Below are 114,192 nucleotides of genomic sequence, written 5' to 3'. Positions count from 1 at the left end.
GGTGACTAGCCTCAGACCTGAGTCAGTGTGTCCGTGACAGAATAAAAGTTCCAGCTTTAACCAGCAGACTCTCTAAAAACAAAACGACCAGAGGAGGAATTAGAATTATTCTGGAAACTGTAGGAATTTTGTAAAATCCCCAAACTGTTGATCCACGACAGCTGCAGCATCGGTCGCAGATTAAAAACCTGACCGTGACTCTGCTTCCTCGCGTGCTTTGTGTGAGTCTGTGTCACGAGGTTCCACTTTCAAATATGATCATTAAATAAATGATGATTTAAAAACCCAATCTTGAATATTGAACATGGAGCCGTCTCCAGGGACGGAGCTCTGCAGCTGTGCAGCTATGTGAGACAAGGCCGCGCTGCCATTATCACATTACTGATTTAGCATTATGTGGCGTACAGTAGACAGAGCCTCAGATAATTCAGCCTAATTGAATGAAAGCTCTCAGGCCTGATCTCAGCCAGGATATGGAACATTAATTGACATTTGCTGAAGCCAAACAAAGGACAGTGGAGCCGAAACGCTCCTTTAAACATATTAATAAGAAGGAGAAATTGTTCGCTTCAATCTGTTATTGATTTGAAAATGAGTTCAGTCAAAATGGGGCCGAGCGTTTCTCCAGATTCATGTGAATTTATTGAAAGCGGCAGCATTTGATTGGGAGAACACGCCGATGCCAGAGTTAGGAGAGCTGCTCTTTTTGGCACACACACACTCGTGAGACTGGAGAGGCTCTTATTGTGGCGGTGCCTCTCTATCCCCCTCTTCAAGTCTCCATCACGAGGTGATAGATAAAAGAAATCCCTGCTCTCTGCTTTGAAGGCAGCGTGGTGGTGGGGGCTTTGGATGAGGGGTTAAACTGGTGAGAGCATGTTTGCTAAGCTGTTTGAGGAGCATTCTCATATGGCCGGTGGGCAGTGATGGGGTAGGTGGGGAGGGGTGGAGGAAGTGGGGGGGGGGGGGGGGGGGGGGGGGGGTGCCTTTCCATCTCAGTGCACCGGAGTGCAATGATGGAATGACCTGGACTTGATCTTTGAGGGGCAACATGGCTGATGGCTCCTGCAGATTGATAAATTGATTCAAAACTATTACCATGGTAAAAAAGCAATAAGGTCATAAAAATTGCATCGGTCCAGCCGGCTAAGTAAATCCCAGGCATTTTCGGGAGCGGGGACGGTGGGACAGGAGACACCGGGCATGAGGTGGAATGAGAGAGCAAGAAATGACTTTGAAGAGCTCATCATCTTCAATCTATTTTTCCTGCAGGGGCTCCATGCCGCTGCATAGAGGCACTTCATTACAGGGAATAACTGTACACAGGCAGAGCCCCGGCCTGCCTCCCCCGATCCCTCGGGCCCCCGGGGGCTCCAGCTGGTTAATACCTCATCACTGGCTTCATTGAACGCTTTAATCTGCACTCCTGTGATCAATAGGAGCCCGCTGTAAATTAAAAGGGCCATTTCGTGTAATCAACCCTGTTAATGCTCATTCTGAAAACCATTATTTGTGGAAGGTATTTAGGAGAAAATTGCCACCGTGACAAGCCCCCCCCCCCCCCCCCCCCCCCCCCCCAAACACACACACACACACACACACACACACACACACACACACACACACACCGTCTGCAGCAGAGCTGTGCTGACAGAGATCACTGTGGTCAGGGTTTAGGAGAGAAGGCAACAAGGAGGACAGGAGAGGGGTGAGAGGGGTGAGAGGCAGATGGAGTATTTGGTCCAGGGGACAGTGGAGAGGCTGATCAGCTGCAGGAGGCCTTGTGGTCTGATGGGGGGACGGGGGGGACGGGGGGGACGGGGAACGTCCATAGGTGAAATTTTCTAAATTATGCAGCAGGGATGTGTGAAATGTTCGTGCTGTGAAAATGAATTATTAATGTTCTATTGTGATATTATGATGTGTTGTACAGTAGAATGAGCTGTGGGACAGATCCAGTCTGAATCAGGTCCCAGTAAAACTCTGCAGTAACACCTGGAACACCTGTAACACCTGAACATCAGATCAGGAACAGGAAGCAGGTGAAGGTGTGATCCTGTCAGTGATCAGACTTCGTTCCTAAATCTCGGGTTTGACTGAGGGTCCTGTTTGTCTGTAACCATCTTTCATTTTTCTCTCTTGAACTTATTGTCACAGTTCAGATCCAACACAGGATGAATCCTCTGATTCCTGTGTGTCGTCTGCAAACACCGACCACAGAGAACCACAGGGTTCAGGAGCAGGAAGGATTCAGGGAGTTGCTTCACGTCACCTTATTTAACAGTAGTGGTCAATGTTTAACTGTAAGTTTAACACTGGTATTGAACGCACAGTGAATAACTCAGTGTTTAGCTGAAAGTCTGTGTCTTCAGCTGAGAGGACGGACAGGATGAAACCAGGGGAGGCGGGATGAAGAGGGACAGACTGGAGTGGAACAGGGAGACTGGGAAATGGAAGAGCGAACACACACACTCACACACACACACACTCACACACACACACACACACACACACACACACACACACACTCACGCACTCACACACACACACTCACGCACACACACACACACACACACACACACACACACACACACACACACTCACACACACACACACACACACACACACACACACACACACACACACACACACTCACACACACACACACACACACACACACACACACACACACTCACACACACACACACACACACACACACACACACACACACACACACACACACACACACACACACACACACTCACACACACACACACACACACACACACACACACACACACACTCACACACACACACACACACACACACACACACACACACACACACTCACACACACACACACACACACACACACACACTCACACACACACACACACACACTCACACACACACCCTGCGGGAGTGAAAATGAAATTTTCCAGGCTGCTATTTCTGCAGCAAATTCAATTACTGAAGCCACTTGTACAAAGAGCTGTGACTTCCCTGATGGTGAGATTGGAAAAGGCTGATGGCTGCAGACAGTGAATCACAGCACAGGGCTGCGATGGCTGCGGCAGGTACGAGCACAGAAACAATAAGACTGATGTGGACAGGTGAGGGGGGGTGAGGGGGTGAGGAGGGGGGGGGGGGAGCTGCTGATAAAAGGCGACGAGTTCAGAAAAGTTCTATTACATTATCTTCCTCTTATATAAAGTGAGCGGAGCGATGACGCTGTGACCTGCTGCTGTGCTGGGACTCACAGACGGCTGCTGTCAGAACATATGAGTCATCATGAGTCCTCCATCACACGCTGCGCCACTTAAACACACCTGACATGATAAATAGGAGCTGAGACAGGGCAGGATATGAACCTCACACCCTGCACACACACTCACCTGGAGAGACACAGCGAGAGGAAATCACCTGGAAATCACCTGGACTGTTTCCCTGCTCCGCATTTCAGCTTCCTCCACCGTGGAGCTGGGAAACAGCCAGAGTTACATACGACTGCACATAATCAATCAATCAATCAATCAGACATATGAATACAAATCAGTCAAATCAAACAGATTGAAATGTTGTGTGAGGCAGGTGGCTCACGCTGACTGTCCACCGCTGAGGCTCGTGTTGCTGTCCACATGTTGGAGTGGTGATGTTGGATTCCTGTCCTGCTCTCACCTGTCCTGCTCTCACCTGTCCTGCTCTCACCTGATCACTGAAGATCAGGTGTAAACCAGCTGAAGCTGATTTTATTCTGATGTTGCTGCTGACGGTCACAGCTCATCGCCACTGTGAGGCTGATGCTTTTTCCCATGTGACCGTGTTCGTGTCATGCAGGATGACATCGCCTCAGACAGACACAGGGACATGTTGGTCCCTGAGCTCAGATTGGACGTGTTGACCCAAACTCCTCCTACAGACTCAGCTTCAGCCTGCATCACCTGACTTCCTCCTGTGGCCACTTCCTGTTATTTATTTCATAATGTCCTTGTGATTTACTTGTTATTGGACATTAGCAGCATCACAGCCGTCCTTCCTGTGAGACGAGAAGTGATGCTGCAGCTTAAAATCTCAGCTGTTCTGGTCTCAGGCCCACACTCAGGCTTTGTCTAGCTTGGCTGGCCACTGGAAAATGAGTGTCCTGTCTCTTAATCCTGATCGCCTGCTCCTCATTCTCATTGTGTGCTTTTCCTTTAATTTCTCCTTTCTGTGCCACAAAGCCGGCGGCATTACCTACGAGGAAGAGGGGATCTAAAGTATTTGATTCCAATTCCAGACAAACCCTGAGGGGGACTTCATCAGCACGGCAGCCTCTCATGTTTCACACCGCGGCCGACGGAGAGGCGAGAGGAAAGCTATTAAAGTTGTATCTTTAAAGGTCAATAACATTCGCTGTAATGACTCAGACTGTTTAATCCAAATGTTTGGGTGTGTGGCTGCTGCTGACACTGATACACCTGAGTGTCAAAACACCGTGTGTGTGTGTGTGTGTGTGTGTGTGTGTGTGCTGTGATATTAACTTACTAACCGCAAACATCCAGACGAGATCACAGGATGTAACAGGAAGCAGATGATCATCTGAGTGTGTGCGCACGACATGTGAACAACAGGAAGCTGTTCACATGTTAGTAACGTGTTTATTTCTGATAATTACTCGTACACACAGGATTGAATGTGCGCAGATCGTTTATGTGAGTTACACGTTATTAACCTGAGTCCACAGGCTGAGGACAAACCAGGAAGCTGTGTGAACAAGATGATTAGTACAGGAGACATGGATCTGCAGCTAGAAGCATACGTCATGTTCACGATGATAACACATGTAAACACAGTGACGACTGATGTAAACACAGTGACGACTGATGTAAACAAGTTCTTAGCGTGTGGTTGCTGTGGGTAGCCTGTGGTTAGGGTTGGGTTTAGGGTCGTCCAGTGACACAGAGGTCCTGTTAGTGTTAATAAGACAAAGTGACTCTGTTTTCCTGAGAGTCAGATGTGTGATGCAGCTGTCCACAGACCCCCCCCCCCCCCCTCACTGGGAGGATGCTGTGTGTGTCTGTGTGTGTGTGCAGAGGTGGAGGAGCTGGTGTTTGGGAGATGGGATGATACGTGCTTGTGTTTGTCTGATATCATCTCTGCGGCTCCCGAGCAGCTAATGTGATATTTGCTGTCGCCCTGGCCCCCGAATCCGGTGTCAAGCGACAGATCTCATCTGCAATGTAAGACAATTTCCGCACATCTGAAAAGACAGTTTCTCCAGTCAATAGACTATAAATTGCACTTGGAAAATGGAATCATCTTAACTAAAGGTTATTCACTTTCCTCCCGGGGTGCAGAGGGTGACCCCTCCTTTTTTAATAATTTGTATGTTTAGGTGTTTGGTCGATCGGCCTCGCACTCATCGGAGAGCCCATCAATCAGATCCAGCCTGGCACAGAGCTCCTGCCACAGTATTACAGGTTATTAACAGGATGATCAGCAGGCAGCCGGTGTGTGTCGGCAGAGGCCTGCCTTCTCATTTTCTGAGTGCACGGCCCCCGCCGCATAATCCAGTGATTCATCCCCCACCTCTCCGTCAACAAGTGCCGCCGCCTCCACCTCCTGCCTGATGAAACGGTTTGCTGCAGCCTCAGTAAACAGAAGCTGAAACCGTCGGCCGAGAAGCCGCAGGTTCCATCTCACCTGTCAGACACAGCGTCTGAGGCGAGGACAAAGCCTGGGCCTCAGGCCTCAGGCCTCGGTTACATCAGCAATAATCATTTTTAAAAATCATCCATGAAATGAGAGAAGAAAAGAAAAGACAAGAGGAGGATTTTTATTCTGCGGGTCTTTGTCTGTGCTGCTGAGCGTCTGTATCTGTCAGTGATTTGTAAATAAGTGGAGATAGTGAAGGTGGAAATGAACGTGTGGAGGTAAAGTAAAAATAATCAGCTTCCTTTAAAAGCTTCTGGAGCTCATTCATTCATTCATTCATTGAAGTGTGACCTCATAAAGACGCTAATGGAAATCAGAGCTTCAGGCGGGTCACGTGACTGTGACGGAGGCGGATCTATAACCGATCACTCCTCCTCAGATTTGTGATCGATCGAACGAGACGTTGGCTTCAGCTGCCAAACGTAGCTTTGATTACTCAGCTTTAAAGGAATGAATGTCTGTGTTTAAATGAAAATAAAAGCTTATCACTGAGGTATTTAAATAAGACAAACGATGACAGGACTTAAATAACGACCCTGTCTTTATGTTGGCCTTACATTAATATTACTTTTTATCTCCATCCAGGATATTAATAATGCAATACTGTGGGAATTAATACTTTTGATCATTAACAGTTCAGAGCTGTGTGAGTGGGAGATGGAAGCGCCCAGGTCGTCATTAATAACCATCATAAAACAGAACCACAGTGGCTCTTTGCTGATGATTGATCATGAATATTAATAACAGCAGTGGGCTCCTCCGTATACGTCTTGTCAGGGAGGTGCTGCGCCAAGAGAGGCAACATATTTCATCCACCCGAGCTGTCACACGAGCAAAGGCCGTCCACTGCACCGAGGACTAGGGGGGTGGACCGTCCCCCCTTTTGTCCCCTCGCTTTTCCAGTTTTAGGTTGATGTCCTCACTGAACTGTCAGTAAACGGCTTCCTCTTACTGAGAGGACGAGCTGATCTCTCACCTGAGTCTCGACAGGTCGTCCTCTCTACAACATGCTAACGCTGGACAGGCCAAACATGATAATGCAGGCTGGGTTCTGCTAAGCTAAGCTGTAACGTCCCGCTCTTCTCAGGCTGAAGCCTTTGACCAGAGGACAAACCTGTTTACTGAGACTCTGTCGGTGACTGGACACAGACCAGCTGCACGGGACAGACCAGACTTTGGTCCAGTGTTTCCTCTCTTTTAGCTCTGGTTTTGGTCTCTACCAGCTGCTGAGGGGAACATCTGCTCAGCAGCTGCTCTCTGACTTAGTCTGTCTCAGCAGGTGGACAGAGGCTTTTTACAGCTGTGTCTCTGAAAACATCTGCTGCTGTGGTCCAACACCACAGGATGAGACTCGGGGCGAAGCTCCGTGAGGCTGAATGCAGCTGCAGCTGATCCGTCTCTGCAGGTTCACTCTGTCATTTCAGACACTGCTGTGGTGAAAACGTTAATGACCGTAGTGACGTGTTGATCCGGTCCGGATCAGTCCAGCAGCAGTGAGGTCCTGGACCTTCAGCTGTCTAACAGCACAGCTCGGAGCCCAGGAGGCAGCCCTCCACAGATTTATCTCCACCGAGCCGCCCGGGGCGGTGCCACCGGTGTTACGGTGACCCCATACATCACGCCTGTATTAAGTGCTTTTCTCGTCGTCCCGCCCATTAAAAGTAAATAATCCGCGGAGAATGAGGCATCTGTTCAGGAGCGGGCCTATTCTTCACAGGTGACAGGTATCTGTTTGTACAGAGCGGGGCGGGCTGCAGTGCAGGAAGCTGCATTAAAACAGAATAAAACGGCGAAGGCGCGATGTTCAGTTCATTAATGCAAATAATCCTAATGAGCGCAGAGCTGAGAGAAACCAATTAGTAATTAAGTCCCACCTTCACAGGAGGAGGGATGGATCCTGCGGCTGCGCTGCTCTCATCCCGCAGCTTCCTATAAATCACACAGATTTATGAAGTGAACGTTTTGTTTTATTACAGCGAATTATGTCATGTTCAATGTCTGAGGTGTCGCAGGAATGAGGTAAAGGCCGAGCTGATGGCGGCTGCTCCGGGTTATTTACGGCCGATGCACCGCTGCGTGTGGCCGGGCTCTCCTCACGGACTGGGCCTGTCCTCCGTGTCCACACCGAGTCCTGGACACGGAAACCCAGAAAAAAGGGAATCCGCAGCTTTGTGTGTGTCCGGGTTTTTTGTTTGTTTTTTTGTTGTTGTTTTTTTGTTTGTTTTTTTTTTGTTTTCGCGGTGAAAACCGACGTGAACACGTGGTGACTTTCTTTCCCGTTTCAGTTTCTCTGATATTTTGTTTAAAGACTGAAAATGATCGATTATCAGAAGTTTGATCGCGCTGAAAATCTTTGTTCAGTTTCTTGATATAAAACAAATATTCTTCTAATGTCATCACGTGTTTTTGTATTTTTCTGATTTTTCATTGATAATGATTCTAACGCTCGTGTTTGTCAGTAGATACAGGTGTAATAACCGGGATGCAGCTGTGATCAGGCCTGTGTGTGTGTGTGTGTTTCCAGCTGTGGCTCCTCCTGCTGTTTAAACACATCATGAAGAACAGCTCAGTGAAACACAGCTGGAATAATCAGAAACCTGAGGAACAGATGCGGATGAAGACTCCGCTGTGATAAACGATGAGCGGCGGTGAAAGACAGACAGGAATTTTTCAGACTGTGCCGCAGAGAAGTGGGCGACAGGCCGCAGCTTCCCTCCGATTCTTTCAATCACTGCGGTGATTCAGGGAATAAATAATAGATGTGGAGGATCCGCGCGTCCGGATCGGTCCTCAGAGAAAGCTGCGCGGCGTTAAGTGATCTGAGCCGGGATGAAGAGCACACAAAGAGCGAGGAAGAGGAGCCGCGGAGGGTTAAACGCTCAGCAAATGAAAAGCTCGGAGCATCGGTGTCCTCTCCGTCGGTGTCAGGAACTTTAAACACCGAATGGTTCTTCAGAAACTCCCCTTAAAGCACTGGGCTACCGAGCCGCGGGCCCTGATCCGCGGGCCCTGAGCAGCGGCCCCTGTGCCGCGGCCCCTGACCCGCCACCGCGCTCTGAACATGATTGCTTTTGTTCTGTCAAGAATATTTAAATGGCGCTTTATAAAAGCGAGGAGTGCGGGTCGTAACACGGCGATTCTTCCAAACTGGTGCAGATGCTGCGCATGGGCAGGGTCACAGCTCGGTGCTTAACAAAGCCCTGCATGGTTCAAATGATCCAGACTGCACATTCACTGCAATTTAGCTTGAGTAATAGATGAGGGTCACGCTGGGTCACTTTCAATTTCCACTTCCAGGAGAGAAAAATGAAAACAACTCATTTGCACAAATCTGAATAATTCAGTCACTCAAAACCGGGAGAGATGAAAATATGGGCAGGAACAGAGGATAAAGGAAGAGGAGGGACACACTGTTGCACGCGGTGCAGTAATGACGGCCGTCTCCTCTCTCAGCTCGTACAAAGGCTAATGATGAATCTGACGGAGGATATGAATCCAGATGTCAGAATAAAGCGCGTGTCTCTGTCTGCAGCCTCACTCCGGAGGCTCCGCCGCCTCTGCTCAGCTTTTAAACTTATCAGAAATGTATTAAGATTGCAGCGGGCCATGAAACAGCTGTAGACAATTAATCTTCTGCAAATCTTATCCAAGGAATTGGTTTCTGCAAAGTAACATCTGCTGCGAGAGGCGATTATTCATGGGCAACGCGCCGCGCCGCGCCGCGCCTTTATGCATAGGCCACAATCATTGGCAATGAAGTCAAAATTTATAGTTTTCCCTGTTCAGTAAAAATAACATTCAGCAGCATTAAAACATCATCCATCAACATTGTCCTGGGGCCCGGGGCCATCCCAGGCACCGAAATTAAACGGGATTCATTTCGCAGAGAAGCCGCGGAGCGCGCTGCTCCACTGAGCCGAGCGTTTCCTGCGGAGCCGCGGAGAATGAGGTCGGAGACGCGGGCTCGGTCACCGCCGCTGCTCTCTGCTCTGGCTGCGGGAAGAGGGGAGAGATGAGGCTCGTCCCCCCGGAGACGGTGAGCAGACAGAGGCCGTGATGGATGACACACACCGCGGACGTGCCAAATATGAACCTGGAGGAAAATCAAGCGGCGACGTTTTCTTTGAAAGTAGTTTCAGTGATGAGATGTGTCACAGTTTAATGGCGGGAAAACTAAATACTGACAACACACACACACACACACACACACACACACATCAGAGGAGAAAACGGAGTACAATTTGTTTTTAGTCTTTTAGCTCATAAATTCTATTAAATTTTAATTCATTTAAATTTAATATTATTATTATTGCGCGCGTTTCATTGTTTTAATAAGTGAACTAATATTAATATTAAACTAATATTAATTACTTCTGCTTAAATGTTCACAGGATGAGCTCCAGGCTACATTAGCCACTGCTAGCAGGACACACCCATATCTCTGCACTCAAGTGTCAGTGGTCCGGGTGCATTGTGGGTAATGTAGTCAGACAGATCCTTGTTGTGGTGTCTCCTTACACCTGTATCAGTGTGTTATTAACCGTTTATTAAGTGTTAACTGATAAACTGGTTATAAAGGTGAAACATGGAGGTTAACTCGGTGGAACAGCTGTAGAATTATTCCTGCTGCTCCACAGAGTGGGTTGGAAATGTAGCAGTGAAGCTAATTCAATGCAGTGTAATGAGAAACTTTACAGAACATATTCAGGTGCTGCTGCAGGTGTAGCTGTGCAGGTGTAGCTGTGCAGGTGTAGCTGCTGCAGGTGTAGCTGTGCAGGTGTAGCTGCTGCAGGTGTAGCTGCTGCAGGTGTAGCTGTGCAGGTGCTGCTATGCAGGTGTAGCTGTGCAGGTGTAGCTGCTGCAGGTGCTGTTGTTGCAGGTGTAGCTGTGCAGGTGTAGCTGTGCAGGTGCAGGTGTAGCTGCTGCAGGTGTAGCTGTGCAGGCCTGACAGGCAGCTCTGTAACATGGAGCACAGGAGGCTGATCCTCCTCACTCAGCTCCTTCATCCTCTAACTGCTGTAATCTCACCGCTGGCTGTGAGCTGGAGCCGGGCCAGACGCTTTCTTAATAGGAGCTTGATCATCTGTAACTGTTGCTGCCTGTCGCCTGTTTCGGGTTTTAAACCAGGCAAAGTTAAAAAAAACAAAACTCGTCGATGTTTTATTTAGAAAAATGATTAAAGTGATCTGTCACTGCAGGAGCAGGGCGGACGGTTATTATATAATAATATTCATATAACAATAGAAATGATGAAATACAGAAGCCCCAAAGGACAAAAGAGACGCTGATGTAAAGTCTTAACACATCTGTGAACACACTGTACAAACAAAGGCAGCTCACAGACCGGAGAATAACCTCCACCAAACCTCCACCAAACCTTCGCCAAACCTCCGCCAAACCTTCGCCAAACCTCCACCAAACCTCCACCAAACCTTCGCCAAACCTCCGCCAAACCTTCGCCAAACCTCCATCGTCCTTTAATTTAACACCGAAGTTCTTTCGTTTTTTATCTGCTCAGTTATTTTCCAGTGAAAACGAGTCCCTCCGTCGTGAGACAGATTCCTCCGCCAGGACACAGAGAGCACCCAGTGCATGCTGGGATACATCCATACCCCCCGCTGTGCAGAAAACAAATTTCACTTTTTCACTTTAGACAATAATTTTTCTTTGAAGTTGAACTGAAATGAAAATTCATTTTTTGCTGAGGAATCATTGACAGATCAGGTGGAGGCGACGCTGCAGCTGCACGTGTTCTGAACAACCCAACAGTAAAGACCTCAGACCCTCAGACCCTCAGACCCTCAGACCCCAGACCTCAGACCTCAGACCCTGAGACCCCAGACCCTCAGACCCTCAGACCCCAGACCTCAGACCCTCAGACCCTCAGACCCTCAGACCCTCAGACCCCAGACCCTCAGACCCCAGACCTCAGACCCTCAGACCTCAGACCCTCAGACCCTCAGACCTCAGACCCTCAGACCCCAGACCTCAGACCCTCAGACCTCAGACCCTCAGACCTCAGACCCTCAGACCCTCAGACCTCAGACCTCAGACCCTGAGACCCCAGACCCTCAGACCCTCAGACCCTCAGACCCCAGACCCTCAGACCCTCAGACCCTCAGACCCTCAGACCCTCAGACCCCAGACCCTCAGACCCTCAGACCCTCAGACCTCAGACCTCAGACCCTGAGACCCCAGACCCTCAGACCCCAGACCCTCAGACCCTCAGACCCTCAGACCCCAGACCCTCAGACCCTCAGACCCTCAGACCCTCAGACCCCAGACCCTCAGACCCTCAGACCCTCAGACCCTCAGACCCCAGACCCTCAGACCCTCAGACCCTCAGACCTCAGACCCTGAGACCCCAGACCCTCAGACCCTCAGACCCTCAGACCTCAGACCTCAGACCCTGAGACCCCAGACCCTCAGACCTCAGACCCTCAGACCCTCAGACCCTCAGACCCCAGACCCTCAGACCCTCAGACCCCAGACCCTCAGACCCTCAGACCTCAGACCTCAGACCCTCAGACCCCAGACCCTCAGACCCTCAGACCCCAGACCCTCAGACCCCAGACCCTCAGACCCCAGACCCTCAGACCCTCAGACCCCAGACCCTCAGACCCTCAGACCCCAGACCCTCAGACCCCAGACCCTCAGACCCCAGACCCTCAGACCCTCAGACCCCAGACCCTCAGACCCCAGACCCCAGACCCTCAGACCCTCAGACCTCAGACCCTCAGACTCTGCTCTGCTGCTGAAACGGATCAGATCAGGACTCTCTGGATTTTCTTTCAGGACGCGTGTCGTGTACCTGAGGGCCCGCGCTCCCTCTGTGAGCAGGAGGCTGTGTGCAGGCCTCGCTGTGTATTGTTCGATGTGACATGCTCAATTTATCATTAGTTGTGAGGGAAGAACGGATGAGTACACTTTCAATTTAGTTCCGCTGCTTTCTTCATTCATCACGCCTCTCATTCTCTCATCATCCATCATTTCCTGCCTCAGACCTACACAGCACACTCTCACAAGTTTAATGCAATTAGCTCCATGCTAAAATAATTTCATATTAATGAAGCAAGACATTTATTTATTTATTTGATTATTCATTTGATGAAGTTGCATTGGGGGGGTGGGGGTGGGGTGGAGGGGGGTGTAGGTGAGGAGATTCTGCTGTGTTTCTTTTGTGTTGTCTGTCTGTGGAGGTTTATGTACATTTCCCAGAGAGCCGCTGATGGAAATGCTTTCTGTCTTCATACAACAAGCTCTGAGAAATTGGAAAAGTTGCAGCAATAGATAGGAGGTGACCTGGAAACAAAAGCAATCAGGGCTGGAGGAGGATGTGGGGAGCAGTGTGTGGGGGGGGGGGTCCACCAGCAGCAGCAGCCATCAGGCTGAAATTCAGCCGCTCTGTCAATAAAAGAAGAAATACTTTTTGAGGCACGGGGCCGAGGGCAAAGAGGAGTCTGCAATTTCACACCTTCATGTACCTGGATGCAGGACATTTTTCATGGAGCTGCACATTTTCACTCAGTAAAACACAATGAATGGTTTGGGACAGATTGGAGACGACGGCAGAAATGATTCCTCTCATAACAAACAGAGGGACGGGGATTGGAGGAGGAGGCCAGCGGCTCGCCTCGGCCCGTCCAATCACAGCACCACAACATCATTATTTTCTAAACTAAATAAACTGGAATTTAACCACAAATCAATCAGTTCTCCTCTCGAAGAACTTCAGACTCAATTGTGGCTCAATCAGAGCAGGAAAAAAAATCGATTCTGACCAATTATAGCTGCTATCATTAGTGTATGCAAATCAGAGGCGGGCAGAGGAGGCCTGGGCTCATATTTCCCCTCCTGGTCAGACAGACTCACAGAGACGCTCAGGCCCTGACTGCAGCATCAGCATCAGCAGCTGGATCAGAGAAATCACTTTTCAGAACCAAACCGAACCGAACCACTGCTCCTGTTCTGAGTCGTCTCACCTGCTTCAGATAAAAACCTGCTAACGGTGGAAACGTCTGAACACATCAGTAAAATACACCTGCAGATAACAAGATCTTAGATGAACGAGGTGAGAACCTGAGGATGATGTGAGCCTGTGTGTGATGCAGCTGAAAGTTCAGCTGATTTTTTCTTTCAGTTATTTGTATGAGCTTCATGTGATTTAGTTTATTGATCAAAATAAATGATTAATGTGTTTTAATTGATATAATTTATTAGAATCAGCTGTTCTTACCTGTCACCTGTTGGATGGCAGCTGAGTCGTCTCTGTGCTGAACTGAGACTTTTTCATTAATGAATTCATGTGTTCATTAAGCAGCAGCTGCCAGATAAAATGTGCCTGTAGTAAAAGTGTAAAGTAGGATACCGTCGTGCTGCTGCTGCTGCAGGGACTCACGGGGACTCACGGGGACTCACAGGGACTCACAGGGACTCACGGGGACTCACAGGGACTCACGGGGACTCACGGGGACTCACAGGGACTCACGGGGACTCACAGGGACTCACGGGGACCCGGAGGTTTCAGGAAGCCCTCTGAATACAGACCGTCTGCCCGTATTGATCCTGCTCTCTGAGCTGCATTGTACCTCCTCAGCATCACATACATTACAGCAGCAGCACAGAATAGATGGCAGAACAATGTATTTAAAGACATTACACTCCAACTAATGGCAAGTCTTGGAGGGAGCCTCAGTCATTTACCCTTGTGAGTGGTCAGACCGCTCAGTTCCCAGCACAGCTGATTTAAAATGATGTCCTCTGTGGACTACATTCACTGGGATTCAATTTGGAAATGTATTCATATTTACTCAGTGTACCTGCATTGCATTTGTATAGATCACTTGAGGGTAAAAGTAAAATTGAGCAAATGGGATCAACATATTGGGACATGCAGGGTGGCTGTGTGGAGCCTGCAGTCGGGGTCACTCCAATGCCTTTTATGATGTCCCTCTGAAATCTATCTGAATCACATTAAATTGGATATAAAGATGTGCAGACACATACATCACAGTAAATGGTGTGGTGGAGCATCGCTCGCCAAGAATCCCACCTCAACAATCGGGTTATAGAATCGGCTTTAGATCCTATTAATAATTCACAATCTTGTTAGGAGAGAACAAACATTTCTGTTCAAGCAATTTGAGTTGCGGGATTGTTATTAGAGGCGGGAGCAGGCGGCGGCCTCGGTGTGGGAGACAGAGAGGCTGTGAAACGTAAGCCTGGCTGTGTGTGGAAGAATAACTCCATGCTATTTCACAGTCTCTGCTTTCTTTATTAAAGCACCGTCACAGTAAACATGTCTCCTGCCGTGCACTGGCTCCATCACAGCGGAGGAGGAGCAGAGATGCTCCCACACAGCCTCAGTCATCGGGTCATTATTCCATCACAGGGTTTCAGGCCTGCGGCTAACGGCAGGCTACATCCGTTAGCATCTGACAGTAATTTTCTCTGTTAATCGAAAATAAAATTTCACAAAAAACATGACAATTCAAAATAAAAGGAAAGTTTCAGATGATTTTCCTTTTTTTTGTTTGTCCTTTAACATTATAAATTACAGCACAGTGTAAACACACAGCATTAAATATGTCTGACTGTCGTCGTTTCCCAAACTGAAAACTATTAAAAGAATAAAAAAAATAAAACTCAAACATTAAAAAGGTTCAGTGCTGCTGGTTCAGTATTTATGTGACCAAACATACAAACAGCCACAGAATCTTTACAGATATTTGTGTCAAAACTGTTTTCATAAATTATCAGACATGTTGTTTGCATTATGAGTAATATCTACAATTATCAATAATTATCAGTGACTAATATAAAACAATATATAAAATATGATTTAAAAAAATAAATACAAAGACAATAAAAAAACCAATAAGAGACAAACACAGAAGAGCTCAGAGCTCCACTCTGGATAATTATTATATATATATTTCCTATATTATATTTCCTATTTCTATAATATAGGAAATATATATATAAACCTTACAGCTTATTTATACACATCAGTGATCACAGTGGAAGAGACTGATCAATATTTACACTTCATCAGGAATAAATCACATCGTTTCATTAGAAAAGGTAAAATATGTTTTATTGTGTTTTATTTTCTGTATATTTATAAAATGTGATAATTTGTTTTTCAACATTTTAAAGCTCAGAGTGATCAGAGAACATTTTCAGATTCTCCTCCTGCTTCACTGAAGACGCTACTGAAAGATGAAGGAACATGAATTAACATATAAACGAACATATGTGATGAATGTTTCTGTCACATGGTGCAAATCATAAAAGTGTGCTGTTTGTATTATGACTAATATTGAATCTTCTGCATTTTATATAATAACAACAACAATAATAATAATAATAATAATTATTATTATTATTCTTGTTGTTGTTGTTGTTGTTGTTGTTGTTATTATTATTATTATTATTACTCTTTACTTTCCTGTTTCCATTTACAAATATACATAAATAAATGACAGATGGTCGTCGTGCCTGGTAACACACAGACTCTAACCACTGATTTTATTCCTTGAATTTGCAGCAAAGTTGTAAATGAAGGTGATAAAGTCTGTGGCGGCTCCACACCTGAGACATGTCCCTCACCTGAGACATGTCCCTCATCTGTCAGTGAATCCCGACCTGGAAACTCCGGCTCAGCTCCTGTCTCAGGTTGGTTCTGCACCAAACACCTGATTCTCTTTTTCTTTTCATCTTTTTTCATTTTCTTTTGTTCATTTTGATTTTTCCGTTTTTTTTCCTGATTCTTTTCCTCATCATTCTCTCTGTGGCCTTTCAGAGTTCGGTCTGTTGATGGTGTTGCTGTGTGCTGTGACGGTTTCAGTCGTACAGGTCTGAGGTCTGTGCACAGGAAGTGAATCCAGCTTCTCTTCACCTCCTGTTTTATCTTTTCATTCTTCTTATTTTACAGCTGATGGAGTCGTCCTCGCTCTCACTGTAACAGTTAATCAGCAGCTCATGATAATCGATGAATGGGTGATTCGTTATGAACCCGGCTGCAGCGTTTCACACTGAACTGTCTGATCTGATCTGATCTGATCGAACAACTAATCAATTCATCCAAAAACCATCAACCAATCAATAATGAGAAGGATCATGAGCTGGTCTGTACGCTGAAGTCTAATGTCACGTTATGTTGTTTTAATCAAAACCACAGGTGAGGTGAAGCAGTACAGGTGTGTGTGTGTGTGTGTGTGTGTGTGTGTGTGTGTGTGTGTGTGAGGTCACACAGGTAAAGAAACACACAGTACATGTGATTTAAAAACATCTTTACAAACACTGAAAACTTTGGTTGTGATGGAACAGAATGATTTCACCTGGTGCTGAGTCTGATCAGTCAGCAGGTGAAGGAGGTTAGAGCTGTGTGGTCACACACTGCCCCCTGCTGGCCGACACACACTCCTACACACAGGACTCACGCTGCTGCATGAGAAAAACAGGAAGACTTTCAGAGGTGGAGACAGTGTCTCCGGCAGACCCTGTCTCTGAGGCCTCAGGAGACTCAGAGACAGGGTCTGCCGGAGACGGTGTCTCCAGCAGACCACGTCTCTGAGGCCTCAGGAGACTCAGGCTCATAGATCAGCTGATGGTCGGAGGGCCGAGCTGTGTCACTGCTCCTCTGGGCTCTCGCTGCTCGTCTTTGGACAGCTGATGTTGTTCTGTCCAGCGATGATGCTGCTGTACATCTTCTGCTGCTCTTCTTTAAACGAATCCTTCACTTTCCCTCTTTTCAGTCCTCCGTCCCTGAGACAGAGGGACAAAACCACTGTTCATGATTCTGAGCTCAAAGTCTTTAGTTCAACACGGAGCTGAAGCAACGAATCAATGAATCGATTGGTCAGATGACAGGAAAAAACCTGTGACCTATTTTGATAATGATGGTCCTCACCACGCCAGGTCCAGCAGTCCTCCCCGACGAGCGATGGCTGATTTCACTCTGTTGGCAAACTGAGCTGCATCTTCACCGTCCTGCTCACACAACACGGACACAGACGTTAGACTGCGACAGGAAACGCAGAGCACCTGTTTCCAGGTGTTAGAGCAGCAGATGGACCAGGTCCTGTCACAGTGAGGTGCTCTGTGAGACGGATAGGCCTCAGAGACACAGGTCAGCAAATCCACCTTTAACTTTCAAATCAACTTAAATCACAACATGTTGATTCATGCGACACGTCCAGTCAGCTGATTACACGTGTTCCACACAGAGACTGTGACCCCGTGTGACCCCGTGTGACCCTGTGACTGACAGAGGACAGCGAATAGATCCAGCCATGAGTCTGTTTCTCCTGACGGGTCAGGTGGAGGTGTACCTGTATGGTCATGGGAGGGAGGTACCACACGTTGACGACGATGGCCCAGCTGGTCATCATCCGCAGCAGGTAACTAACCATGTTGTATTTGCCGCTGTTCCAGAAAGCATCACCAAACCGAGGGTCGTACTGCGACACAGAGACAACGTCAGACTTTAGCAGGTATAATGTTCACCATCGTAGTTTAGCTTGTTAGCGTGCTAACACTGGGGCTGATGGGAAATATCGCTGGTTCTGCAGGAATCAGGTCAGAAAGCAAAGAACTGGACAAACTGAAGATCTGACCTGATGCTCAGTGCGATTCCTCCTCTGCACATGTTTCCTACCTTGATGGCGACGGGGTAAATGATCCCTCCGATCTCAAAGCTTCCCTTCTTAAACATCATGACTGAGGTGTTGTTGATGCAGGTTCCTGTTTAAAACAGAGCCGCAGGCAGAAGTTACCCGACCATAAAACCACCACCATCATCATCATCCTCACATCACAAGCTGCGGCGCAGCAGACGCTGACCTTCAGGAAATATCAGGATGGGAAGTTTGGTCTTTGCTGCAACGTGAGCTCTCAGCCTGCAGAGAGAGGAACAGGAGTCACTGAGGAACTGAAACACCTCAAACACACAAACCTCTGACCCTCAGCTCAGAGTCCTGCTCACGTCCTGTGTGAAGGTGATGACATGTGACTGCTGAGTGAGCACACCTCTGTTCCAGGTGAGCATGGCGCAGGTGCACGTCCTGCAGACGTGGATCAGACTGAGCCGTTATTTTGAGGGTGCTGCTGAAATCCTTTCTCACCTGCTGGTCACAGCGTGGCGGTCCTTCATCTCCGACCTCTCGAACCAAACGTGAGGACAGGACCTCACCATCGACCTCTGAATGACCCCCATCAGACCTCCGTGAATCTGACCCACCTGAGGACGACAGGGAGCGCAGAGCGGCGGCGTCACAGCACCTCAGGAACAGGCGCGCTGACCTGCGGTGCTGATGATACTCACCATGGCGTAGCAGCCGTCGTTGGCCAGAATCACCACGTCGATAGGTGTGGTGTGATTGGCGACACATATTCCTCCTTTCTGAGGTTTATTCTCTCTGTGGAGGCAGACAGATGGAGCACTTTGTTTAGCAGCTCCTGGGTGAAATGATCCAGTGAAAGAAGAGAAGTGAAACCAGCAGCTGACACTGACTTGTTGTGGTAGTGGACGGTGGCTGACAGTCCTCTGGCACAGATCCTGTAGCAGGTCAGGTGGACCAGTTCACTCAGCCAGTTCTTCCCACTGAAACACACAGTGAATAAAACAAACCCTGTGCACCATCGTACAAACATGAAGGCCGCGGGTTAAATGACGTGTTCAGAGGTGTCGCCGTACCTGCTCTCAGGTAGAAATCCCACCAGAGTCGTTCCGACCACGAGCCACGAGAGGCCGATGATGGCCAGAGCGATCCTGCAGGGACAGCAGAGGGAGGACACGCTCAGGTCTCCGACCGAGGCTGAAGGTCAGCTGTGCTCTACCACCGTAACACATCCACTGAACTAAACTGTGACCGAAGCCCACTGCGGTCACATGACACACTTTCCAAAATAAAGCTGTGTTTAATCAGATTTCAGCAGCCTGAACCACAGAGCAGCGTCTCCGCTCTGAGCTCAGGATGCTCTGCCCGACGAGGTGACTCACCTGAGAGGGAAGAGGACGCAGTATCGCACGAAGACGCCGAGGCCCCAGATGACGGTGAGGCGGAGGCTGATGTAGCGGAAGTTCTGGTTGGTGCGGGTGAGGAGGTTCCAGGAGGCCAGCTCCTCGGAGGAGAAGCGCTGGGTCACCTGGTCGTCCACGATGCTCTCCAGACCCTTTTTGCAGAAATAGAAGGCGTCGCTCAGATCAAACTCCGCCCCCTCCATGGACCGGGAGCTCCGCAGCTGCTCCATCTCCTCCTCCATCGAGCCGCCCGCTCGCTCAATGATCCCTGCACAGCAACCACAACACACAGTGCAGGAGTTTCTCTGAGTGGAACTTCCACTGGGACGTTCCTCTGAGAACCAGTGCTGCTCTGCAGGGAATGCTGGGAACATTCACCCAAACACACAGCCACACACACGTCTGAGTGATCGGTGATCAGTGTGATCAGAGTGATCAGAGTGATCAGTGATCAGTGAGACTGAGTCTCTGTGGGAGCAGCTTGACAGACGTGTTGTGTAACATCATGTGACTCGTGAACATAAAAAGCTCCTCTGGGTATTTTACACTGAGCAGAAACAGCTTCTCTTTTTCTGACTTATTATAATAATTAGTTGCTGGAAGGTTAACGACATGAATGTAACCTGATATTAGTGTTCACTTGTTTCTCCGATGGAAACTTCCAACGTTCTAAAGCTCTCAAGCTTTAGAACGTTGGAAGATGAGATTAAGCAGCTGCAGCAGGAGAACACTGTGCATTATGTTAAAGCAGGAACAGACTGAGCATCACGAGGGCGACGACCTCAGACTTTAACCCCTTCATGTGCACGTCAGTTTCCCTCCTCTGGTTTTGGTGGAAGCTCTGACAGTTTCTCATGAACATTCTCTGTCAGCTGCTGCAGCTTTTCATCATTTATGAGCTTTAATGTGTATTTTTCCTGTTTCATGTGGTTGTAAAGGGTCTGAGGATGATGTAAACATTAGCTTCAGCTGGAAACACGGTGGAGTCACCACTGGTTTCATCCATAAGATGAATTCTCTTTGATAAGATTATGATGTTATTTTAAAGTTAGATCTCAATGAAAAGAATGAGGAACAGCAGCTGCTGTTGATCTGACGGCAGCAAACACACAGAGGAAGTTACAGCTTCGAGCAACAGTAAAGAAAATAACAAAACTAAATTCAGATTCAGACGTTTACAGAGGCTGATGACGGCTGTGGAGAAACACGAGAGGTTTGTGAAACATATGAATATGTGACATCAGACACGAGAGCAGAGTAAAGTCTGCTTTGATAATAACCACGAGCCTGTTTGGATAAACTTGTGCAATCTGCTGTTGCATCATCATCCTGAGACGAGCCATGTGTTTCTCACACTGCTGGCTCCCCGACATCAGACGCTGGAGCTGACCAATGGGGAGCCCCCACACTCCCTCACACAGGGTCACATGATCTCTGTCAGCTGAGGCAAACCCTTCGTCCAGCAGGACTGAGAACACAAACAGGGAACTACAGCTGCTGCGTCCCAGCTCAACACCCGGGACGTCCCGTCCTCTGCACACGTCCTGAGCCAGAGACTCCAGCTGGTGTGTAAACTAAAGTATTTCCAATACTGATCGATTTCTCTGTACGCTGAACGACTCATCAGTGGATGAAGCTGATAATCAGCAGATTAATGGTTAATTAAAATAATCACTGAAATTTTCCCGCCGGACTTTTAGTCCTGACCGAGGCCCCAGGCCACTCGACTGGGTGCATTATGGGTAAAGTGATGAGCTAATCAGTGTTAGTTAAAGAAAGTTTCATATTTTTGATATTTTATGTATATTTTTTAATATATTGTTTGTGTATTCTGACTTCTGTGATCTGTCTCTTTGCTGCTGTGACACGTTTCCCACTGTGCGACTAATGAAGGTTCATCGTATCTTATAAAACGAATGACTGACTCACCGCTGGGCAGAGGGACAGGCACGCCGGGCTGCTCCTGCCGTCCTCTCTGGATGCGTAACGTGGCCCACTGCAAAGACAGTGATTTCTGATGACCTCTGACTCGATGGCTGCTGCTGCTGCACATTTCATAACTGTACACACATATTAAGTAAGGAAGCAGTGAAGAGGCCGAGCACCAGCTCTCCTGAGGCCACGCTGTCGCACGAAATAAAACTCCAACAGAAAGAAATCTCAAAGAGGACACTCTGCCTCGGTTACCTCCAGGATTTTGACCAGGATCTGGATGTAGACCCCGGTGACCCCCAGAGAGAGGCCAAACATGGCGGGCAGCATGATGAAGAACACCACCACAAACATCCACACCTGGAAAACAGCTGCAGCCACACACCAGATGTCCTCCATCACTGACAGCTGAGGCGGCTCTGCTCTGCAGCTCGGAGGTCACATCATCATCTGCAGCACAGAACAAACAGGACGAACAGCACGAATGAACAGAGTCATTCTGCGGATGGTTTATGAGCAGACACCTGGAAAAAATGCTGGGAAGCACTGGTTTAAACCTGAACCGTGAACCTTTCATATGTTTTTAACATGAAACCTTAATGAACAGTAGCTGTCAGATGAATGCAGTGCAGTAAAAAGCACAGCTCAGTTACAGTTTCACCTTATCTCACGTCTCAGATGCAGACACTGAACTTTTTATTTGCTCACTCAATGTTTGGTCCATAACATTATTATCTTATAAAATATGATGCATTTTAAACGTAGTTCTCTGTGAGTCAGTGACAGATGCTGCCTACATGTTAATGCATCAATAATAAGAATATAATAATCAAACGTTATATAAATAAATAAAACAGTAAAAACACAGTGAACACTGAATAAAGAGACGTTACTGACACTTTAACTTATGATGAGGATTTTACTCTGTTGTATTTTTAGTTGAGCTGAAGAACATGAGTCCTTCTCCCAGCTCTGCCGGAGCTTCTGTACAGTACTTCAGTAAATGTACAAAGAACTCAGAGGCTGTAAGTTTCCGTTAGTCGAAGTTTTTTAACAGTTTAAACTACAGTAAAAACCGAGTAACCGAGAAATAAACGACACAGACACACGATGTTTGTTACAGTAAATACCTGACAGCCGATGAGACGGTCACACAGGAGTGAAATGTCCAACAGGCGCAAAGAAAGAAACTGGATCTTCTGTTTCCAGCGGAAAACAGTTAGAGGGCCGCTTAGAACCCGCCCCTCCCGCGGCTTCGAAATGACGAACTGCGCAGGAAAAACGCAGGATTTTACTGCGGTTATTTTGCGGGTCAGTAACGCCTGAAATGACCGATCTCTGTTATCATCACGCAGCATGGCGGAGCCGACTGTCCGTATGTCAGGGATTGTTTTAGCTTCCCTGATGTTTCAGCATGTAAACAGTGATTCAGACGTGGTGAGAAACATGTTTATACCGGATTCAAATTCATGTGTTTTCTATGGAAAGTTCTGCGCGGTCGCTTAAAACGTTTCGTGTTGAAGAGGAAAGCTAGCAAACATTGTTCCAACGTTACTAGACTTCTACTTTGATTAGTTCTTGTTTAGTAGTTTAATTGTGGAGGTTTCAGCTTGTGGTTTAGAGCAGCGGAGAAATGTCTGTTGTGTATTTGAAGCTAAAACTCACACCAATATCTTTCTGCAACTTTTAGCTAAGCTAAGCGTTAACAGTTCTGACAAACCAGACTCCGTTTAAAAAAGCTCTAAGTTAAAGTTACATTTATTATGGACAAGCATACATACAATTTGGAACATGACTGAATACATGTAAAAAGTAATATTCGTCTGCTGGTAAATTCGGCGAATGTATAAACCAACAAGCGCGTTTTGCATGAGTCAAATTTCAGTTTAAGACCGGGCACCGAGTTACCGCCCACCGCTGTGCTGTGATAGAAGCACAGGAAAAAAGTTTTAAATGTATTACAAACCAACTACTACCAACAGAAAAGCTGTGTTTATTTCACGATCCACGAGTTTCTGTACTTATTTAAAGTCATGTATATTAACTAAGAGAAAATACTCAGGTTGATTATAAGTTATAATGAATGTTTAGAGGCTAAGATCCTTCTGCACTGATCCACAGGTGGAAACTCTTTTTATTTCTGTCTCATCTCTTTGCAGGAAGGTCTCATCCTCGGAGAGAGTAAATTTGAGGAGCAGATCACCATCAGTGACTCTCAGGCCGATCACATTCACATTGAGGAAATTTACAGTAAGTTCATCTTGCTGCTTCACTGACACACTTTAAGTGTTTGTTCTTTAAGTTTTAATTTCGTGTTAAATTCTTCTTCTGTTCCACCTCAAATGAAACTGTAACGACATGAAGCTGATGATACCTGTGTACCTAAGCAGGAGCTTGAATGAAGGACTGTTGTGCTTTTACATTGTTGTATTCGTACCTAACAGATATCCAGAAGCACATAGCCTGCCACCAGCTGAACCGGTGAGTACTCTGTCTGTAACAGAGCTGATGTTTGGTGCATCGCAGCAGGAATCGCTCGCTTGTTTTAACGTCACTCTGCGTCTTCATCTCTGTGTTTGAAGCTTTTACAACAGCGTCGGAGACGTGGACGTGGAGGCAGTGAAGAAAATCCTGGCAGACAAGAAACAGGTAAGTAAAAAAACAAACGACTTTCAGTGTGGATCTGAATGTGCAGAAATTCAGACTCAGCACTGACGGAGCTGCTGTCGCACATCTGGAGGAGAGTGTGATCGGTTGGTACAGACAGCGGAGGAACACGGATCAGCAGATGACGTTCAGAGAAAAGATCGTCCATGAGAACCTGAAGACTTCTCTGTCCAACCCTCACATGATCTTTGTGCTGCTGACGCCCAGCAAGCTAACATCTCCAGGGTCAACTCACAGGATGGAGTACGCCGCCTTCATCTCACGCAGCAGGTGAAGAAACTGCTCACAGAGGAGTTAGAAGAGGATGAAAACATGTAATTAACTATCACATGATAAAACCAGTCAGTCAAACGTTCAGTGTCTGTGCTTGAAAAACAACTGATGTGATCAATGAGTTATCAGAACTGTTGCTGATCTTCACACTGACTAGTTGATTAATCAGTTAACTGTTACGGCTTCAGTGCTCATACATGAATGCAGGACTTTAACTTTCTGCACTCGCTGCTTTTCATGAAGTAAAAGATCTGAGTTCAGTTTAAAAGCCGGAATCATCCGTGGTTAGTTTAAATCCCAGCAGGCGTCAGAGTCGTGTGCTCTGCTCCTCTGATGATGTGAAATGTCGTACTTCTTCTTCTGTGAAGGCAGTTCATCAATGTTCCTGTGCTGGTCAACAACCTGGGGTTACTGGAACAGCTGGCTTACTGGAAGGTGTCAGCCCCGTGTTCAGCGGTGGGCTACAACCTCACCATGAAGAAACACGGGTACGACCCTGCACAGTTACACGTACGTCCGCGGCGTATCCGTGCACCTGCAGGTGGAACTGTCACCTCTGCCCTCTGCTGTTTCAGGTCGAGATTCTTCTGCTCCAACGGGCTGCTGAGGGAAGTCAACGAAGTCAACAGAATGAACGACTCTCTGCAGTCGGAGCTGCAGGTGAGGGGCCGACGGCACCGGGGTCGTGGTGTAATGAGAATGTTTGCACTTCCTGCTGCACACACATTATTTGTGCTTTGTGTGGGACAGAAAACGTGCAGAGACGTGGAGGAGAGCGAGCGACTGGTGGAGACGCTGCAGGCTGATGTGTCGGCTCTCAGGAGGAGAGTCAGAGAGAAGAAGCAGAGTGGAGCGGGAAAAGGTGAGCTGTGCTAATCAATAATTGATTAATCAATAACATAATTCACGTATTAACTGATAATGAAAACAGCTGTTAGCTGCTGTCCTGAAGAGTCATTTACTCACAGCCTTTAACTGCCAACAGGAAACTCTTCATCAGAGTCTTCATCTGTGTCCATTTTGACTCTGATGAAGACTCAGTTTTCTGTCGGCAGTGAATAAATGGTGCTCCTGTTTTTTCAGTCGTCTGATGGAACAGCCGTCACTTTGTGGTCTTTGTATCCTGCAGCGTGGTCAGGATGTTCTTTGACTCGGTTCTGTGGTGTAAAGGCCTGAGTGTGTTTCCTCTCTGAGCAGAAACACTCGATGATCCACCTGAACAGAAGAACCTGCTGCTCCACGAGGCCGTCAGAGCTCTGTTCGCCTGCTCTCCTCTGTTCCACACTCAGACCTTAACTCTCGAGGCCTTTCCTGTTCCCGACGCGTGCTGCGGCTCCGAGCAGGACGAAGACGTCTCGGTATCAACACTGATGAGACCGGACTCAGCGAAGGACCGGGAAACTCCCCCCCTGCAGAATCCCAGCAGAACAAACTGTCGGAAGAGGCTGAAAGAAATGCCGGCGGGGGGCGAGAGGAAACGCAGGAAAAGCAGGTCCTGATGTGAAACAGCTGTTGTGGATATAAAGTAAGTTATGTTTGGATCCATGAAACTCAGACTCCGTCCTGTTGTTAATCAGTCTGTGTTGGTTGGTCACATTATTTTCACGTCACCACGTGACCTGTGATCGGTTTGTTTTTGACATTTGTTAAAAAGTTGTTTATTGATAAAGACGTTTGAGGGTTTGATGTTCACTGAAGGAAATAAACTTTTATTTAAACTCAGTTTTTCAGTTTATAAACTGGTTCAACAGTTGATTTTTTTCATTTTCAAGCAAAAATAGAGGAAAAAGCCAAATATTATAATGTATAAGCTTTTTTTTCTGTTTGGACAAAACATTTAATCTGATTTTGTCCAGTCTGAGATTTTACCAGTGAGACTCGTGTTTTAATGTCTGTTCAGCAGCATCGAAACTAAAACACTCTGAGAAACACTGAGTGTGTTACTGACATGAACATGAATTTTACAAAAAACAAACACAACAGTTGTAAGAGTTCAGAACTGACAGGATTTAATTAACAAATGATCACAGATTAAACACAGGAGAAAACACACTGATCCACTAATCCAGAGGTTTGATGCCACAGATGTGGGGGTCCCTCATGAACTGTGGGTGCTTGTGGGTCACCGACATGAAACCTGTGGGGAGACGGGACAAAGTTGTGCAGAGAATTAAATCTGAGACACTGAGACTGAAAAGCCTCTGATGGTCTGTCTGTTCCAGCTGAGTGTGTCTGTCCTGAGTGTGTGTGTCTGTCCTGAGTGGGTGTGTCCCTGACGGTTTCTGCTGACCTGCTGCCGATCGTTTTTTAAGTATTTTTGGGGCTTTCATTTTGATAGGACAGTTGGAGAGAGACAGGAAATGGGTCAAAGGACTGGAGGGTGGAATCGATCAGCTTGGATTCATGACAGTTCACTGTGATTGTTATTAACTTTAGTATTGATCAGTGTGCAGTTTCATTAAAACCCTGTTACACTGATACAGGAGCATTTTCCTGCTGAGGTCACTCGTCACCATCAGTTTCACTGTGAGGAGACTCCAGGCGTCAGTGTCTGATCTGAGGACAGCGAAGGACATTTACCCATGGAGTGAGCTTTCTTTATAGCTTTGGAGACTTCCTTTTGTTTCCTTCCACACAGGCCTGAAAACCAAAACACAACATGAATCAGCTGTTCTCCACACAGTAATCCAAACTTCAGGTGCAGTTTAAGGTCCAGCGCTCACCTGTGATGTGTCGGCCATAGATCCTGCCTGTGTGTGGAGAGATGAACTGGGACAGCAGCTGGAATGGACACAGGTAAACACACTGAGTGATGTTACACAGAGTGCGTGGGGCTGAGGCTCTGCTTCACAGCCGTTCGGTGCTGAGATGTGGTGAAGGCGGTGAATCCCACCTGACTCAGGGCTGCGCGAGCCGCACTCACCTGAATGTTTTTGTAATCCACCTGGACGTTGCAGAGGACACATCCTTTCTGCGGCTCTTTGTACGGATTCTCCATGTTAACGATCTTGGACATGAAGATACAATAACATTAGCTCATTAAGTTTACCTGCTTATTACTGATGTATTACTGTAGTTACCAGTGTTATTACACAGGACGTTACCCACCATGTCCTCTCTCCGCTGGACAACATGTGAAGTGAAACTTCTTAAACCTGCAGAAAGAATTTTTATTTTCATAACCTCTCATTGTCTCACTGGCTAACGTTAGCATTAGCAACCGAATGATTATAACACACCGACTGAAAATAACATTAGAAAAAAACCGTGACAGTTTATTTTCTAACCTAATAAACTCTGTAACACACTCACACAGACGTTAACTGTTTGTTTCGTCTTACTTGTGTTTCCATGCTGAGATAAAACGGACTCCAGCCGCTGCAGCAACCTCACAGACAGCATTTTGACCTGCCACAGGACCGGAAGCGGTCCGGCTCCTGAAAGAGTCCGAGTTTTCCAACGATGAGTTCCTACCACTCCTAACAGTTTTTTGTTTGCTCGTTTGTTTTTGTCTTTTTTTAAATTCAGTTTTGTTCTGAATTACTGCAGACACCATAAAACCAAACAGCACAGAAATGTTCCAACCAATATATTTGGGCAAATTCTTTCCAAACAACATCTGTATGAAGAAAGCAGCTCAAAGACCAATGTCCTGCTGTTCCACCACCAGGTCAAGACAGAACCGTTAATATTAGCTTTTTCCTTTGTTTAATCAAATAACCGTCTGCAAATGGAAGGAGCTGAACTATAGCTACATTACATACAATAAATAAGCAAGCTGCATTTTTTTATTTATTTATTGATCTGACTCTCTAGATTTTAGATTTCTGATATAAATGCTTTTTGGTTCGGATTTGATGTTTTTGTTTTTTCCGGGAAAGATTAAACGTTACCCGTTTTCAAAGATGAACGAAGACAAGAACTAAATCGCCCGGAAATGAGCGAAGAAGAGAAACATCCCAGCGGCGATACTATCAAACCAATTATTAACAAATTCATGAATTTATTTATGTTTACAACGTCGCAACAATCTCACGAAGTAACGTATGCGACTATTCGATAGAATCTCTGTCTGAAATTCCATCGTTTGTAGCTCGGTGTTAGCAAACATCACTTTACTGACACGTTACAGAAAGAAAAACTACAAATCCACAGAATCTGGTTCAAGTTAAGCAAAGTGCGTTATATGATAATGTGTGGATTTATTCTGAGTAACGTCTCAGTCTCCTCTGTAGGTTCAGTGATGAGAAAAGGAACAGATCGTGTAATGACAGTTAGCTTATGTAGCATGAGCAGCAGTAAAGCCAAGCCGGAAATGACGGAGGGGTTTCTCTCTGTGTGTGACAATGCTGGTCGCAGTTTAAATGTGATGCGCACTGAGCGGCTGTTGTTTCCACCGTAACAACAGTTAATGAGCGGATTTCGTTAAATTCTTTCAGCGACAGAGTTTTCAGTTCTTTTTAAAGTTAACTTATGATGAATTTGATGAAGTTGTAGAGTTTATACAAACTAGTTCAGTCGTTAATGAGCCGAGGGAGCGAAGTGGAAAGTTAAACTGGAGGAGTAAGCTAGCTGCTTCACTGCTGGTCAGACTTTTATCTTTGTGACAACACGTTTAACGATGAACAGGAGTGTGTAACAGTGTGTAACAGCGTCTCAGCTCCTCTGCGGTGTGTAGTTTACTGTGTGTTACAGCTGTAGTGCGGGTTGTTTACCAGCTGACAGTGTTGGACATGTAGCTTCAGCTGAGCCCGGACAGCTATGAACGCTGGAAAACAAGAGCTCAAAATAAGGAGAGTGTCCTCAAGGAAGAGATCGAGGGACAGCCTGCAGACTCACCTGACACCTGCCCGGGAGACAGGAGGAGGAAGCTGCTCACTGCAATGTTCCAAGAGCAGGAGGCTGAGCAGCATCATGGCTCAGGTACAACCTGCCGAGGTGTGTAATCAGCATCCAATCACTGGCCTAGGGCTGAAAGGATTGATTGATTGATTGATTGATTGATCGATCCACAGCAGGAAGGTGGAGTTTGTATGTTCTCCCTGTGCCTGTGTGGGTTCCCTCTGGGTTCCCTCTGGGTTCTCAGTTTCCCTCCACAGTCACACAGACATGCAGACACACACAGCTGACTGAGTGATCAGTTAACTAATCGTTTCATCACTCAGAGGACTGGTACTAACTGTAACTGAACTGTCCTGTGTTTTGTTGGCAGTACTGCAGTGACAGTGAGGATTTATTTGGAGACTATGACAGTATCCTGGAGGACAGCTCTCTCCTGGCGAAGCTGGACAATGCAGAACAAAATGAAAGGCAGCGTGACCTCCAGAGTGGACTGTCGAAAGACAGCACCTGGAGACGCTCCTGCGAAGACATTCTCACTGACTCCATCATAGACGGCCTCGGAGACGAGGACTTACCGGCCAGCCAGATTCAGTTCGAAGAACAGGTCTGTGATGTAAAGAGGAGCAGACTGCAGGACGGAGACAGAACCTCAACGCCTTTTAGAAATACTGCCGGGACAGCTGAGGCTGGGAAAGACGGAAACATGGAGGATAAAACCAAGAGACAAAGCAAAGCGAGGAGGAGTGTGACGGATCAGCTGAAGAGGACGATGCTCTGTAACGCTGCAGCTCCTTCTAATGTGTCTCGGACTGCTGTGTTAAAAGAAGCCGTGGTTTCTGAGGAGATCAGCGTCGCCATGCAGGCCATGGAAACCGTATCTGCTGAGACGACGGACCTGGGGCCGTTCTTTGGACTCCCCACCAAAGTAAAAGACCTGATGCACAAACTGAGAAGAATCAAGAGTTTATATGGTGATGAGTCAATCAATCGATCAGTCTGTGTGTGTGTCAGCTGATAAATTAATAATGAACAGTGAAATTTCACTTTTTCTGTGTGGTGGAAAAATATTTTCCTCCTGATGAGAAGTGAAATAAAATTCTATAGACAGTTATTGTCTTTTGATGCTTTTTTATAAAATAAAGTTTACAGAGTAATTTTCTGCAGAAAGATCAGAGCTCCAGCAGCACCACAGAGCTCTGACCCCGGGTCACAAGTTCCCACAGTACTTATGTCTGTTCCTCACAGGCCGGGATGGCAGGGAACGTGTTTTTCCACCACATTCTGATTTTTAGACGAAGTGATTAATTGTGAAAATAATAAAACGGAGATTTGAGCTTCAGAGGTGTTGGTGGGTGGAATTTGTTTGGAGGGAAACAGGTGAATTGTTCCTTTAAACCAGTGTTTTCTTTTCTTCCTTTCCTGTTGCAGATTGGCAGGAGACGTGTCTGAACCTGGACTGTGTTCAGCAGAGGAAGAATCTGATCTACTCTCTTCCCACCAGCGGAGGGAAAACTCTTGTTGCAGAGATCCTCATCCTCAGAGAGCTGCTGTGCAGGAAGAAAGACTGTCTGTTCATCTTACCCTACATATCACTGGTGCAGGAGAAGGTAACAGCATCTGTATGTGCAGCATTAATGCTGCTGCTAACAGAAGATCTCTGGCATATAAAATGGTATCATCTGCATAATAATGTACTTTACAGTGTTGCAGAGATGATGTTGTTCATGTGAACAGTCAGTAGAAGAGGACCTGATTTTTCAGGTGCGTGGGTTAGCAAGCTTTGGCCTGGAGCTGGACTTCATGGTGGAGGAGTACGCCGGCAGTAAGGGCAAGTTTCCTCCGGTGAAGAGGAGACACCAGAGGTCGCTTTACATCGCCACGATAGAGAAAGCCCACAGCCTCGTGAACTCCCTGATAGAAACCAGCAGGCTGGATGACCTCGGGCTGGTGGTGGTTGATGAGGTACAAGCACACACCCTTAAATAAAAGGTGTTTTTCATATGAAGGTAAAGGTAGTAGGTTTGATGGAAGGTGTTTTTCTTCCATATGCAGCTTCACATGCTGGGGGATGGCAGTAGAGGGGCAGTTATTGAGATGACACTGGCTAAAGTTCTGTACATGAGCAGTAAGTGTCTCTCACTGTGATTCGTTCGCTCTTTGCTCGTTTCCTTCATTGAACTTTCATGATTTCTGAGTGAAATGAATGATCCTGCTGTTTCCTCCAGAGAAGACTCAGATCATTGGAATGAGCGCCACTCTGGGAAACATCGAGGACCTGCAGACATTTCTACAGGCGGAAAATTACACCAACGACTTCAGACCTGTACGTGGTGCTAACACAGAGTGAAAGTGCTTTTCCATGTTTGTTGATCAGGTTCTGTTGGTCGACAGGTTTATTGTCATAATTGTGTGAAATGGTCATTAATAACGACCCCCTGACTGAGTGTCTCTGTTACTGTCTGTTTGGCTGGTGAATCTCTGTCCTCTGTCCTCTGTCCTTCCAGGTCCAGCTGAAGGAATATGTTAAACTGAACGACACCATCTATGAAGTGGACCCAAAGGAAGAGGACTGTTTTAAGTTCTCACGTCTTCTCAACTTTAAGGTACTGACAGTATTCACATATCTGTGCTGATAATGAGGGGATGTTTAGTAAAATGCTGGAAAACGATGCTGACGCGTCCGACCTCTGTAATCTGCCTCAGTACTCCAGTGCCATGCAGAAGATGGACCCGGATCATGTGATTGCTCTGGTGACTGAAGTTATTCCAACACATTCGTGCCTGGTCTTCTGTCCCACCAAGAAGAACTGTGAGAACGTCGCAGGGATGATCTGCAAATATCTGAAAGAGTGAGTGAAGCATCGGGCCGATGTCTCCTGCCCGGGCGTCCTCCTGCCCTGGCATGGACAGCACTGACTGCTCCACTGTGTTAATCTGATTGTCCACAGGGAGTTTCTCCGGCACAGGGAAGCAGAGAAGGCCGTCCTCCTCAGAGAGCTGAGGGACAGCGGGAACGGCTCGGTGTGTCCGGTGCTCAGGAGGACTGTGCCCTATGGTTTGGCCTATCACCACAGCGGGCTGACCACTGAGGAGAGGAAGCTGGTGGAGGAGGCCTACTCCACCGGGGTCCTCTGTCTCCTCGCCTGTACGTCCACCTTGGCTGCAGGGATCAACCTACCTGCCCGCAGGTGAGACACTGAGAGGACACAGGTTGGACAGGGAAAGCTCCACAGCCAAAAGTTCAGTATTCTTTTTTTTGTTTGGATTTGATGTGTATTAAAAAACGTCTGTCTTCATGAATCAAACCCACGTTAACTGAGCAGTGACAGAGAGCCAGGCCACAGTCTTTCCCTCTGAATCAGTCTAATGCTGAGTCACTGTCCTGAGAGGACACATTTAACCTGTCTCTGCCGCTGACGTCCTCCATCCAGAGTGATTCTGCGATCACCGTACGTGGCCACGGACTTCCTGAAGAGAAGTCAGTACAAACAGATGGTGGGCCGTGCCGGCCGAGCGGGGATCGACACTGTGGGAGAGAGCATCCTCATCCTGCAGGACAGGGACAGGGACATGGTAACTCCACCCACAGCATCACGCATGACTCAGATCAGAACAGGTCTTCCTGTCACGCTGAATGATGAAAGCCATGCTTATATTTTCTGATGTTGATTTTGTGATCATATGTTTTGCAGAACAGTTTCCAACACAAACAAAACGCCTTCGTACAGAGAACAGGTCCTCAGGATTTCCTCAGGTTTTTATTCAGTTCTGACCTGAGGTGGTTCCGTTTCTCCGTTCATCTTAAAAATATTTCACCTCACAGATGGAAAGTTGGTCCGGTTATAAAACTGTAACAGCAGCATCTTACCCCCTAACCCTCACGCTGTGAATGTACGGGCAGACACGTGTGTGAGAGGGTGGAGCCAGGCAAAGGTTGATCTGTGGCTCATCGGAGAAACTGCTGATTCACTGTGTTTTCAGGCTAAATCACTCGTGTGTGCCCCGATGGAGAACTGCTACAGCAACCTGATGCATGACGATGGAAAAGGCGTCCTGAGTCTCATCCTGTCTCTGATCGGACTGCAGGTGAGTCCCTGTTTGTTTCTGATGTCTGAGCGCATCACCCCGAGGCGAACGCAGCTGTGTGGACGTTCACGGGTTTTCTTCTGCAGATCACCACCTCATTGGAGCAGGTGAGAGAGTTCCTGCGAGGGACACTGCTGCATGTTCAGCAGAAGCAGCTGTGTGTGGAGAGGAGTGTGAGGGAGGTGGTGCAGCAGTGTGTCCACCTCCTGCAGGAGAAAGGTCTCATCACTGTGGCCTCAGACTCTCACAGCCAAACTCTGCAGGTCACCAAGCTGGGAAGAGCTTCTTTTAAAGGTAAAGCTCTGTCATGCCTCTGATTTCAGTCCTGTTCACATCTGCAGGTATCACACCTGTCTACACAACACCTCGTGTCCACCTCTCGTCCTCAGGCTCAGTGGATCTGACCTACAGCGAGGTCCTGTACAGAGACCTGTCCCAGGGTCTGGACGGTCTGCTGCTCAACAGCTGCCTGCACCTGGTCTACCTGGTCACACCGTACGACGTGGTCTCACAGTGCAAACCCGACTGGATGGTTTACCTCAGACAGGTGTGAAGCAGTGAGTGGTGTGAAGCAGTGAGTGTTGTGAAGCAGTGAGTGTTGTGAAGCAGTGAGTGTGAAGCAGTGAGTGTTGTGAAGCAGTGAGTGTTGTGAAGCAGTGAGTGTGAAGCAGTGAGTGTTGTGTTGCAGTGAGTGTTGTGTTGCAGTGAGTGTGAAGCAGTGAGTGTGAAGCAGTGAGTGTTGTGTTGCAGTGAGTGTTGTGAAGCAGTGAGTGTGAAGCAGTGAGTGTTGTGAAGCAGTGAGTGTTGTGAAGCAGTGAGTGTGAAGCAGTGAGTGTTGTGTTGCAGTGAGTGTTGTGTTGCAGTGAGTGTTGTGAAGCAGTGAGTGTTGTGTTGCAGTGAGTGTTGTGAAGCAGTGAGTGTTGTGTTGCAGTGAGTGTGAAGCAGTGAGTGTTGTGTTGCAGTGAGTGTGAAGCAGTGAGTGTTGTGTTGCAGTGAGTGTGAAGCAGTGAGTGTTGTGAAGCAGTGAGTGTTGTGTTGCAGTGAGTGTGAAGCAGTGAGTGTTGTGAAGCAGTGAGTGTTGTGTTGCAGTGAGTGTTGTGAAGCAGTGAGTGTGAAGCAGTGAGTGTTGTGAAGCAGTGAGTGTTGTGTTGCAGTGAGTGTTGTGAAGCAGTGAGTGTTGTGTTGCAGTGAGTGTGAAGCAGTGAGTGTTGTGTTGCAGTGAGTGTTGTGTTGCAGTGAGTGTGAAGCAGTGAGTGTTGTGTTGCAGTGAGTGTTGTGAAGCAGTGAGCGTTGTGTTGCAGTGAGCGTTGTGAAGCAGTGAGTGTTGTGTTGCAGTGAGTGTGAAGCAGTGAGTGTTGTGTTGCAGTGAGTGTTGTGAAGCAGTGAGCGTTGTGTTGCAGTGAGTGTTGTGAAGCAGTGAGTGTTGTGAAGCAGTGAGTGTTGTGAAGCAGTGAGTGTTGTGTTGCAGTGAGTGTTGTGTTGCAGTGAGTGTTGTGTTGCAGTGAGTGTTGTGAAGCAGTGAGTGTTGTGTTGCAGTGAGTGTTGTGAAGCAGTGAGTGTTGTGAAGCAGTGAGTGTTGTGTTGCAGTGAGTGTTGTGAAGCAGTGAGTGTTGTGTTGCAGTGAGTGTTGTGTTGCAGTGAGTGTTGTGAAGCAGTGAGTGTTGTGTTGCAGTGAGTGTGAAGCAGTGAGTGTTGTGAAGCAGTGTGTTGTGAAGCAGTGAGTGTTGTGAAGCAGTGAGTGTTGTGTTGCAGTGAGTGTTGTGTTGCAGTGAGTGTTGTGAAGCAGTGAGTGTTGTGTTGCAGTGAGTGTTGTGAAGCAGTGAGTGTTGTGTTGCAGTGAGTGTGAAGCAGTGAGTGTTGTGAAGCAGTGAGTGTTGTGTTGCAGTGAGTGTTGTGAAGCAGTGAGTGTTGTGTTGCAGTTCACCCTGCTGTCGGCCGCGGAGCAGAGGATGTCTGCAGCCGTCGGAGTTCCTGAGAGTTTTGTTGCCAGGAAAGCTGCAGGACAGACGGTGAAGAACGTGAGTAAACCCCGACACTCGGTCTGGTGAACATCACTCACTAAAATGGAGTCGCAGACGTGTGTTTTCACTGTGTTTCAGAGCGGGAACATGGCGGTGGTGAGGCGCATGTACCTGGCTCTGGTCCTGTTTGCTTTACTGAAGGAAACCAACGTGTGGAACGTGGCCGAGCGGTTTCAGCTGAGCCGAGGCTTCGTTCAGACCCTGCTCAGCTCCTCCTCGGCTTTCTGCTCCTGTGTGCTGCACTTCACAGAGGTATGGACGCCGCTGACACCTGACATGAGCTGCTGCACAGAGCACCGAGGCTGACCTCAGGCCTGCTGCTGTTTCCTGTCTGTCCTCAGGAGCTGGAGGAGTTGTGGCCTTTCAGAGCTTTGCTGACGGAGCTGACACGAAGGCTGAGTTACTGTGTGAAGGCTGAGCTCATCCCTCTGATGGAGGTGGCTGGAGTCATGGAGGTCAGTGTGTCGGTCTGATTTATATCACAGTAAACTTCCCACTGCTGACTGGAAAATGGGAAATGATATCATTTATTTTTCTCTGTTTCCTGACGCTGGATCTGTCAGAGAGAAAGACGAGGTGTTCTCCTCAGAACCTCACACTGTTCCTGTGAAATCAGAGTGTGTGCAGGAGAGAAACAGCTGTTCATCAGTACGACCTGTTCTGATGATCCATTAATCACTTATCATCCATGAATCATCATCGTTTGATTTTTACTGATTCCAGTTTGTGAAGTTGAATATTTGATTATTTGATTAGTAACTGATTGTTTTGGTTAATGATTCTTCTTTGTTGTGAAACCAGTGAAAACCAGTGTGTTTACTACTGTTGTGTGTGTCTTTGTTTTTTTCCAGTCCAGAGCGAAGCAGCTGTACAACGCCGGCTACAAGACGCTGGCTCACCTGGCCAACGCCGACCCAGCTGTTCTGTCCAAGACGGTCGGAAACCTGTACAAGAAACAGGCCCATCAGATCGTGGCCTCGGCCAGAGTGAGTCTCTGTCCTCAGTGCTTCATGGTGGTGCTTCCATACAGCGAGGGGACTCATGTCTTAACTAACATGTGGACAGATGATGTCTCTCTCTGTTCCAGATGCTTCTGAATGAAAAGGCTGCGGCTCTGCAGGAGGAGGTGGACGACCTGCTGAAGATGCCGTTGGACCTGCCCTCAGCGTGACGCCAGCAGCAGCTGCTCTGAGTCCATGACTCTGTCAGCTGCTGCTTTTTATTGCTTCATTGGTTTGAAATAACACGTTGAATTAAAATAATGAACAAGACTCAACTTAGACTCAGTCCACGTTTGGTTCATTTCTCCTGTAAACACATGAACTGATGACACGTTTCCTGTGTGTGCGTCAGGCGGATCATTACAGGGACGGACGCACACAGTCGGCCTCACAATGGAAATGCTGAGGATGCTGTAGCTGTTCTACACATGAGCAGTGAAGCTCGCGTGTTAACGTGTAGTTCATGTGTAGTTCATGTGTAGTTCATGTGCTACTCTGAACCCGTTTGTTTCTCCTCAGGTTTATTTAAAGGGTCATTTCACCCAAATTACCAATAAATAAATACATTTGGAAACTTCCTGAACATTGAGACAGATTCAGGTTCCAGAAACAGGCTGAAGGTCGGAGGTCAAAGGTCGAAGGTGAGTCAGGATGTGTCAGTGTGTGTGGACAGACTCCACCTTGTTCCACCGCTGTGTGTGACTGTGCTTCACAGCTCCGGTGATCTCTGTGCTCACCGGCGTTTTACTGCCACGTGAGGAAACTACAGGAAAACATCCCATAATATCAAGGAAGCTTTTTCATATGTTCGAGAGCCAAAGGACATAACTATGAAAAAGCAGCTCATAATCAACAGAAATCCAAACATCTGAATCTGTTACAGGAAAGTTTCTCACCATTAGAGAGAAAGAGAAAATTGATGTTTACCAGTAAACTTCTCTGAGACGAGTCCTCCTTTCTTCTCCTTCCCGGTGGATCCAGAGGATCCGGTTCCTTCACGGCCACACCGGTGGGTCGTCCCGGAGCTGATCCGGCTCCGGAGTGAACTGTGTGAGCCCGGGCTGAAGACGCGCCCCCCGCTGTGAACAGGCGCCCGTTCAGGAAGTGATCAGTCTGCAGACATGAAGCGCGTCGTGCTGCTGGCTCTCTGGGTCCTCCGGGTCCTCCGGGTCCTGTCTTATCAGACTCACGGAGTCCACTTCAGAGCAGACTGGGACCTGAACAGAAACCTGTCCGCTTCGCTGGACGCGGACGTGGATTTATCCGCAGCGATTCGCCGGGTGGACCCGCGCTTTCTGTCCGTCACCATCGATGCCAGCCTGGCGTCCGAGGAGAAGTTCCTGTACCTGCTGAGGTCGGTGTCTCCGGTCACTGTCCGCTCGGTGAACGCGCTGTGTGTGTGTGTGTGTGTGTGTGTGTGTGTGTGTGTGTGTGTGTGTGTGTGAGAGAGAGAGAGAGAGATTTTAACTTTTAAATCGACTTCGATTAACCGCTAACGATGAAAACGAGTCCGGGTTCAGGTGCTGTTCGGTCTTTGTTTGAATTTTCAGATTCACAAACTGGAATCAGTGAACTTTTATCTCGTTTGCTTTAAAAACACTTCAGCCACTGACTGACTGACTGATTGATTGACTGACTGACTGACTGACTGATTGATTGACTGACTGATTGATTGACTGATTGATTGACTGATTGATGATCTGGTTACTCGGTGTGTGAGCGCTCGTGCAGATTCATTGATCCGTTGTTTGGTAAGTTTTTGGGGGAAATCCTCAGATCGATCAGACGAAGAGAAACAGGAAGGATCTTTTTTTCTGGAATCAAACGAGTAATGTCCAACTATCGACAAATCGATTAATCAGCTGATCGGTGAATTTGAGTGTTCCATAAAGCACCTGATTCACACACGGATCCAGGAACACGATCACATGTTCACATGTTTAATGTCAGTCTTTATACAACAAATTAGAATCACGCTGTAAAACCAGTTTAATGTTAGAGGAGACGCAGGAAACACACACACACACACACACACACACACTGGAAACAGCACAGCAAAGACGTGTGTGTGTGTGTGTGTGTGTGTGTGTGTGTGTGTGTGTGTGTGTATGTGTGTGTGTGTGTGAGAGGATGGGAATCAACCCGGAGCCGGTGAGTTCCACAGTTCCTGTTTCACTTCTGTAAAGTTTGAGGATTAAAGAGAGACAAGATGTGAACTCTCTGGACGTGTGCAGCTCCGGTGGACATTCCCTGACTCCTCCTCCCGTCTCTGACTCAGACTGGTTGGTTTTATTAACCAGTCTGAGTCAGAGCAGCAGGAACCTTCTGGGATAAATGAGTCCAGAGAGTTAACAGCCAGTTTCAGCTCTCTCTGACAGACGGTCTGAGCCGGTCCACATCTGAAGCATCTGTCTGCTGCTGCTTCCCATAAATATGAAGGTGAATTCAGTCAAATGAGACGTCACAGAGAGAGGACAGTGAGGCTGGTCAGAGAAACACAAACTGTGCTGCATCACTTCATGTAATGGAAACGTTGTGTAACTTTGGTTTTTCGTCTCTAGCTCTCCGAAGGTGAGGACGCTGGCAAAGGCACTGACTCCAGCGTTCCTGAGGTTTGGAGGGACCAGGCAGGACTTCATGGTGTTCACTCCACAGAGGTCTCACCGGCCGGACTCAGCTCCCTCTGCAGGTAACTGTGTTCACGCTGGTCTCAGCTCAGCCTTTATCAGAGGAATCAGCAGAGCTCATTTTAGCCTCTGACAGAGAAGAGGGCTGACTCTGAGCTCAGGTGCAGTGAAATGTGCGGTGTAAATGAAATTCCTCTCGGCTGACCTCAGATCAGCCCTGTGATGAACTGGAGTTGCCCCCGTGGCTGGAGGAGAAGCTGAAGGAGGAGTGGGCTCAGCAGCAGGTGGTCCTGATGAGAGAGGACCTGCAGAGGAAGTACAGACGAGTCAAGTTCACAGGTAGGAGCCGCCCTGCTGCGTCAGGTGTCAGGTGTGTGTGAGCTGACACACCTGCTCACTCTCCTCTCTCCTCTGCCTGTCACAGAGTTCACGGTAGACCTGCTGCACTCCTTCACCAACTGCTCCGGGATGGATCTGATCTTCGGGCTGAACGCTCTGCTCAGAACAGCTGACAACAGCTGGAACAGCAGCAACGCTCGCTCGCTGCTGCAGTACTGTGAATCCAGACGGTACCGGATGTCCTGGGAGCTGGGAAACGGTACGCGAGCACGATAACGGCCGCAAATTCTCCGCTTTTCTTACTGTTTCTGGTCAAAGTGAAAGAGACAGACGGGAAACTGTGGAGCGCAGCTGCTGCTGCTCTAAGCCAATGAAAGCACAGCTGTTAGCGTCAGCTGATGTTTTATTATGAGTGTTTTTCAGACGCTCGCTGCGATCTGCACCATCGGCCTCTCTCTTCTACTTTCTGCTGATTATCGGAGTGAAGTTACAGTAACCTTCAGTCACCATGGTTTCTTATCTGTGGTTTGAGTTTCACTTCCACGTCTTCGTGCGGTGAGGCCTTCGCTCCGTCACCTCTCATGTTTCGGTATCTGCTCCGGAAACGGCGTGTGCTGTGAGCAGCTTTTGTTTGAAAAGATGTGCGTCAGAGTGAAAGTGAGTGTGATGACGTGTGTCTGTCTCCAGAACCAAACAGCTACGAGAAGAAGGCCGGGATCCGAGTGGACGGGTTTCAGCTCGGGCGGGATTTCACCCGTCTCAGAGAAATGATGTCAGAATCCGGGTTTTACCGCCAGGCCGGGCTGTACGGGCCCGACGTGGGCCAGCCACGGGACCACAGGACGGACATGCTGGAGGGGTGAGAGCCACACTGAGCACTTTATTAGGAACACCTGCTTATTCATCCAACCAGCCAATCACGTGGCAGCAGAGCAGCCTCAGGTCTGAGCTGAACTGAGCAGGGATTCTGTCCCGTAACTGAATTACAGAGTCACATGTGAGCGCTGACCTCGCCTGGTATGCCTGTGTTTGGTTGTGTGTTTGTTGTGTTTGCTGCTGAATGTTTTCTGTCGTCTGCGGCTGTAGGTTCCTGCAGAGTGGAGCTCAGGCCATCGACGCCTGTACCTGGCACCAGTGAGTTCACCTTTACTGTCACCTCAGTCTGTTTGTACGTGCACTAACCAGGTTGACGTGATTTCTTAAACATAACGTAAACAGGAAGCTGCTGTCCGTCCAGGTAAGGGACTGGAGAAACCTGATTTTCCAGGCAGACTCCTCCTGGAGAACGCCGACGCCTCTGCCATGAATGCAGTGTACATGTAGGCAGGTCAGGAGCGATGAGGACACTGAACCTTCCTCACATCAACACATCAAACTTCTTAAGAAAATGTGACGGTGGTTTAAACTTAGACACGTTGACGCTCAGTCACCTGGTTACTGAAGCAAACCGTCCGTCCTCCTCACCTTCACACTGAGCAGCCACTCTGAGTTTCTTCCTAATAAACACACACTCTCTGCTTCCCAGTTATTATGTGAATGGCAGAGACACGTCCTTGGAGGACTTTCTAGACCCAGAGGTTCTGGACACTCTGATGTTGAAGACCAATGAAGTGCTGGAGGTAATAACTGACAGACACCTCGGTGTGTGACGTGTGTCAGGTGTGTGTGAGCTCCAGGTGTTAAAGGCGAGTGTGTTTTCTGTCCTGGTTCAGAGAGTGAGGCTGGTGTCTCCGGGGAAGGCGGTTTGGCTCGGAGAGACGAGCTCAGCGTACGGAGGAGGAGCTGTAGGACTGTCCGACACGTTCGTGGCAGGATTCATGTGAGTTCATGCAGATCCAGACCACACAAGTCCCTGATCCTGAGCCTGAGCCTGAGTCTGAGCCTGATCCTGAGCCTGAGTCTGAGTCTGATCCTGAGCCTGAGCCTGATCCTGAGCCTGAGTCTGATCCTGAGTCTGAGCCTGAGTCTGATCCTGATCCTGAGCCTGAGCCTGAGTCTGATCCTGAGCCTGATCCTGAGCCTGATCCTGAGCCTGAGTCTGATCCTGAGTCTGAGTCTGATGCTTTGGCTGATAAATGGTTCTGGTTCTGACTCTGTGCTGAGGTCAGGGACGATCTGCTCTGAAGGACCTGAGCTCAGCTGATTACCCAGCAGCCCCAGTCTCATGACAAACCTTAAAACAGTCTGCTGCTCATTTACACTGGGGCTCGGGTGTTTCCATGGTAACAGAATGATCCTCTCCTACGTTAACAGAACTCAGTAAAGATTGAACATGTTGTCTTCAGGTGGCTGGATAAGCTCGGACTGGGAGCCAGACTCGGCCTGGATGTTGTGATGAGGCAGGTGTTCATCGGTTCGGGGAGTTATCACCTGGTCGACAACAACCTGGATCCCCTACCTGTAAGAGCAGCAGCGGTTTGACCCTGAGCAGAGTCCTCAGGGGGACTCGGAGCTCCACATGAAGGATCCTGTTGATCTGTAGCTGCTGGATGTGGAAACAAGCAGCTGTTTGTTAACAGGCTCCACAGATTCAGGTGACTTTAATACTTCCTCCCTCTGTTACTGCGAGCTGTGACTGTGACGTGTGTCGTCTTCCAGGACTATTGGTTGTCTCTTCTCTACAAGAGACTCGTGGGACCAGAGGTTTTGAAGATTGAAGCGTTTTCTGATGTCGGCCGAAGTAAAAGAGTGAGGCTGTATCTGCACTGCTCTAACACACAGAGGTGCCGCCGCCTTCCGTCACATCCTCTGTTGGTTTGCTCTGACGCTGACTCCACGTAGTGACCTGCACCATCACTGTTTTTATTTCTGCAGTTACAGACGTGGAGCAGTCACGCTGATTTCTCTGAATCTGAGTACGAAGCCAGCCTCCGTCTCTGCTCCCGCACTCGTCTCCTCCAGCACAGTGGAGGCTTTTGTCCTGCAGTCTGACCGGCCGGGGGAGGAGGGGCTCTACTCCAGGTGCCAGTAACTCTGAGGCATTTCTGATTGAGTTAGAGCTGAAGTGTCCTCGTGTCACGGGAAGAGTCACGATGTTTCACTTACTTTTAATGTGAAAGGTTTTCTAAGACGAGCACAGCAGAGTCTGTGAGGTTTCTGTCTCCAGTCTGTCTCTTCACATGTAGTACTGTTTTAAATATTAGACTCATTAGTGTGGACAGAGTCCTAATATTTAACTGTGAGACAGTTTGGAAAATCCCTTCTCCCTGAAAACAAAACGTCCCCTTCTAAAACACACACTGGAACAGAAGAGTCTGTTTCCCTTCTTTCAAACCAAAACCACATAAAAAGTTTTTTCCATTTCAGAGTGAGGTCTGTCCCATTGTTCCCAGAGTCCATCGTTTTCTCTTTTCACTTCGCCTCAGCCAGGAAAGTTCAGAATGATCACATGACCAGGTCCACGTGCACAGTACATGTTTATCAGTCTGTGGAAAACACCTGACAGGAGGCGGAGCCTGTGAAAAGCCTGCAGGATGTGGGCGTGTTCACTCTATGTCACATGTATGAAACTCTCATCTGACGGCAGCTTACTATCAGGTGTCGTTCCGACTGAAGGAACCTCGCAGGGAGCACCTGGCAGGTGGGCTGAGTCTGATGGTCAGGACTGTGACTCAGACTGACTCAGTCCATAAAATAATCTGACGCTGAAGATTTTATCACATTAAACTGAATATTTGGGATTTTTGTTCAGACACAACAAAACATTTGAAGACGTTATTTTGGATATTTTTCTTTCCATTTTTTTTAGACGAAATGATTATTGATTAATTGATCAAAGATCAAATAATCTGCAGAGTAATTGACAGTCTGTCTCCTCCCTGCTGTGTACAGCTGGCTAATGAGTTGTTTTTTATTTGAAGGTCTGTGAAGCTGAACGGAGAAGTGTTGAAGATGGTGGATGATAAAACTCTTCCTGACCTTAAAGGAACTCGTCTGCCTCCAGCGGAGCCTCTGCAGCTTCCTGCCTACTCTCTGGCCTTCTTCGTCTTCACGGACGCTCGCGCCGCAGCCTGCGGTGACCACGGACCGAATACAGCGACATGACAGGCGTCATCAGGCTCATCACTGGACTAAAAAGATTTGAACTCAAGTGACGTACTAACAGTGGGAAAATGGTTTGGTGAAGGATGCCTTTCATGTAACGGACACCAGAGTGTCTTATTTATAGAAAATATTGTACTCTGTGCAACTTTGAATGAAGTTTTTTTCTAATTCTGCTCCTCACAGGTGAAGATAGGTGTGACCTAAGAAGTCAGAGGATCACCAGAGTTATCATAGTTCATCATGAGGGGACCATGAACGTCACAGTCACTGAAAATAACTGACGCTAAGATTTTTATTTCCCTCAGAGATAAAAACCTTCTCAGTTTCTGTGAGGAGTTCATGTCAGGATGATGTTATTAATTCCAGTGAAAGAAAAATCCATCAGCCTGAAGGTGACACTAGAATCAGTGGGATTCATGAACATCAGAGGAGTAATTTCAGTCTGGAGCAAAAATCAAAGCTTTAATGCATCACAACCAAACTGCAGCAGAAATATTTCAGGTGTGAGACGTGTTATTCTTCCTGCTCCTCGCCGTGTGTGATTATGTAACACAGAGATTTGTAATCCAGGTTTCCTGCAGCGTCGATATTTGACGACTGAAACATCTGCTTCACCTGCAATCACACAGATCAACACAGCCCCAGAAATTCATTTCAACATGTTTCAGACACACATTCACTTTTTACAAGTGTCAGAATTTCAACAAGAAAAACTCCAAAGCACCAAACTGAAGTTTCTTTACCTCCTCAGATGTGAACTTGTCCGCTTGTGTCATCAGTAACTTCTGTAACCTGCAAAAACAGAAAACAGAATTATTTGATTTTCTTTGACAGTAAAAGAGACGAGTTTAAAAACAGCTGACAACTTACTCGTCTTTGTGAATGAAGCCTTTGGCGTCGGGGTCAAACATTCGGAAAGCGTTTAAGATGGTATCCTCAGGGTCTGTGCCTGCTCACGTAACCCAGAGAGAGAGCGTGTTCAGCTGGTTAAAGGGACAGGGACTAACAGCCGAACTTTATCTGAGCTTCATGTCACGTTTCACACTATAAAAAAACAAGTATCATAACATCACAGTGAATCTACAAACTGGGAATTCAGCTTCAGTTCAACTGGAAAAACTGAACCAGTTTCCAGGTCAAAGTCCAGACAAAGCTCGTGTGGACTCGTGTCTTCACACACTGAGTAAAACCGTCTGAGTTTCTCACCATGAAGCTTCTCTCCAAACAGGTTGAGGAACATGGTGAAGTTGATGGGACCAGTGGCTTCTTTCAGCATGTCTTCCAGTTCCTTGTCCTTCACGTTGAGTTTACCTGAGGGAGCAGCACACACCTGTCTGATAAATCTGGGTCAGAAATCACTCTTGATGTCTTGGTTTGAATTCAGAGGCACAAACCCAGAGAGGCGTACGTGTCCTTCAGATCCTCTTTGTCAATGAATCCGTCCCGGTTCTGGTCGATCAGTGTGAACGCCTAAATCACAAAGAGGAGGGATGAAAGTCCAGAATCAGAAACTCTGAGTGAGTCTGGTGAATGTGAAGTTTGAGTTTACCTCTTTGAACTCTTGGATCTGGGTTTGTTCAAACATGGAGAAGACATTGGACGAGGCCCTCTGAGCTCTTTTGGCGCCTCCTTCCTTCTTCTTCGTCTTTCTGCTCGCCTGATAAAACGTATGCACGCGTTAGTTTGCTGTAAACTCATAGACAGAGGCGTGTTTCAGTCTGTGGCTCAGTCACAAACCGACTGTTTAAAATAAATTTGATTTTAGCTAATTTATTATTCATTTATTGGTAGTTATGTTCTGTTCTGTTATTGTACTCCGTCACTTTTCTACTTCTATTTGTCATATTTCTTTAATCTAATTACTGTATCAGCACATAGCTTTTTAAATTTGATTTATGCAGCAGCTCATTATGGGCTGTGTTTAATCTCTTACTCTATACTGTACACAAAAAATACATATACATAATGTAAAATGATTAATACTTATATTAGACATTTTTGTATGTAAATACCTCCATTTTTCACAGTATAATATTTTAAAATACAGAACAAAGATCATTTAGGGATTCAGAGGAAAATTCAAATACTTGCTGCATCATAAGAAAATACAGAACATAAAATCATTTAGTCCCAAACATGAAGCTCTGAAATCTGAAAATGAACTGATGTGAGAACGTACCATGTCTGATCTCCTTCGCCTCAGTGATGCCGGATCTGCAGTGAGTGTCTGATGATTTGGGAGCAGAGGGTTTAAATACAGCAGCTGTCTGCGGTGCACAGAGGGACTGTGATGATAGTGTGAATGAAGCGGGGGCTCCTGGGACCCCCCAGCCTCGCACAGTTCCCCTTACATGGTCAAGATGTTTGGTAAAACCCTGATTCTCCAGAGGCCCAACAACTGCTGCCAATAATCAAAACCATTTAAAGTGTTTCTATTTACAGTGTTTCACATTAGAGACAGAGGGAGGACAAATCTGAAGACGACCGAACAAACTGACACCAGCTCTTTGTTTTAAACTTATTCAGCTTTAACAGCTCATACAGAGAAGATGTGCTTACACATCCCATGTTTTATGATGTCCCATCAAATCATCGAGTAAGATCTGATTAAAATGTTTGGCACATAGAAACATGGTGGAAGCACTTTTGGGCTCAAACAACACAGTTAGGTGATTTTACACAATCAATATACAGACAAATGATGTGTTATTCTGCATGTGTGTGTGTGTTTGAGAGGGTGTATGGTGTGATGTGGGAAACAAGAGGGATTCATTGCATTAAGGAGGAAATCACGTTTCCTTTTGAAACCTCAGAGAAAATGTCATTTGTTCCACATATTAAATTTCCCACACCAGTGTTTCTCCAGCAGGAGTTAGCATTTGCTGTTTTAGCAACGATTTCAGGTGAATCATCTAGTAGCTACCTTCCATTTGAACTCTGTCCATAGGTTTGAATTAGTCACTGAGTTACACACACTGTAAAGCTCTGTGAGGGTTTCCATGTTACTTCAGTTTGATCAGTGTCCACATGGCGGCGCCACATTCACTCTGTTCATCTCTTCGTGTTGCGTTCAGGTGGCACATAGACTGAGTAATGATGAGCTCTCTGCACAGCAGAGGGCCTGTGCCGCTGGTGGTTGTTGCTGGTAGTGTCTGTATATGTGTGTGTGTGTGTGTGTGTGTGTGTGTGTGTGTGTTGATGCTGTATTTCATCATCTGAAACTCATCTGCTAAACTTTCCTGGAATCTGTGACAGCGCGAGCACTTCTGCCAAACTTCTGCCAAACTTTGAACTGTGACAAGTGACAATAAAGTTATTTTCCTTCTAAAGGTAAAATGCTGCTGTGATACTTCGCAGTCACACTGAGTGCAGGCCTTTCGCCTGTGATGGGGAATAAATGCAGCTCATATGTTAGTATCTCCTGTATCGCTGCAGTGAAACGTTGTTTTTTTCCCGAGCTCAGCGGACCATGAACGCATCGGACCGTGAACGCGTCGCATCAACATCACATTAATACTACACTACCCACACCCCCCCCGCGTCGAGCCATGTTGTAGGAAATCCGCTTGCGGCGGATTATTGTAATCCGACAGAGGGTCTGGACGGCACATCGGATCACGACAAAAAACCAAAGCCCAGCGGCCTGTAACAGATGCAGCTCGTCCGAGAATAAAGGGATAAAGTTGGGATATGATCTGCCGCCCTGCTCGGTGCTCCCTCAGCCAGTGATCGGCGGTTCCCGGGCCGTTTCCTGGACCCATCCGTCTGACACACTCTGACAGCGGCTTGGCACCACTGCACCGCGGAGCAGAGGGGAGAGGAAAAGCGTTTATTCGGCGCTTAAAGAGGTCTCCCCCATCTCCCTTCCCCCGTCAGGTTTAGGTCCAGCCCGGCTCGGCTCGGCTCGGCTGTCCTGTCTGCGGACTCAAGCACCGCTGCCGCCGTTCACATTCAACTAACTACAGCGGCTAGCTCACTCCAGCTAGCGAGCTAGCTAGTCAGGAATTTATCAAGTTTAGTTCGGAATTGATTAAATTTGCGGGCCCGCAGCCCACCGGGAGGGAGGATGTCGGCCAAAGACCAAAACAAACTCTCCACCACTGAACGACCCATCAAAGGTACGTGACATGTTTTTCTTTATTTTTTTTCTCGGTTGCAGGAAGTTAACGGACGCCGAGCTAGTTTGCTAAACGCGAGCAGCTTAACGCGCCGCTGGACGACAAGTCAGACCCGGTAACTGTTAATTTACTCGGGTTTATGTGTTTGTGGAGCCTGGTGGGTCATGGTGCTTGCTCCCGCCTCTACCCATCGTGAATAAGAGGGAGCCAGGTTATGCAAGTTAATCAATCCGGCGGCAGCTAATGAGTTAGCTTTGTAGCTTAGCTGTCCGGAGTGCCAGATGTCAGCGTTTGACATCCAACTGTTAGCCGACACACGCGGCTCAGGTTCGGCCGTAGAGTCAGTCCGACGCCCCGGACTCCTGGCTCCTGACGGGGAATAAAACCTGCGCGGTCTCCCGGTGTTATGTGGTTTTATGTGGCAGCGACCGTCGTGTGACGGAACATTGGATGGTTGTGGATGTGAATGCAGCGCTGCAGTGTTGGTGACTGAATGCAGGAGGTGTGTGAGCCCCCCCCCCCCCCCCCCCCCCCCCCCACTCCAGCAGCAGCTGTTTTTGGAAAATGACTTTGTAAGACCAGAAACACTTCATTAGACCGCTTCATTAAACAGCCCCCCCGGCACACATATACTGTCCCAGCCCTGTGTTTAAACAGAAATCCTTTTCTTTCTGCGACGTCCAGTCTCTCGACCCGGGGGGAGAGAGGGAGATGGGGGGGTTAGAACCGGACTGAAGGCCTGCAGTTTATTCTGAGAGGTTTTATTATGTAAAAGTGTTTTTTAATTCTTTGTTGGCGCCATGTTTGGGAGTTACAGTCAGCATGAATGTATGTGATAAAGTATGATTTTAAAAGCATTTGGTGTAACCTCAGTATTCACTCTGCACAAAGTCAACTTCAGCTGCTGTGAAAACATAAATATATAGTTTTATCAATTTAAAAAAAAAAAGATAATCGATAAAATTATTCTAAGCAAGGAAACGAAACAGTGGCTGGTTCCAGTTTTTCCTGTTTACTGTGCTGTACCACATTAAACTGTACATTGTCACTGTGCATTCTGGGAAACAGTGATGGACATGTTTTACTTTTTCCTCACATTTTATCAACCAGAAGATTCCCTCAGTTCAGGTCCTCATTGTCCCAGTCCCACCAGAGCTAATGTCCTCAGAGTGACCACCACCTTTCAAATATACTTTCCAGAAAAGAAATGTTGAGCCAATAAGGTGCTTCAGTAATTAGTGTGTGTGTGTGTGTGTGTGTGTGTGTGTGTGTGTGTGTGTGTGTGTGTGTGTGTGTGTGTGTGTGTGTGGGCGGGGGGGGCACATATGATAGGCTCAGTGGGCTGGGAAGGCTTAGCAGTGTAAAGCTGCAGGAGAGAGTCACATCATTAAACCTGCCTTCTTAAAACTGCTGATCAGTCAGGAAGTCATCTCTCACACACACACACACATACACACACACACACACACACACACACACATACACACATACACACATACACACACATACACACACACTGCCAGTTATTTTTTGATTGATTGACTGTTTTGGAAATAGTAAAAAATGCTTATTATAATTTCCCACAGTCCAAAGTGACCCTGCTCAGACCAACAGTCCAAAAGCCAAAGGTTCAGGTTTTTATCACCTACAGGAAAGAAAAGCATCAGGAGCTGAAACCAGCAAATAATTGGAATTTTTGCTTAAAATTTCTTTAAAACAATTGTAGGATTCTCGAAATAGCTGATAATTCATGTTGTGGCTTAGTTCCCATTGGGCCTAAATTAAATTTAAAATTTAAGTTTTCACACAAAGTGAAATTAAACGAATAAAGTTGGTGTCATTTCTTCTCTGAGACAGTTTACACCAGCAGACGAGCTGGAGAGGAGACAGAGTGGCTCTTTGTGTACAGAGGGCTGCAGCTGGTGACTGTTCTCGTTATCATGCTATCATGTTATCATGCTATCATGTTATCATGCTATCATGCTATCAGACGACTTTTTTCAGTTAAATGTCAGATGGTTTCGTCCACACACTGACTGTCACTGTCAGTGTGTCGTCTTCTAATTGCCTTTGTTGTCTCGACAAACAGCAAATCAGTTTAGAATGATATGAGTGAGAAAAGCAGCTCTGACTGCAGCTCTAACATGATTAGAGCTGAAATGATTAGTCCGAGTTACACCGCCATCAGAACATTGATCTGTAATGATATCGATTCATAGTTTCAGTCATTTTTGACGCACGGATTTGTCGCTAATGTGAGTGTTTGCTGTTTTTTGATACTTCAAAACAGGACAAGCTATAATGAAAATAATTGGTAGCTGCAGCACTGAACTGATGATCATTCTGCTCGATTCAATTTTCTGTCAATCGACTAATCAATGGTCTGATTGTTTGAGGATAAACACAGTCCACCTGCTGTAGTTCATCATTGCTGCCTGACACTGCAGCAGCTCACAGCGTCCTGTAGAACCTGGTCAATGCGCTGTGTGTCCGTCCGTCCATCCGTCCGTCCGTCCTCTGGTCTGTACACACACCGATGGGTCTGCTCTGGCCGCTCTTTTGGCTTAGTTACTGATGGTAATCGAATCAGTCCGTCCGTTTGCGTTTCCTGGCGTGTGTAATGATTCTGTCCTCATGCATGATTGATGGAGCCGGACCTGAGGACGGAGCAGGTTCAGTGTGCTGTCGTGGGCTCTGGGACGGAGCTCTGCCCTGGGCCCCGTCCCCTGTCCTGTGATAAGAAGCGCTGTTAGTAGAGCAGTCACTGATGGACGGTCGGCTGAGACTGTACCAGCTGCAGGATTTTCTGCCACAGCGTTTGGTTCCAGGTTTTCCTCCTGGTCTGACTCATGCTACAACAATCCCACCGGTTTCAGTTCATACTGATCGCTCGTTAAACTCTGCTGATGTGGTTTGTTAGTGATGGTTGTTTTGGAGCTGCAACTATCAGTTATTTTCAGTTATTGATTAATCTACTTTTTATTGGTTTTGATTAACTGTTCTGTCTGTAAATGTTGAGAAATGCAGATGATGCCATCTTCAAAAAGATGAACAGCTGTGTTAGAAAACTGTAACTGTTAACTACGATTCCCATGGTGCATTTCAGCAAACAACATTCAATCATGTGTGACTGAACTGAACTGACCCTCAGTCAGTGTTGGTGGAAATCAGCACCTCTGGCTCTGTGTAAGATGTTTTTAGTTTGGCTTTTTCTCCATGGCAACAGCAGCTGAGGCTCATGGGTATTGTAATAAGGAGGGTTTCTCAGACCTTGTAGTATGTAGTTCTACCAGGTGATCAGAATATAAACCCTGTTTATCACCCGGTTCTGTGTTTCTGTGAAAGTGAGGCAACACTGAGGTGATCAAAGAAATATGTGGATGAAAAATCAGAAGCAGCAGCTCCTCGCACTGAGTGCAGGACGGAGCAGGGTGGAGCAGGACGGAGCTGGACGGAGCAGGACGGAGCAGGACGGAGCAGGTCTCGGCCTCGTGGTCGTGTTAGCCCCCCGTCCAGCCTCTGTATCAGACACAGATGGTGCTAACGCTGCTCCTGCTGGTGTTTGCTCGTTAACCGTCCTGACCGTGGAGGAGCAGGCAGAGGCTGCTGGTTGGTGCAGAGCAGCAGAAAGAGAAACAAAGCAGGTGTCTGTTTGGTACACTGATTGTTTTGCTTATATTTGACTGTCTGCTGGCCACAGGGCGTACGGTGGCCAACAGGGACAAACTTCCCTGAAACTTCAACTTCAAACAAGTAAAGACCAAAGCAGAACTGGAGTTAAAATCTTATCGTTTCTAAAAGTCACTGGAGATTCTCAGTAATTTATCTGAGCATCTCAGTGAAGGTGGAGGCGCTCGGTGGACGTGCTCGGTGGACGCGCTCGGTGGACGTGCTCGGTGGACGTGCTCGGTGGACGTGCTCGGTGGACGCGTGAAGCCGTAGTTTTAGCTCATTGCACTGGAAGCTGTTGCAGTGTGTGTTTTAGTGCAGTTATTGTGAAAAGGCTTTCCTCCGTCCCTCCAGCCACTGGCAGGAACTGTACATCTCTGTCGTTGATTATTTGAATACCACTTCCTGTAGTGGTCTGTGACGCCTCAGCTGTGGTTTTGTTTCCTCTCTTCAGAAACACCATACTGGCTTCCGAATTATTGAGCAGATGATCACGTCTGATTAGGCTCACATCTGTCTCGAGCTCGGCTGGTTTCCTTCTGCTGGTGACAAACTGAGCTGGTGATGAACCAGTTCAGGAGGCCTGACATGATTGGCTGGATGTGTGCGACCTGGTTTGGTTTCAGAGTGGCAAACTAAACTAGACCACTGGGCCGAGAGAGAGAGAGAGAGAGAGAGAGAGAGAGAGAGAGAGAGAGAGAGAGAGAGAGAGAGAGAGAGAGAGAGAGAGAGAGAGAGTCAGAGAGAGAGTGTCGGGAGGGAAGGAGGGAGAGAGAGAGAGAGTGTCAGAGAGAGAGAGAGAGTCAGAGAGAGAGTGTCGGAGGGAGGGAGAGAGAGAGAGTGTGTCGGAGGGAGGGAGGGAGGGAGAGAGAGACAGAGTGTCAGAGAGAGAGAGAGATATATTATTTAAGAAAAAACAATAATAATAGAACAGATAACATCTGTTTGACATTTCATTAATAAAAAGATAAGTTTTGCCTTTTTTTCCATTTGTCAGTATCAGCAGACGTTTCACCACCACACTGTCCCTGTCTGATACCGTACGCAACGTGTACAGGAATGCAAAGCACAGCCAAGGGTTTGAGAAAAACATCTAACTGTCATTTTCACCTTAGTTTCCAGTTATTTGCTGTAAATGAAACTGTGGGGATGCGTTTGTGGCCTAAATCGGATTAAACAAGTTTTAATTGTACTAAACTAAAATCCATATTTACACTCACTAATTATGGAGCCACCTGCTGTGTTTAATGAGAGGATTATTTTTCTGATTATTCCACAAATAAAATATCAGGAGATGCTGAAAAACGTCCAGCATATGTTTTCTGAGACAAAGGTAGCTGTACAGACCAGGACGGTCTGTGAGGGACGGAGCTGCGCTGTGTGACAGCACCGCTCAGTCACAGTGATGCTGCTCCAGCAGAGCCAGACGTCAGCAGGCAAACTTCCATTCACTTAAAGTTTAATAACAGCTGGGAAACTTTGGCTGGTCGTCAAAGTATCAGACACTCAGCAGTGTAAATTTAAAAATGTTGGATTTCAGTATTAAATAATTAAATAACTCCTCCTCCTCCTCCTCCTCCTCCTCCTCCCCCTCCTCCTCCTCCTCCCCCTCCTCCTCCTCCTTCTCCTCCTCCTCCTCCTCCTCCTCCTTCTCCCCCTCCTCCTCCCCCTCCTCCTCCTTCTCCCTCCTCCTCCTCCTCCTCCTCCTCCTCCTTCCTCCCTCCTCCTCCTCCTCCCCCTCCTCCCCCTCCTCCTCCCCCTCGTCCCCCTCCTCCTCCTTCTCCCCCTCCTCCTCCTCCTTCTCCCCCTCCTCCTCCCCCTCCTCCTCCTTCTCCCCCTCCTCCTCTCCTCCTCCTCCTCCTCCTCCTTCTCCTCCTCCTCCCCTCCTCCTCCTCTCTCCTCCTCCTCCTCCTCCATCCTCCTCTCCCCTCCTCCCTTCCTTCCCTCCTCCTCCTCCTCCCCTCCTCCTCCTCCTCCTCCTCCCCTCCTCCTCCTCCCCCTCCTCCTCCTCCCCCTCCTCCCTCTCCTCCCCTCGTCCCCCTCCTCCTCCTTCTCCCCCTCCCTCCTCCTTCTCCCCCTCCTCCTCCCCCTCCTCCTCCTTCTCCCCCTCCTCCTCCTCCTCCTCCTCCTCCTCCTTCTCCTCCTCCTCCCCACCCTCCTCCTCCTCCTCCTCCTCCTCCTCCTCCACACCAACAGATCCGTCTGTGGCAGAACGGTACTTTCCATGAATTAACCTGGTATTCCCTCCGGGGCTGAGGTGTGCTGTCAGACTCTGATCCTTTGTCTTCAGGTCCAGCCTCGACATGCTGTCATGGCCTTCAGAGGAATTTCTGTTGCTTATCTGATTGAATTAAAAAAAAAAAGGTGTGTGCAGTGAAACTCTGGAGTACAGTGTGGACGGCTGACTTCCACGCTTAGGCCCAGTTTGGTAACGGATCATTTATTAAACTGTGTGGACTGCTGTCAGCTCGTCTCGTCTCCACATTCAGACACACACTGATTACGTTGCTGCCGGTAACGGAGCAGAGGAGCGGCTCCTCCCGAACATGGGACCGTGCTGTGGAGACAGAGACCTCACACGGGACCAGGGTCTGATGTGTAGTGTACTGTGTGTGTTGTGTTTGTGTCCTTGTTGGACCATCCCTTCTGTGAACTGAACTGTGAGTTTATCAACGTTTCACTCGTCTGTCTCTTTCCCGTCTGTCTCCTGCGTGTCTGTAGCGGTGCCATATCCTCCCGGTACACGCCTGACGGTCAAAGACCTGTATGTGGACGGGAGGCCCAGCGTGGACGTGCTGAAGGCCCATCTGGTGAAGGAGGGCCGGCTGGAGGAGGAGGCGGCTCTACGAATCATCAACGAGGGAGCCGGCATCCTCCGCCAGGAGAAATGCATGCTGGAAGTGGAAGCCCCCATCACAGGTAACCCCCCCTCCCCTCCCCAGCTCTTGGATCTCATGGTATCAGAGGCTGATTTCCCCCAAACTGAGATGATCTGGAGCCAAGTGAAGCGAGACAAAGACGGTCTGTGTGTGTCGGTGTTTTATGGAAACTCCGTTTCACAGATCCACCCTGTCTCAGATGCTGCATCCTGTTTCTCCAGCCGCCCTCCCTGACATGTGGCTTAGCTTAGGTATCCAACCCTCCACCCTCACGCCCTCCGACTATTTTTATCTCCTTCTGTCCTTGTTTCCATATTTTCATGTATTCTGTCTGCTTTCTCCTTCTGTCTCTGTCGTTCATTAAAACTCTGGTGAAATTCTTTTTTGTTTCTTTGACACTGAGATTTTATTGGAAATTTTTTTTAAATTTCAAACACAACACCAGAGAACAGCAGCGTCATTGCCAGACACCATCCTCATCACTAACGTTACGTATCATGGATTATGGACAGTAGGTCTTTTTAATTTTAAAACACTGTGAACTACATCAGTGAAAAGACAGAACACAAACCATGAACTGGGCTACAGCTCCAGTGATTAGTCAGTTAATCAGTTAGTTGATTGATTAGTTGAAAATCGATCAGTTGTTTGTGGGCACCTGACTGCAGAATCACACCTTGTATTAGATACACACACGTAAACCAGCTTGTGTTTTGTGTGTCCAGTGTGTGGAGACGTCCACGGCCAGTTCTTTGACCTGATGAAGCTCTTCGAGGTGGGCGGTTCCCCCAGCAGCACCCGCTACTTGTTCCTTGGGGACTATGTGGACCGAGGGTACTTCAGCATCGAGGTAGGCGGCGGCTCGCTCGCCCTCACACGTTTGTGTTTCTGCCATTTAGAGCAGCGGCCTGTTGTTGGGTCGCGCACGGCTCCACGGAGCATCTTTAAATAGTCGTAGGAAATGAAAGGCACACTGTCTGTCTCCTCGCCCTCCTGACTGCCTCACTCCACCCCGCCCGTCCACACACACCCACTTAAACACACCAGCGGACGTGCACACACACGCCTCGCATGTTGCCTCCAGGCTCGGTGCGTGTCCCATTTCCAAAACAATCTGAGGGCAGGACCGAGTGTGTTTTCTGGAACAACCCGTGTGTGTCTGAAGCAGCTATGGATGCATGACATTTTTACTGGCTGCTGTCATGCTTCCTTGTTAGGATTAGTGGATATCCTGGAGCTCTCTCCACAGCGGGGGCGGGGCCACAGGGGCCTCACACTACCTGACCTTAGCCTGTGCTGCATGTTCCAGTCACTGTTTGTTCTGGCTCCAGTTTTAGTGTCAGTCTTTGGATGAAGATGTTTTAGTTTCAGTCACTAGATGTTCTGTGCTGAGCAGCTCCTGCAGCAGCAGCAGACAGTGTGGGGTGGTCCTTCAGTCCCTCTGCTGTCAGACTGTACCGCTCATCTGTCTGTGGAGGGACTGTGCAACAGTTTTTACTCTCTCACAGTGTCCTGCTCATCACTCCTCCATCATTGTGTAAATCTGTAAATAGCCAGTTTTCACTGTTTTGGATCTTAAACTTTTTCAGATTGTAAATATGCTGTTTTCTAAAACATGTTCTGTTCTTGGATTTCCTGCACACTTCTTCTTCTTCTCCTGCACTTTATCCTGTTTTCCTGTTTTCCTGTGTGAATGTCCCCGCTGTGTCAAATTTTTGATTTTTATGTCTTCTGACCAGTTTCAGGCTAAATCTGTTTGTTGTGTACAGTTACCATGGTTACAGCTGTTTACTTGACTCTCAGTGTGCATGTGATTCTGCTCTGCAGTGAAACAACAGACTGACTCTTCTCAGTAAATCCACTTCACTGCTGCCCACCTAGCATTAGCATTAGCATTAGCACAGCTATCTGCTCCCTCCACTGCAGATCAGCTGATCGGTCAGAAGCTGACTCACTGAACTGTTCGTCCTCTTGGATTCATTATTTACACCCGACTTTTCTATCAGCTCTCTGAAACACACGGAGCGATTCAGAGTAACTGCGACCTGATGAATGCACCAGGCTCTGGGTGCAGAGAGGTGCCTCCACCCACCCCGATATTCTCCTGCTTCCTCTGTGATCAGGCTATCTGTGTAGTCTGGATGAGCAGCTGCTCAGATCCGGCTCGTTGTCGACGCCTCCAGAAAATAGAAAAAAATCTAATTAAACAGGTGTTTTGATGCAGCACAGAGAACAGTGAGTAAATGAGTGGCAGCTGAACAGAGTGGGTTTGTTTGGAAGTGAAGGACGACGCCTGTGAGATTCACTCTGCTTCAGTAGCTCTGCTTCCTGTTAGAGGTTAGAGACTGAAGATTACACAGCAGACCTGCACACCGCCGTCGCTGCTCTGTGAGAGTGAATGTAAACACAGTGGAATAATGTTGTATGCTAGCTGAGTGTAGCTCCATGTCTGTGAATACATGTGTCGCTAGCTGTTGCAGAAACCAACTCAGTGAGCGAAACAACTGAAAGACAAGAAAACGGATGTGAGTGACATCACAGTTCAAGAAGCAGAGCCACCACATGACATCTCTCCTCCTATCACATCACCTGTGATTCTGTCCAGCGCCACAATCACTTCTCCTGTGTTTGAGTGTGAGGATTCACTGCTGGCCTAAGGCTGCCGATCAGTGATCGATCAGTGATCGCTCTCACTGAAGAGTCTGCTGATGGAGGACAGTTTATTTAATGAGGATTAACCTCCTCCTGGCCTGTGTTTGCCCCTCAGTGTGTACTGTACCTCTGGGCTCTGAAGATCAACCATCCCAACACCCTCTTCCTCCTCAGAGGCAACCACGAGTGCCGGCATCTCACAGAATACTTCACCTTCAAACAGGAGTGTAAGTCCTGCTGCTCCGGCCTCATGTTTTCCTTTGGTTTGTGTGTGCGTTTGTCTTTTAACGTCCCCGCCATAGACAAACTTCTTATGTGTGTGTTTGTCCTTCAGGTAAAATAAAGTACTCGGAGCGTGTATATGATGCCTGTATGGAAGCGTTTGACTGCCTGCCTCTGGCTGCTCTCCTCAACCAGCAGTTCCTCTGTGTGCACGGAGGTCTGAGCCCTGAAATCACCTGCCTGGATGACATACGAAAGGTAACCGGAGCTCGTTCACCTGGATCTGACTGTTCACAGAGAAGTGGAGAAGTTTATGAACGCAGAATTCAACTTTACTGACAGTAAAAGTTGTGTTTGTCCCTTTCAGCAGTTTAAATCATCTAAACAACACACACATATTCTTGTCTTACATTAGCAGTGAGCCTCTGACCCTAACCTAAACCTGACTCTCACCTCAGCCCTGGAAACTCAGGAGGTCCAGGCTTTTGGTCTCCACAAAGCTTCTCTGGTTTTCTTTTATTTCTGATTAACTGATGGTTGCAGAGCTAATTTCCCTCTTTGCGACACAGGGTTGTGTTACTGTGTTTTTATGGTGAATATAAAAAGCCACTTTGGTGTAAACCTGCGTTTCTGTTTGCAGCTGGACCGGTTTAAGGAACCTCCTGCGTTTGGGCCGATGTGTGACCTCCTGTGGTCGGACCCGGGGGAGGACTACGGTTCAGAAAACACCCAGGAACACTTCTGCCACAACAGTGTCAGAGGCTGCTCTTATTTCTACAGGTACGACACTATCAGGACGCCGACGCTGCTGGAAACGTTCTGCATTTAAAAGGAGAGGAAAAGCAGCTGTGCCTGTTAATCTGAGCTGATTAAAGCTTTTCTAAACAATGGCTTATCTCTGGATAAGTGACCGCTGGTTAAATCCGCCGTCACACAGATAATGAAAACAAATATTAGCATTCTCTGCTCTGTCTTAATATTTGTACTAAATTTGCGATGTTAACACCACATGGAGGTCGCAGAGAGGTGAAAGCTGCTGCTGCTCAAAAGCCTCTTTCATCCTGCATTAGTTTGTTTTCGTAGCAGGAAATTTAAATGATTCATTAAGAAATGACGGCAGATTACAGTGTGTCTGTAAGTGTTCTAACAGCTCTGTCAGGGATTTCAGCAGCTGTCAGTGTTCGTGTTGTTGGGCTGTGTTTGTGTGAGTCCCTCTCAGCCATTGTTTGGTTAGAAACCTGTCCAGGCAGCTTCTGCTGTTCAGGTCCAAACACAGCCAGTTTCCCACTCATGACCTGAATCTGACGGCAGTTTAATGTGATGGTTCACGTCTGAGGGAACGCACAGCGGCGAGCTGAGGTTCAACGCAGCTGAACTGAAGGTCTGCAGTTAAAGACTGCAGCGATAGGTTAACGCACAGACAGAGGATGACTGAGGCGTTTCTCACTTCATCATCATCGTCGTCGTCGTCGTCGTCGTCGTCGTCTCTGATTGATGCCTGATGGAACACAGTGAATGAGCCAGTTTTATGTCGTTGAGCAGATTCTGCTCGTGTCAGACGTGTCTGTGAAAATGGTTATTTTACTCATGGGGTGGAGCAGAAGAGCGAAGGCACGACTGAAACCCTGCTCAGACACGCCGTGGGTAACGTTGCGTAACATCTGGCTCCATCTGTCAGTGTGATGCTTTTTGTCGGTCAGAGGTGACGTTACGTTTCGGCTGTGATCAGACCAGCGGTGCCTTCGTACGGTTTCAGCAGTTTAGCTTTTGGTTGGACTTCTCTGAAGTGAATTGGCAGTTCTGTGAGGATCAGATATAAACTCCCACTTCTCCTGTGTAAAAAGCCTTGACCTTAATTAATCCCTAATTTTAGAGCTTTTAGCATCTCGTGTTATACTTGAGTTTAATCGGCCTTCTTAACTGTCATAGTAACCAAGGTGACGGAGGGACAGCTGAGCTGTAGGAGGACGCAGGTCTGAGCGCTCGTCACGGTTCAGTATCATGAAGCAATGATTGAGTGAGATCAGCTCAGTCACCGTGTGTTTGCCAAACTGGCATCTTATCGTGTAGAGACTGATCAGCCTTCACATCAGTGCTAACTGTGCTCTCTCTGTGTTTCAGTTACCCAGCAGTATGTGACTTCTTGATGAACAATAACCTGTTGTCTGTAATACGAGCACATGAAGCCCAGGATGCAGGGTGAGTCAAGCATCGAGCTGTCACTGTGATTAGACACTGATTATTGTATTTGTGATATTAGATGCTATATTATTGTTTTCTGTGTCATTTCGTACGTTTGGAGTAGAAAACAAAATAATCTCCAGATGTGTGAAAGCGTCTGTTCATCATCAGTCTGTGTTAATGTCTTCAACAAGAGCTGTGACAGAAAAACCTTTTTTACTTTGGAAAAAAAACGAATGGACCAACAAACTTTTAATGTGAAGGCTTATTCAGTGACCTGTGTGCAGCGGCCGATTCACCCTCAGCAGCCAGTAATGAGTCGAGACCAACTACGGAAACATGCAGGCAGCACACAGACATTAACAGAAAGGGAAAGTAACGTGATGTTATCAGCTGCTGTGGACGTGGACGCGCCACAGATCTTTCATGCTGCTGTCAAAGGGAAAGTTCAGTATTAATGCCACAAACATCTAAATCTTCCTCCACATGAAAAATCACTACGTTATCCCACGATTCAGCTTCTTCTCAAGATAAACCCAGACTCTATGCTAATGCTAATGCTAATGGGAGGTACAAACTCTGTTCATTTGTTCAGGCTTTTCTTTTCCAGTGCTGTCTTTGTGAGAGATACTCAGATTCTTTATCTCCATCGTTTCTCCTTAATCTTATCTTTCCCTTGTCTTTATCAGTTTCTTTCTTTCTGTGTCTAACTCCGTCTTTTTGTGTCCATTAGGTATCGAATGTACAGGAAAAGTCAGACGACAGGCTTCCCTTCTTTAATTACAATCTTCTCGGCTCCTAACTACCTGGATGTGTACAATAACAAAGGTAAGAGAAGTGAGGGATGGAAACCATGGCAACAGGTTGGAAACCTTGAAGCCTTAGCAACAGGGGAGAGGAAGTGCATCATGAAGCAGAAATGTTAATGTGTGTTTTGTCCTCAGCGGCGGTGCTGAAATATGAGAATAATGTGATGAACATCCGGCAGTTTAACTGCTCCCCTCACCCCTACTGGCTGCCCAACTTTATGGACGTCTTCACCTGGTCTCTGCCCTTCGTCGGAGAGAAAGGTGAGAGTCCCCTCACTGCTGTGTGTGTCTGCTGTGTGTGTGTCTGCTGTGTGTGTGTGTGTCTGCTGTGTGTGTGTCTGCTGTGTGTGTCTGCTGTGTGTTAACAACAGTGTAAAAGATTTAGGCACCAAAGGAAAATGAGGATGTTTTTATTTCTCAGTTAACTTAGAGGTTAACAAAGAGCAGTAAATAGAAAAAACCCCAGTGCACCTGCTCACAGTTTCTCAGGTACCTGTCCTTGTTGGGCTGTCCTCAGTTCTTCTGTGGGTTTAGTCTGTCTCAGTGTCTCTGTCTCTTCATGTGATCCCAGACTGAGTCTGTGATGCTGAGATCAGGGCTCTGATCCAGGCTTGTTTGAATGGATCGGTATTAAAGTCAAACCAATCAATGACCAGACCTTACAGTGTGTGTCCACCTCAGTCTGCTGGTGTGTGGAATCTGTCATTCAGGTTCCCGGGTTCTCAGGATTTCCCACACTCCCCGGAGGCAGAATAAAACTCTTTTCAGACATTTTATAGACCGAAGGATTCATCGAGAAAATCTAATCTGAAAATAATGAATACAATAATAATGAATTAATCAATGAATGAATCAGTATTTAAGCAGATTCTAAGTAAGCTGAGACGTGGAAGCAGCAGATAGTCAGTGAGTATGTGCCACACTGAGCTAACAGCTGTGAAACCTTCGAATGTAACTGGCTCTAACTTTGGTGAAGCAGGAAGTTTGATCCACGGCGTCGCTGCTTTATGTGTTTGAACCGTTTGTCTTCATGTCGCCTGCAGCTGTAACAGATCAAGCCTGCACATGTCTGTGACCCTGGTCTGTGCTTTTCACGCAGTGACGGAGATGCTGGTGAACGTGTTGAACATCTGCTCTGATGACGAGCTCATGTCAGAAGGGGACGACACATGTGAAGGTAACACCCGCTCTCACCATCATCGCACTCTGCTCTGTGCTGGATACGACGGCGTTAGTGACGTCAGGGATGACCACGTCACGGGTGCTCGGTTAATCACGGACTGTGTCTCAGAGCCGTCCGTCCTCTCTCGTGTTTTCTGAAAAGCAGAGACGTGAGGCACAGAGCAGTTTGTCGCCTTTATGTTTGCTGCTACATTATGGTCATGAGTTTGTGTGGGTGTGAATTATGAAAAGTCTTTGTGTTGTTGTGTGTGTGTGTGTGTGAGGGTGAGTGTGTGTGTGTGCGTGTGCGTGTGCGTGTGTGTGTGTGTGTGTGTGTGTGAGGATGAGTGTGTGTGTGTGCGTGTGTGTGTGCGTGTGTGTGTGTGTGTGTGTGCGTGTGCGTGTGTGTGTGTGAGTGTGAGAGGGTGTGGCTCTGTGTTGGTACAGAGACAGTAAATGAGAGGTCACAGTCCAACAAACTGTCAAAGCATCAGTGTGAAAACTGGCTCGTTGCCGTGGCGACTTGCAGTGAGTCTCTAACACTGAATATCATCAATGCAGCACAGGGCAGCCTGAGCAGGAAGCCTGACGGAGGCTGGAGCTCGGTGTGTCAGTGACCTGCTGATGCCAACACAACACAGTGTTTATCCACAGAGAGCGGCCCAGTCCCCAGACCACAGTGTCCAGTATACTCACACAGGTTATACTGGTTGTTGGTCGTTGAGTGAACATTGAACATGTTTATCAGGACAAACTAACCCAGTCTCTCTGATCTAATGCTCTGTAATTAATCCTTTGAATATAAAACTGAATAATACAGCACAGCAGTGAATGTCAGAGACAGCAGCGTGCTGTGTCCCATGTAGAAAATAATCTGAATAATTTATTTTGCTCTGCGTTTGGTTACAGGGTGATATATGACCAGCTCAGTGATGGCAGCCAAAGCTGAGCGAAGCTTTTTGAGATAACGTCAGAAACACTGCGTCACAGCAGGATAAAAAAACAGCTGAAGAGAAACGGTCGAATGTTAATGTGTGAGTGGGTTCAGTGCTGGGAATCTGTGCTCCTCAATCAGTGACTCGTGTGCAGGTTAGCAGTCAGTTAAAAGTTGGTCATTCATGGTTTCAGATTTCTAAATGAAACTCTGAATCCACACGAACGAAAGCGTGACTCATATTTTTAATGAGTGATTTGATCGCACTTCTGACTCGTGCAGAGGTTTTAGGTTCGAGAGCACAGACTCACTAACTGCAGACACTACATCACCATCATTTCCTCATTTACCTGCAGACAGACACACGTCACCACGTTTGTATGTATGAAGGGCTCGATTTGACATGTTCAGGTTATTAAAGCACAAAGTGAAGCAGGTATACAGCTGTGATTCTTCTGCTCTTTGTTTTCTGTTGACTGGTGTCCTTTGTTTTGTTGTTTGTTGTTTTCAGGTGGAGCTCCAGCTGTCAGGAAGGAGGTGATCAGAAATAAGATCCGGGCGATTGGAAAGATGGCCCGCGTCTTCTCTGTGCTCAGGTGGGTTTTTCAGCATCAGTTTACCCTGGTGGTGCAGAGTCAGGGAGGTTTGAACTGGCCCCTCTCTGTGTGATGCTGCACGTTAGCCTAATTTAGCCTTTCTCAGCACTTCCTGTATGATATTGTGTCTTTTCATGTCGGTCATGAATTTAAGTTTGAATTAATGCAGCCTCCCTGGCTGGTAAAGAAAAGTGTTAAGCTCTCTTTTTTTTTTAAATGTGTCCAATAAATAAAGTTATTAGACAGAAACACGGTGTTTGAGCCTCCAGACTCTGTGAGTCCCGCTGCAGTCTTGCTCCACTTTCGTTTAAGGCTAATGACTTTTGCTTTAGCTTGATTTACACGTGTCCTCCTTTAATCCTGTGGAAGTGTGTCAGAATCATTTGTCCTTTAATCATGAATGCTCTTGTTCGGAAGTTATTTTAAGGCCTAGAAAAACATTACTGACATTTTTTAGTTCCTCTTACACTCTGAGCTTTTATTAGTCGATCGATAATCACTATCACAGTGTGTGTTCGTTAGTTCTGCTTTTGTCATCTGTTTATTTTACGCTCCACAGTGTGTGCACCACCCTGTCTGCATGAACGCATCGTCAACTAGTGCGGTAGTTTGTGTTTTGCATTGAATGTATACTGCTGAAGTTGAACACACACACACACACTCTCACACCTGTTAGGTTCAGTGAACCTGGTGGGAAAGAGTAAAAATCAGCTTTCGTTCCCACTGATGTATCAGTAAGAACGAATATAAAGAAATGCACAGAGTTTATAAGAAAGGCCGTGGATTAAGATTGTGTGTGTGTGTGTGTGTGTGTGTGTGTGTGTGTGTGTGTGTGTGTGTGTGTGTGTGTGTGTGTGTGGACAGAGAGGAGAATGAGAGTGTGTTACAGCTGAAGGGGCTGACCCCGACAGGGACGCTGCCTCTGGGAGTTTTGTCTGGAGGTCGGCGAACTCTGCAAAGCGGTGAGTGTGAAGGCAGCCGAGCATCCCACCAAACACTAACACACAGTCCAGCTAACACTAACCTGTGCCTGCACTCACACTGAGAGACTAACCGCCCATCAACACTCTGACACACACACTCTGACACACACACACACGGCCTTCCTGTCCCCACACCTCCACCATGCTGCCCGACAGACACTGAGCTACAGAGAGTGAAGGTGGATCAGGTGATGACGTGTCTCTGTTCAGTTTAAAGGTAACTTAACCTCACCTGATCCGAAGCAGCTGACACACCTCAGACAAACACGTCTTCATGTAAATGTTCTGCAAACGTAACATGTTCGTGTCTGAACACCTGAGTCAGTGTAGGTAAAGGTCACGAGGCTGAACCGCTCACGTCCGCAGGGCTTTCAGCACAGAAGTTAAATCCACGTGCACAGAAAATAAAATCTGACACGGTGGAGGAGGAGATTCTGCTGATGTCAGATCAGTGAACATCAGGTAAAACTCACCCACAGCGACGTGTGCATTCATCCATTCATGCACACATCAGATGTTTAATTATCCAGCGTGAGAGTCCACCTTAAAGCTGCCGCGTCTGCTTCCGTTCAGCGTGACACGCCGTTTGTTTAAACATGTTTACGTCCATGTTTGAACAGTCGTCTTCGCCGCAGCCTTCGTCGGCACGTTGTTGATTGATCTGCTGTGTTTTGTGATAAATTAAATAACTGTTTGGTTTCTAAACTGAAAATTCAGGATTCAGTAATGAATATTCAGTGTTCTCCTTAAACTCAGCCGGAGGACTTCATGTCTCGTTTGGCATTTTCTGTGACTGAAACGATTAATCATTGATCCGAGTATTTGCTGATTGATTTCTGTCGGTTGACTCAGTTTCACTCAGACGTGACGTCACCTGAACATCTCACCCTCTGAACACGTTTTATTCCTCTAACAGACCCTCATGAACCTGATGATGATGTTGATGATGATGATGATGATGATGATGATGGTGATTTGAATCATGTGGTCTTGCTCTAACCTCTGACCTCTGAGGTCACTACATACATGAATGGGGGGGTGTGTGATGATTGACTACATGTTAACAGGACTGACTGAATGCATTGATATATAACGTTCCCACTCTCTCTCCATTGGTTTTGGGCATGGCACTTCTACTCACGCTTACACAGCCACCGTAGAGGCAGAAGAGGCACGAGGTATGCAACCATCTCTCCGTCTCCGTCTCTGTCTCTGTGTGTGTCTGTCTCTTCTCTGTGTTTTTAACTGTGAACGACTGTTTTCTGCCTGTGTTTCACTCCACCTCAGTCACATGTTGTTGGAACGTCTGTTGAGATTTATCGTGTGTGGTTTGTGAGTGGGTCATACATGTAGTTTCATAAGACTCTGAACACGTTCAGGTGCTTGTACTTTGAGTATGAACAGTAAGGATAGCAGTGGAGTGTGTGCAGTAGAGTATGAAGTACGAAGCTCAGCCTCTCTGTGAAATGTTCCTGCTCCTGTTTCATTCCAACAGTTTCAGTTTATCTGCTGTAATATACAAACGATCCACTGCAGTTACAGTGAAATGCTCCTTTAATCAAAGTCTGTGTCTCTGTCTCCACGCTGTCCTCGTCCTGGTCTGAAGTAAGTTTACTTGGACCAACCAGTCCTCCCAGTACTCTGCATACTTGTTGTAGTGGTGGTGTCTGTGTGCAGCAGGGTCAGAAGCTAAAGACGCTTTGGAGCAAAAACAAACAAACAAACAAACAATAAATAAAAGCAACCAAAGCAGGGAGCAAGAGAAGAAACAGATTCAGGCTGTTAAAATCAGTCAGTGCAGACATGTTAGCAACACGTTAGCAACATGTTAGCAACATGTTAGCAACATGTTAGCAACACGTTAGCAACACACTGGCAGTAACAACAGGCTCATGGAGGAGCTGAAGTGAACTGAACCTCTGAATTTTGGCTTAAAATCTATAATCAGATCAGTGTCAGTTTATTAGGAACAGCTCACTGAGTCCGTCTGATCCAACGGTGCTGTGGTGCATTTCATCTGTGCTCCATCAAACCTGCCCTCACTGATTCAGAGGGGTGGACAAAATAACAGAAACAGCTGTCTGTATAGCTTCCTGGATCACAGTCCTGTGGATCAGGCTCAGCTGATCAGGCTCAGCTGATCTGACTCAGAGCGCTGACTTTCTGACCCTGCTGTGAGTTCCGTTCTCATGTTGACTCGTTCAGTCGCCGCCGCTCTGAGCTCACAGACGTCTGTTTTTCCTCGCAGCCATTCAAGGCTTCAACCCGCAGCACAAGATCCAGAGCTTCGAGGAGGCCCGAGGTCTGGACCGGATCAACGAGAGGATGCCCCCCCGCCGCGACAGCAAGCAGCACGAGGCCGGCCCCTCCCTCAACAACCTGCCGGCCAGCACCGGACCTCCGGACAAGAACGGCACCAACGTGCAGGCCTAGATCCTCCCCCTTCATCTCCCCTCCCCTTCCTCCCCCTCCTTCCTTCCACCTTCCCTCTTTTCTCCTTTAAGAGCAGGAGAAGAGGCAGTTCAGTCACCACGCTTAATTTATTTTATCATCTATTAAATATCATAGTTTAAGACTGAACAGGATAAAATCTCAACCGTACGTGGACTCTGCTAAAGGCGACCCCCGCCCTGTCGAGCCGAGCCCCTCCATTTTATAATCAGGAGGCTGGTTTCAGGACGCCGCCGTTTTTCTTTGTCCAGGGAGGAATTAACGCTCATTCAAACGCTGTGTTCGTGCCCACACACACACACACATGCACACACGCACACACACACACATACACACGCACACACACACACACACACACACACACAGAAATAACACAGATTGCATAAATCCATCCTTTCTTATGCCAATGATAGTGTGACTGAGCTCTGAGGAGCAAGTATTGACATTTATATTATATATGTATATTTTAATTGTTCCCTCTTTTCAATGTGATGGGTTTTTTTTGTTTGTTTTTTTGTTTTGTTTTTTTACAACACATAGATTTAGGCTGAATTATCCAGTGTGGGGAGAGGGGGAGAGGGGGTGAGGGAGGGAGGAAAGGAGGGAGGGAGGGATAGAAGGAAGGCAGAGAGAGAGAGGGGGAGAGTTAAAGGGTTGTTCCGTTCTCTTACAGCGTGAGTGAGGAAGTTCATTGTGAGGTTGGAAATGGTAGAAATCTTCACTCAGTGTCCTCTTACTCGATTTTTCATGCATGATCACGCGTCGCTGACTTGTCTCTATGGCAACTGAGCAAACTTCCTCTGCTAACAGACGACTGTTCGACATGGTAGAAAGCTCCAGACAAAGCTGAGGACTGGACCTTGAGTGGAGATTTCTGATCTGTTTGTTTTACGTCACTGAAGCAGAGACTTGACTGAGACCCGACGAAAGCCAAGTACAGGAGGAAGAAACCGAGCTTATTTAGAGGAGACACCTCACCTACTGGTGTCCTCACCTGCTGTCCGAGCTGCAGTTCAGCGGTGAGTGTGTCCACTCACTGTACGTCCACATGGACGTGGACATGCTAGACGCAGGTTTAGTCAGTCTCCTCGTTCCCTATAAAGATGAACATCATGTGAGAGTGAAGCGTTTCCACAGAAACACTGAACTCAGACTCTCAGTTTGTGTGAATGAACACGGAGACTCTTTACAGGAGATGGTCTCAGATCAGACACCAACTGATTCTGGATCAGTAGGTGAAGTTTGAGCTGGATGGGCTCCGTAGACAGGTGCATGCTGGGAACGCGTGGATGAGTGAGTGGAGGTTGGACCTGCGGTTTTCACTGATGCTGTTTGTTTCCGGAGTCGTTCAGTGAGACTCGGAGGTTCAGCCTGTTTTCTGCTCTGAGACACGTGAAGTAAGGAACCGGAGCCACCCTTTAACCAGATACAGTTAGTTCAGGTGTGTTTCAGGTGTGTTTCAGGTGTGTTTCCGCAGTGACGATGAGGACCTGGGTGGGTTTGATTTAATGATCTGTTTCTTTATGTTTTGGGGAGGTGGTTGGGTGGAGTTTGTTGGGGCCTCATTTCTGACTTCTGTTTGGAACATATCTCACAGAATGTACAGAAACGGTTTCAAACGTAAGATTAAATCTAGACTTTTTTTTTCTTTGCAGCTAAATTTGAAAAAAAAAAAGATTTTTTTGTCGAGTACATGTATTGCGAGGCCTCATTTATGTAGATGTTTCACTCCATTCAAATAAAAAACAGAAAAGTATCGGTGCCTGTGTGTCTGTCCACCGCCGCCGCTTTCAGCGCTCAAGGACGCGGCTGCCAATCTAAGGCCGCGTGGGATGTGTTGCATTGTGCGGCTCCATGCAGCCGGAGACGAGTGGCATCACCAGCTCCTCGCTTTTATGTGTAGGCCCATGTGTCTCTTAGCAACACGAACCCTCCGCATCATTACCTGCAGCTCAGCGCACAGCAGAGGAGGTGAAGTGTCCACAGCTCAAGTTTGTCAGCGTGAGACACAAAAGGTGGATGATGATAAAAAATACAGCGACAGGCTGTTTGAACACGGCTCTGCAGAACCTGTCACGACAAGAGGTGAGAAAAAACACGGGTGGAGTGGGTGGAGGGAGGTGGAGGGGTGGAAATCAGAGACTAAAGTACTATTTACACCTGTGCACCTGCAGATGTGTGAATAACTTTTGGCTGCGTGGATGTTTGTGTAGTTGTGAATGGTTTTACCTGTTAACCTATTAACATTCATACACAGTCATTGATCCATTGGTAATATTAAAGACGTATTGATTGATTGATTGATCTTTCTGGTTTCTGATTCCCAGTTAATCCTGATAATCCGCAGCAGATTGTTTACAGGAAATATTTCTATTACAACATGAAGATAATTCGTTTTTCTGTGTAGTTTGGTTGAACTGTCATTTAGAAACAGTAGCTGCTGAATGATGAAGGTCACGTTTTAACCTGTGAGACAAAAAAAATCACCCGAAGTTTCAGATTTTTCTCTCATTTATTTGACTCCTTTACATCGTACAACAGAAACAAAGAGGCCTGGATGGTGATGGAGGTGTTACCTGGAGAAAGCATGATGGACGGACACCGAGACGCGTCCTAGCTCAAGACACGATCCAATATAGATGCTACAGAGTTGGTTAGTACGAACTACTCCTTTAAAATGGCGGGATAAAAATAGCGGGAAAATGTTGGCGGCGCGTTAAAGCGAGGGGTGAAGTCATCAGAGGGCGCTCGTTAAATCAAACCCACTGTACAGCAGAAATAACTAAAACGACTCAAACAACACAATCATCAAATAAATTAACAGCTTCACATAATAAATAGATCTGATCTGTTACATGTTGAATATGTGACATCAGCTCCTCGTTCATCAGCTGACGAAGGTTTAACAGAGTCTGTCTCTGTTCAGGTTCCCGGCTTTGCCTCAGGGATCCTGTTAACTGGTCTCATGAAGCTGGTTTTTAACTGGTCCAGTTGAGATAAGATGGAAACAACAAAGTTCTTCAGGCAGCAGCAGGTGATTCACAGCACAGTGAAATCACACAGAACAAGAAGCTGCAGAAACACGAGGATGCAAACACACATTCTGTTCCAAATTCAATTTTACAGTTTTTAACTTTACATTCTTCTTTTTTCCCGTGAGCTCAGTGAAGCATCGTCTCCACAGACAGATGTGTAAAGCACACCACTGTTTATGGCCCTGCCGGGACTCCGTACGTCAGGGTCAGGAACAGCCACGATAAACCTGCTCTTAGCTACGGCCTCACGCACATCGTGGCTTCATCGCAGGTTCTGTGTTCCTCAGCGTTGGTTCTGCTCGTTCTTAGAAGCTGATGATGCGTTTATGCTCGATGCAATTCAGCTCATGACCAGTGGGGGGGCGGTGTGAGAGAGCGAGCCAGCAGCAGTTCATCATCACAAAGATGGTGGAAAGTTTGTCTGACCAATGAGCTACGATGTGAGAGCTGCTGCTGATCTGCACATGATCAGGCGCCAGTCTGACAGAACAACGTGAAAACAACATGAAAACAACAGAATGAAAGCATGTCCAGAAGTGTAGAAGCTGCTGTTCTAAAACGGTTGGCCTTGTTCTTTATCACTTTTGAATTTACTATAAATTATGTCCCTGTCAGGATCCTGTAGAAACGATGACCTCATTTTCCAGTCATCTGATTGGTCAGTAGTTGCTTCTGACAGGTTTAGAAACTGAACCAGCTTCATGAAACCAGAAGGCCTGAGTTAGAGCCGGTGATGGCTGCTAACTCGCTAACTTCACCTGATCCAGACCTCTGCAGGTTCAGCTGTGAGAAACAAAAAGCAACGAGGATGATGAAGATGAAGATGTTGATGATGATGATGATGAAGATTAAGATGTTGATGATAATGATGATGATGAAGATGACGATGATGATGATGAAGATGATGATGATGATGATGATGATGATGATGATGATGATGTTTGGGATGCGTGGACACGATAACCAGGATGATTTGCAAGCAGTGGTGATTATAAGTGCAGCACAGGTGATAATATGTCTGAGCGTCAGTGCATCAGTCGGGGTTAGTCTGAGTAAAGGGTTAATCAGGATCAGCCCTCAGTCTGATCCTCAGGGGCCGGCTCGTATCCAGGGATGTGATTGGTTGGTTAGATGGCTGTGTGTGCGTGGCCTGACGTGATGATTGGCTCTGTGTGTTTGGTGACTGATATCTGATGTTGTGGCCTGGGTTTTCTCCTCTTCCTCCTCCTCTCATCAAGTATTTGTTGGGAACGAGGTCACTTCCTGTTAGAAAAGTGAGGCTTTCTTCTTCAGTTCATTTCGTCTCCACAGAGAGAGGCGGTCGAACTCGGCCATCGGCATCCCGAACACCTGCTGGAACTCCTCCGGAGTCAGGTGCCTCTGACGGGAGAAGAAGAAGAATCAGTTTTTATCCAACGTCCAACCAAAGGACTGAGAGGAAGAAGGAAGGAAGCAGAAATGATGACGGCGTGTTTTCTGACATGAAAACATCCATCAGCTCTGCTCCTCAGACACACCTCCAGGCGAGTGCGGTCGACTCCCGGCGGCAGCTTACAGCGCCCTCTGTGGGTCACAACTAGCGCTTCATAGGGATAGACCTGAGCAGCAGAGAGGACAGATCTTCAGCACAGTTTAACATCAGGGATCATCACAAACCACGGCGCCAGAAGCACGAAGGAATCAGTGAGAATTTTGATTTTCTCATTTCCTCTTTTTTTTTTTAAAATCTCATCAAATCTAAATCTAAGTTTTTTTAACTGTGGAGAGAAAGAAGAGAATTTTATTTTCCACCTGGTTCAGATCTGTGCAGTGTGTGTGTGCAGTGTGTGTGTGCGTGTGTGTCACCTTCTGCTCCAGGATACTCGGCAGAGAGTTTCCTCTGTCCATCCTCTCCCTCCGAGATTCTCCGTTCTACATGAAAACAAACACACAACCATTACACACACACACACACACACACTGTTTCACACTCACAATGCTTCTGTAAAACCAGGTAAACACAGCCACACCAAGCAGGCAGCGACAGAAGTGCACACACACGTGTTCACACGGATCAGGACGAGCAGGACGAGCTCGTGCAGACGTGCAGCTGTTCAGCTGCAGTGAAGACGGCAGGTTAATCACAGCTGATGCTACTGCTCATGCACATGCTACACACACAGAGTCTGAGGAGACAACATGCTTACCTGAGCCGCTGCAAAACATGAGGACAGGAAGGCAGAGAGTGAGGTCCAGTACAGGGAAGGGACATCAACACACAACTGTAACTCTGGAGAACGCTAACGTCTCTGTGTCTCTGAGTCTCTGCGTCGCTGTGTCTCTGTGTCTCTGTGTCTCTGAGTTGCTGTGTTTCCGTGTCTCTGAGTCACTGAGTGTCTGTGTCTCTGAGTCACTGAGTCTCTGTGTCTCTGTGTCTCTGAGTCACTGAGTCTCTGTGTCTCTGTGTCTCTGAGTCTCTGCGTCGCTGTGTCTCTGTGTCTCTGTGTCTCTGAGTCACTGAGTCTCTGTGTCTCTGAGTCACTGAGTCTCTGTGTCTCTGTGTCTCTGAGTCTCTGAGTCGCTGTGTCTCTGTGTCTCTGAGTTGCTGTGTTTCCGTGTCTCTGAGTCACTGAGTGTCTGTGTCTCTGAGTCACTGAGTCTCTGTGTCTCTGTGTCTCTGAGTCGCTGAGTCTCTGAGTCGCTGTGTTTCCGTGTCTCTGAGTTGCTGAGTCGCTGTGTTTCTGTGTCTCTGAGTCTCTGTGTCTCTGAGTGTCCTGTCAGACTCAGTGAAGCTGTCTGGGATGAACCTGTGATTCTGGACCTTAAACTTCAGCAGGATCACTGAGCCTTTTTAGAGACTGTATGTGAGTTCAGAGCTAAGCTAGCTGTTTCCCTGCTTCCACTCTTTATGCTAAGCTAGGCTAACTACGTCCTGACTCCTGCTCTGTCCTGCACACAGACAGGAGAGTGATGTCCACCTGAGCAGCTCACACCTGTCACTGACGATGAACAGAAACGATTTCAGATAAGAAGCAGGACGTTAGCTGGTCCTCAGACACGTGAGTCCGTCCCACGAGCTAAAGTCACTTCACCTGCACCAGTAATGGAACTGAACTCAGTGAGTATTCATATGGTCACATGGTGTGAAGCATGTTAAATGGGTTTGGTGTGTGTGTGTGTGTGTGTGTGTGTGTGAACATGCATCTACATGCATTTCAGCTACAGGCACAGCTCTGGTGCTTCATTGGCTGCGGCTGTATTGTTACGGAGCCCATCAGGGCAGAGTCCTACCTGAGCGTCCTTTGTCTCCGTCTGAGGAAAACTCTGCAGACTGCATCTGCAAACACAAAGCATTCCACACGTGTCACACACACACCGGGCAAAGGGCACTGCTCGCCAAGCACAGGTCGTCTCATTCACTTTGAACTGTGTGATTTATATCAGGATAATTCTCTCTAAAAAACCTTTGTTTTTCTTTTCAATAATTCAATTTTAATCCTCAGATCATGTAACGATGAACGTGTGACATCTAGGTAATAAAATAATAAGACATTAAAACTGTCCTCTCAGTGCTCTGGTCTTATGTTGACAGACACTCACTCTGGTCAAACCTGAGCCGGAGCGTGAAGGAGACTTTGATGCACTCGCTGACAAACCTGCAGGTGAAACCAGCAGAAACAGAAAGCTGCTTCAGAACAGAGTCTTTCTGAGCCTCAGAGCTAAAAGGACAAAAAGCCGCAGACGGTCTCACTGCTGTGCATGTGTGTCCTGTCAGGCAGGGACTGCGTCTTCCTCCGAAAGTGAACGGCTTTCTCTTTCTCCTCCTTCAGGATCAGACGGCCCAGGTTGGACTTGATCTGGATTCACCACACAGGCACAAACACAGGAGGCTCAGTGTCAGTCACTGTGGGTGCTGAGTCTGAATGATGTGGTTAATGAGTCGGAGCTGGTGAGCGATGACTCAGCGAGTCACAAACCTTCTCCAGCTCCTGCTCCTGCAGCGTCTGAGCTTCTTCTGTCAGGTCCTCAAACTCATCTTCCTCCTGCAGCTTCTTCTTCCTCCACTCAATCTCTAGAAGAGTTCAGCCTCAACGTCAGCGTGTGTCTGTGTGTGTGTGTCTGTGTGTGTGTCTGTATGTGTGTGTGTGTCTGTGTGTGTCTGTGTGTGTGTGTGTGTGTGTGTGTGTGTGTCTGTGTGTTTCTGTGTGTCTGTCTGTGTGTGTGTGTGTGTGTGTGTGTCTGTGTGTGTGTGTGTGTGTGTGTGTGTCTGTGTGTGTGTCTGTGTGTGTCTGTGTGTGTGTGTGTCTGTGTGTGTCTGTGTGTGTGTGTGTCTGTATGTGTGTGTGTGTCTGTGTGTGTCTGTGTGTCTGTGTGTGTGTGTGTGTGTGTGTGTCTGTGTGTGTCTGTATGTGTGTGTGTGTCTGTGTGTGTCTGTGTGTCTGTGTGTGTGTGTGTGTCTGTGTGTGTGTGTGTGTCTGTGTGTGTGTGTGTGTGTCTGTGTGTGTCTGTGTGTGTGTCTGTGTGTGTCTGTGTGTGTGTGTGTCTGTGTGTGTCTGTGTGTGTGTGTGTCTGTATGTGTGTGTGTGTCTGTGTGTGTCTGTGTGTGTGTGTGTGTGTGTGTGTCTGTGTGTCTGTGTGTCTGTATGTGTGTGTGTGTCTGTGTGTCTGTGTGTGTGTGTGTGTGTGTGTGTGTCTGTATGTGTGTGTGTGTCTGTGTGTCTGTGTGTGTGTGTGTGTGTGTGTGTGTGTGTCTGTATGTGTGTGTGTGTCTGTGTGTCTGTGTCTGTGTGTGTCTGTGTGTGTGTCTGTGTGTGTCTGTGTGTGTGTGTGTCTGTGTGTGTGTGTGTCTGTATGTGTGTGTGTGTCTGTGTGTGTCTGTGTGTCTGTGTGTCTGTGTGTGTGTGTGTGTGTCTGTATGTGTGTGTCTGTGTCTGTGTGTGTGTGTGTGTGTGTGTGTGTGTGTGTCTGTGTGTCTGTATGTGTGTGTGTGTCTGTGTGTGTGTGTGTGTGTCTGTGTGTCTGTGTGTCTGTATGTGTGTGTGTGTCTGTGTGTCTGTGTGTCTGTGTGTGTGTGTGTGTGTCTGTATGTGTGTGTGTGTCTGTGTGTGTCTGTGTGTGTGTGTGTGTGTGTGTGTCTGTGTGTCTGTGTGTCTGTATGTGTGTGTGTGTCTGTGTGTGTGTGTGTGTGTCTGTGTGTCTGTGTGTCTGTATGTGTGTGTGTGTCTGTGTGTCTGTGTGTCTGTGTGTGTGTGTGTGTGTCTGTATGTGTGTGTCTGTGTCTGTGTGTGTTACCCATGGCAGCCAGTGAGGGGGGGCAGGGCCAGTACTCTGTCTCTATCTTGGAGGGCTGGCTGGGATCTGGAGGCTGAGCTGCAGGAAACTTTGCTGACTGAATGACTCCGCTGCCTTCCAGATGTTTGTTCACATCTGCAGAGAGGACAGGAAGTGACCTCGGTGAGGACGGAGCAGGAAACATGGACCACAGCGAGCAACATGGGTAAGAGCTCACCCTGTTTGTAGATGGGAGGTTTCCTGTAGATGTTGGTTCCATTATCTGAAAAAAGTTTAGTAAAGATTTAACTGATTACCAATCAATCAATCAATCAATCAATCAACCAATCAACCAATCAATCAACCAATCAAACTTTATATTTCATGTTAATGCAGCTCAAACTGATTCACAGGCAACTGATAAGATGATGATAAGACAGAAGAAGTGAAACAAAAAAAATCAGTAAAACATAATAATAATAATATAGAGTTAAATAGAAACTGGACTAAATGCAGCTTAATAGAAATTTCAAATGTGAAAATGACCAGTGACAAAATTTCTAGCAAAGATAAAACGGCACTGACAAATAAATTTCATTATACTTCAAAACACTGTGGAGTCTGAAGTGTTCCATCAAAATTATTATATTATATTATATTATATTATAATTAGCTGTGTGTGTTACCTGGTCTGTGGAAATGCTGCAGGCTGGTGCTGATCTTGCGTCCGGCGTTCAGCTGCAGTGTGGATCCTCCAGGTGAGCCGCTCTCACTCTCCGCTCTGCGTCCCTTCACCTGGACGATGAAAACACACGAGATGAGACTGAGTCTGTCCACACGTTAAGGTCCAGGTCACGTCCAGGTGACCTTTCACCTCTGTTCACCTGCAGGTGGAGCAGTGAGTCGCTCAGTTTAACGCTGAGCCTGAGGCTGGATCTTGGGAGTGTTGGTGATCTGACTCCACAGGTTCAGAGACAGAGGACTGGACTATGTCCCTGACCCATGAACGTGTCAGTGAGTGTCCAACATCTCGACAGAGACACTGTGTGTTCTCAGAGTTTCAGGCATTAAATGTCACATTTCTGACTGAGAGGAGACAAAGCAGAGACTGAAACGCAGCAGTCAGACATGAAGACAAACACAAAGTCTGGGGTTTTACAGGGGTCACCGAGGGTTCATCTGGATGAAACTTTATTTACAAAGTGCTTTCTGAACACTGGGCTTTGAATTAAAAGACTGATTTCATTCTCTACGGTAGCTCGCGTTGCTCTCTGTGTCTCTATGTGTCTCTGTGTCTCTGTCTCTGTCCACTGAACAGATGTTTTATTTTGTCCCACATGAACTGTGCTGTGGACGTGAGGCTGCAGCCATCCGTCCACGATGATGATGGACGTGTGACGACTGAGGGAATGAAACCTACCTGTTGTATGTGCGACACGACAGGTGAGTTAAAGAACCTGATCAGTTAATTTACATCTTTGTGAAGCAGTTCGTTGTGAGTCTTACCTCAGGAGACCTGGTCGGAGATGTGGAGGGAGGAGAGAGAGATCGCTGCAGATCACAGACACACAAGGAAAGATCAATGACACACGAGGAAATCAGGAAATCATCACACACATCAACCGCTCCGGAGAAAAGAGTTTAAAGTTTCTGGGCAGAGAAGCTGCAGATATCACCTCCTGCCTCTGGAAGAAACTCAGGGAACGAGAAGTGGAAAGTCAGTCGCAGTGAGACTGAGCCTGAACCTGAGCCTAAGTCTCAGCCTGAGCCTGAGCCTGATCCTGAGCCTGAGTCTCAGCCTGAGCCTGAGTCTCAGCCTAAGTCTCAGCCTGAGCCTGAGCCTGAGCCTGAGCCTGAGTCTCAGCCTGAGCCTGAGCCTGAGTCTCAGCCTGAGCCTGAGCCTGAGCTGCCTCTGACCTGATTTATTCAGATATTATCTGGAACATTTAAAGTTACAGAGAAACTAAATTGGAAGCTGATTCTGGTCTTAACTTGATTCTGCTCAGTGTCGTTACTGCACTGTGTGCAGTGAGCGGAGTTAGCTGAACCTGTGTTGTTAGCATACCTCTCTGCGTGGCGGGTCGAGCGGGGAGAAGCTCAGGTGTGGTTGGTAGGTCATCAGGTCTGGTCTCTCCACCTGCAGGATGGCTTTATCTCTGGGCAGAGCCGCCAGGTCTCTGTAGCCCACGACCTGGTCGTTCACTCGGGCCTGAAAGCCACACACATCACGGCTCAGTGTGTGTGTGTGTGTGTGTACATGTGTGTAAAGACTGAATATCCAGGTGTGTTAGAGCAGGTATGCTTTACCACGATGCCTGTGGCAGGAGAGCCCGGGGCACTCGGGCCCCTGGAAGACGGCAGGTTGACCGGGGTCACCCGTCCCTCCACCTGTGAGACGGACAGAAAGATTCAGGAGGTGAAGTCACTTCATGGGAAGGAAAGGAGAGGAAAGGAAAGGAAACGAAAGGAAAGGAAACAAGAGGAAAGGAAAGGAAAGGAAACGAGAGGAAAGGAAAGGAAACAAGGTTCACAGCTCATTTAAAGGTTTTATCCTAGAATAAGAAGCTAACACCTCAGAGCACTGAGCTTTGAATCCTACACGTTAAATTCAGCTTCAGCCTTTTATTAACTTTAGCATTTTAACATGAGCGAGTTGGAGGTGATGAACTCGGACAGTCTTGTGTCCAATCGTCTGACAGATCCTGATTCTCTGGACTTAATTCTCAGCCGTCACTGGACAAAGAGCCGTGGTGTCTCCTGCACCTGTTGGACAGTTTCTGGACATATGTTCTGTCAGTGGGATGAGTCGTTACCTTGTGCATGACTGGAGAGAAACGTTCTTCCTGTTTGGAGAGAAATAAGAATCAGTGAAGGGATTTCTGAATGAGTGTGTCTGTGTGGTGGCCGTTATTCATCTCGTTTCACGTCTTTTTGTTGTCATGTTGTGTCTCAGTGGACGTTTTCCATCTCTGACCTGAGTCAGCAGTTTCTGTTTCAGCAAACAGCTGATACGTTAAAATCTAAAGTACAAAAACCTCTAAACTGTTCTTAAGTGCAGAACTTGAGTAAATGTACGTAGTTACTTTGCACCTGTGGGTGTTTCTACACAGATCAGGTGAATTTGAGTGAGTGAAGTCACAGCTGGAAGAAAGTTGTTCCTCAGGACCAATGATCCTGTTTCAGACCTTTTCCAGCACAGATACTGTTTGTCCCTCAGGGGGACGGGGATGATGGGGACAAGGAGACTGTGTGTAAAACAACACTGAGAATCAGATTTAGGCCTGGCTGTTATCAGAGCCTCCTCCGGGGACTGGGGCAGGGGACAGGGGATGGGGGGGACGGGGGATGGGGGGCAGGAAACACACCTTGTGCCTAAACAACATGAGACCCTCTGCTAAGGAAGTCCTCTGCTGAAACATCCCCGTTTCCTGTGACTCCCCCACGTCGTGACTTCTCTTTCATCTGCTCCACCCTCCCTCTTCTTCCTCCTCCATTCCATCTTCATCTCGCCCTTCACCCCCCCCCCCCCCCCCTCCTGTTTATCAGCCTGCCCAGACAGGCCAACGCCCAGCCGGCCCTCAGCAGCTACTGCTGTGGTTACACTCCTCCCTCCAGAGGATCAACAGAACACAGGCGGCAGAGCTTCGCCTTCCTCCCTCCTTCATCCATTTCTAATCATCAGACGTTGCCAGGTCAACATCAGAAAAACTGACACTGGATCAGAGAGAGGATGTTTCCGCCGCCCGTCGTCCTCAGCTGAACCTGATCCGAGCTGACGAAGCAGCTTTCATGGCGTGTGAAGCACAGACAGATGTTTTCCTCTGTCACCAGAGGTGGAAGTCACGTTCAGGTCCACTCAGAAATATCACAGTGCTACAGGTGAAAGTCCTCAGTATATACGAACCAGCTCAGCATGAAGACAGGAAACAGGAAGTCACAGATAACCTGACCTGTCCAAAGCTGAGAAACTCCACCTGACAGTGAGGAAGCTTCGTCCCTTTAGGACACGTCACAGGTTTGTCTGTCTCTTATCATTGTTGCACTGATACAACAGAATGATCTGATCTCTCAGCTCAGCATCCACCTGCTGTCCAGGATCAGGAAACTGGTTCTGGTTCAGGTCTGGTTTAGCTGCATATGAAAGTACAAGTAGCTCAGTACTGTATTTGAGTATAGTACTTGAGTAAATATACTTAGTTACTTTCCTCCTGCCTGTTGTCGAGTCTCTGAGGACGGACTGATCCATCATCTGCCTGAGTGCTCTGTGTCCGATAGTCTTATCACTGAGAGCTTTTAACTGCCAGAGAGCCCAGCCCAGCGTGTGTGTGTGTGTGTGTGTGTGTGTGGTCCATTAGTCCTGACACACACACACACACGCACACACACTTTACAAGTGATGGAGTAAATGTACAGAGTCATTCAGGAGGTTTTTCTGAAAATGTCACAACAACAACAGATTATTGTCCTTATTGTCTCTGATTACTTTATGATTATGATTATTAATTCAATCTAAAATCTAAAAAACAGAGACGAGTCCGAGCTGAGAGAAAATCATGTGGGAGCAGAAGCAGCAGGTTTTCAGCTGCTTCAGAGTGAATGTTTCCTGCGTGTCTGTGGATTTAATGATCAGCTGATGAACCAGCTCAGCTGCAGCTTCATTTCACAGTAAACTGAACGTGCAGTTTAAAGACGTCACGTGTCTGTTTTATGATTTTATGGACGAATCAATAACCAAGAAAACGGTTTGATAATGAAAATAACAATAATAATAATAATAATAATAATAATCTGAAGCTGCTGGATCAGATCAGAAATCTCTCTAAAACTGTAAAACTACAACACTGACAGGAGCAGAGGCAGAAGGGGTCTGTCCTCAGGATCTGTCCTCGGGATCTGTCCCGGGGGGACACAGGCCTCTGATAAACACATGATTGTGCTGTTATCAAACACAGGATAGAGATCAGGTCTGAAACGGTCCTTCGACGTGAAAGCAGCATCTCAGCGCGGCTGCTCTTCATGCGGCCTGCAGGGAGGATGAGGAGACAAGTGCGTCTGCGGCCACACGATAAAAACACGGCCCAGAAATCCCGCGTTACAACGACCACGACCGGATATACCGTTAAATTCCGAACCTTTATTCAGCGGAGAAGAATCTGCTCTTACCTCCGAACAGCGCGGGATAAATCACGGTGTGCGGGCGGGCTAAGATCCGGCTGAACGCATCCAGGACTCCGACGCTGACGCTCCTCGCCTGTGAAGAGGAGGACGGAGGGAGGAGGAGGAAGGGTAGAGGTGGAGGGTGGAGGAAGAGGAAGAGGAGGAGGAGGTGTTCTGTGATGTGGTCGCAGCCTGCTTCTAAAGCCCGGACAGGAGGGTGCTGTGACCTCAGCGGGAGGAGGAGGAGGAGGAGGCTGTTTTCCAGCGGGTCGTGTCTGAGGAGGGGGACAATCACCGCTGTGTTAGGACATCGCATAATGTCTCCGTCCAAGACATATGATCAGTGTCCTGCAGCTGAAACCCGCCCTGCGCCGGGGGCGGGGGGACGGGGCTCTGAGTCAGTGCCACTGCTCAGCTTTTTAACTCACACCTTTACCTGTTCACCTGCACCTGTTTAAATAACCTCTCATCTCATTTTATGTTGTTTCATCTTCATTCACAGCTGCAGGCTCATCATTCATCACACATCTGCAAAGAAATAACGACAGCAGCGCGAGTCAGAGGTGAAAGAACTGATCACTGTAACATCTGCACGGTATCGATTTCACTGCAACTGTAAACGAAGGAAAAGAAACTTTTTTTTGTCCAAAGGAGAGAGAAATGAGAAGAAACGGTAAAAGGTGAGATTCATAATTTTGGCCACGAGGTGGCAGAGTTAACCGCAGATTATTTAAATCATTGTTTCCATTTTACAACAGATTTAATACATTTGTTTTCTAAATACTGTACGAGACCAACACACAGAGTCAGAATCTGGTATTTAAATAAGGAACGTGTGAATTTATTGTTTGTCGTTGTTGTTTGTCACTGTTCTTACTGTTTCCACAGTAAGAACAGTTTCGTTTTATCACAGTATGACTGTAAACATCATCAGCTCTGAGCGCGTGGCGCTTCATTTAGAGATTTAACAAACAGACAGACAGACAAACAAAAAAGACATTTATGAGACGAAATTTGACCAATAAAATGAAAATGTTAGAAAGTCGCTTTTCAGTCTGACACTGGCCCTTTAAATACATGACGTCACCAGAGGGTCAAAGTTGAGGTCGAAGAGTTAAAAAAGCCAAGATGGTTCCCTGATGGTTCCCTGTGCTTCGACACCTGAAACAAACGGTTCATCACCTGAGGCTTCAGTGACAGTTTGCTCCAGTAGGACCTCTAGTGGTCAATAAAATGAAGTGCAATAAAGATGTGTCATTTGTTGGTTCATGAATTGTTTGGGATTTGATTCGCCATGCACATTCCTGTTCAACTACACTACATGTTTGTATGGTTTCAAGCTGACACAATACAAACATTAAATATATATATATATTAAATACATAGGCTATATTATTTGATACGTGTGATTGTTGTAGGAAGCAGCGATATACTTGGCCTGATATTTTGTGTTATGAATCGTAAGCGATCATAAAACAAGTCTAAATAGTTCACAGCTTAAAAGATGTTGAATACTGGCTGTTCAGTCCCCAGATGGTAAATGTGATCTCATTCCAAATGTCTAATTCATGTGCTAAATAACACGCAGCTCTGACGGGAATCGAACCCACGCTACATTGTTGCAAAACAACTAAGCCAATGACAGGGTTTCTTTACCGAATGAAGCAGTAAGTGGTTCATACGTCATCAATCACGTGATTTTTCCAAACCAAAACACACACGTCTGACTCTGACTATCATGGAGATAGATAAATAATACTTATAGGAAGCAATAATGTGAAATTATTGTGGGGAATGTGTGAGAACATGTAACATATGTTGAGGTTTGGTTTGATGAGACACAAAATAAAGAGCCAGTCGCACTGTGGATGAGGCTTCAGCTGACTTTCGCAGTTTGTTGCACAGTGTTTGCAGTCGATGGGAAAAGGTAAAGTAAAAAGTCAAAGGAAGTTGCATGTGTGACAGATTTAAGAACAACAGCGTCTAAAACGAAGTGTCTTTCACAGGTGTGTGTTGTGGACTGTATGTTGCTGTGGAGCTACAGAAACTGCTGCGACAGGAGTATCATCGTGTTGCACCATCTGTGGATAGGTGTTACTGTACTGTGGAATACATGCTCAGAGGTCTAACTCCATGTTTTTGTTATGTAATATCTAGGTGTTAAGTATTGGCATGTTGCTGATCATTTCTCCATGAACAGTTGAGATGACATAACACAAAGCTGTGGAGTGTTCAGTGTTTGCATTGAAGTGATGATCATGGGATGCCAGTGCTTGTGGATTCCATATTTGCTGCTGTATATATGGTAAGTGAGTAAAACAGCATTATTGTAAGTGGTGTGTAAGTTTTATGTGTAAGTGTGTGTGTGTAAGATTGTATAACATAATGTGGTTTGGTTCTTGTTCATGTTTTCAGCTACTGCAGACAGCAGCACCCAAACCAGCAGCTGTGGCTCCGTGGAGATCACCACCAGAAGTGCTTCCACTCAGCAAACGAGGCAGCAGGGTAATAAACTGTGTAGTGTGACCTATGATTTGATGCAGTTTGTGTGTGTTGTTTGTGGGAAATACAATGATGTGTTACATTTTTTTCATAGATGCCTGCAATGCGTGTGGTGATGAAAGAGCGCTTCATCCCTTTGAATCCCATCAAGTTCAGCCCCGGCTTGTTGGAGGCCATGAACCATGTTGTCCCATCTGAGCTTGGTGGAGTTCCTGAGAGCACATTTGTTGCCAAGGTACAAAAAAAAGTATATATTGTGTTATGTGAGACAGTTTTTGCCACGTTTACTTTAGTAAAAGTATTTTTTGTGAAAAGTGTTATAAACAAATTCTTGTGTGTTTATCAGAAATCCAGAGTGGAGCACAAGAGAAGAGGCTGTTCCACGGCAAAACAGCAGGTATGCAACTAATATGTGGTCATTTTACATGGTTGTCATAGTGTAAGTTGTTAACACACAATTTGATGTTATATGTACTGTGGCAATTATTTATATATATTCCTGTGTTGTGTTGTGACAGGTGGATGCCACACCAATCCAGGAGGTGTCAGCAGGTGTTATGCAGGTAGACGCAAAGCATGAGGTGTGTGGTTTTTACATAACATATATTTGTACTACATTGTAAGTTTGTGGTTGGAATTATGTTATAATTAATCGTGTACTGCTAAAGATAGTTAAGATTTAGCTTTGGATAACAGCAGAGTGGTCACAAGAGTATTCAGAGGATCATTTCATCAGGGACACCGCCGTTTTGCATACGCAGGAGTGCAGTGCATGGCCACCACTTTGGTGGGGTTAGCTACACATGCTAATCATAGTGTTTTTACGTGGACTTCTGCAGATTTGGACAAAGTTGTTGTGGAAGGTGACAGGTTGTACAGTGTGGCCTGTCCTGCTCTCTGTGCCAGATTTACCAAAGCAGTGGTTTTTTGACAGGGTGTTGTTTACAGTGGAACACAGTAAAGTTGTGTCTGGAGATGTTGATATTGTTGAGGGAGATGCAATTGATGATGGAGTGTGTGTTACTTTAAGGGTTTGAAAGAGATGTGTGGAAAGTTGAAACTTGCTGTTGTCAAGCAGCTTCAACATAATCCTGTGTTATATAATCGGCTTTTGAGGAGTGAATATTCCTCAATAAAAGATAACTTAGTCAAGTCAAAGGTGTTATATGTTGGCAGATGGCTGAGATTCAAGCAGCTGCTGATTGTTTAGGTATTCATGTGTTATTATAAATACAAGCAGGGGTGAATTATGGATATGTGATTTGTGTCATGTTAAGCTGAGTAATAGTCAATTGCGTCCAGAAAGTGCTGTCAACAATTTAAAATTGGACCCCATTCCACCAGAGCTACAGCGTCTTAATAGTTTAACATGTGTTCCTGCAAACATCACGCGTACTGATGGTTTGTTGCCTAGTTCTAATATGGAAGGATCTTTGTTGCCTGTTAAACTAAAAAGAAAGCTGACATATAAAGGCCATTATGAGTATCAGTTTGTTGACACAATGCATACATAACACATTACAGATGAGATGTCATAAATCCATATTTTGATTCTATAGCAGTAATTCCTACATACATGTCATATACATTATTCAAAGTAAGGTTTTCTTTCCTACATTACAACAACATTTCCACAAGTGCGATATCTCATTCTAATTAGCTATATTGATAACACAATATTTAAGAAATGCTGTTGAAATATAGGTTTTGGCTTTACCTTTACATCACTTCAAAAAGCAAAAGGCACTGGTTATGGTACACCTAGTACACTAGGGTGGGGTTCAATTCCCTGCAGTGCCCTGCTAATAGATTGATGATGTAATATCCACACAAGATCCTAAATCTACTCAGCTTGTCATGACAACTCCATGTTAACACATCTATGTAGAATGTATGTATTTCCATTATATAGCTCACATGGCACACTGACATAAAAAGACAGTTATGGCTCCAAGTAAAAGGAGCTCAACTGCACCAGTGCCTCCACTATCTTCTCTTCTTTCCAACAGCCCTAATCTCATCTGCTCTCCAGATATGTGGAGACATACACATGTACAAAAGAGATGTCTTCTCCCCCAGTAGGTGCTGTATGTGTGTAGCATAATGTGAGCATGTCACTGTCTTCTCTTTTGTATGATGATCATTCCTCTTCATCTAGTCTTCTTTCATGAAAAAATACGTCACTACATGAAAAATACATACATTTCCTATTCCCAGTAGTTGGCGCTATGTGTGTATCATGAGATCAGTACATCAATCTGTTCTGAATCACATGATCAACATGACTGTAAAGTTTGATCCACATTGGATGAAATATGTGGGAAATACAGGCACTAATAAATCCATTTCCTGTGTGTCTGTAAAGGGCCTATTTCATTTCACAACTTTTAGTCATGAAGGCGTCAAAATGTCATAAAAAACGTCATAGTATAGTAAGGCGTCAAAATCGGCCAAAAAAAGTCAAAATTTTTTTCGACCTCAAAATTTCATAAAAAACGTCATAGTATAGTATGGCGTTTTTTTCGGCCAAAAAAAGTCCAAATTTTTTTCGACCTCAAAATTTCATAAAAAACGTCATAGTATAGTATGGCGTTTTTTTCGGCCAAAAAAAGTCCAAATTTTTTTCGACCTCAAAATTTCATAAAAAACGTCATAGTATAGTAAGGCGTCAAAATCGGCCAAAAAAAGTCAACATTTTTTTCGACCTCAAAATTTCATAAAAAACGTCATAGTATAGTATGGCGTTTTTTTCGGCCAAAAAAAGTCAAAATTTTTTTCGACCTCAAAATTTCATAAAAAACGTCATAGTATAGTATGGCGTTTTTTTCGGCCAAAAAAAGTCAAAATTTTTTTCGGCCTCAAAATGTCCTAAAAAACGTCATAGTATAGTAAGGCGTCAAAATCGGCCAAAAAAAGTCAACATTTTTTTCGACCTCAAAATTTCATAAAAAACGTCATAGTATAGTATGCCGTTTTTTCGGCCAAAAAAAGTCAAAATTTTTTTCGGCCTCAAAATTTCATAAAAAACGTCATAGTATAGTAAGGCGTCAAAATCGGCCAAAAAAAGTCAAAATTTTTTTCGACCTCAAAATTTCATAAAAAACGTCATAGTATAGTATGGCGTTTTTTTCGGCCAAAAAAAGTCAAAATTTTTTTCGACCTCAAAATTTCATAAAAAACGTCATAGTATAGTATGGCGTTTTTTTCGGCCAAAAAAAGTCAAAATTTTTTTCGACCTCAAAATGTCCTAAAAAACGTCATAGTATAGTAAGGCGTCAAAATCGGCCAAAAAAAGTCAAAATTTTTTTCGACCTCAAAATGTCCTAAAAAACGTCATAGTATAGTAAGGCGTCAAAATCGGACAAAAAAAGTCAAAATTTTTTTCGACCTCAAAATTTCATAAAAAACGTCATAGTATAGTATGGCGTTTTTTTCGGCCAAAAAAAGTCAAAATTTTTTTCGACCTCAAAATTTCATAAAAAACCTCATAGTATAGTATGGCGTTTTTTTCGGCCAAAAAAAGTCCAAATTTTTTTCGACCTCAAAATTTCATAAAAAACGTCATAGTATAGTAAGGCGTCAAAATCGGCCAAAAAAAGTCAACATTTTTTTCGACCTCAAAATTTCATAAAAAACGTCATAGTATAGTATGGCGTTTTTTTCGGCCAAAAAAAGTCAAAATTTTTTTCGACCTCAAAATTTCATAAAAAACGTCATAGTATAGTATGGCGTTTTTTTCGGCCAAAAAAAGTCAAAATTTTTTTCGGCCTCAAAATGTCCTAAAAAACGTCATAGTATAGTAAGGCGTCAAAATCGGCCAAAAAAAGTCAACATTTTTTTCGACCTCAAAATTTCATAAAAAACGTCATAGTATAGTATGCCGTTTTTTCGGCCAAAAAAAGTCAAAATTTTTTTCGGCCTCAAAATTTCATAAAAAACGTCATAGTATAGTAAGGCGTCAAAATCGGCCAAAAAAAGTCAAAATTTTTTTCGACCTCAAAATTTCATAAAAAACGTCATAGTATAGTATGGCGTTTTTTTCGGCCAAAAAAAGTCAAAATTTTTTTCGACCTCAAAATTTCATAAAAAACGTCATAGTATAGTATGGCGTTTTTTTCGGCCAAAAAAAGTCAAAATTTTTTTCGACCTCAAAATGTCCTAAAAAACGTCATAGTATAGTAAGGCGTCAAAATCGGCCAAAAAAAGTCAAAATTTTTTTCGACCTCAAAATGTCCTAAAAAACGTCATAGTATAGTAAGGCGTCAAAATCGGACAAAAAAAGTCAAAATTTTTTTCGACCTCAAAATTTCATAAAAAACGTCATAGTATAGTATGGCGTTTTTTTCGGCCAAAAAAAGTCAAAATTTTTTTCGACCTCAAAATTTCATAAAAAACGTCATAGTATAGTATGGCGTTTTTTTCGGCCAAAAAAAGTCAACATTTTTTTCGACCTCAAAATGTCCTAAAAAACGTCATAGTATAGTAAGGCGTCAAAATCGGCCAAAAAAAGTCAAAATTTTTTTCGACCTCAAAATTTCATAAAAAACGTCATAGTATAGTATGGCGTTTTTTTCGGCCAAAAAAAGTCCAAATTTTTTTCGACCTCAAAATTTCATAAAAAACGTCATAGTATAGTAAGGCGTCAAAATCGGCCAAAAAAAGTCAAAAATTTTTTCGACCTCAAAATTTCATAAAAAACGTCATAGTATAGTATGGCGTTTTTTTCGGCCAAAAAAAGTCAACATTTTTTTCGACCTCAAAATTTCATAAAAAACGTCATAGTATAGTATGGCGTTTTTTTCGGACAAAAAAAGTCAACATTTTTTTCGACCTCAAAATTTCATAAAAAACGTCATAGTATAGTAAGGCGTCAAAATCTGCCAAAAAAAGTCAAAATTTTTTTCGACCTCAAAATTTCATAAAAAACGTCATAGTATAGTATGGCGTTTTTTTCGGACAAAAAAAGTCAAAGTTTTTTTCGACCTCAAAATTTCATAAAAAACGTCATAGTATAGTATGGCGTTTTTTTCGGCCAAAAAAAGTCAAAATTTTTTTCGACCTCAAAATGTCCTAAAAAACGTCATAGTATAGTAAGGCGTCAAAATCGGCCAAAAAAAGTCAAAATTTTTTTCGACCTCAAAATTTCATAAAAAACGTCATAGTATAGTATGGCGTTTTTTTCGGCCAAAAAAAGTCCAAATTTTTTTCGACCTCAAAATTTCATAAAAAACGTCATAGTATAGTAAGGCGTCAAAATCGGCCAAAAAAAGTCAAAAATTTTTTCGACCTCAAAATTTCATAAAAAACGTCATAGTATAGTATGGCGTTTTTTTCGGCCAAAAAAAGTCAAAATTTTTTTCGACCTCAAAATGTCCTAAAAAACGTCATAGTATAGTAAGGCGTCAAAATCGGCCAAAAAAAGTCAAAATTTTTTTCGACCTCAAAATGTCCTAAAAAACGTCATAGTATAGTAAGGCGTCAAAATCGGACAAAAAAAGTCAAAATTTTTTTCGACCTCAAAATTTCATAAAAAACGTCATAGTATAGTATGGCGTTTTTTTCGGCCAAAAAAAGTCAAAATTTTTTTCGACCTCAAAATTTCATAAAAAACCTCATAGTATAGTATGGCGTTTTTTTCGGCCAAAAAAAGTCCAAATTTTTTTCGACCTCAAAATTTCATAAAAAACGTCATAGTATAGTAAGGCGTCAAAATCGGCCAAAAAAAGTCAACATTTTTTTCGACCTCAAAATTTCATAAAAAACGTCATAGTATAGTATGGCGTTTTTTTCGGCCAAAAAAAGTCAAAATTTTTTTCGACCTCAAAATTTCATAAAAAACGTCATAGTATAGTATGGCGTTTTTTTCGGCCAAAAAAAGTCAAAATTTTTTTCGGCCTCAAAATGTCCTAAAAAACGTCATAGTATAGTAAGGCGTCAAAATCGGCCAAAAAAAGTCAACATTTTTTTCGACCTCAAAATTTCATAAAAAACGTCATAGTATAGTATGCCGTTTTTTCGGCCAAAAAAAGTCAAAATTTTTTTCGGCCTCAAAATTTCATAAAAAACGTCATAGTATAGTAAGGCGTCAAAATCGGCCAAAAAAAGTCAAAATTTTTTTCGACCTCAAAATTTCATAAAAAACGTCATAGTATAGTATGGCGTTTTTTTCGGCCAAAAAAAGTCAAAATTTTTTTCGACCTCAAAATTTCATAAAAAACGTCATAGTATAGTATGGCGTTTTTTTCGGCCAAAAAAAGTCAAAATTTTTTTCGACCTCAAAATGTCCTAAAAAACGTCATAGTATAGTAAGGCGTCAAAATCGGCCAAAAAAAGTCAAAATTTTTTTCGACCTCAAAATGTCCTAAAAAACGTCATAGTATAGTAAGGCGTCAAAATCGGACAAAAAAAGTCAAAATTTTTTTCGACCTCAAAATTTCATAAAAAACGTCATAGTATAGTATGGCGTTTTTTTCGGCCAAAAAAAGTCAAAATTTTTTTCGACCTCAAAATTTCATAAAAAACGTCATAGTATAGTATGGCGTTTTTTTCGGCCAAAAAAAGTCAACATTTTTTTCGACCTCAAAATGTCCTAAAAAACGTCATAGTATAGTAAGGCGTCAAAATCGGCCAAAAAAAGTCAAAATTTTTTTCGACCTCAAAATTTCATAAAAAACGTCATAGTATAGTATGGCGTTTTTTTCGGCCAAAAAAAGTCCAAATTTTTTTCGACCTCAAAATTTCATAAAAAACGTCATAGTATAGTAAGGCGTCAAAATCGGCCAAAAAAAGTCAAAAATTTTTTCGACCTCAAAATTTCATAAAAAACGTCATAGTATAGTATGGCGTTTTTTTCGGCCAAAAAAAGTCAACATTTTTTTCGACCTCAAAATTTCATAAAAAACGTCATAGTATAGTATGGCGTTTTTTTCGGACAAAAAAAGTCAACATTTTTTTCGACCTCAAAATTTCATAAAAAACGTCATAGTATAGTAAGGCGTCAAAATCTGCCAAAAAAAGTCAAAATTTTTTTCGACCTCAAAATTTCATAAAAAACGTCATAGTATAGTATGGCGTTTTTTTCGGACAAAAAAAGTCAAAGTTTTTTTCGACCTCAAAATTTCATAAAAAACGTCATAGTATAGTATGGCGTTTTTTTCGGCCAAAAAAAGTCAAAATTTTTTTCGACCTCAAAATGTCCTAAAAAACGTCATAGTATAGTAAGGCGTCAAAATCGGCCAAAAAAAGTCAAAATTTTTTTCGACCTCAAAATTTCATAAAAAACGTCATAGTATAGTATGGCGTTTTTTTCGGCCAAAAAAAGTCCAAATTTTTTTCGACCTCAAAATTTCATAAAAAACGTCATAGTATAGTAAGGCGTCAAAATCGGCCAAAAAAAGTCAAAAATTTTTTCGACCTCAAAATTTCATAAAAAACGTCATAGTATAGTATGGCGTTTTTTTCGGCCAAAAAAAGTCAACATTTTTTTCGACCTCAAAATTTCATAAAAAACGTCATAGTATAGTATGGCGTTTTTTTCGGACAAAAAAAGTCAACATTTTTTTCGACCTCAAAATTTCATAAAAAACGTCATAGTATAGTAAGGCGTCAAAATCTGCCAAAAAAAGTCAAAATTTTTTTCGACCTCAAAATTTCATAAAAAACGTCATAGTATAGTATGGCGTTTTTTTCGGACAAAAAAAGTCAAAGTTTTTTTCGACCTCAAAATTTCATAAAAAACGTCATAGTATAGTATGGCGTTTTTTTCGGCCAAAAAAAGTCAAAATTTTTTTCGACCTCAAAATTTCATAAAAAACGTCATAGTATAGTATGGCGTTTTTTTCGGCCAAAAAAAGTCAAAATTTTTTTCGACCTCAAAATTTCATAAAAAACGTCATAGTATAGTATGGCGTTTTTTTCGGACAAAAAAAGTCAACATTTTTTTCGACCTCAAAATGTCCTAAAAAACGTCATAGTATAGTAAGGCGTCAAAATCGGCCAAAAAAAGTCAAAATTTTTTTCGACCTCAAAATTTCATAAAAAACGTCATAGTATAGTATGGTGTTTTTTCGGCCAAAAAAAGTCAAAATTTTTTTCGGCCTCAAAATTTCATAAAAAACGTCATAGTATAGTAAGGCGTCAAAATCGGCCAAAAAAAGTCAAAAATTTTTTCGACCTCAAAATTTCATAAAAAACGTCATAGTATAGTATGGCGTTTTTTTGGGCCAAAAAAAGTCAAAAACTTTTTCGACCTCAAAATTTCATAAAAAACGTCATAGTATAGTATGGTGTTTTTTTCGGCCAAAAAAAGTCAAAATTTTTTTCGACCTCAAAATTTCATAAAAAACGTCATAGTATAGTAAGGCGTCAAAATCTGCCAAAAAAAGTCAACATTTTTTTCGACCTCAAAATTTCATAAAAAACGTCATAGTATAGTATGGCGTTTTTTTCGGCCAAAAAAAGTCAAAAATTTTTTCGACCTCAAAATTTCATAAAAAACGTCATAGTATAGTATGGCGTTTTTTTCGGCCAAAAAAAGTCAAAATTTTTTTCGACCTCAAAATTTCATAAAAAACGTCATAGTATAGTATGGCGTTTTTTTCGGCCAAAAAAAGTCAAAATTTTTTTCGGCCTCAAAATTTCATAAAAAACGTCATAGTATAGTAAGGCGTCAAAATCGGACAAAAAAAGTCAAAATTTTTTTCGACCTCAAAATTTCATAAAAAACGTCATAGTATAGTATGGCGTTTTTTTCGGCCAAAAAAAGTCAAAATTTTTTTCGACCTCAAAATTTCATAAAAAACGTCATAGTATAGTATGGCGTTTTTTTCGGCCAAAAAAAGTCAAAAATTTTTTCGACCTCAAAATTTCATAAAAAACGTCTTAGTATAGTATGGCGTTTTTTTCGGCCAAAAAAAGTCAAAATTTTTTTCGACCTCAAAATTTCATAAAAAACGTCATAGTATAGTATGGCGTTTTTTTCGGCCAAAAAAAGTCCAAATTTTTTTCGGCCTCAAAATTTCATAAAAAACGTCATAGTATAGTATGGCGTTTTTTTCGGCCAAAAAAAGTCAAAAATTTTTTCGACCTCAAAATTTCATAAAAAACGTCATAGTATAGTATGGCGTTTTTTTCGGCCAAAAAAAGTCAAAATTTTTTTCGACCTCAAAATTTCATAAAAAACGTCATAGTATAGTATGGCGTTTTTTTCGGCCAGAAAAAGTCAAAAAAATTTTCGACCTCAAAATTTCATAAAAAACGTCATAGTATAGTATGGCGTTTTTTTCGGCCAAAAAAAGTCAAAATTTTTTTCGACCTCAAAATTTCATAAAAAACGTCATAGTATAGTATGGCGTTTTTTTCGGCCAAAAAAAGTCAAAATTTTTTTCGGCCTCAAAATTTCATAAAAAACGTCATAGTATAGTAAGGCGTCAAAATCGGACAAAAAAAGTCAAAATTTTTTTCGACCTCAAAATTTCATAAAAAACGTCATAGTATAGTAAGGCGTCAAAATCGGACAAAAAAAGTCAAAATTTTTTTCGACCTCAAAATTTCATAAAAAACGTCATAGTATAGTATGGCGTTTTTTTCGGCCAAAAAAAGTCAAAATTTTTTTCGACCTCAAAATGTCCTAAAAAACGTCATAGTATAGTAAGGCGTCAAAATCGGACAAAAAAAGTCAAAAATTTTTTCGACCTCAAAATTTCATAAAAAACGTCATAGTATAGTATGGCGTTTTTTTCGGCCAAAAAAAGTCAAAATTTTTTTCGACCTCAAAATTTCATAAAAAACGTCATAGTATAGTATGGCGTTTTTTTCGGCCAAAAAAAGTCAAAAATTTTTTCGACCTCAAAATTTCATAAAAAACGTCATAGTATAGTATGGTGTTTTTTTCGGCCAAAAAAAGTCAAAATTTTTTTCGGCCTCAAAATTTCATAAAAAACGTCATAGTATAGTAAGGCGTCAAAATCGGACAAAAAAAGTCAAAATTTTTTTCGACCTCAAAATTTCATAAAAAACGTCATAGTATAGTATGGCGTTTTTTTCGGCCAAAAAAAGTCAAAATTTTTTTCGACCTCAAAATTTCATAAAAAACGTCATAGTATAGTATGGCGTTTTTTTCGGCCAAAAAAAGTCAAAATTTTTTTCGACCTCAAAATTTCATAAAAAACGTCATAGTATAGTATGGCGTTTTTTTCGGCCAAAAAAAGTCAAAATTTTTTTCGACCTCAAAATTTCATAAAAAACGTCATAGTATAGTATGGCGTTTTTTTCGGCCAAAAAAAGTCAAAATTTTTTTCGACCTCAAAAATTCATAAAAAACGTCATAGTATAGTATGGCGTTTTTTTCGGCCAAAAAAAGTCAAAAATTTTTTCGACCTCAAAATTTCATAAAAAACGTCATAGTATAGTATGGCGTTTTTTTCGGCCAAAAAAAGTCAAAATTTTTTTCGACCTCAAAATTTCATAAAAAACGTCATAGTATAGTATGGCGTTTTTTTCGGCCAAAAAAAGTCAAAATTTTTTTCGGCCTCAAAATTTCATAAAAAACGTCATAGTATAGTAAGGCGTCAAAATCGGCCAAAAAAAGTCAAAATTTTTTTCGACCTCAAAATTTCATAAAAAACGTCATAGTATAGTATGGCGTTTTTTTCGGCCAAAAAAAGTCAAAATTTTTTTCGACCTCAAAATGTCCTAAAAAACGTCATAGTATAGTAAGGCGTCAAAATCGGACAAAAAAAGTCAAAAATTTTTTCGACCTCAAAATTTCATAAAAAACGTCATAGTATAGTATGGCGTTTTTTTCGGCCAAAAAAAGTCAAAATTTTTTTCGACCTCAAAATTTCATAAAAAACGTCTTAGTATAGTATGGCGTTTTTTTCGGCCAAAAAAAGTCAAATTTTTTTTCGACCTCAAAATTTCATAAAAAACGTCATAGTATAGTATGGCGTTTTTTTCGGCCAAAAAAAGTCAAAATTTTTTTCGGCCTCAAAATTTCATAAAAAACGTCATAGTATAGTAAGGCGTCAAAATCGGACAAAAAAAGTCAAAATTTTTTTCGACCTCAAAATTTCATAAAAAACGTCATAGTATAGTATGGCGTTTTTTTCGGCCAAAAAAAGTCAAAATTTTTTTCGACCTCAAAATTTCATAAAAAACGTCATAGTATAGTATGGCGTTTTTTTCGGCCAAAAAAAGTCAAAAATTTTTTCGGCCTCAAAATTTCATAAAAAACGTCATAGTATAGTATGGCGTTTTTTTCGGCCAAAAAAAGTCAAAATTTTTTTCGACCTCAAAATGTCCTAAAAAACGTCATAGTATAGTAAGGCGTCAAAATCGGCCAAAAAAAGTCAAAATTTTTTTCGACCTCAAAATTTCATAAAAAACGTCATAGTATAGTATGGCGTTTTTTTCGGCCAAAAAAAGTCAAAATTTTTTTCGACCTCAAAATTTCATAAAAAACGTCATAGTATAGTATGGCGTTTTTTTCGGCCAAAAAAAGTCAAAAATTTTTTCGACCTCAAAATTTCATAAAAAACGTCATAGTATAGTATGGCGTTTTTTTCGGCCAAAAAAAGTCAAAATTTTTTTCGACCTCAAAATGTCCTAAAAAACGTCATAGTATAGTAAGGCGTCAAAATCGGCCAAAAAAAGTCAAAATTTTTTTCGACCTCAAAATTTCATAAAAAACGTCATAGTATAGTATGGCGTTTTTTCGGCCAAAAAAAGTCAAAATTTTTTTCGGCCTCAAAATTTCATAAAAAACGTCATAGTATAGTAAGGCGTCAAAATCGGCCAAAAAAAGTCAAAATTTTTTTCGACCTCAAAATTTCATAAAAAACGTCATAGTATAGTATGGCGTTTTTTTCGGCCAAAAAAAGTCCAAATTTTTTTCGACCTCAAAATGTCCTAAAAAACGTCATAGTATAGTAAGGCGTCAAAATCGGCCAAAAAAAGTCAAAATTTTTTTCGACCTCAAAATTTCATAAAAAACGTCATAGTATAGTATGGCGTTTTTTCGGCCAAAAAAAGTCAAAATTTTTTTCGGCCTCAAAATTTCATAAAAAACGTCATAGTATAGTAAGGCGTCAAAATCGGCCAAAAAAAGTCAAAATTTTTTTCGACCTCAAAATTTCATAAAAAACGTCATAGTATAGTATGGCGTTTTTTTCGGCCAAAAAAAGTCAAAATTTTTTTCGACCTCAAAATTTCATAAAAAACGTCATAGTATAGTATGGCGTTTTTTTCGGCCAAAAAAAGTCAAAAATTTTTTCGACCTCAAAATTTCATAAAAAACGTCATAGTATAGTATGGTGTTTTTTTCGGCCAAAAAAAGTCAAAAATTTTTTCGGCCTCAAAATTTCATAAAAAACGTCATAGTATAGTAAGGCGTCAAAATCGGACAAAAAAAGTCAAAATTTTTTTCGACCTCAAAATTTCATAAAAAACGTCATAGTATAGTATGGCGTTTTTTTCGGCCAAAAAAAGTCAAAATTTTTTTCGACCTCAAAATTTCATAAAAAACGTCATAGTATAGTATGGCGTTTTTTTCGGCCAAAAAAAGTCAAAATTTTTTTCGACCTCAAAATTTCATAAAAAACGTCATAGTATAGTATGGCGTTTTTTTCGGCCAAAAAAAGTCAAAATTTTTTTCGACCTCAAAATGTCCTAAAAAACGTCATAGTATAGTAAGGCGTCAAAATCGGCCAAAAAAAGTCAAAATTTTTTTCGACCTCAAAATTTCATAAAAAACGTCATAGTATAGTATGGCGTTTTTTTCGGCCAAAAAAAGTCAAAATTTTTTTCGACCTCAAAATTTCATAAAAAACGTCATAGTATAGTATGGCGTTTTTTTCGGCCAAAAAAAGTCAAAAATTTTTTCGACCTCAAAATTTCATAAAAAACGTCATAGTATAGTATGGCGTTTTTTTCGGCCAAAAAAAGTCAAAATTTTTTTCGGCCTCAAAATTTCATAAAAAACGTCATAGTATAGTATGGCGTTTTTTTCGGCCAAAAAAAGTCAAAAATTTTTTCGACCTCAAAATTTCATAAAAAACGTCATAGTATAGTATGGCGTTTTTTTCGGCCAAAAAAAGTCAAAATTTTTTTCGACCTCAAAATTTCATAAAAAACGTCATAGTATAGTATGGCGTTTTTTTCGGCCAGAAAAAGTCAAAAAATTTTTCGACCTCAAAATTTCATAAAAAACGTCATAGTATAGTATGGCGTTTTTTTCGGCCAAAAAAAGTCAAAATTTTTTTCGACCTCAAAATTTCATAAAAAACGTCATAGTATAGTATGGCGTTTTTTTCGGCCAAAAAAAGTCAAAATTTTTTTCGGCCTCAAAATTTCATAAAAAACGTCATAGTATAGTAAGGCGTCAAAATCGGACAAAAAAAGTCAAAATTTTTTTCGACCTCAAAATTTCATAAAAAACGTCATAGTATAGTAAGGCGTCAAAATCGGACAAAAAAAGTCAAAATTTTTTTCGACCTCAAAATTTCATAAAAAACGTCATAGTATAGTATGGCGTTTTTTTCGGCCAAAAAAAGTCAAAATTTTTTTCGACCTCAAAATGTCCTAAAAAACGTCATAGTATAGTAAGGCGTCAAAATCGGACAAAAAAAGTCAAAAATTTTTTCGACCTCAAAATTTCATAAAAAACGTCATAGTATAGTATGGCGTTTTTTTCGGCCAAAAAAAGTCAAAATTTTTTTCGACCTCAAAATTTCATAAAAAACGTCATAGTATAGTATGGCGTTTTTTTCGGCCAAAAAAAGTCAAAAATTTTTTCGACCTCAAAATTTCATAAAAAACGTCATAGTATAGTATGGTGTTTTTTTCGGCCAAAAAAAGTCAAAATTTTTTTCGGCCTCAAAATTTCATAAAAAACGTCATAGTATAGTAAGGCGTCAAAATCGGACAAAAAAAGTCAAAATTTTTTTCGACCTCAAAATTTCATAAAAAACGTCATAGTATAGTATGGCGTTTTTTTCGGCCAAAAAAAGTCAAAATTTTTTTCGACCTCAAAATTTCATAAAAAACGTCATAGTATAGTATGGCGTTTTTTTCGGCCAAAAAAAGTCAAAATTTTTTTCGACCTCAAAATTTCATAAAAAACGTCATAGTATAGTATGGCGTTTTTTTCGGCCAAAAAAAGTCAAAATTTTTTTCGACCTCAAAATTTCATAAAAAACGTCATAGTATAGTATGGCGTTTTTTTCGGCCAAAAAAAGTCAAAATTTTTTTCGACCTCAAAATGTCCTAAAAAACGTCATAGTATAGTAAGGCGTCAAAATCGGCCAAAAAAAGTCAAAATTTTTTTCGACCTCAAAATTTCATAAAAAACGTCATAGTATAGTATGGCGTTTTTTTCGGCCAAAAAAAGTCAAAATTTTTTTCGACCTCAAAATTTCATAAAAAACGTCATAGTATAGTATGGCGTTTTTTTCGGCCAAAAAAAGTCAAAAATTTTTTCGACCTCAAAATTTCATAAAAAACGTCATAGTATAGTATGGCGTTTTTTTCGGCCAAAAAAAGTCCAAATTTTTTTCGACCTCAAAATTTCATAAAAAACGTCATAGTATAGTATGGCGTTTTTTTCGGCCAAAAAAAGTCAAAATTTTTTTCGACCTCAAAATGTCCTAAAAAACGTCATAGTATAGTAAGGCGTCAAAATCGGACAAAAAAAGTCAAAAATTTTTTCGACCTCAAAATTTCATAAAAAACGTCATAGTATAGTATGGCGTTTTTTTCGGCCAAAAAAAGTCAAAATTTTTTTCGACCTCAAAATTTCATAAAAAACGTCATAGTATAGTATGGCGTTTTTTTCGGCCAAAAAAAGTCAAAAATTTTTTCGACCTCAAAATTTCATAAAAAACGTCATAGTATAGTATGGTGTTTTTTTCGGCCAAAAAAAGTCAAAATTTTTTTCGGCCTCAAAATTTCATAAAAAACGTCATAGTATAGTAAGGCGTCAAAATCGGACAAAAAAAGTCAAAATTTTTTTCGACCTCAAAATTTCATAAAAAACGTCATAGTATAGTATGGCGTTTTTTTCGGCCAAAAAAAGTCAAAAATTTTTTCGACCTCAAAATTTCATAAAAAACGTCATAGTATAGTATGGCGTTTTTTTCGGCCAAAAAAAGTCAAAATTTTTTTCGACCTCAAAAATTCATAAAAAACGTCATAGTATAGTATGGCGTTTTTTTCGGCCAAAAAAAGTCAAAAATTTTTTCGACCTCAAAATTTCATAAAAAACGTCATAGTATAGTATGGCGTTTTTTTCGGCCAAAAAAAGTCAAAATTTTTTTCGACCTCAAAATTTCATAAAAAACGTCATAGTATAGTATGGCGTTTTTTTCGGCCAAAAAAAGTCAAAATTTTTTTCGGCCTCAAAATTTCATAAAAAACGTCATAGTATAGTAAGGCGTCAAAATCGGCCAAAAAAAGTCAAAATTTTTTTCGACCTCAAAATTTCATAAAAAACGTCATAGTATAGTATGGCGTTTTTTTCGGCCAAAAAAAGTCAAAATTTTTTTCGACCTCAAAATGTCCTAAAAAACGTCATAGTATAGTAAGGCGTCAAAATCGGACAAAAAAAGTCAAAAATTTTTTCGACCTCAAAATTTCATAAAAAACGTCATAGTATAGTATGGCGTTTTTTTCGGCCAAAAAAAGTCAAAATTTTTTTCGACCTCAAAATTTCATAAAAAACGTCATAGTATAGTATGGCGTTTTTTTCGGCCAAAAAAAGTCAAAAATTTTTTCGACCTCAAAATTTCATAAAAAACGTCATAGTATAGTATGGTGTTTTTTTCGGCCAAAAAAAGTCAAAATTTTTTTCGGCCTCAAAATTTCATAAAAAACGTCATAGTATAGTAAGGCGTCAAAATCGGACAAAAAAAGTCAAAATTTTTTTCGACCTCAAAATTTCATAAAAAACGTCATAGTATAGTATGGCGTTTTTTTCGGCCAAAAAAAGTCAAAATTTTTTTCGACCTCAAAATTTCATAAAAAACGTCATAGTATAGTATGGCGTTTTTTTCGGCCAAAAAAAGTCAAAATTTTTTTCGACCTCAAAATTTCATAAAAAACGTCATAGTATAGTATGGCGTTTTTTTCGGCCAAAAAAAGTCAAAATTTTTTTCGACCTCAAAATGTCCTAAAAAACGTCATAGTATAGTAAGGCGTCAAAATCGGCCAAAAAAAGTCAAAATTTTTTTCGACCTCAAAATTTCATAAAAAACGTCATAGTATAGTATGGCGTTTTTTTCGGCCAAAAAAAGTCAAAATTTTTTTCGACCTCAAAATTTCATAAAAAACGTCATAGTATAGTATGGCGTTTTTTTCGGCCAAAAAAAGTCAAAAATTTTTTCGACCTCAAAATTTCATAAAAAACGTCATAGTATAGTATGGCGTTTTTTTCGGCCAAAAAAAGTCAAAATTTTTTTCGACCTCAAAAATTCATAAAAAACGTCATAGTATAGTATGGCGTTTTTTTCGGCCAAAAAAAGTCAAAAATTTTTTCGACCTCAAAATTTCATAAAAAACGTCATAGTATAGTATGGCGTTTTTTTCGGCCAAAAAAAGTCAAAATTTTTTTCGACCTCAAAATTTCATAAAAAACGTCATAGTATAGTATGGCGTTTTTTTTCGGCCAAAAAAAGTCAAAATTTTTTTCGGCCTCAAAATTTCATAAAAAACGTCATAGTATAGTAAGGCGTCAAAATCGGCCAAAAAAAGTCAAAATTTTTTTCGACCTCAAAATTTCATAAAAAACGTCATAGTATAGTATGGCGTTTTTTTCGGCCAAAAAAAGTCAAAAATTTTTTCGACCTCAAAATTTCATAAAAAACGTCATAGTATAGTATGGCGTTTTTTTCGGCCAAAAAAAGTCAAAATTTTTTTCGACCTCAAAAATTCATAAAAAACGTCATAGTATAGTATGGCGTTTTTTTCGGCCAAAAAAAGTCAAAAATTTTTTCGACCTCAAAATTTCATAAAAAACGTCATAGTATAGTATGGCGTTTTTTTCGGCCAAAAAAAGTCAAAATTTTTTTCGACCTCAAAATTTCATAAAAAACGTCATAGTATAGTATGGCGTTTTTTTCGGCCAAAAAAAGTCAAAATTTTTTTCGGCCTCAAAATTTCATAAAAAACGTCATAGTATAGTAAGGCGTCAAAATCGGCCAAAAAAAGTCAAAATTTTTTTCGACCTCAAAATTTCATAAAAAACGTCATAGTATAGTATGGCGTTTTTTTCGGCCAAAAAAAGTCAAAATTTTTTTCGACCTCAAAATGTCCTAAAAAACGTCATAGTATAGTAAGGCGTCAAAATCGGACAAAAAAAGTCAAAAATTTTTTCGACCTCAAAATTTCATAAAAAACGTCATAGTATAGTATGGCGTTTTTTTCGGCCAAAAAAAGTCAAAATTTTTTTCGACCTCAAAATTTCATAAAAAACGTCTTAGTATAGTATGGCGTTTTTTTCGGCCAAAAAAAGTCAAATTTTTTTTCGACCTCAAAATTTCATAAAAAACGTCATAGTATAGTATGGCGTTTTTTTCGGCCAAAAAAAGTCAAAATTTTTTTCGGCCTCAAAATTTCATAAAAAACGTCATAGTATAGTAAGGCGTCAAAATCGGACAAAAAAAGTCAAAATTTTTTTCGACCTCAAAATTTCATAAAAAACGTCATAGTATAGTATGGCGTTTTTTTCGGCCAAAAAAAGTCAAAATTTTTTTCGACCTCAAAATTTCATAAAAAACGTCATAGTATAGTATGGCGTTTTTTTCGGCCAAAAAAAGTCAAAAATTTTTTCGGCCTCAAAATTTCATAAAAAACGTCATAGTATAGTATGGCGTTTTTTTCGGCCAAAAAAAGTCAAAATTTTTTTCGACCTCAAAATGTCCTAAAAAACGTCATAGTATAGTAAGGCGTCAAAATCGGCCAAAAAAAGTCAAAATTTTTTTCGACCTCAAAATTTCATAAAAAACGTCATAGTATAGTATGGCGTTTTTTTCGGCCAAAAAAAGTCAAAATTTTTTTCGACCTCAAAATTTCATAAAAAACGTCATAGTATAGTATGGCGTTTTTTTCGGCCAAAAAAAGTCAAAAATTTTTTCGACCTCAAAATTTCATAAAAAACGTCATAGTATAGTATGGCGTTTTTTTCGGCCAAAAAAAGTCAAAATTTTTTTCGACCTCAAAATGTCCTAAAAAACGTCATAGTATAGTAAGGCGTCAAAATCGGCCAAAAAAAGTCAAAATTTTTTTCGACCTCAAAATTTCATAAAAAACGTCATAGTATAGTATGGCGTTTTTTCGGCCAAAAAAAGTCAAAATTTTTTTCGGCCTCAAAATTTCATAAAAAACGTCATAGTATAGTAAGGCGTCAAAATCGGCCAAAAAAAGTCAAAATTTTTTTCGACCTCAAAATTTCATAAAAAACGTCATAGTATAGTATGGCGTTTTTTTCGGCCAAAAAAAGTCCAAATTTTTTTCGACCTCAAAATGTCCTAAAAAACGTCATAGTATAGTAAGGCGTCAAAATCGGCCAAAAAAAGTCAAAATTTTTTTCGACCTCAAAATTTCATAAAAAACGTCATAGTATAGTATGGCGTTTTTTCGGCCAAAAAAAGTCAAAATTTTTTTCGGCCTCAAAATTTCATAAAAAACGTCATAGTATAGTAAGGCGTCAAAATCGGCCAAAAAAAGTCAAAATTTTTTTCGACCTCAAAATTTCATAAAAAACGTCATAGTATAGTATGGCGTTTTTTTCGGCCAAAAAAAGTCAAAATTTTTTTCGACCTCAAAATTTCATAAAAAACGTCATAGTATAGTATGGCGTTTTTTTCGGCCAAAAAAAGTCAAAAATTTTTTCGACCTCAAAATTTCATAAAAAACGTCATAGTATAGTATGGTGTTTTTTTCGGCCAAAAAAAGTCAAAAATTTTTTCGGCCTCAAAATTTCATAAAAAACGTCATAGTATAGTAAGGCGTCAAAATCGGACAAAAAAAGTCAAAATTTTTTTCGACCTCAAAATTTCATAAAAAACGTCATAGTATAGTATGGCGTTTTTTTCGGCCAAAAAAAGTCAAAATTTTTTTCGACCTCAAAATTTCATAAAAAACGTCATAGTATAGTATGGCGTTTTTTTCGGCCAAAAAAAGTCAAAATTTTTTTCGACCTCAAAATTTCATAAAAAACGTCATAGTATAGTATGGCGTTTTTTTTTCGGCCAAAAAAAGTCAAAATTTTTTTCGGCCTCAAAATTTCATAAAAAACGTCATAGTATAGTAAGGCGTCAAAATCGGCCAAAAAAAGTCAAAATTTTTTTCGACCTCAAAATTTCATAAAAAACGTCATAGTATAGTATGGCGTTTTTTTCGGCCAAAAAAAGTCAAAAATTTTTTCGACCTCAAAATTTCATAAAAAACGTCATAGTATAGTATGGCGTTTTTTTCGGCCAAAAAAAGTCAAAATTTTTTTCGACCTCAAAAATTCATAAAAAACGTCATAGTATAGTATGGCGTTTTTTTCGGCCAAAAAAAGTCAAAAATTTTTTCGACCTCAAAATTTCATAAAAAACGTCATAGTATAGTATGGCGTTTTTTTCGGCCAAAAAAAGTCAAAATTTTTTTCGACCTCAAAATTTCATAAAAAACGTCATAGTATAGTATGGCGTTTTTTTCGGCCAAAAAAAGTCAAAATTTTTTTCGGCCTCAAAATTTCATAAAAAACGTCATAGTATAGTAAGGCGTCAAAATCGGCCAAAAAAAGTCAAAATTTTTTTCGACCTCAAAATTTCATAAAAAACGTCATAGTATAGTATGGCGTTTTTTTCGGCCAAAAAAAGTCAAAATTTTTTTCGACCTCAAAATGTCCTAAAAAACGTCATAGTATAGTAAGGCGTCAAAATCGGACAAAAAAAGTCAAAAATTTTTTCGACCTCAAAATTTCATAAAAAACGTCATAGTATAGTATGGCGTTTTTTTCGGCCAAAAAAAGTCAAAATTTTTTTCGACCTCAAAATTTCATAAAAAACGTCTTAGTATAGTATGGCGTTTTTTTCGGCCAAAAAAAGTCAAATTTTTTTTCGACCTCAAAATTTCATAAAAAACGTCATAGTATAGTATGGCGTTTTTTTCGGCCAAAAAAAGTCAAAATTTTTTTCGGCCTCAAAATTTCATAAAAAACGTCATAGTATAGTAAGGCGTCAAAATCGGACAAAAAAAGTCAAAATTTTTTTCGACCTCAAAATTTCATAAAAAACGTCATAGTATAGTATGGCGTTTTTTTCGGCCAAAAAAAGTCAAAATTTTTTTCGACCTCAAAATTTCATAAAAAACGTCATAGTATAGTATGGCGTTTTTTTCGGCCAAAAAAAGTCAAAAATTTTTTCGGCCTCAAAATTTCATAAAAAACGTCATAGTATAGTATGGCGTTTTTTTCGGCCAAAAAAAGTCAAAATTTTTTTCGACCTCAAAATGTCCTAAAAAACGTCATAGTATAGTAAGGCGTCAAAATCGGCCAAAAAAAGTCAAAATTTTTTTCGACCTCAAAATTTCATAAAAAACGTCATAGTATAGTATGGCGTTTTTTTCGGCCAAAAAAAGTCAAAATTTTTTTCGACCTCAAAATTTCATAAAAAACGTCATAGTATAGTATGGCGTTTTTTTCGGCCAAAAAAAGTCAAAAATTTTTTCGACCTCAAAATTTCATAAAAAACGTCATAGTATAGTATGGCGTTTTTTTCGGCCAAAAAAAGTCAAAATTTTTTTCGACCTCAAAATGTCCTAAAAAACGTCATAGTATAGTAAGGCGTCAAAATCGGCCAAAAAAAGTCAAAATTTTTTTCGACCTCAAAATTTCATAAAAAACGTCATAGTATAGTATGGCGTTTTTTCGGCCAAAAAAAGTCAAAATTTTTTTCGGCCTCAAAATTTCATAAAAAACGTCATAGTATAGTAAGGCGTCAAAATCGGCCAAAAAAAGTCAAAATTTTTTTCGACCTCAAAATTTCATAAAAAACGTCATAGTATAGTATGGCGTTTTTTTCGGCCAAAAAAAGTCCAAATTTTTTTCGACCTCAAAATGTCCTAAAAAACGTCATAGTATAGTAAGGCGTCAAAATCGGCCAAAAAAAGTCAAAATTTTTTTCGACCTCAAAATTTCATAAAAAACGTCATAGTATAGTATGGCGTTTTTTCGGCCAAAAAAAGTCAAAATTTTTTTCGGCCTCAAAATTTCATAAAAAACGTCATAGTATAGTAAGGCGTCAAAATCGGCCAAAAAAAGTCAAAATTTTTTTCGACCTCAAAATTTCATAAAAAACGTCATAGTATAGTATGGCGTTTTTTTCGGCCAAAAAAAGTCAAAATTTTTTTCGACCTCAAAATTTCATAAAAAACGTCATAGTATAGTATGGCGTTTTTTTCGGCCAAAAAAAGTCAAAAATTTTTTCGACCTCAAAATTTCATAAAAAACGTCATAGTATAGTATGGTGTTTTTTTCGGCCAAAAAAAGTCAAAAATTTTTTCGGCCTCAAAATTTCATAAAAAACGTCATAGTATAGTAAGGCGTCAAAATCGGACAAAAAAAGTCAAAATTTTTTTCGACCTCAAAATTTCATAAAAAACGTCATAGTATAGTATGGCGTTTTTTTCGGCCAAAAAAAGTCAAAATTTTTTTCGACCTCAAAATTTCATAAAAAACGTCATAGTATAGTATGGCGTTTTTTTCGGCCAAAAAAAGTCAAAATTTTTTTCGACCTCAAAATTTCATAAAAAACGTCATAGTATAGTATGGCGTTTTTTTCGGCCAAAAAAAGTCAAAATTTTTTTCGACCTCAAAATGTCCTAAAAAACGTCATAGTATAGTAAGGCGTCAAAATCGGCCAAAAAAAGTCAAAATTTTTTTCGACCTCAAAATTTCATAAAAAACGTCATAGTATAGTATGGCGTTTTTTTCGGCCAAAAAAAGTCAAAATTTTTTTCGACCTCAAAATTTCATAAAAAACGTCATAGTATAGTATGGCGTTTTTTTCGGCCAAAAAAAGTCAAAAATTTTTTCGACCTCAAAATTTCATAAAAAACGTCATAGTATAGTATGGCGTTTTTTTCGGCCAAAAAAAGTCAAAATTTTTTTCGACCTCAAAATTTCATAAAAAACGTCATAGTATAGTATGGCGTTTTTTTCGGCCAAAAAAAGTCAAAAATTTTTTCGACCTCAAAATTTCATAAAAAACGTCATAGTATAGTATGGCGTTTTTTTCGGCCAAAAAAAGTCAAAATTTTTTTCGACCTCAAAATTTCATAAAAAACGTCATAGTATAGTATGGCGTTTTTTTCGGCCAAAAAAAGTCAAAATTTTTTTCGGCCTCAAAATTTCATAAAAAACGTCATAGTATAGTAAGGCGTCAAAATCGGCCAAAAAAAGTCAAAATTTTTTTCGACCTCAAAATTTCATAAAAAACGTCATAGTATAGTATGGCGTTTTTTTCGGCCAAAAAAAGTCAAAATTTTTTTCGACCTCAAAATGTCCTAAAAAACGTCATAGTATAGTAAGGCGTCAAAATCGGACAAAAAAAGTCAAAAATTTTTTCGACCTCAAAATTTCATAAAAAACGTCATAGTATAGTATGGCGTTTTTTTCGGCCAAAAAAAGTCAAAATTTTTTTCGACCTCAAAATTTCATAAAAAACGTCATAGTATAGTATGGCGTTTTTTTCGGCCAAAAAAAGTCAAAAATTTTTTCGACCTCAAAATTTCATAAAAAACGTCTTAGTATAGTATGGCGTTTTTTTCGGCCAAAAAAAGTCAAAATTTTTTTCGACCTCAAAATTTCATAAAAAACGTCATAGTATAGTATGGCGTTTTTTTCGGCCAAAAAAAGTCAAAATTTTTTTCGGCCTCAAAATTTCATAAAAAACGTCATAGTATAGTAAGGCGTCAAAATCGGACAAAAAAAGTCAAAATTTTTTTCGACCTCAAAATTTCATAAAAAACGTCATAGTATAGTATGGCGTTTTTTTCGGCCAAAAAAAGTCAAAATTTTTTTCGACCTCAAAATTTCATAAAAAACGTCATAGTATAGTATGGCGTTTTTTTTCGGCCAAAAAAAGTCAAAAATTTTTTCGGCCTCAAAATTTCATAAAAAACGTCATAGTATAGTATGGCGTTTTTTTCGGCCAAAAAAAGTCAAAATTTTTTTCGACCTCAAAATGTCCTAAAAAACGTCATAGTATAGTAAGGCGTCAAAATCGGCCAAAAAAAGTCTAAATTTTTTTCGACCTCAAAATTTCATAAAAAACGTCATAGTATAGTATGGCGTTTTTTTCGGCCAAAAAAAGTCAAAATTTTTTTCGGCCTCAAAATTTCATAAAAAACGTCATAGTATAGTAAGGCGTCAAAATCGGACAAAAAAAGTCAAAATTTTTTTCGACCTCAAAATTTCATAAAAAACGTCATAGTATAGTATGGCGTTTTTTTCGGCCAAAAAAAGTCAAAATTTTTTTCGACCTCAAAATTTCATTAAAAAATGTCATAGTATAGTAAGGCGTCAAAATCTGCCAAAAAAAGTCAAAATTTTTTTCGACCTCAAAATTTCATAAAAAACGTCATAGTATAGTATGGCGTTTTTTTCGGCCAAAAAAAGTCAAAATTTTTTTCGACCTCAAAATGTCCTAAAAAACGTCATGGTATAGTAAGGCGTCAAAATCGGACAAAAAAAGTCAACATTTTTTTCGACCTCAAAATTTCATAAAAAACGTCATAGTATAGTATGGCGTTTTTTTCGGACAAAAAAAGTCAACATTTTTTTCGACCTCAAAATTTCATAAAAAACGTCATAGTATAGTATGGCGTTTTTTTCGGACAAAAAAAGTCAACATTTTTTTCGACCTCAAAATTTCATAAAAAACGTCATAGTATAGTATGGCGTTTTTTTCGGCCAAAAAAAGTCAAAAATTTTTTCGACCTCAAAATTTCATAAAAAACGTCATAGTATAGTATGGCGTTTTTTTCGGCCAAAAAAAGTCCAAATTTTTTTCGGCCTCAAAATTTCATAAAAAACGTCATAGTATAGTATGGCGTTTTTTTCGGCCAAAAAAAGTCAAAAATTTTTTCGACCTCAAAATTTCATAAAAAACGTCATAGTATAGTATGGCGTTTTTTTCGGCCAAAAAAAGTCAACATTTTTTTCGACCTCAAAATTTCATAAAAAACGTCATAGTATAGTATGCCGTTTTTTTCGGCCAAAAAAAGTCAAAATTTTTTTCGACCTCAAAATTTCATAAAAAACGTCATAGTATAGTAAGGCGTCAAAATCTGCCAAAAAAAGTCAAAATTTTTTTCGACCTCAAAATTTCATAAAAAACGTCATAGTATAGTATGGCGTTTTTTTCGGCCAAAAAAAGTCAAAATTTTTTCGACCTCAAAATGTCCTAAAAAACGTCATAGTATAGTAAGGCGTCAAAATCGGACAAAAAAAGTCAAAATTTTTTTCGGCCTCAAAATGTCCTAAAAAACGTCATAGTATAGTAAGGCGTCAAAATCGGCCAAAAAAAGTCAACATTTTTTTCGACCTCAAAATTTCATAAAAAACGTCATAGTATAGTATGCCGTTTTTTCGGCCAAAAAAAGTCAAAATTTTTTTCGGCCTCAAAATTTCATAAAAAACGTCATAGTATAGTAAGGCGTCAAAATCGGCCAAAAAAAGTCAAAATTTTTTTCGACCTCAAAATTTCATAAAAAACGTCATAGTATAGTATGGCGTTTTTTTCGGCCAAAAAAAGTCAAAATTTTTTTCGACCTCAAAATTTCATAAAAAACGTCATAGTATAGTATGGCGTTTTTTTCGGCCAAAAAAAGTCAAAATTTTTTTCGACCTCAAAATGTCCTAAAAAACGTCATAGTATAGTAAGGCGTCAAAATCGGCCAAAAAAAGTCAAAATTTTTTTCGACCTCAAAATGTCCTAAAAAACGTCATAGTATAGTAAGGCGTCAAAATCGGACAAAAAAAGTCAAAATTTTTTTCGACCTCAAAATTTCATAAAAAACGTCATAGTATAGTATGGCGTTTTTTTCGGCCAAAAAAAGTCAAAATTTTTTTCGACCTCAAAATTTCATAAAAAACGTCATAGTATAGTATGGCGTTTTTTTCGGCCAAAAAAAGTCAACATTTTTTTCGACCTCAAAATGTCCTAAAAAACGTCATAGTATAGTAAGGCGTCAAAATCGGCCAAAAAAAGTCAAAATTTTTTTCGACCTCAAAATTTCATAAAAAACGTCATAGTATAGTATGGCGTTTTTTTCGGCCAAAAAAAGTCCAAATTTTTTTCGACCTCAAAATTTCATAAAAAACGTCATAGTATAGTAAGGCGTCAAAATCGGCCAAAAAAAGTCAAAAATTTTTTCGACCTCAAAATTTCATAAAAAACGTCATAGTATAGTATGGCGTTTTTTTCGGCCAAAAAAAGTCAACATTTTTTTCGACCTCAAAATTTCATAAAAAACGTCATAGTATAGTATGGCGTTTTTTTCGGACAAAAAAAGTCAACATTTTTTTCGACCTCAAAATTTCATAAAAAACGTCATAGTATAGTAAGGCGTCAAAATCTGCCAAAAAAAGTCAAAATTTTTTTCGACCTCAAAATTTCATAAAAAACGTCATAGTATAGTATGGCGTTTTTTTCGGACAAAAAAAGTCAAAGTTTTTTTCGACCTCAAAATTTCATAAAAAACGTCATAGTATAGTATGGCGTTTTTTTCGGCCAAAAAAAGTCAAAATTTTTTTCGACCTCAAAATGTCCTAAAAAACGTCATAGTATAGTAAGGCGTCAAAATCGGCCAAAAAAAGTCAAAATTTTTTTCGACCTCAAAATTTCATAAAAAACGTCATAGTATAGTATGGCGTTTTTTTCGGCCAAAAAAAGTCCAAATTTTTTTCGACCTCAAAATTTCATAAAAAACGTCATAGTATAGTAAGGCGTCAAAATCGGCCAAAAAAAGTCAAAAATTTTTTCGACCTCAAAATTTCATAAAAAACGTCATAGTATAGTATGGCGTTTTTTTCGGCCAAAAAAAGTCAACATTTTTTTCGACCTCAAAATTTCATAAAAAACGTCATAGTATAGTATGGCGTTTTTTTCGGACAAAAAAAGTCAACATTTTTTTCGACCTCAAAATTTCATAAAAAACGTCATAGTATAGTAAGGCGTCAAAATCTGCCAAAAAAAGTCAAAATTTTTTTCGACCTCAAAATTTCATAAAAAACGTCATAGTATAGTATGGCGTTTTTTTCGGACAAAAAAAGTCAAAGTTTTTTTCGACCTCAAAATTTCATAAAAAACGTCATAGTATAGTATGGCGTTTTTTTCGGCCAAAAAAAGTCAAAATTTTTTTCGACCTCAAAATTTCATAAAAAACGTCATAGTATAGTATGGCGTTTTTTTTCGGCCAAAAAAAGTCAAAATTTTTTTCGACCTCAAAATTTCATAAAAAACGTCATAGTATAGTATGGCGTTTTTTTCGGACAAAAAAAGTCAACATTTTTTTCGACCTCAAAATGTCCTAAAAAACGTCATAGTATAGTAAGGCGTCAAAATCGGCCAAAAAAAGTCAAAATTTTTTTCGACCTCAAAATTTCATAAAAAACGTCATAGTATAGTATGGTGTTTTTTCGGCCAAAAAAAGTCAAAATTTTTTTCGGCCTCAAAATTTCATAAAAAACGTCATAGTATAGTAAGGCGTCAAAATCGGCCAAAAAAAGTCAAAAATTTTTTCGACCTCAAAATTTCATAAAAAACGTCATAGTATAGTATGGCGTTTTTTTGGGCCAAAAAAAGTCAAAAACTTTTTCGACCTCAAAATTTCATAAAAAACGTCATAGTATAGTATGGTGTTTTTTTCGGCCAAAAAAAGTCAAAATTTTTTTCGACCTCAAAATTTCATAAAAAACGTCATAGTATAGTAAGGCGTCAAAATCTGCCAAAAAAAGTCAACATTTTTTTCGACCTCAAAATTTCATAAAAAACGTCATAGTATAGTATGGCGTTTTTTTCGGCCAAAAAAAGTCAAAAATTTTTTCGACCTCAAAATTTCATAAAAAACGTCATAGTATAGTATGGCGTTTTTTTCGGCCAAAAAAAGTCAAAATTTTTTTCGACCTCAAAATTTCATAAAAAACGTCATAGTATAGTATGGCGTTTTTTTCGGCCAAAAAAAGTCAAAATTTTTTTCGGCCTCAAAATTTCATAAAAAACGTCATAGTATAGTAAGGCGTCAAAATCGGACAAAAAAAGTCAAAATTTTTTTCGACCTCAAAATTTCATAAAAAACGTCATAGTATAGTATGGCGTTTTTTTCGGCCAAAAAAAGTCAAAATTTTTTTCGACCTCAAAATTTCATAAAAAACGTCATAGTATAGTATGGCGTTTTTTTCGGCCAAAAAAAGTCAAAAATTTTTTCGACCTCAAAATTTCATAAAAAACGTCTTAGTATAGTATGGCGTTTTTTTCGGCCAAAAAAAGTCAAAATTTTTTTCGACCTCAAAATTTCATAAAAAACGTCATAGTATAGTATGGCGTTTTTTTCGGCCAAAAAAAGTCAAAATTTTTTTCGGCCTCAAAATTTCATAAAAAACGTCATAGTATAGTATGGCGTTTTTTTCGGCCAAAAAAAGTCAAAAATTTTTTCGACCTCAAAATTTCATAAAAAACGTCATAGTATAGTATGGCGTTTTTTTCGGCCAAAAAAAGTCAAAATTTTTTTCGACCTCAAAATTTCATAAAAAACGTCATAGTATAGTATGGCGTTTTTTTCGGCCAGAAAAAGTCAAAAAATTTTTCGACCTCAAAATTTCATAAAAAACGTCATAGTATAGTATGGCGTTTTTTTCGGCCAAAAAAAGTCAAAATTTTTTTCGACCTCAAAATTTCATAAAAAACGTCATAGTATAGTATGGCGTTTTTTTCGGCCAAAAAAAGTCAAAATTTTTTTCGGCCTCAAAATTTCATAAAAAACGTCATAGTATAGTAAGGCGTCAAAATCGGACAAAAAAAGTCAAAATTTTTTTCGACCTCAAAATTTCATAAAAAACGTCATAGTATAGTAAGGCGTCAAAATCGGACAAAAAAAGTCAAAATTTTTTTCGACCTCAAAATTTCATAAAAAACGTCATAGTATAGTATGGCGTTTTTTTCGGCCAAAAAAAGTCAAAATTTTTTTCGACCTCAAAATGTCCTAAAAAACGTCATAGTATAGTAAGGCGTCAAAATCGGACAAAAAAAGTCAAAAATTTTTTCGACCTCAAAATTTCATAAAAAACGTCATAGTATAGTATGGCGTTTTTTTCGGCCAAAAAAAGTCAAAATTTTTTTCGACCTCAAAATTTCATAAAAAACGTCATAGTATAGTATGGCGTTTTTTTCGGCCAAAAAAAGTCAAAAATTTTTTCGACCTCAAAATTTCATAAAAAACGTCATAGTATAGTATGGTGTTTTTTTCGGCCAAAAAAAGTCAAAATTTTTTTCGGCCTCAAAATTTCATAAAAAACGTCATAGTATAGTAAGGCGTCAAAATCGGACAAAAAAAGTCAAAATTTTTTTCGACCTCAAAATTTCATAAAAAACGTCATAGTATAGTATGGCGTTTTTTTCGGCCAAAAAAAGTCAAAATTTTTTTCGACCTCAAAATTTCATAAAAAACGTCATAGTATAGTATGGCGTTTTTTTCGGCCAAAAAAAGTCAAAATTTTTTTCGACCTCAAAATTTCATAAAAAACGTCATAGTATAGTATGGCGTTTTTTTCGGCCAAAAAAAGTCAAAATTTTTTTCGACCTCAAAATGTCCTAAAAAACGTCATAGTATAGTAAGGCGTCAAAATCGGCCAAAAAAAGTCAAAATTTTTTTCGACCTCAAAATTTCATAAAAAACGTCATAGTATAGTATGGCGTTTTTTTCGGCCAAAAAAAGTCAAAATTTTTTTCGACCTCAAAATTTCATAAAAAACGTCATAGTATAGTATGGCGTTTTTTTCGGCCAAAAAAAGTCAAAAATTTTTTCGACCTCAAAATTTCATAAAAAACGTCATAGTATAGTATGGCGTTTTTTTCGGCCAAAAAAAGTCAAAATTTTTTTCGACCTCAAAATTTCATAAAAAACGTCATAGTATAGTATGGCGTTTTTTTCGGCCAAAAAAAGTCAAAATTTTTTTCGACCTCAAAATGTCCTAAAAAACGTCATAGTATAGTAAGGCGTCAAAATCGGACAAAAAAAGTCAAAAATTTTTTCGACCTCAAAATTTCATAAAAAACGTCATAGTATAGTATGGCGTTTTTTTCGGCCAAAAAAAGTCAAAATTTTTTTCGACCTCAAAATTTCATAAAAAACGTCATAGTATAGTATGGCGTTTTTTTCGGCCAAAAAAAGTCAAAAATTTTTTCGACCTCAAAATTTCATAAAAAACGTCATAGTATAGTATGGTGTTTTTTTCGGCCAAAAAAAGTCAAAATTTTTTTCGGCCTCAAAATTTCATAAAAAACGTCATAGTATAGTAAGGCGTCAAAATCGGACAAAAAAAGTCAAAATTTTTTTCGACCTCAAAATTTCATAAAAAACGTCATAGTATAGTATGGCGTTTTTTTCGGCCAAAAAAAGTCAAAATTTTTTTCGACCTCAAAATTTCATAAAAAACGTCATAGTATAGTATGGCGTTTTTTTCGGCCAAAAAAAGTCAAAATTTTTTTCGACCTCAAAATTTCATAAAAAACGTCATAGTATAGTATGGCGTTTTTTTCGGCCAAAAAAAGTCAAAATTTTTTTCGACCTCAAAATGTCCTAAAAAACGTCATAGTATAGTAAGGCGTCAAAATCGGCCAAAAAAAGTCAAAATTTTTTTCGACCTCAAAATTTCATAAAAAACGTCATAGTATAGTATGGCGTTTTTTTCGGCCAAAAAAAGTCAAAATTTTTTTCGACCTCAAAATTTCATAAAAAACGTCATAGTATAGTATGGCGTTTTTTTCGGCCAAAAAAAGTCAAAAATTTTTTCGACCTCAAAATTTCATAAAAAACGTCATAGTATAGTATGGCGTTTTTTTCGGCCAAAAAAAGTCAAAATTTTTTTCGACCTCAAAAATTCATAAAAAACGTCATAGTATAGTATGGCGTTTTTTTCGGCCAAAAAAAGTCAAAAATTTTTTCGACCTCAAAATTTCATAAAAAACGTCATAGTATAGTATGGCGTTTTTTTCGGCCAAAAAAAGTCAAAATTTTTTTCGACCTCAAAATTTCATAAAAAACGTCATAGTATAGTATGGCGTTTTTTTTCGGCCAAAAAAAGTCAAAATTTTTTTCGGCCTCAAAATTTCATAAAAAACGTCATAGTATAGTAAGGCGTCAAAATCGGCCAAAAAAAGTCAAAATTTTTTTCGACCTCAAAATTTCATAAAAAACGTCATAGTATAGTATGGCGTTTTTTTCGGCCAAAAAAAGTCAAAAATTTTTTCGACCTCAAAATTTCATAAAAAACGTCATAGTATAGTATGGCGTTTTTTTCGGCCAAAAAAAGTCAAAATTTTTTTCGACCTCAAAAATTCATAAAAAACGTCATAGTATAGTATGGCGTTTTTTTCGGCCAAAAAAAGTCAAAAATTTTTTCGACCTCAAAATTTCATAAAAAACGTCATAGTATAGTATGGCGTTTTTTTCGGCCAAAAAAAGTCAAAATTTTTTTCGACCTCAAAATTTCATAAAAAACGTCATAGTATAGTATGGCGTTTTTTTCGGCCAAAAAAAGTCAAAATTTTTTTCGGCCTCAAAATTTCATAAAAAACGTCATAGTATAGTAAGGCGTCAAAATCGGCCAAAAAAAGTCAAAATTTTTTTCGACCTCAAAATTTCATAAAAAACGTCATAGTATAGTATGGCGTTTTTTTCGGCCAAAAAAAGTCAAAATTTTTTTCGACCTCAAAATGTCCTAAAAAACGTCATAGTATAGTAAGGCGTCAAAATCGGACAAAAAAAGTCAAAAATTTTTTCGACCTCAAAATTTCATAAAAAACGTCATAGTATAGTATGGCGTTTTTTTCGGCCAAAAAAAGTCAAAATTTTTTTCGACCTCAAAATTTCATAAAAAACGTCTTAGTATAGTATGGCGTTTTTTTCGGCCAAAAAAAGTCAAATTTTTTTTCGACCTCAAAATTTCATAAAAAACGTCATAGTATAGTATGGCGTTTTTTTCGGCCAAAAAAAGTCAAAATTTTTTTCGGCCTCAAAATTTCATAAAAAACGTCATAGTATAGTAAGGCGTCAAAATCGGACAAAAAAAGTCAAAATTTTTTTCGACCTCAAAATTTCATAAAAAACGTCATAGTATAGTATGGCGTTTTTTTCGGCCAAAAAAAGTCAAAATTTTTTTCGACCTCAAAATTTCATAAAAAACGTCATAGTATAGTATGGCGTTTTTTTCGGCCAAAAAAAGTCAAAAATTTTTTCGGCCTCAAAATTTCATAAAAAACGTCATAGTATAGTATGGCGTTTTTTTCGGCCAAAAAAAGTCAAAATTTTTTTCGACCTCAAAATGTCCTAAAAAACGTCATAGTATAGTAAGGCGTCAAAATCGGCCAAAAAAAGTCAAAATTTTTTTCGACCTCAAAATTTCATAAAAAACGTCATAGTATAGTATGGCGTTTTTTTCGGCCAAAAAAAGTCAAAATTTTTTTCGACCTCAAAATTTCATAAAAAACGTCATAGTATAGTATGGCGTTTTTTTCGGCCAAAAAAAGTCAAAAATTTTTTCGACCTCAAAATTTCATAAAAAACGTCATAGTATAGTATGGCGTTTTTTTCGGCCAAAAAAAGTCAAAATTTTTTTCGACCTCAAAATGTCCTAAAAAACGTCATAGTATAGTAAGGCGTCAAAATCGGCCAAAAAAAGTCAAAATTTTTTTCGACCTCAAAATTTCATAAAAAACGTCATAGTATAGTATGGCGTTTTTTCGGCCAAAAAAAGTCAAAATTTTTTTCGGCCTCAAA

General features: G+C 42.5%; 8 protein-coding genes across 17 annotated transcripts; 4 read left to right on the top strand and 4 right to left on the bottom strand.

The window, feature by feature from the left end:
• Positions 1–16,974: 16,974 nt before the first annotated feature.
• gpat3 (glycerol-3-phosphate acyltransferase 3) lies at positions 16,975–22,896 on the bottom strand. 3 transcript variants are annotated; one of them, XR_005895438.1, is made up of 14 exons: positions 22,784–22,896; positions 21,909–22,103; positions 21,651–21,717; positions 19,701–19,989; positions 19,395–19,469; positions 19,212–19,301; positions 19,023–19,116; positions 18,823–18,938; positions 18,542–18,597; positions 18,357–18,442; positions 18,031–18,159; positions 17,610–17,689; positions 17,263–17,464; positions 16,975–17,198 (listed from the first exon to the last, which is right to left on the bottom strand). XR_005895438.1 is itself a non-coding variant. In XM_041058324.1 (13 exons), the coding sequence occupies exons 2-13, from the start codon at positions 22,050–22,052 to the stop codon at positions 17,329–17,331; spliced, it is 1,362 nt and encodes a 453-aa protein (XP_040914258.1). In that variant the 5' UTR covers positions 22,053–22,103; positions 22,784–22,896; the 3' UTR covers positions 16,975–17,328. The 3 variants fall into 3 exon arrangements, 1 of the variants encoding a protein (XP_040914258.1); XR_005895437.1 differs by having other exon boundaries at positions 16,975–17,212; positions 17,277–17,464; XM_041058324.1 differs by having other exon boundaries at positions 16,975–17,464.
• abraxas1 (abraxas 1, BRCA1 A complex subunit) lies at positions 22,749–26,315 on the top strand. The gene is made up of 9 exons (XM_041058328.1): positions 22,749–23,090; positions 23,813–23,903; positions 24,098–24,134; positions 24,236–24,302; positions 24,394–24,590; positions 24,962–25,081; positions 25,169–25,253; positions 25,344–25,455; positions 25,791–26,315. Exons 1-9 carry the CDS (start codon positions 23,010–23,012, stop codon positions 26,090–26,092), a joined length of 1,092 nt encoding a protein of 363 aa, XP_040914262.1. The 5' UTR covers positions 22,749–23,009; the 3' UTR covers positions 26,093–26,315.
• Positions 26,316–26,579: 264 nt separating this feature from the next.
• mrps18c (mitochondrial ribosomal protein S18C) lies at positions 26,580–28,046 on the bottom strand. Its single transcript, XM_041058329.1, has 6 exons — positions 27,935–28,046; positions 27,702–27,748; positions 27,517–27,600; positions 27,317–27,374; positions 27,174–27,233; positions 26,580–26,730 (listed from the first exon to the last, which is right to left on the bottom strand). The coding sequence occupies exons 1-6, from the start codon at positions 27,993–27,995 to the stop codon at positions 26,654–26,656; spliced, it is 387 nt and encodes a 128-aa protein (XP_040914263.1). The 5' UTR covers positions 27,996–28,046; the 3' UTR covers positions 26,580–26,653.
• Positions 28,047–28,936: 890 nt separating this feature from the next.
• On the top strand, positions 28,937–36,818 carry helq (helicase, POLQ like). 4 transcript variants are annotated; one of them, XM_041058317.1, is made up of 18 exons: positions 28,937–29,531; positions 29,806–30,406; positions 30,864–31,042; positions 31,197–31,397; positions 31,488–31,560; positions 31,661–31,758; positions 31,940–32,038; positions 32,139–32,284; positions 32,384–32,623; positions 32,867–33,008; positions 33,417–33,521; positions 33,608–33,815; positions 33,911–34,068; positions 35,441–35,539; positions 35,621–35,794; positions 35,884–35,997; positions 36,394–36,528; positions 36,608–36,818. In XM_041058317.1, the coding sequence occupies exons 1-18, from the start codon at positions 29,355–29,357 to the stop codon at positions 36,641–36,643; spliced, it is 2,985 nt and encodes a 994-aa protein (XP_040914251.1). In that variant the 5' UTR covers positions 28,937–29,354; the 3' UTR covers positions 36,644–36,818. The 4 variants fall into 4 exon arrangements, with proteins under 4 accessions (XP_040914251.1, XP_040914250.1, XP_040914249.1 ...); XM_041058316.1 differs by having other exon boundaries at positions 28,938–29,516; positions 36,630–36,818; XM_041058315.1 differs by having other exon boundaries at positions 28,938–29,531; positions 36,630–36,818.
• Positions 36,819–37,320: 502 nt separating this feature from the next.
• hpse (heparanase) lies at positions 37,321–44,410 on the top strand. Of its 2 annotated transcripts, none has more exons than XM_041058319.1 (12): positions 37,321–37,897; positions 39,105–39,232; positions 39,381–39,509; positions 39,595–39,768; positions 40,197–40,368; positions 40,596–40,643; positions 41,035–41,128; positions 41,222–41,328; positions 41,795–41,909; positions 42,108–42,232; positions 42,324–42,470; positions 43,370–44,410. In XM_041058319.1, the coding sequence occupies exons 1-12, from the start codon at positions 37,665–37,667 to the stop codon at positions 43,551–43,553; spliced, it is 1,656 nt and encodes a 551-aa protein (XP_040914253.1). In that variant the 5' UTR covers positions 37,321–37,664; the 3' UTR covers positions 43,554–44,410. The 2 variants fall into 2 exon arrangements, with proteins under 2 accessions (XP_040914253.1, XP_040914254.1); XM_041058320.1 differs by lacking the exon at positions 37,321–37,897 and adding an exon at positions 38,859–38,982.
• On the bottom strand, positions 44,067–45,758 carry LOC121195096 (myosin light chain 5-like). The gene is made up of 7 exons (XM_041058330.1): positions 45,733–45,758; positions 45,103–45,210; positions 44,948–45,023; positions 44,760–44,864; positions 44,424–44,502; positions 44,297–44,345; positions 44,067–44,168 (listed from the first exon to the last, which is right to left on the bottom strand). Exons 1-7 carry the CDS (start codon positions 45,733–45,735, stop codon positions 44,067–44,069), a joined length of 522 nt encoding a protein of 173 aa, XP_040914264.1. The 5' UTR covers positions 45,736–45,758.
• A 1,332-nt stretch (positions 45,759–47,090) lies between these two features.
• On the top strand, positions 47,091–67,964 carry ppp3ccb (protein phosphatase 3, catalytic subunit, gamma isozyme, b). 2 transcript variants are annotated; one of them, XM_041058321.1, is made up of 14 exons: positions 47,092–47,671; positions 54,062–54,259; positions 54,945–55,069; positions 56,987–57,098; positions 57,206–57,351; positions 57,734–57,873; positions 59,215–59,292; positions 60,008–60,102; positions 60,219–60,344; positions 61,183–61,260; positions 62,690–62,774; positions 63,639–63,736; positions 64,909–64,935; positions 66,006–67,964. In XM_041058321.1, exons 1-14 carry the CDS (start codon positions 47,620–47,622, stop codon positions 66,188–66,190), a joined length of 1,545 nt encoding a protein of 514 aa, XP_040914255.1. In that variant the 5' UTR covers positions 47,092–47,619; the 3' UTR covers positions 66,191–67,964. The 2 variants fall into 2 exon arrangements, with proteins under 2 accessions (XP_040914257.1, XP_040914255.1); XM_041058323.1 differs by lacking the exon at positions 64,909–64,935 and having other exon boundaries at positions 47,091–47,671.
• A 755-nt stretch (positions 67,965–68,719) lies between these two features.
• dmtn (dematin actin binding protein) lies at positions 68,720–79,878 on the bottom strand. Of its 3 annotated transcripts, none has more exons than XM_041058327.1 (16): positions 79,657–79,878; positions 77,307–77,336; positions 76,801–76,881; positions 76,559–76,702; positions 76,000–76,044; positions 75,180–75,288; positions 74,732–74,776; positions 74,515–74,649; positions 73,200–73,294; positions 72,974–73,079; positions 72,823–72,878; positions 72,514–72,559; positions 71,430–71,437; positions 71,089–71,154; positions 70,761–70,841; positions 68,720–70,623 (listed from the first exon to the last, which is right to left on the bottom strand). In XM_041058327.1, the coding sequence occupies exons 2-16, from the start codon at positions 77,313–77,315 to the stop codon at positions 70,510–70,512; spliced, it is 1,140 nt and encodes a 379-aa protein (XP_040914261.1). In that variant the 5' UTR covers positions 77,316–77,336; positions 79,657–79,878; the 3' UTR covers positions 68,720–70,509. The 3 variants fall into 3 exon arrangements, 2 of the variants coding, with proteins under 2 accessions (XP_040914261.1, XP_040914259.1); XM_041058325.1 differs by lacking the exon at positions 79,657–79,878 and adding an exon at positions 77,859–77,975; XR_005895439.1 differs by lacking the exons at positions 71,430–71,437; positions 79,657–79,878 and adding an exon at positions 77,859–77,975.
• Positions 79,879–114,192: the final 34,314 nt, after the last annotated feature.

Source organism: Toxotes jaculatrix, chromosome 16 (genome assembly GCF_017976425.1).
Source record: "Toxotes jaculatrix isolate fToxJac2 chromosome 16, fToxJac2.pri, whole genome shotgun sequence".
Lineage (NCBI taxonomy): Eukaryota > Metazoa > Chordata > Actinopteri > Toxotidae > Toxotes > Toxotes jaculatrix.
The sequence above is the reverse complement of the archived record's forward strand: the minus strand, read 5'-3'. Positions and strand labels throughout refer to the sequence as shown.

Bases quoted from the DNA above. Each gene is read 5' to 3' on its own strand.
- mrps18c (XM_041058329.1), bottom strand. From the start codon at position 27,995: ATGCTGTCTGTGAGGTTGCTGCAGCGGCTGGAGTCCGTTTTATCTCAG. The intron at 27,375-27,516 runs GTGAGTGCGGCT...TGTCCATTCCAG, and splicing joins TGGATTACAAAAACATTCAG to CTGCTGTCCCAGTTCATCTC. The intron at 26,731-27,173 runs GTAAATGTCCTT...GTCTCCCCACAG, and splicing joins AAAGAAAGCTCACTCCATGG to GTTTCATGTCGGTGACCCAC.
- LOC121195096 (XM_041058330.1), bottom strand. The intron at 44,346-44,423 runs GTAAGTTGTCAG...CTGTTTTTGCAG, and splicing joins GGCTTCATTCACAAAGACGA to GTTACAGAAGTTACTGATGA. The intron at 44,169-44,296 runs GTAAAGAAACTT...GTGTGATTGCAG, and splicing joins ACAAGTTCACATCTGAGGAG to GTGAAGCAGATGTTTCAGTC.
- dmtn (XM_041058325.1), bottom strand. From the start codon at position 77,912: ATGTTTCAGCAGAGGACTTCCTTAGCAGAGGGTCTCATGTTGTTTAGG. The intron at 72,879-72,973 runs GTGAGACCGTCT...TTTCACCTGCAG, and splicing joins CAGGACACACATGCACAGCA to GTTTGTCAGCGAGTGCATCA. The intron at 70,842-71,088 runs GTGACACACACG...TCTGCTGCTCAG, and splicing joins CGAGTATCCTGGAGCAGAAG to GTCTATCCCTATGAAGCGCT.
- abraxas1 (XM_041058328.1), top strand. From the start codon at position 23,010: ATGGCGGAGCCGACTGTCCGTATGTCAGGGATTGTTTTAGCTTCCCTG. The intron at 24,303-24,393 runs GTAAGTAAAAAA...GCACATCTGGAG, and splicing joins TCCTGGCAGACAAGAAACAG to GAGAGTGTGATCGGTTGGTA. The intron at 25,456-25,790 runs GTGAGCTGTGCT...CTCTCTGAGCAG, and splicing joins GCAGAGTGGAGCGGGAAAAG to AAACACTCGATGATCCACCT.
- hpse (XM_041058319.1), top strand. From the start codon at position 37,665: ATGAAGCGCGTCGTGCTGCTGGCTCTCTGGGTCCTCCGGGTCCTCCGG. The intron at 40,369-40,595 runs GTGAGAGCCACA...CTGCGGCTGTAG, and splicing joins AGGACGGACATGCTGGAGGG to GTTCCTGCAGAGTGGAGCTC. The intron at 41,329-41,794 runs GTGAGTTCATGC...TGTTGTCTTCAG, and splicing joins ACGTTCGTGGCAGGATTCAT to GTGGCTGGATAAGCTCGGAC.
- helq (XM_041058315.1), top strand. From the start codon at position 29,355: ATGAACGCTGGAAAACAAGAGCTCAAAATAAGGAGAGTGTCCTCAAGG. The intron at 32,285-32,383 runs GTGAGTGAAGCA...GATTGTCCACAG, and splicing joins ATCTGCAAATATCTGAAAGA to GGAGTTTCTCCGGCACAGGG. The intron at 35,795-35,883 runs GTATGGACGCCG...GTCTGTCCTCAG, and splicing joins GTGTGCTGCACTTCACAGAG to GAGCTGGAGGAGTTGTGGCC.
- gpat3 (XM_041058324.1), bottom strand. From the start codon at position 22,052: ATGGAGGACATCTGGTGTGTGGCTGCAGCTGTTTTCCAGGTGTGGATG. The intron at 18,939-19,022 runs GTGAGTATCATC...TGTCGTCCTCAG, and splicing joins ACGACGGCTGCTACGCCATG to GTGGGTCAGATTCACGGAGG. The intron at 17,690-18,030 runs GTACACCTCCAC...TTGTGTGAGCAG, and splicing joins TCCCTCCCATGACCATACAG to GACGGTGAAGATGCAGCTCA.
- ppp3ccb (XM_041058321.1), top strand. From the start codon at position 47,620: ATGTCGGCCAAAGACCAAAACAAACTCTCCACCACTGAACGACCCATC. The intron at 55,070-56,986 runs GTAGGCGGCGGC...TTTGCCCCTCAG, and splicing joins GAGGGTACTTCAGCATCGAG to TGTGTACTGTACCTCTGGGC. The intron at 63,737-64,908 runs GTGAGTGTGAAG...ACGCTTACACAG, and splicing joins TCGGCGAACTCTGCAAAGCG to CCACCGTAGAGGCAGAAGAG.